The 144179-nt window shown below is 44.4% G+C and overlaps 2 protein-coding genes across 4 annotated transcripts; both read right to left on the bottom strand.

Moving 5' to 3' along the window:
- Positions 1–32918: 32918 nt before the first annotated feature.
- Positions 32919–63342, bottom strand: LOC144164411 (carboxypeptidase inhibitor SmCI-like). 3 transcript variants are annotated; one of them, XM_077694935.1, is made up of 9 exons: positions 63227–63342; positions 60620–60793; positions 57641–57697; positions 56162–56332; positions 46416–46595; positions 43613–43687; positions 36650–36823; positions 35292–35351; positions 32919–33410 (listed from the first exon to the last, which is right to left on the bottom strand). In XM_077694935.1, exons 1-9 carry the CDS (start codon positions 63252–63254, stop codon positions 33208–33210), a joined length of 1122 nt encoding a protein of 373 aa, XP_077551061.1. In that variant the 5' UTR covers positions 63255–63342; the 3' UTR covers positions 32919–33207. The 3 variants fall into 3 exon arrangements, with proteins under 3 accessions (XP_077551061.1, XP_077551062.1, XP_077551063.1); XM_077694936.1 differs by having other exon boundaries at positions 57641–57694; XM_077694937.1 differs by lacking the exon at positions 60620–60793 and having other exon boundaries at positions 63227–63279.
- Positions 63343–68359: 5017 nt separating this feature from the next.
- Positions 68360–125557, bottom strand: LOC144164409 (papilin-like). Its single transcript, XM_077694934.1, has 16 exons — positions 125398–125557; positions 121683–121868; positions 119579–119653; positions 118884–119057; positions 105023–105076; positions 104062–104250; positions 101732–101791; positions 101065–101238; positions 98906–98956; positions 93232–93405; positions 89556–89744; positions 88424–88486; positions 87327–87500; positions 85765–85815; positions 81073–81246; positions 68360–68583 (listed from the first exon to the last, which is right to left on the bottom strand). Exons 1-16 carry the CDS (start codon positions 125438–125440, stop codon positions 68375–68377), a joined length of 2040 nt encoding a protein of 679 aa, XP_077551060.1. The 5' UTR covers positions 125441–125557; the 3' UTR covers positions 68360–68374.
- Positions 125558–144179: the final 18622 nt, after the last annotated feature.

The raw sequence follows: 144179 nt of genomic DNA, 5'->3' as shown, positions 1-144179 counted from the left end.
TGGTTGAAGGTAAGATTTTCACGTTTTTTATTGTACCCAATATTTTGGGATACTTGTGCCCCTTCTAGTGTCAAATAAACTAAGCGTGTTTCCCGCGTCACTGCACGGGCGATTCTCCGCCACTGGAGGTGAGCGAATTGTGCGGGAAAGACGGCGCCATGCCCGGATCGTCATTAGGAAGGCCGAACAGTGTGAAAGCAATGCGTATTTGCGCGTGTCTCGAGCAGAACACTTACTCATTCTCACTAGCGAGCCGAATGAAAACTGTCCGAACTCTGAACTACTGTAAATGTTTTTGTTAGGCTGTGTATGTGGCTTATTGGCAGGCGAAGGTGAAGTTGGCCGGTCAAACTTCGCAGGGCGGCCACTTTTCTTGTTAAGTACTTGTGGTGCCAGGCGTGCCTGTTACGAGGAGGGTGACTGCCGCGTGCCGCCGGCTATTCGCCGCGAGCTCGACATATAGATGGCGACAGCGTCGCGCGGCTAGTGTGGATGCTCCGCTGAGCGGCCCGTAACAATGCACACTGTGGGCGCGCTTCGTGCCTTTTTCTCGCCGTATGTGTGCACGAAAGGTCCAAACAAGAGTGGTATGCTGTAGTTCGGTTCCTCAACGTTCAATGTATAGCATGGAAGCGGCAGTCAGTTTTCATTACTACGCCAAAAAAAGCGACGACACATCGGGAATCTGAGAATGGCCGTAATTGTGACAATGAACTTGTACGCTGTGGCTCGTAGCAAGCTCGATCTTTCCAGACTATGGCTTTGAGCCTTCAATAAAAGCATAAATAGAAACAAATCAGGAAGCCTCGATCTCTGAAATTCAGTTTACAACGGCCATCTCAATCGCTTTCACTGGTAGCATGACGCATTCTTGCATTTGTGGGATGCCCTGAAATGGTAACACTACTTAACTGCCCCAACATTCTTTCTAAGAGCTTACGATATTTCTGGTGTGTTCAAAAGGCAACATAAGGTTACTGAATTTGGATCACAGCAGAGATATAAATGTAACCGCTGTAACGGGTCTTTCAAATGAAATTTTAGCGACTCTGAAGGAAGGTTTGATGAATAACGGTTTCGGATCACTTATTTACGGCTTTCGTCGGAAGTGAACTTGCGAATTGAATTGCCAACGCATGCAGTACAATCAACATCTCATGGTTAGCTAGGTTTTCGCAAAGTGACAAGCAGGTTTACAGTGTGCAAACCAAGCTTCTGGGACCTCACAGTGAGCACAAATTTTCTGTTACGGCTGCTGTGTTGACCATTTGCGTTCCTTTTAAAATCTAACAGGTGCCTGCAACAGCGAAATGTGCGTGCATTCTTGCGTATAAGGTCTCTTACTAACCCTAAAGATGGCAATTAATGAAGTTGCGCTGTTGCAGATGTAGTAAAACATTTCCTTTTTATTTCTCGTGGCGAATCAGCGCAACGGTTTCCCGGTAACTACTTTGTTTTGTAAACTGAATATCGCCTTGTTTCATTTACTTCTTGAGGATTGGTTAAAAATTACATTCTGTGCATTTCGTTTTTTTTTTCGGGAAGGGGGGGGGGGTCCTGCCAACGTTGCAAGAGCAGCGAGAAGGGAACGCATGTAACGCGAAAAGCCAAACTATGGTTATCACTATTACTTACAATCGAAACTACACTAGGCGTCGTGTTCTGTAGCGGTGAAAAAGCAATACTTTAACACGTAGGTATTTTCAAAACTAATAAACCCCTTTTTGTCCGAGATTGTCCACGAATTGTGGCTCGCCTTTTTCAAAATTGTATTGAAAGCAAGCACTATAGGATAAATTTAAAAAAAACAACAGCGAGTCATGGCACAAACCCCTCACACATGTAGGCAATAACGTGCATTGTACTACGCGTTCTTTCCTCTTTTTTTAAACATATGTCCACCTTAAGAGGTTAAGACGCGACCATATAAGGCATTTGGTTATGCTGAGTGAGATTCATTTCTGGGCAAGGTAATTCACGTCGGTATATGAAAATGACATACGGAATGCCACATGACAGACGCAAACTCGCAACTGCTTAATTGTACCGAAAAATCCCCCCTAAATACTCTTCCGCATCCACAGAAACGTATTTTAAATGATACGCAAAATTAGCAACTCAATACAGTTGAATAAATATTTATTCCTCCTCTTTAGTATAACCAGGCACTGTTCAAAAATTGTATTTATTTTAGAAAACGTTCGGGAAGGACGCGATCACACTGGCTCTTGCGGGTGTTAAATACGTGTCCAGTAATGTATGGGCGATAGCGCACGGGTCGTGTGCAGTGTAAATGTCTTTGTTTGTTTCTTCTTAGCGCAATTCTACAAGGGTGTGGAATTTGCACACGTATGCAGAGGTCTTGTCGCTTCTTACCCGTTTCGCGTACTAAACTTTTATCCTTTAAATAATTACCACGCCACCTTCAAAAAGCACCCTTCGACGTTCTCGAAACGGCAGACGACTGCACTCAGCATTAAGAAAAGTGCAATGTGTGGAAGCAATGTTTATAACACGTTTCACACTCAAGCGGTGACCACGGCGAAGATATTTCGTGGAATTAAATCAGCGCATTAACCCGCAAATGCCGCTGATTATTGCGTTTCTAGAGGAAATGCGCAAGCAGAGGTAACTATGTCATTGCTTACTGTCAAACGAGCACACATATTGGTTGTTTTGTCGTGTGCAGCACGCGTGTTGCGCCGCACGCAACGTGAAAAAGCAGACGACGCGAAAGCGCCATCCACACTAAGAGCGGTTCCTCCCGCCGCCGCCAGGGGCCGACTGTGTTCGCGCTCGGGGCGAATAGGGACCGGGCAGCTGGACGGGTGGCGCCACCACTCGGCGCTGCCCTCATCAGTGGAAAGAGCCGGGGCATTGGACTACACAGCCTCCCGTTGTTTTTGTCGTGTTTGCTTCGGTGCTTTAAATGTTTTGCTGGTGTTGTGAGTGTATATGTGCGGTGTAACAAAGGTTCGACAGATACGTTGGGTTGTTAGATACAGTAATTACTACGTAAACTTGTCGGACGCTTCTAAAGTTGGGTATCGGCTGCAATGGCGTGAGCGATTTTTGCAGGGATCTGCGCTTGGCTTCAGCCGTTCTGAGTACGAATAAAACTGCTATTATTAGTATTATTTTCTTCATAAATGCACTAACGGCTACGCAAACTTATTGGATGCTTGTAAGGTTGGGGATGGGCTACCTTGAAACAAGCGCTTTTTGCAGCGCTATGCGCCTGGCTCCGCGCGATCTGAGTAGGAATTAAACTATTAGCAATATTATTATTCATTTCTACCACTTTAATTTATCGTCACTGGTTTCAATAACTACGGTTTCCACGCCAGCCTTAGCGCTGGGATACCTCGATGCGTGTGCTTTAAATAGAAAGTCACATGCATACGGGATGAATTACCGTGTAGCCGTAGAAATATTGCTGTAGTTAACACTTTCTGTAACCGTGAGCTTTGTGCCTTCGGTTTTGGTGAGCGCCACTGAGGCAGCATGGGAACCTGAAAGCCGAAGTGGAAATCCCACATTTGTGGTGGTCATTTTATCAAGAGCAAAAGTTCTTCACCAACTCAACAGCCCAAGCTACAAACCATCCCTCCTCCTCTTCCCGTTTTACCACCTGCGTAGAATAAAGGCTGGCACCAATAGTTAAAAAAGGTGGCAGCATTAACGTCAGCCGGTGTTTTTTAATGCTTAAGTATTATTTAGAGTACCTAAAAAATCGTGTAATGCGTGGGGAAGACAACATATACGCGCGATTAGTTGCCTCAAATATGGGTGCATCAGCCCGAGTCCTCCAGCACAGACACATTTCCGAAACGCTGGACAAAGTTTAGATTTGGAGAGGGGGGCATGGAAGTTCAAAATTAAACAGCGAAATCATGTATCCCTCCGTTTAATGATTATGATGGTTGAACGCAAGGCTTTCTTCCTGCGAAATGGAATGGGAAATGGTCAAAGTCAAAGACGCTGCGATCAAAAAACCAAACTGCGTGCTGGTCAAATTCGACGCTCGACTAGTCAAAGTTTAAATCCAGAAGGCAACCAAAAAAACCCATACGATAGAGCTTTGCGATAAACCCTCACCGTCGTTAGACGAAGGTGTGCATGATTTTTGAAGCGTAGGTGGCAGCTTGTAAACCGACCGCAGCATTCAGTTGTGAAGATGAGTTCAGGTTTCGGGCACCCTCCTGTCTTGCGTCCTTCAGCAACGCAGGAATTGGTTTTTAAAAAACCATTTACCAACTAGCCAGCAACCATTGCAATTCTTGTAAAGCAATGCTTCTCCACGACACGCAATAACGTTCTACTATCAAGCGGTATTTATTCTATGAACGATTCCCGATGACTGTAGTAGGAGCATTTCTGTGAAATTAAACACGTTTCAGCCGTAGGTAATGAAGGTACGGAAGCGTCGTCCATCACAATTTCTGTTTTGAGGTAAATCTTAGAAGACACCCTCCAACTTTGTCTTTCGCTTGTACAGGACGTCGACGCCGTTTCGTCATCAACTGCCCAAGGCCAGCGCCGCAGCATTCCTAGATCGGTTGCACACACCGGCTTTGTGGGAGCATTTAGCCGCAGTATACTCCTCGATGCGCGAAACTGCATGAGGCATCAAAAAATTGCATGAAGCAACGAACTTTCACTTCAAGCTTGGCGCATTGAGCGTCGTCTGCTATTTGTAAATAGAGTATGGGCGTAAATCACACACATGGCATGCCTCGTAAACGTCCCATCCACGTTCAAGATTTACCGATCTCAAAAATGCACGTTGGGCTACGTACGCTTTGCAAGCCGCAGCGAAGAAAAACGACAGAAAGCCATGCACAATTACGCTGCGCTGACCGCCACCGGCATTCCACTGACGAGCGGTTCGCCACGGGCGGCGCTGTTCGCTGAAGCGCTGGTGGTGCCATACAACGGCTGCCCGGTCCCTAATAATTGCTTTCACGGGAAAGGGAGGACGTCGGGGCCCCGTGGGAGCTCTCCGTACGCTAGGGGCGTGTAACTATAACCAGCAAACGCCATTCAAGGGAGCATTCTGTACAGTCGACGGACGACTGCTTATTTTATTGTATTTTTTTTTGAAGGGGGGGGGTGCAGGCGCAGGTGTCACACCGACCGAAATTTGTCCTTAACTTTGGGGGTAAGGGGAGAGAAAGGCCAGTGTTGCCATCGCTGGGCGTCAGACATACGCCAAAAAGCAATGAGAAATCCGCGAGATTTCGCTAGATTCTAAAACATATCCGCTAAATTTCCCGCTTGGGCCTAATTTATTTTAAAAATAGTGCAATTTCGTATGATCAATACCTTTATCATTCTTAAAAATCCCCCAAAACTACGAAAGCTGAAATAACATATAAAAGAGTCTTCCAAGGAGTCTATCTAGAACACTTGCGGCTTTGGTGCTGCGGTGGTCGTCATTTGTCAACCTCATCACAGGTGAGGCTGAACGTTAAAAATGTTCACACTGCATGATTAAAAAAAAAGAACTCACAGGTCAACGAAAAACACATCGAGGTCTTCGTCGCCGCTGTCGTCGTCTGACACCATCTCCACAGGACCGCTGGTACTTGTTGAGGGGCCAGAAAGGTGGCTTGGTTGCACATACGTTGCAGATGTCCCGATTGCACTAACAACGGCCGCGGGAAGTTCGTAATCAAAACAACTTTTCTGGTGTCGCTTCAGCCCCGCTCTTACGACGAGGATGGCGCTTGTTGTTTCAGGCTTCAGCTTGTTCCTAAGCATGCATTTTACTATGTTAAGCTGACTAAACGTCCTCTTTACTTCGGCATTTGAATACGCCAGCACGAGCATCGAAATGGCGAATCCGGCCAGCTCGGTGAACGGGTTTTCGCCGCAGGCGTCCGTATAAGAGTGAACTTCACACCATAACGACTGCGTGGACGACATTTGCTTCCAGTCCAGGAGGGTGATTTCGCTTCACTGGTTTCGAATTTTTTGGATTGTCTCAGGGGGCACTGCCATTGTTTCCAGCAGAGGAATCAATGGCTCCTTCACGACGCACAAAGCGTTTTGGACCGATAAGAGTGATGTTTTCTGGAGAACTGTGATGTTGTCTTGAAGTCGCTCTCTGATTTGATCTACTAGCACGGTAATAAAACTTATGCAGCTTTCTCGCATCACATCATCATCTGCGAGAGAGAACCCGTCCGTCTTCTGAGCAAATTTTACATTGTCAACATATTTCTCAAACAGGTAGCCCAGATATGGGTTGGGGTTTTTATTATTATTATTTTTATTTACAGATACGGCAGGTCAAGAATTTGACTCAAGCAGGAGGGGCTTATACAAAACATACGTACGAATCAAGTACGAAAGGGAACACAAGCAACAAATATATCAGAAACAATTCATGGTACCCTGCATCTTTTACACATGAATAACAAAAGCACACGATAAACATATTAATTTGAAAAAAGATGACGCTGTAACGCTTCTGCAAAATCTTTTGCTTTTAAAACATCAAGAGGTAAAGAATTCCACTCTTCAACGGTCCTGGGGAAAAAACTGTTTTTGAAGGCAACCGTTCGAGCGAAAATAGGTGTTAATACGAATTCATGAGTGCGTCTTGTAGCCCTAGTTACACGTGGTTTAACTCTGCCAGGAAGAGGTATTTTTATTTTGCCTGACAAGCAATCATGGAGAAATATCAGCCGACTTACCCGTCTGCGATCATCTAACGTTTCAATATTATTTTCTTTCATCAGAAGAGATGGTGAGTCATGCCTGCGGTATTTCCCGTAAATAAATCGGACGGCTTTTCTCTGCACCTTCTCTAACTGAGAAATGTCCTTTATGGTAAAGGGACCCCAAACCACTGAAACATATTCTAAATTCGCTCGAACACATGCATTGTACGCCATAAGCTTAGTGTTTGCTGGAGCATCTTTGAGCTTCCGCCTCAGATACCAGAGCTTACGAAGAGACGATATACAGACATCGGATACATGATCGGACCAATTGAGTTTAGAAGATAGGGTAACACCAAGGTACTTATATTTTCGAACTTCTGTGATTACATTGTTTTGAAGAGTATAAGAAAAGTTACTTGGATGCATCTTTCGTGTTACACGCAGCAATACTGTTTTTTCATTGTTGAGCAACATACCCCATCGATCACACCAATCATTAATTGCCAAAAGATTATTTTGTAGTACGTCGTGATCTCCCTTGGACGATATTTCCTTAAAGACTACACAATCGTCATCAAATAATTTGATTGAAACATCACTTACAACTTCTGCTAAATCATTGACATAAATCAAAAACAGGAGGGGGCTTAACACACTACCTTGGGGCACCCCCGAGGATACAGGAAGCATATCAGAGGCACAATTGTTAATTACGACGAACTGTTTCATGTTTTTAAGTATGAATTCACCCAACGAACAACACTAAGAGGTAACCCTAGTTGTTTTAAGTTATACAACAATTTCCCATGAGGTACTTTATCGAAAGCCTTGCATAGGTCCAGAAAGAGCATATCCACCTGCCCTGACCGACCCAGAATTTCGGAAACCTCATGCACTGTTAAAACCAACTGGGTGGTGGTGGACATGCCCCTCCGGAACCCATGCTGGCAATGTGACAACAAATTTCTTTCCAATAAAAACGTTTCTATATAATTCGCGACGACATGCTCTAACATTTTACAGCACGTGCTTGTAATAGAAACTGGTCGGTAGTTGCTGTAATCTAATCTGTCTCCTTTTTTGAATACCGGGACTACCCGTGCCATGCGCCAGTCATCAGGGATATCACCTGTCCGTATTGATAAATTAAACAAATGTGTCAAAAACGCTGCAATTTGTTCCGCATATCGTCGCAAAAAGGCACTTGGAATGGCATCCGGTCCTGTAGACTTTTTTACATCCAGTTTGAGCAACATTTCAACAACTCCCACATAAGTTACCACTGGACCCTCAAATGAGCCAGAGCAGCACTCCGAAAAATGGCACAGATCCCTATTAGAGAAGACCGTATAAAAATACGCATTAAATTGTGTAGCCATTTGTTTCGCGTCAGTGATAATTGTTTCGTCTACCTTTATCTTTCTAATTTCATGTTTAGCCGGACTCAGATACCTCCAAAACTCTTGGGGGTTGGTTTTAATAAAGTATGCTAGTGTGGTATTGAAATACTGGTTTCTAGAGTGCTTGACTTTACTTAGTAAACTATTTTTTAAATCGCCATACTGTGGAGATCCTGTTTTCCTTTTCTTTTGGAGGCGCTTGATTTTACGCCTTAAGTGGATTATTTCTCTGCTAATCCAGGGATTCTGACGATGCTTTTGTCGTGTTTTAGAATCACAAAATTTTCAATACAGAATTCTGCAGAAGCACGAAATTGTCGCCATAACAGTTCAGGGTCATTTTCGGTTTGTTCTAGATGCATGTCTAAATAGTCTATTACAGCAGTGTCGTTTGCCCTGGAAAAATCTTTAATTAGGTCCTGTGTCACAACTTTCGGTTTAAGACTGCTCTTTCTCCAAGAAAAGGAAATTAATTTATTGTCAGATATACCTGAATATACCTGAACAACTCCCCCACTAAACATTTCGTAAACTAGCAACAGGTCTGGGATTGAATTTCCCCGAGTGTTGTCTTTTACAATTTGTTCAAGGTTAAGAGTAAACGTTATGTCCAGTAATGAATCACAAGAACTAGATAAACCGTATTGCTTACGCTCCCAGTCAATAGCAGGTAGGTTAAAATCACCAGTAACTATGCAATTCTTACCCTTTAATTTCATCATTCGGTCATGGAATTTAAACAAAAAAGAATCGTCAGCGTCCGGTGGGTGATAGACTGCGCAGAGAAAAAACGTGTGCCATTGAAATGAAACCTTTGAAACCTTTAAAATTAAACTTTCGTGGCTACCGATTTGATCTTCTGCAGTTACATCAATTCTATTCTTTACAACAATCGCTACTCCGCCCCCTCGAGATCCCCTATCTCGTCGGAATAATTGGTACCCAGGCGGCACGATTTCGTCATCGTTATTTAAACTATGTAGCCGTGTTTCTGTAATTATGGCAAGGTGGGGGTCATATATCAACAAGGTGTTCTCTAACTGTTCTATTTCATTAACAATGCTTCTGGCATTGAAGCTAAGCAGCCGAAGTTCACGGTTCTTTAATCGCTAGCTGTGGAGCGGGGTGCTGGTAGGCTTCGCGAGAAGATAATTTTTTTGCGCCGAGGACGAATTTGTTTCAGGAGTCGACAGCGCTACTTTTTCGCTCATAGAAGTTGCCTTGCGGCTGTTGGTAGCAACATCCCAAACGAAAAGGTGGCCGTCTGTCACGCGTCACCTCGGTAAAAGAATGGAGACCGGGCGCAAAGGCATCAAGTTGAGACGATACTTTAAGGAAGAAGAATGTAAGAGAAATATACAATAGAAGTGCTAGAAATACATTACATGTAAAAAAGGCCCCAAATGGCTTTCAGTTCATGAACTGCAATAGTGTCCTCTCGCTATATCTATTGGTCCCTATAGTTTCCTAAACGCCATTTCCATACCGCACATTGTGTCGTTGCGTTGCACTGGATCGTTGGGGTAGCGGGGTATCCGTTGTCACTGAGATGGCTCCCTGAGCGCAGCGCCGTGAAGCTGGTGACGGGGCCAGTGGGGCGAAGCCACTGGTGCGTGCGTGCCCGTGCAAGCCGGTGCTGAAGCCAGCGGAGCGGAGCCGCCGTTGCCCAGGAGCACCCGCGTCAAATGCTTGAGGAGGCCAACGGGGCAGTGCCGCTGGTGCCTTGCGGGTTCCCAGACCTCGGGTCCCGCCTCCTTCGGTCGCCTGGAACCCCGATCTCCTTGTCCACCCGCTCTTCGTGTTCCTTCTCCTCGTTTTTTCCTCTTTCTCCACCAGCTTCCAGGAATTTCTCGCTTATTATCTCTTCTTCGTCGTCGTCCCCGCCGTCTTCGCAACTTGACTCCTGACATTTGCCCCCGTCTTCAAGAGTTTTTTATGAAAAACTGCTTCCACTTTGACGTCGATGACCCACACTCATATCACAAATCATAGTCAATCACTTTCTCACCGCACAGTTCAGTTCAGTCCTAAGGGCCACAGCTATGACACAAAGGTATAATCACTGAAAAGTTCACGAAAGTGTCACTTTCCGTGTGCGTTAGTGTAAATTCACAAAAACATTTTCTCTCAGGCATTATGCCAGCAATGCCTAACATACAGACTACTGATTGGTTAATCACGGCACTCCACTCATAAAATCTGCTGTAGCATTACATTGTCGTCTATCTAGTGCACTGCTCACTCGCTAATTTAACATATCTTTCTCATTTTGGACATTCAGCAAAATACACTACTGCTTCACTAATCTACCAATTCACAGTATTCTGCTCAGCTAGGGATTCCTTCTATTCTTATATCTTTGGCAAACTCCATCTCTACGATCTAGACCGCCCTGTCTCGAAAAGCCATTGTATTTGCGTCCATAAGCTTGTCCGGCATAATGTCTTTCGACAAGGTACTGTTTTGGGTTGAAACACCCTGTTCCTCGAAACTCTTTCTGTCCTCGCAGTTCTTCAGCCCGTTGACCTGCATCTCCACTTCCCCAGCAAGCTTGGTAACGTCCTTGAGTTGCGCCACGAACTTTGAGCCGACCGTTTGCTGCGCTCTGTACAACCATTACTCGCGATCCCCTTCGTTGTTCTACTTGGTTATAAGATTTTCGTGGTCCACTGCAGGTTTCATCCTTGCTCCGGTATCGATGACCTCCTTGTGCGACTTCATCTTGACAAAAGTTTCTGCCTCGTTGAGAGGGGTTGCCGTATGCCCTGCCGCTCTTACTGTTGTCTGCTCTCCATTCTCGTCGTCTGGTACTTTGGAAATGTCGCCGGCGATCTTCGCAATAAGCTTGTTGACACCAATTTCTCCAAGATGGATCCTTCTTTTGTTGTCGGGTGATTGTCTCGGGTGACCTGTCCAACGCTGGTGCACTTGAATCAGCGAGTTCATGTAGCGATTCCTTTTTCTCAATTGCGGCCATTGCGCGCGCTGTCATAGTCATTACCGGGGTTGAAATGATTGCTTTTGTTGTTTCTTTATCCTTTTTCCGTTCTTCATCTGGGCGTCTTCGTTCTCCATTCATATCCGCTAACTTGCTCGTCCATTTCGTGTCAGGGTCATTCACTTCCCTAATGCCTCTCACGTTACCTAGAATCACGTCAAACGGTGGTTCATCTACACATTTCGCTATTAACTCTCCCGTGTAGTAAGGGGTCGAAATTTGAATGATTGCTTCCGGCCAGCACCTTACCGTTCCATCTACAAGAACCACTTGTGCCTCCTTCCCAGTAAACTCGTTTTCCGTGACAAGGCTCCTCCTCACCAATACCGTGTTCGTTCCGGTGTCCCGGAGAACTGAGATTCGCTCTCCCCGCAGCTCGCCATCTACAACAGGCATTTGCCATCCTTGTGTCGCCCGATCCTCTCCTTCTCTAAGTGTTGTCTCTTTTTCTTTGGTGCTTGTGATTGTCTTTGGCGGGGCTGGGCCGAACTCGTTCGCTTTTATTGCACAAGCTGACGTCTCCTGCTTTTGAAAACGGCATTCTTCTGTTGCATGCCGTCTTCTCTTACACACCTGGCAAGTTGAAGGTGCTTGCCTCGAGTTAGCAACTGTTCGGCAATCAACGGCACGATGCCCTACGCGATCGCAAAGAAAACAACGCGATGGAGCCCTCGGAGCGAACCTTTGTGTCATACTTTCCGGTGATTCTATGCTCGCCGCCATGCCCTCTTCCTTCACTTTGCCCAAGTTCTTAAGCCTCTGGGCTTCGCAGTATTGATCCGCGGCAGTAGTCATCTCCTCAAGGGTCTTTAGGCTGCGCTCCTTCAAAAATACTGCCAACTTGGAATTGCAACACGCAAGAAACTGTTCTGTCACCATTCGCTCACGAAGTTTTTCATACGTCTTTTCTGTGTTGGACATCTCTAACCACCGGTCAAAATAACTCAGGAGACGCGAAGCAAACTGCTTTCCTGTCTCCGCATCCTCTGGCTTTGCGCTGCGAAATTTCTCGCGGAAACCATCGGCTGTCAGTCTAAATCTTTGCAGCAGTGCTGTCTTTACAGTGTCGTAGTCCATAGACTCTGATGCCGGCATTCTTCCGAAGACACTAAGTGCTTCGCCGACCAGACAGAGACTCAATGCTGTCGCCCACTGACTCTTCTCCCAACCTTGCCCTAGTGCTACTCGTTCGAAGCGATGGAGATAAGCATCGAGGTCATCTCTTTTGTCATCGAAAGGAGCCATGAGTTTTCTTGGGCAAATTTCCGGACTCTTGGACATCTGTGGTACTGGAGATACTGGGGATTGTTCACCACTTTGGTTTGATGCACTGGCATTTGCTAAACGTAGCTTTAACTCGACCAACTCTTTCTCTTGGGCTAGCTTTTCTTTTTCTACATCCGCCATGCGCTTCGCTCTCTCTTCCTCTTCTCGATTCGCGTCCCTCACTGCTGCTCTTTCCTCTCGGCGTCTCTGATTTTCCCTCTCGTTAAGGTCCAACATCTCTTCCTTAGTCAACCCCAAGCTACTCGCCAATGTCATTAACTTTTCGAGATCCATCTCTTCCACCGCGGTAAACAGGTGACAATGGGGAAAGGGATCCTGGCAGGCTCGCCAATGTTTTTGTCACGCGTCACCTCGGTAAAAGAATGGAGACCGGGCGCAAAGGCATCAAGTTGAGACGATACTTTAAGGAAGAAGAATGTAAGAGAAATATACAATAGAAGTGCTAGAAATACATTACATGTAAAAAAGGCCCCAAATGGCTTTCAGTTCGTGAACTGCAATAGTGTCCTCTCGCATATCTATTGGTCCCTATAGTTTCCTAAACGCCATTTCCATACCGCACATTGTGTCGTTGCGTTGCACTGGATCGTTGGGGTAGCGGGGTATCCGTTGTCACTGAGATGGCTCCCTGAGCGCAGCGCCGTGAAGCTGGTGACGCGGCCAGTGGGGCGAAGCCACTGGTGCGTGCGTGCCCGTGCAAGCCGGTGCTGAAGCCAGCGGAGCGGAGCCGCCGTTGCCCAGGAGCACCCGCGTCAAATGCTTGAGGAGGCCAACGGGGCAGTGCCGCTGGTGCCTTGCGGGTTCCCAGACCTCGGGTCCCGCCTCCTTCGGTCGCCTGGAACCCCGATCTCCTTGTCCACCCGCTCTTCGTCTTCCTTCTCCTCGTTTTTTCCTCTTTCTCCACCAGCTTCCAGGAATTTCTCGCTTATTATCTCTTCTTCGTCGTCGTCCCCGCCGTCTTCGCAACTTGACTCCTGACACCGTCAATACTGATCTTATCATGGACAAGCATCACCTTACTTCCTGCATCTTTATCACTCTCTGCGCTTGCCATAAGTAGCTTTATTTTACGTAGTGTGTCTTTGCAGTAGTCATTCTGCAAGAAGATTTTCAACCCCTTTGACTTATTAACGTTTTTGAAGAGCTCCTGCTTTTCATTGTAATATTGAAAGTACAAAATTACTGGGCGTTTGGGGGCTTTTCCGATTCTGTGAATCCTAGCGACAAAAGAACACTTGACACCCATTTTTTTTCTCGAAAAGCTTTTTGATAACCTTTTCGCGCAATGCCTCATCCGATTCATTGGGCTCTTCAGGAATGCCAAATACTACAAGGTTAGACCGCCTGCTACGATCCTCTAAATCATTAAGTTTCCTTTGATGCGAGGTCAGTGCCTTGTGCACGTTATTAATGGCTAGATTCAAACCACCTGTGTCTACATCTCGGTTTTGCAGTTCTTCCACTTTTTCTTCTAACTGCCCGAGTCGCGAGCCAAAATTGGCCATAGCTTTTTCGGTGGCCTCGAGGTGATTTTTGATGTCAGCGATATCGGTCTGTATCACTTTTTGGCCGTTCAAGATTTCTTGAAACATTTCCTCTACTGTGGGTCCGGAGTTCGTTTCTATGTCCCCACATACAAGAAGCTGGCATGCACGGAAACAGTCATAAGCAATGCAAAAACATGTCCGTGGGCACGGCAAAACCACAAGAAATCGATTGTCGCTTCTAATTGAATAGGTTTGACCAACCTGCACAAAAAGCAACAGGCGCATGGTGATGAGACCGTGCCCGGCGCTTGCGCCGTGCCCACTGAAGAGGTCCCTCGCCGGTCGCTCCTTTATAGGTGCCGTTGAAGACGTCATGCAGCCATGGATCAGGAGTGGTGTGGTTTCCAGGGTATAGGTCGAGTTGCGTGCTTGTCTTTCGTCTGATGTTGTTAATCCGTAGATCGGCGCGAATGTGCTGGGCGAGCTTGAATCGTTGGCTGTCAGGAGCAAAGCCTGCACAAAAAGCAACAGGCGCATGGTGATGAGACCGTGCCCGGCGCTTGCGCCGTGCCCACTCTGTTCCAGTGGTCCTCAAGTCTGCACGTCAGAACGTCAATCTGCTCTGTCGGAATCACGACTTTTTTAACCAAGCTTGAGAGCAAAGTGAACAGGCGCCCTCCTATTCTCTGAAGTTAAAGAATTTCCCCATTTTTAGAGCACACGGAAATGGTTTCTTGCAGGGCGATTTCGAATCGATGCACTGCGTGAGGTATCCGCCAGAAATCTGCTATGTATGAAAATGGCCCGTCAAAAAAATCCACTAGCCGCTAGACTAATTTTTTCCACGTCATATTAAAATGAATTCCGCCAAATTTAGCGGAAAATCCGCTAAATTGGCATCACTGAGAAGGGCAGTGCGGGTGGTAGAACCTGAAGCTCGCTCCCAGAAGACTACACGCAAGAAAAGGAGGGAAACGAAGCATTTTGAGAAGTTGGTCGCCAGAAAAGTCGCGCACACTTTTGAACAGCAGAGCACTTCGTTTTGACGAACTAGTGAGCGCAGGTGTCTCGGACGGAAGTGCAATTTTTCGTAGCTTTAAATAAACATTCAGACTTTACGGAAAGTTGGACACAAGAGTGACAAGTTCTGTGTCTTTGCGGTGCCGTTTCTTTTTTGTCAGGTCAGATGCCCAATATGCATCTGTATTTGTTGTCGCAGATTTAAAGCGTTTTGCTATCAGTCTATTGCATGTGCTGCTGTGGCTTCCTGGGGAACGTGCCAAGAGGTGCGGCTACGTCAGCGTTGGGGAGGCAGGTGCAAGCAAACAGCGCACCGACGACATGCTGACCTCACTGTTTGAAAATGGCTTAATTTTTTTCCGTTGAGGAGTGTTGTAGTAGATAAAGTTCTTACCAAGATACCTTGTGTTCTCGATGTAGGTGTTTTTTTTATTCAGTGCTTTCATTGTCTTATTAAAGAGTTCGCACGTATATCGTATTTATGTAATTTTTATGAAATAAATTGACTGCGAAGAAAACAAACTTTTCATGTTTCGCCATTCAAAGTTTGAAGCGGAAAAAGACTAGAACTTACGTAATCCTAAACGAAGAATGGAAATGCGGACGGTGGGCTCAATTCGCACGTATATCGTATTTATGTAATTTTTATGAAATAAATTGACTGCGAAGAAAACAAACTTTTCATGTTTCGCCATTCAAAGTTTGAAGCGGAAAAAGACTAGAACTTACGTAATCCTAAACGAAGAATGGAAATGCGGACGGTGGGCTCAATAAGAACTCCAAAATACAGTAATAAATTCCTTGGCAGCGCTTATATCAAGCGCACAAAAACAAAAAAAAAACCTCGAATGTAGGTCAACACTGCTCCCAACTTGTCTCCTGAAAACTCCCAGTGGAGGAAACAATACACTTCCAATGGTACCCATGAAACTCCCATATGCTATTGAAAAAACGGCGGAAATAATGGGAGCATTGCGAAACTCCCATTGGAAGGAGTTTCGAAAACTCCGTATTGGTACTGAGTTATGCCACAAGCCATTTACTCCCATTCCGGCTTATTTGTGTTTTGTGTGTATTTATGCGCTGAGCAGCATGCAAGCTCTCAGTGATATGTTAACACCACGCCAACGGGAACGCGGCATGGCGGCATTTTCTGTCGGCACGCAGTCTCCAAACTCCCCCATATTGCAATCATGAGTGCTACTCGAAATGGTGAGTGTAGTAGAGAAAACATAACCCATACAAAAAGTAATCATCTCCCCCCAAAAATTCAACCGGCGCTTCGAACCAACTCCTAAGAAGAACTGCATTTAACGCTACAGACCACTAGTCCATGCCACATTTATTTCTTTACATCATGAAAATCGTGCAGTTATTACACAGTACAAAAGTTACCAGTTATCCTAGAAGAATAACACCGCAGCAGCTGACAAGGTGCAGATCAAAACATTAGTAAGTAGATATGCGCGTCCAACAGGGGCAGCCACTCTGGTGGGTCCCTTTCCGTCGCATAGATGTTCTGCATCAACGCAGCTTGCTTCCCCCCTCCCCGAAAAAAAAAACAAGAAAAAAACAAGACAGACTTCTTTGAAGGAAGGGGGGGGCAGTCATGAAGCACTTCCACAAGATGTACAACCCCATTAAAAATCAAATGTATCACTGGGCACTCCTGTAGTGTCACGAAAAGGCAAGAACCGCATTGTGTCCACGTCCCTTTTAGCAGTTCGTTAAAAAACACCCCAGAAAAACCCCGCATCCCGGCACAAATAAAGCAAGGATTACTGGTTCCCACATGAAGTAAGCGGCAATTGTCCGCCCAATAGATCGGTGTCCATTTTTCGCGCAGGCATGTTTTCCCTAAAAGTTTTGATCTGGGCAGCTATGAGAAACACGTTTTCGCATCGCCCAAATCTCCACAATTACCTTACAAATCGGTGACTGCGCTGTTTAGGCGGGAAAAACGAGATCGCAAACCTGCGGTTGCGCTGCTGTTCTCTGTGCTAGCGCATCTTGCGCAAAACGTCTTTCCGGTACCTTTGTTTAACAGTTTACAGAAACGTATAAGTTTATTTTTTTGCTTATTGCCTACAATAAATTCACAAAATTGATTCTCCCAATTTTTATTGTTGTTAGATGTTCTGCTGGCTCACCATTTGCACGGGCAAATGCGGCTTACAGCTCCGGCGAAGACAACTTAGCGACGCGTCGTAAGCCAATATACCTATTGCATGCACGCTAGTGTAGAGGTAGAATTACTTCGACATTTTACAAACTAACAAAATAAAACAACATTTTTCCGCATAGAAATCATGTTATTGCTTAGCTTTACCTGAACTAATAAATTGCCACGACCTGCCGGCGGCCGTCCTACTGACTGCCGGAGTGTCGGCGAGCCGCACAGTAGGCAGCCAGGCTAAGCGCACATGAGTAAGCGTCATTCGAAGCCTCATAGAAAATCTTCAAAGAAGATGTGGAGATTAGGACACGACGTTCAAATTGATCTTTTAATACATAAAGTCGCGTAAATGTAGCCAAGGCGGTGGAAACCTGGCCTAGGGATTACAGACAACCATTTTCGCAAGTAATCTCGCCGTGTTTACAGATCATTTCACTGTTCCCTTAACGTTAATCGACTTCCATACACAAGGTGATGTGTATGGCACTATGTAGCACGTGGTCCACATAGGTTTATGATCATCCCTGTTCTTAAGGGTGCATATGCCTACTCTCCGAAAAAAGGAAAATCCGTCCACCACAACATTTCAATGCTTGAAGAATTTGGCGGGTATTCGCCACCATGGGCCGACTCCATGGCCATAACAAATCACAAATACAGTAAAAACTCGTTAATTCAAACTCCAAGGGGACCATCAAATTGTTGGAATTAAGCGTCATTCGAATCAGCGGGCGGGCGCAAAAGTAAATCGACATCGCGCCGCACTGTGCGGGCATAACACAAACAAGAAACCTCTGGACGCGTTTTCGCGTATTAGGCAGCAGTACACGTTTGTTGCTGGAGATTTCATGAATATTGACATTGTTTATTGTCGAAAACACGTTTATTTACACGTCAGGGTCACCGCAACCAAAAAAATTGACCACATCTTTCCGCTGGGGGAAACCATGGGGTGATGCGACGCATCTGGGCGGTGCTTGTTACGGTTGCGCCGACCATCGTGGTAGCAGACCTGTTAGTCTCCAAATCATCGGTGGTCATCGGATGTCATCGGAGCGGCGGCGGTGGAGCAACTGAGCGGAGTGGCGCAGTTATCGCGTTTATACATACCGCGCGTTAACGGTGAGGGGAATGAGAGAGAGTAGCGCATGCGCATTTTTTAACCGAGCGCTAACGCGCGCTGACGCACAGCTGGCATGACGAGGGAGCGAGCGCTAACGCAAGATGGCGCTGCGGTGAGAGCCGCGTTACCGCGCAGCTGGCGTGGCGAGGAGAATGGGGGAGAGGCGTGCGGACTACAGATAGATGGAGGGATAAGGCGAGTCAAAGAGATGCGTCGCATCTAATTAAAAGTAATCGTCCGCTGTGGAAGCGAAAGAAGCTGCTTGCGAAGCGTAGGGCACGCGCTAACCTGTTGTTTTTCTTTTTCGCTGCTACGCATATATAGTAAATGGGGTTTGTTTTGTACTTGCAACACATCGTACATGCAACACTTGTCCGAATTGTTCTGTTAGAAGCGATGGAAATCAGGTGATCATAGTCCGGATTAACGGTTCTGGATACCGACGCATCCTAATTATTGGGAGTTTTCCCCCATTGAAATATACAGCGCTGTGCCCGGACCAGGGCATCAGTTCAAATAACTGTAAGTTCAAGTTAACGGAGTTCGAATTAACGAGCTTTTCTGTATTGCTGTCCGCTAAACCATCGAATGCGTTTTCAAACGTCCCACAGACGGCTTAAAATATACCGCTGCGATACTACAAGTATGTGCAATTGGGTTTTACTAGTAGTAGACAAAATTAAATTGCGAACCTTCGTCTTGGAGCTGCTATAAATATTTCAATAGGCTTTCACCGAGGCGCCGTCCCAGCACTGAAATGGTCAGTGGCTGAGAAATTGAGGTCCGAGAGCAAGACTTTTGTGGAAGGGTGGTATAATTCCACCCTACTTAGGGTAAATATCCCGCCATTATTTAACTTACTCACTTCTTTAAAACTGTTGAACAATCTCCGAAGAACCAAACTCACACTTCCTGGCTTTATCCAATCACTCTGGTGAGACCGATATTGACCATTTACAGCGAGCAGTTAGGCCCGCCCAAGCCAGACAGAAAAGGCCACCTCGCCATTGCGAGCCTTTTCAAGTTTAGATTTCGCAGCAGACTGCCGTTGTCCGCTATAACTTCGTCATTAGAAAAATGGGTGAGCAACGAAGAAAAATCCGTAATTTAATACTGTGGGCACCGTCGGAGCTTGTGTCGGTCGTCGCGAAATAGAACAAAACTTACCCGAAAGCGTTCCAAAGTACAGAAGGATGGGAATTCTCCGGCGCCAACACCAAGCACGATTCAGTAATTCACTTTAAACCGTTCAGGTTCGGTCCATAGGTCCCATGTGTCGCGCTTTTTACGGCAGGTAGGTCAGACGAAGGATGAAAAAGCATACAAAAAGACGTTATCGATTAGAACTGTGGTTCGGAAATATAATCAGTCTACGCCCTGAGGAAGCGTCACGTACCTTGCGGAGGACCCCCTCCAGGAAACCAGTATCTGAAATCTTGAGCGAAACATTTCGCCGCGCATGTCGTCGAAGTAGATTATTCTAACGGTACATCTTTAGCGTAGTCCTAAGCAGAGCCACAACTAATAATTCACAAAATGAAAGTTTGTCACTTCCACTCTCCGTAAATAAATCCTATGTAGGGTTCCAATCGGCGGCTTAAATGGATATCGCATTCAAGCCATTAGGTCACAAATAAGTGAAGCTGGCCGCAGCAAATTTGACAAAAATATTTGCAGGACTGCATTATAGAAATAAAACCTAAGGACCTATCCAAAAATTGTTATGTTTCATATGCTGCCGATCCAATTATGTAATGGAAAGCATAAAAATACAAAATTGCTCCAAACCGTAGCCTTATGTGTTAACATGTTAATTAACATTAACATGTTAACAAAGCTTGATATGCCGGTTTGAGATTTTATAAACGTCACTGTACGCGCTAAAATCATTTTGTGATTTGCGGGCGAGTGCCCCTGACGTTAATAGCCACGCAAATATTTTATTTTTTTGTCTACCGTATGAGCCATGTGGCAGTTTCAACAAGTATTTTTCCATGGCTCCAGATTATCGCATACCGAACCGGCAACAGCTGATAATTCGGACGAAGTGTTCAAGGCAGACCGCGTCAGCTGTAAGTCAGCAGAAACACAAAAAGGTTTTGCATTGCGGGTTTTTCAACCTGCGTCGAAACATGAAGAATTTGCAATGGGATAATAAAGAACTTCAACACCCACGCAGTTTTTTTGCTCTGCAGCCCTTCACATTCATAATATAGTGCCTTCACAGCCAACCATATAACCGTTGGCCGGAAAGGACAGCATAAAATAATTTTTATATGCCTCCTGTGAAAAGGGCAGGTACAAAACACTCGCGGCTACAGACTTTCCTACGTAAATACACTTGGTTCGTTCGTAACATTCCAGGACATCAATCCTTCCAGTTAAAAGGACAGCTTTCAAAACAAGCTTAAAACGTTAAAGGGACCCTGCAACACTCTTTGAGCCGTGCAAGTAAACCTGCACGACGTTTAGATTACACTGCCAAGAATACCTGAGCCAAATATTACACGTGCACGTGAAGCGGTGAGCGCGCAAATCGATGTGAAAGACGCGGAAAAACCAACCGCTATCTCTTGAGTTGTCCTCATTATGCAACCCCTGGCATGGCCTGAGGGATGTCACATAGGCCATGGCTGCCCGATCGGCTGTCACTGGTCACCTTCGCGGCTATATTATCCCATTTCCGTCGTCGTCATCGCTGTGTACGAACCTTTTCTATGCCTGAACCTGTAGGCAAAGTTTTGCCGTTTCTTTTGTGTTTTGAGTGCGCGCGGAGTTTGAGTGATGAGCTCAATACTTCCCTTTCAACGGGACCACTCGACTACAAACGTTTATTGCTTCAAAAACGCCCTACCAGCCCGAGCGCGCCCTTGCGAGCAGGCACTTCTGCCTGCTTTTTTTTGTTGCACCAGACCGCAAATAGGCCCCTCCGCGTTGCGGAGAAAAGGAGACAACTACCCGGCATGTGATATATCGAAGGCCGCCGAAAAGAACGCCGCGAGCCGCCCCCCTCTCCGGGAGAGAGCGCGCAGCTTTCGTCGCGTTGTCCGCGGTCGAGTTGAGAGGGAACGATTATGCGCGATTTCTCATCGCGCGTAGTTTCGTTAATTGTGAACGGATTTTCATAATTCTTGCGGGAGGAGATTTCTGGGACAACAGACTGTATCCCAAAATACATTACTAGTAGTCGATGGCAAGTGTTGCAGGGACCCTTATGCACGCAGAATTGTGCCTTGATGCCCGATGTTACAGCCCTTGCGGTTTGATTGCGTTACTATGAGAGAGTACGTTGGCCAAAAATACTGAAACCATCGTAACGACTTATTTGGAGGCAACGAGTGAACAGGAAACTAGGAAATGAACTCGTATCCAAACATTGCTAAAACAATGTTTATGTGAGATTTTTGGTGAATAAGTAATCTCTGAACGTGGGCACACCGTATGTAGTTGGAGAGAAGCGCTCATTCATAGAAACACTAAAAAAAAATTCCCCCGCATTTCCCCGAGGGGGAGAATGTGAAAGTGCGAATGCACGGTTGTCGGCCCGCTTGCGGCGCTTGCGCTCGGCCCCCGCAGCCCACCGCCTCGCCGCCTTCTCTTCCATCCCTTCCATCGGGTTTGTAGTATCACGTGTACACCACGCAGTTATCAAGCCGCTATAACGCCGCTGAGTCGCCAACGCACGCCGCTGACGACGTAGTTTGAATACGTTAAAGATATAAGGCGCGTTCCTCACACTGATATCAGCGTGGCGTCCGTGGCTTAGTCGGTAGAGCGTCGCGCTGCGGCCGCAAAGTCCTCGGATCGAAACCTGGCGCCGGATGCTGTTTCTTTTTTAAATATAGAGGAGCACTGCGGACGCCGCCGCCACCGCCGCCGCCGCCGGCGGTGGATGGTTTGGGGTCGCTTATAAAGTGCATTCGCACTTAAAAAAGGTCGAATCACGCCAACGAGCAGCTCCGGTGCTCGACGATGCGCATGGTCACCAGCGAAGGCCACTGACTAACGCGTCCAAAAGGCCAGGAATGTCGAATGACGTCACGGGAGCCAACATGGCCGCTCCCACGGTACCGTGCTGTAACCGGTTTATAGCCCACAGTCTTGGGCAGGATCGAAAGGCGGCACAGTAATATGCGGCAATTTCTGATATTTGGAAATGGTTAGGCTCCGAGGTATCAAGTGTAAAATTATCTGAACGGTACACAGGGAACATGTGCACTCCCAAAGACCTAACTAAATTATAAGTAAAAATTGCAAAGTGCACAACTGATCATGTGAATGTTCGCAGATTTCGGTTAGGCTTGCTTAAGTGCTGCTAGCCTAACTTGAGTTCGGTCGTAGGAAGATATTTTTAGAGGGGTGGTTGGCGCGTTCTTGCTAACAGTGATTTCGCAATTCCCGCAAAGCTTCATTCCCACACACAGGTATAAATGAGAACTGAGTGCATCCGCAAAAAATGATTGTTGTGGGCGTTTTCAGTTTATACACCAGTGACAGCATATATCTCGTAAACAAGTGATTTCTTCTTCCTGAAGCTGTTGTTCGGAAACAGCGCTCCTGGCCACGGGGAAACCAAATGCCGGGAGTTCATTTCATTTTAAACTATCGTGTATATAGGAGAAGACATATATTCGCACCTCAACCCCTATGTTCTCGCTAACATTTTTCCCGAATTACTTAGTAAAGGTGATCGTAGAGTTCTTAGGACGTTCATATAAAATGGAAGAGCCTGAATATCCGCCGTGCTGAAACTTCCACCGACGCGGAATACCCAATCGAGCCTGAATCTCCACTGAGACGAAGATCCACCCGGACAGAAGGTTAAACAGTTGCTGAATATCCGCCGAGACGACAGTTCCACCAAGACGGAAGGTCCAAGCGAGCTTGAACGTACAACGAGATGAAAGATCCACCGAGGCAAACATTCACTGCTGGACCTTTCGTCTCGTTAGATATATAGTGTCGTTGGGCCTATAATGCAGAATCCTGGTTTGTGACTCATGCCCCGTTCACCCGCCTACTGCGCATGGCCTCTACCGCGACAGAAAGTAGTGAGTGACGCTGTAAACGGCACAAGAGGTTGCGGCGCTTGAGTTGGCCCGTTACCGGGTTTTTGTAAATATTTCGTATAATTCTGCACATAAGCCGCCCGGTGGGCCACATTCATAGAATTGTAATGTAATGTCGTGATACTGTAATGGTATTGTTTTAAAACAAACGCATGCGCCTGGCCGGCAACGCCAAAGCTGTAGTATTTTGGACGCTTTCCTCGCTCATACACGCGGGACCCCCCCCCCCCCCCCCGTGTTTATGTAGGTGCCCGCTGTCTAGATACACTTCAATAAGTCTGGTCTCCAACCTAGCCTGTCCGCTTTCGGGAAAGCGCCATAGTCTGAATCTTACTGGGGAAGTTAGTGAACTCCGTGAATTAAACTAGAACATGAAAAAGACTGCTCATAAGCACGTTTGTTTGAGCAAGCGCGCCCAGATTTTTTCTAGGCCCCTTGGAAATTCCTATAAAAGCGCTTGCGAGACTCGTCTCAGGCTGCAGTGAAAGAGAAGACCCCACGATGTGTTCAAATAAGCACGACCAAAGCAGCGTGTTCAACTGCAAATCTCGCCAGCGCCGCGGAAACTCAAAAAAACGCGGAAACCCCTAAAGCTTTCATTGAACAAGCCGTGTGGTCGGTGAAAAGAATTAAGAAAGCACAAAACGATGCTGAAACCCTAGGTTGCTTGATAAACTGAGATGAGTGATTCTGCACAGCCCATAGGCTGTGGCACTCCTACGCTGCCTGGATTACATCGTTAGTAGCAACATACGGCCAACGTCGTGTCTCTGGTCCTCATTGCATTTCCGCCAGTCGTAACCAAGAGTGCCCTCCTGGCGCCCTCCAGAGCCGGACGGTCACGTCCTATATCCGGAACCGCAGAAGACAGATGTGTGTTGTGCTCACGATATGGCGTTGTACTTGCTACCGGTCTGGAGACGGGGGCCTCATCTAGTGTCGTTCCCCTCTTGTCACAGTCACGGAAGTTTCTTCCATTGCGCATCGATGACCTCTGCACGAGACCTCCCCAGTGAGATCGACGAAAAGGTGGTCGATTCGAACCAACACTAAGACGTGACAACATTTCGCTGACGCTTTATCCATTCAGATGGTAGAGCCAGGGTAGGTATGCTGATTTATGCGCTGGAGAGGATCACTAGACGTTTAGAGTAAACGTATATCAGCAGGTTCGCTAGGAGTACTGGTTTGAAGGCGGTGTTTGGAGCAGTGCCATTGCAATGAATATCGCTGGTTGCGTTGGTAAGTGTGGTGTTGATATAAACGTCTCTCCGCTGAGATGGTGATTTATACACAGATTTGAATTGCCAGTGCCGCATTGGCAGTCTAGGCATCTCATTAATCAAAGTAAAACGGACTAGTCAGGCCGCAACATCGAGCGAGTCCAGTCGCACACTGCAATGCTGTTCTGCGGCGGAACTGGGAAGGATAATTCAATTTAGCATGAAACTTCAGTGTGTTAGCGCATTAGGTTGCACACACCGTTGTTTTGAGTTGTAAACACAGCTTGTTATCATGAGAGGAAGAAGTAAACGTTTCCCAGGAGTATTTGCCTGGAATTCTTAAGTAGCACGGTGGCGGCACCTAATAGAAATTATGTGAAGAAGACCGGAAAAGACAGACTAGTGGAACTGACAGGCTCCATTCGTGATTACGGTAGAAGGATGGCTGAGCCATGACAGAAAAGTGGAGAAAACTGTGTGTGTGTGAGTTTCATGATGTGGGCTACTCGCACAGTTTCATATCATCGTATGCCCCTCTTCCACAAATTAGCAGGTACCGGACATTTTGATAGGTTGCCCACGTGTACAGACAATTGATAGGGCCTCCACGAAACGTTTATAGGCCTACCCTGTTCCTTACTGTGGCTTTGACTTGGAACCACAGTAATCATCGCGACATGAGGCCTTCAGTACCGGCACGACCTCTGCGGCCGCTTCGAGCAAAGTGCACGTATCGCGCTCGTATATTCTTGGAGACAGGAGAACTGGAAGAGAAGCCGACGAAGAGAGCTGACGAAGAGAACACGACAGCCGTCCCGTCATGTTCGACGTTCTTCACGCTGAAGCAGTGTTGTACACGTTCCTCCAAAATAGGAACGAAAGCTCGTTCCTCGTTCCTTGCCAATTTTGAAACGAGTTCCCGTTACAAGTTCCTTTATTGCGAAAGGAACGCGTTCCAGTTACACTTCGAAAATTGGAACGTGTCGTTACATTAACGATACAATTAGGTTTTTAAATTAAAATATAGTGTCGGATAATCCTGGGTCGAAATTAAGTGAGACATTTAAAACTCAAATCGAACTACGTATATTATAAGAAGATTAACACCACCGGCAGCAGATTATCTGGAGATAAAGTTCATCAAAAGAAACCCTCCTACGCGAATTTTTTCGGGGAGCACCGGACAAACTCCAGACGGCTCGAGGATGTTTCGGTGCAGGATATTTCGGTGCGGAAATTTCGGTGTCCAAATTTCATCGACCAAATTATCAGAGGCTTGCCTGTTTGCGACAGCCATTATATTTTTATTTCCGCTTAACGTGGCTGATGCACAACAATCTGGAACAATGAATTTATTATTTTCGTTGATGCCATGTTCGATCTTTGCCAGGTATTTTTAGAAATTCTACATTTGTATATTTTTGTATAATACCTCTTCCTGGGGACACCTGTTATACAGCCGATTGAATTCTTTAGCACACGTTTTTTTTCATTTATGAGAGGTTGTTAATTTATATTCGCTCTTTTTTAGCTAAGACAATTACCCGTGTTTAGGAAGGTTTACCGCCTCTTTTGTATTTTTTTTAATCATACCCTCAAATTACATAAAATACATGCACATTCTCAATATCCAAAAAGTAACAAACATTAGCTAGCCCATCAGAATGAAGAAAACCTTATGAAGAGTATTACGTAGGCTGGGCTGCTTTGCTAAAATGAATTCGCGAACACTGGTCTAGGATATTGTCGGGGAGGAAAAACGGGCCTTTTGGAAAACAGCCGCAGGTTCTAATGTCGTAAATGCTGATTAAGCGCGTACCGGTTGTGCATACAAAATCCAGCCATTGTGTTCGGGACAACCAACCTTCGTTTAATGTTTACAAGCCTACATTTACCACATTTTAATTCTTTGTTCTAGCGCACCCCCCCCCCCCCCCACCTCCCACCTCCCGCCTGTACGCTCGAATCTCGACCAGATTTCTTTTTCAGCCATATTATTTTCGGTTTCCCTGGAAAATCCTACTGGTGTGGTGGAGTGCACGGTCTCCGAAGCGTCACCGCAGTGATTTTTTTTATTTTTTATTTAGAACATACTGCTAGCCTCTTAGTGGAGGCTTTTGCAGGAATTGGGTGATACATTCAGAACAATTACATAGCACACTTCGCGTTTAAAACAGAGAAAAAGCTTTACATTCACCATGGGCGCACGAAACCTCTATAATGTGACACAAAAAGCCACCCAAAAAGCCGCTAAGAACACAATGGCCACTATCGTTTGCTGGCTACGCCCTTCCGCGCGTCGCGGTCATATCGGCAGTGCCCCCACTCCAGGAATCGCTCTTTCTGCGCCTTCAGTCGCCCCCTTGTGAATTAACTCATCAAGTCGCGCATATCATGGACACACCAGGTATACATCGCTTCCTCCCATTATAAGGAGCAAAAAAAAAAATGAATAGGCTAGTGTGACGAGAGCCGCAACAGTCGCCTTCAAGTTTTCGAAATCCAGTCGACGCAATGGTGAAGCACAAGTGGCACCCCTCTCTCTCTACTTAGGGGGGTGATTGCCTGCGGGGCTCAGCTTTCCCCTCCCCTGAGTAACGCCACCGTAGTGCGATGGTTGGTTTGCTAGTTGTAAGTAGAACTGACACCGAATCCAACGAAGGCGAGATTGATTGAGAGATTAATTAAAACGAAATGCACACGCGCCTAATCGACCTAGTTTTTCTGTTGTTTTTTTGCGGAAGTTTTCCTGGGGGGGGGGGGGGGGGAGGAATAGACTAAAAGCAGCAGCGTCTTGCACCGTTGGGTGAAGTTAAAGAAAAGCGCTTTGGTAAAACTTAAAGTATTAGGGTTGTTCACATGAATGTTAAAATAACAGAAAAATGGTTGAACTGATCCAAAGTAACAACGTTAATTTTTACCATCTGGTACAGAAATTGGGTTTCACTTGGCAATGCTCCGCCAGGGTTTAGCGTTCGTTTCCACGAACGGCGGCGCAAGCACAAATCTCGAACGTAAAATCATATCAAGTCACGAAATTACAATATTAAAGCTAAAATGTTCAAAGAATGCCTGGGACATCCCCTAACTCAAAATGTCTGGCCCAAGACCTCATGCACCAAAATGTTCGTGCACAGAAATGTCCACACCGAAACGTGCTGGACCAAAATGACCCACACCGAAATGTCCGGATCCCGTTTAGCAGTCCGTCCGTTTCGTTGGCTACGTTGTTACCGGGTTGGCCGGGACCAGTCTGCTCCTGAGCGCGCGGAAGGGCGAGTAGGAAGGGTGCGGAGGCACGGACATGGCGAAGGCAGGCCCGCGGAACAAATCCCCCTACCGCGACGAATGCCCGAGTGCCCAGCCGTGTCCCGGTCAACCCAGTAACAACGCATACGACAGAACGGACGGACTGCTGAAATTATCTATTCTTTCCCCGCCAGGGAGCAATTCTATCGGCCAGACGCGCATTCTGGCCTCCCCAGACAAACGATGAAGGGTGAAAAGCATTCTCGCGGCTACGCTATTCACCCGTAGAACGCCGCGCAAGCAACCAGCATGAAAGCAAACACAAGCTGCGGCCTGCTGCGTGGTTATTATTCTGCCTTTGACCTTCGAGGAAGCACGTACGGCTGAAGGGCGGGCGAATTTACCCTCTTATAGGAAGAGAAACGCAGTAGCGCTTTGTGGATTTTTGTACTCGAGCCTTGGCATCAAAAACAGGCAAATCCTAGCGATGTAACGGCAGGAACGCCGTTCCTGCCGTTCCTTCAAAAACGTAACGAGTTACCGTTACATTCCACCGACGCTTAATGGAACGGTGGCGTTCCTCCGTTCCTCCAAAAAGGAACTAGTTCCAGGAACGCCGTTCCTTGTAACGCCGTTCCGTACAACACTGCGCTGAAGTAAGTTCTTCATTCTTCATGTTCGACGTTCTTCACACTGAAGTGTACCAGCTCTTGATCCTACACCATAAATCTTGCGAGGGTCGAATGTAATGTGGGTAGTCCGAAGGATTTATACAGAATCTAGACATGAGCTAAAGCGTTTGGATGTTAGAGTGCGCGGGCCCTGTGCGAGAGGTATGTTGTAAACTCGAACACCAATGCACGTTGGACGGCCCTGTGACTTTAAAAAGTAGGACCACATTTGTAGGCAAAAGATATATCCGCTGGTGCATAAAGATGCTAATATAGCGTTCCGCGAAAATACGGCTAGCGTAGACAAAAGCGCGATAGGCGGCAAGTAGCAGTCTGAGAGATACGTGAAAGCGTGTGGGGGCACCAGCGTGGCTCCTAGAGTCGAACACAGGCGGGGACCCGTCATCAAGAATAGTTGCAATATGGGGCCAGCTGCTCTGCCTTATAGGTCGATCATCAGGGCGTGTTCAGCGCCCACATTTTACTAACTAAAAACGAAGCCTCCGAAGACAGTTGTTATTTGGGGAAGGCATTTGCAGCATCTTTGTCACAAGTGCACGCTCAATCAAGAGTTAGTGGCAACGGAGCTGCAACAGCAGGGCTACTGATAATATAAGCAGGGGAAGTGATAACGCGCCGTAAAAAGTCACCCTTCGGGAAATTGCTGACTGCCCCGGCATTGCATAAAGAGTAAAGCCTTTGGAACCAATTTGAAGTTCGAGGGCTAAGAGAAACAACACTCGGAACCCGCTTTTTCAAGGTTCAGAATACTACTAAGCAGGCAACCATCCAAGCTGTATTATAAGAAGATACATGTGATCTTGCAGTATATGGCCTACTTTGAGTGGATCACCTACGCACGCTATGACAACTGTTACCTCGCTTGTGAGGGGATGAAAGAGTCCGTTGCAATATTACAGATGTTTTTCCACCGTCTGACACAATGCGGTCCTCGTTAATACAAACTATTAGTGTTACTGTAGCCGTTTTGGGGCGTCTTTTGCTGCTAGAAAGTATTTCGACTATCCGACGACCCTCTGTTTTCGGGAAAATATACTGCAAAGGAAGCAGTGAAGCGTTGAGCATTACAGGGGCCACATTCATTATTTTCCAAATTTAAAGGCCCTATTAGTTTCCACATGCCCACCAATGCTTTGGTTATCTTGGAGCCGCTCTATAGGCAATTCCCTTGATTTATCATTGCTGCTATAAATCCTCCCCCAGTGTTCAAGAAAATCCCCACCGCACAATCATGTCTTGCTTAAGAGGCTTTTTGCAGCTTGTATTGTAATTACGCCTCATCCCGTCCCCAAAGCAGAAGAAGCCTTATCTCACCTAAAGAATAAGCTTTAATCTTGAACACCGCTGATGGGTGCAGTTATCTTTGAATAAGTACGTTTAAATTGACGGAGTGCACATTCCAACACCCACAAATCCCGAAACAACACGCAGTCGCTAATTTATATGGTTCCCTCTACGGAGGCTATTTCATGCTTTTAGGCAAAATAATGAGTCCGGATGGCAGACGCCTCAAAATCAATTATCGTGCTGCTAAACACAACTATTACGTTTTCAATTCTTTGTTATTGTCTGAATTGGGATTGACTTTTGTTCGACTGTAGCAACTTGCTGAGAAGGCACAGATTGTGGACCGCTTTGCTGCTATTATACGCACCCTGGTTCTACCCACATCAGATCACACCGTTTTTTTATTTCCTATTCACCACGGCCGCACTTTTCATTACCGCAAAACACTACAAATCCTATCTTTTCGCTGAATATCTGAATATGGCAGGGAGGGCTACCTCCGAATCATCCACAGTGAAAATATTGGGCAGCCCTAAAAGAGCCAATCGATCATGTGTTGGGCCTCCATATCAGTATTCTTTATGGCTCTTCTCCTGTAACATACCTATTACGTAATCCTCATACACAACACCCATGGTGCATAGGCAGGCTGTGTATAATAACTATCTTTCATTTCTTTCATGTTGTATAGTTTTTAACCTATAAAGCATCCAAGATTCACAAGCTTATACGCTCACCGGGGTTTTTGCTTGTTATAACCGGCGGTATTGTAACTTTAAAATCGAATTATCATTAACGCCTGTTTTGATAGTTTACTAATTTGAATAGCGCTAGTACCACCATGATTTCTTCATAATATTGTGCCTGCACACAAACTCTTCATAACCAATAGATCTGAAAGCTATGACAAACTGGAGCCTGGTTGATGTCAAGATTGCTTAGCGTACAGGTCGTCTGGACATCATGACATACATTGGTCAAGTGCATAAAATATACTGAGACGTACGAAAACCCCATTTTTGAGAAAATCAAATCTTGTGTTCTAAGCGGCGCTTTATAGGTACAATATAAGGAGAGAAGAAACACGCGGCAATTATTCTTACCAAGACTTGCTTTGTTACATGTGGCGCCAGACACAACAAAATAAAACAAACAGAATCTGAGTGGGTCCAAAAAAGTACAAAAAAGGCGAAGCTTTTAAGACATCACTAAATATGAAAGAATGTTTTTATTTAAATCTGTGTGTACTGGCGCCAAATTAAAAAAAACAGTGCATAGAAAGGGCTCGGCTGGTTTAACACGGAGCGTCTCGGTGTCACTTCCCGGCCGCCTGAAACTACCGCCGCAATGACTATAACAGCGAACCATATGCATCATAGGACCATCGATGAGCAGTACTTGCCGAAAATGAATTTTCTCTCTCGAAAGGGCCTACGTCTTTACGAACTACTTACCTGAATGGGAACCTGCAGAGTGATACCTATAAATCGTCTGTACTTCTTTGCGAACCGCTTACCTGAATTTGAACCAGCAGAGTGATTCCTGTAAATCGTCTGTCTCTTACATCGGTTCTTTTACCAAAATGTCCATATCCTAAGCATTTCAGTGAACGTAGTTCTCATATTTTCTTCGTGTATTCGCGAGAAAAAAAAATGAAGACCCTTTCGGAGTAAGAAGCAGAAGTAGGATTGAGGGCTTGACTGTTTGCAAACAGCTAAGCATTGTTGCTGGCCATCCTCAAAAGACTAAAAATAGCAGCCAGTTCATACTGTGAAATCTAACCGAGAAGAATCGGCAATTTTGTATTGATGCCTGTCATGTTTGGTACCCGTCTAATCTATTGCAAGTATATGAAAACTCTCGAAACGGCAAATTTACTTCTGGAGTGTGGACAGCGGAACTCGAAGCCTTAAGCAATGACTTTGTAATTGTGCAATATATATTTTGGCGTTTATTATTTGCTACAAAGAAGCGCCCACTGCCTTAATTCACTTACGGGTAGGTTCTGCTCGTGTCTGTAGGATTGAAGAGTTAAAACAAGAACGCTTGGTGCACATTTGCAACAAGTGAAGAGACCTTACCATAGAACTCCTGCGAATAAAAATTGTCTCCTGCTATGAACTCACTACAAAAATGGATTTACAGCAGAGCTGCTTCAGCTTTTACTTCCGCCCTATAGCGGAACCACAAAAAAATACCAAAAAAGACAAAGCGCACGCGACCGTGCTCCTCGTGAGGTGTAACGGGGTGTTTGCCAGGCTTGAGCATGGGGATTCGCCGCAAGAGGAGCTAGAAAAAAAATACGAAAAAAAAAATCGAGCGCTCACGAGCGCGCGATAGGTAGGAGTGGCAGGCGTCGGCCAGCTCAACGTTCGAGAACACTGCGCTCAAAACTCGTGGCGTGGTTTCTCGCGGGCTCTTTTACTCAGCAATTCACTTGTGGTCGCGCGTAATGAAAAGGGGGTCACAAAGGACGAGTTCGTACGATGGACACTGAGTAGGTGAAGGCAGTGGCCGCGCACCCTAGCGCGTGCTGACATGGTCTACTTTGAGAGAGATGTGAAAGCGTGCAACGAAAACGGCCCGAACCTGCCGTACATGGATAACTTTAACCTGCAAATTCGGAAGCCCTTGTTCGGTTCAGCAGGCGGGTCTCTGACAGAGGGAGACAGGCCATGAGCTCTGCTGTTTATCTATCCTGGCACAAGTAGTCCCGATGCTCCACATGTTTTCTGGTCATAACGGTTTTATAGGACTTGTTTTGCCGACGTTTAGCACAAGGCTTTTTAATATATCGCCAGGTACACAACTTCAATTCAAACCAATACGGCCCGCAGAATATTACTTGCTGTCCGTGTCACCCGCTGTGACACGGAAAGTAACACGCCTAGTTTATCCCCGTAATTGTGCTTTGGCAGGCCCAAACGGTTCTTGCCGCCTTTAGGTCATCCCTGGATACTGAAAAAAGGAAAATATAAACCCAGTGACAGTGATCTGCGAAACATATACTAGAAGCCGGGGCGGTTCGCGAATGTTCGGCAAACATTGTTACTTATGAAAAGTTTCGTCAAACCGGCGCTACCAGGTTGGAGATTGCGGGTAACGTGGAAACACAAATGCTACAGCTCAGAAAAGGGAAGAAAACAGCAACAAAAAGTGGTTGGTTGGTAATTTTTCGCTTACGCTACAGGAAATTTTAAGCAGGCAGCGTTGTTTTGTCAAATAAGCAAAATGAGAAGACAATACATGAACCTTTATTGGCCAAATTTATTTTCTTTTATTGTTCGCTGGTATCAACAGTAAATATATTTTCCGAAAGGTAATAGTTCTTCGACTCTGTGGTTATTTTGCTGCAAAATATATTTTGCACTTGTTTAGGCAGGTAAGAAGACTGTATAAATGCTCAATTTGCCCTATTATTAATATGGCTTGCTTTTCGAATTTTACTTCGGCCACGTGCCCTGATAGACCTGGTATAGTAACTTTACTCCATTTAGAACGAATAGTTCTCAGCCAACATGGTTCTTATGCACGAGGAAGTACGTTGGTTTGGGGCTTGCACGTCTTCAAGCACAGCTCTTGAGTCACAAAGTTGTTGCCGTTGCCCTGGCAACCACCGTAGATAAACGATTCGCATGTGCCAGTCGTTGCGTTGTAGTAGTAGCGAGGGAAAAATCCCCTACAAGGTCCGACAACCTTATCCAAAGTGCAGACAGAAGGCGTGGTCGCTGAAAAAAAAAATGTCATTTTGATTTTCAACATTGCTCAGTAGTAGAGAGAAAAACTGAACATACGAAACATGTCTTTACGTGCGCGTCCGTATAACTGTCGCGTCCTGTCCGGGCGTTATCAGCAGTTCCGTATAAGAGCAGGGGATACGCCTGCGGTATTGGTTCGTCTTTGCATAGCCGATACACTCACAGAAAATTTTTTGCCAAGAGAAGACTTGCAGCTTCAAGTGTGCAGGCTTATATATATATCAAAATAAGGGTTGGCAGTCAAGAAAACCTCGAAAAAAAGGGGAGGTTGTGCACCAGACCGGAATTCTGGAGGTCGTGGGTACGGATCCCAACCGGCGGGCATTTTCCCACCACCTTCTTTCTGACTGAAAAAATTCTTCATCTGTTTCTATGACCCACCACAACCTCCCCTTTGCTTTCCGAGGTTTTCTTGACTGCCAACCCTTATTTTTTGTCTTCATTCACCGAGCCCCTCATTTCCCGATGTATATAAACGGCTATTTAACTTTTATGATGGATGTAGTGCAGCAATTGAACAAGTGTTTCTGCTCCCACGGAACACGCAATCGTGTGTTTACTTCCTCCAAGTTCGTTCTTTGTCACAACAGCTGACCCGCAGTGCGCATGCCTAGGCTCCAGCATTAATCGAGACGTCTACGCCTTTAAGGACATTAGCTACAAAGGTAGGGTAAAATATTTATTTTGTAATAATGTCGAACGCTGACAAGTCACTAATAGAAACAAATAGTCACTAAAAAACAAATAGAAATAGTCACTAACAGAAATAGAATAGAATAGTCACTAATAGAAACAAACGTTCAGCGGAGAAGACATACATAAAGATGGCTTGGTGATGGTTGTTACAAAAGTGGCCCATTTGTACTTCAAACCGAACGGACGCCAAGGTAAAACAGGTTTTTATATATCCACTGATATAACATCGTTTCTGTACAGTATTAAAACACTCACGATTACTTATAACAAAGAGACGAAATACTGCACTTGCGATATGTATTTGCAAGCCACTTTTTTATAAAGCTGTAAGGGCGTCATAGTTAGGTCGATCGGGGCTCTTTAAGCTCAGTTATCTACAGCGTTCTTGGATCCGAACATGAAAGTCTAAGGATTCTTATTTGGAGCTTTACTAATATAGCATTGTTTCTACCTTCTTAGGCTGCTTCCTCAATTACCACATGGCTAACAAGAAACACATAAAAAGTAAATAGAGCGGCTCACAGCCAATTAGTGTGTACAAAATACTCAAGCTCATGTAAAATTTGAAGTCATCCGCTTCGAGGCGCCATCGTGTCCTAAAATATAAAAACTGTGAACCATTGTTTCGAAAACCTGAAGGGTTAAGCATAGTTTTTACATATGTTATGGTTTTATTTTTTGTTATTTAAACATTTTTAATAATTTGTTTTGGAAACACGAAATAAACCAATAAATATTTTTTCCCGAAAAGTATTTTGAACCCCATTTTAAACCGTATGCGCTCTCTTGCTTTTGAAGCCAAGCAGTCTTTATGATGAAAGGCCAAGTGAAGCTTGATTCCCGCTATTGCTTGCTTTGAGCTGCTGAGTTCAAGGAAGCGGGTTAGATTCCCGACCGTGGCGGCCGCTGTTCTTGTGGAGGCGAAAAACAAAGGCGTCTGTGTGTTTGCGATTTCGGTGCACGTTAAATACCCCCAGGTGTTCAAAATTAATCAAGAGCCTTCCACTACGGCGCCCCTAATCACTTGCGGAGCGTCGGAGCGTTAACCCCCATTCCCACAATCAATCAATCAATCAATCAATCAATCAATCAATCAATCAATCAATCAATCAATCAATCAATCAATAAATTAATACTGGTTCGTGTGTTACTTACTTTGGATCAAGGGATATCTAACGGCCTCCACATCTTCAAGCGTTTGGACGCGGGTAGTATCTACGAAAAAAGATCACAATTTTGTAATTTACCGTCAGCTTTGTGTTGACATTGCCTTGTCCTCCTGCAGCACAAAACCCGTGAGCAATAGGGAAGTACAGAATGGTTTAGACTTGCTCATGAAACTTCCTCCAGGCGTGCCCAAGTAGAGAACGCTGCACATGTACTATATAACAAAATATTTTCTGTCACTTTGATTTATAAATACAAATTCTGACACTTTCTTGGTGGCGTAGTAGCATAATTTATTATGGTGTGTTCGAAAGTGTTGCATATTCAATATCAATGGGCTTTCTCTGAGTCGCGAAAAAATAAAGTGCAGAGGTGAATTTCTGGTTTTAGGAGAACCGGTTCTGTTATTAGAATGCTACAACGCAGTGTATTTTTTAGAAAAGTTTCGAAGCATCTTTCTAAATTTATAATATAAAACCAGCGTAACAACGTATCTGATCGAACACGTGAACTAATTAATGTATAGTTTTTTCCAACTTGATCAAACTTTCCACATCATTTTTCCGACATTGCGAAGGTCACACACGTGCCAAAACATCTTTGCGCTAGTTAACATTGATTTTATGTTTAGCTATCCACCGCTTGTTAACATCAGTCACCTACACGCGAAATATACCAAAATTTCAAAGCAAACGTTAGTGTTATCTATGTTCCAGTTTTCTGATATTTTAATACCATAAACTTACATTCTTTGACTTTTGTGACAATTCTTTCCCACTAGGTGCCCATACTTTTGTATTACCATTTGACATTAACTGGTATGGCTTACAATGCAATGCGGTGTTATAGGAATCCATGTAATAGGCCCCAACTCGACTTTTTGCACGCTCAAAATTACATTACAGAGCGTCCAACTGTTGATGGTTTAGTGATATAGATATAGGCATATTTTATACGTCAGATATGAAACAGTTTCAACATATCTTTCATGGTATTATGTTGAACCTGCGGCATAGAATGTACATAAAATCTAAAATCAATTCCGGGCATCTTTGTTAAGACGCGCACGTGCGTTTTCAAGAGTGTAGAATGAATGGAGTAATCTTTTTATTAGGCGGCCGTTTTGCCATTTCTCACTGCGTTTTTCAAGACAGGGACCTGTGTTGTTAGTAACGCTGACATTGAAGCGAAGGACGTTACAAGCCATTTATTTTCAAACTGCAGAAGCCAGCGCAACCCTGACCCCTTCAACAGAAAAAATGTATATCTAGCGAAAAACAGCCGTAGCACGTTATTTGAACCTGAATAGCTAACAATACATCAGGACAAACAAACTCCCTACTCACTTTTGCAGGTGTTCTGGCACTCCTCTACTGTGTTGAAGTTGTTGTCGTTGCCACGACATCCACCATAGATAAACTTTTCGCAGCGCTCGTAGGTAGAGTTGTAGTAGAAGCGAGGGAAGTACCCGAAGCAAGGTCCGATCTCCTTCGGAAGGTAACACACCGGATTTTCGCGCACTGCGAGTGAACAATAACAGCGTAAATTCCAGGGCGGAACGCACGCCCAGGCGGCGAAACCTTAACATGAACCAACTATTACGGCACACACACACACACACACACACACACACACACACACACACACACACACACACACACACACACACACACACACACACACACACACACACACACACACACACACACACACACACACACACACACACACACACACACACACACACACACACACACACACACACACACACACACACACACACGCGCGCGCGCACACACGCACGCACACGCACACACAGAAACACACGAACGAACACACGCACGCTGGCACACGTACGCACACACACTACATACACGCTCACATGCACACGCACGCACACACGCACGCACACACACACACACATGCAAGAACACACACACGAACACAGGCACGCTGACACACATACACACACACACGTAAACTTACAAGCACACAGGCACACTTCAAAGTACAACCATAAAGAAAAACTGAAGACTTTGCGCGCCTCATAAAATTTCGAATGAACATGGACGAGACATTCAGCTAGTACGATGCGGAAATCTAGGTATCCTGTCGCAAATATCGCAGCTAAGCCAGTTAGTTATGAGTTATTACAGAATGCTGAAAATAATTCTTCGTGGTGATCTGCAATAGGACGGTACAAATTACCAAAAAATAAACCAAGCGTGCATTCACTAAGAGACAAGTCAAGAGAGTATAAAAACTAGAGTATATGAAAAAAAAACACAGCCTATGCCTACACTACAGTAGCCAAAACAATGCCGTAATAAAATCAGCAGATGGTGTATGGTAAATAAAGCACGTAAGAAAGTGGTGATTCATAGTAAACTTGAAGGGATACATTTACAAAACAAGTAGTTCAAATTGTTAAAATTAGGATAGCACATCATAAAACTCGGTGATTCTGAAATCTGCTAAGTATACGACGCACCGTAAGAAGTACAATTCATGCGCTGATACACTTCGATACCAATCCCGCACACGCCGCCGTAATAATCCTGCCTAAATTATCAAACATACAGGCACCTTAGGCCTAATTAAGGCTAAGTTGTCCAATCTATTAACACAACTGAGGCATTGACTCTAGCAGAGTATCATAGGAAAAATTGAAATAAATAAGGAAGCTTTGCGGAAGTTAGAACAGACTTGCTATTGGTATAAAGAGAAAACATGCCTCCTGATAACAACTGGTTGAGATCATGAAAAAAGTAAATGTAATTTTGAAAACGGCGGGAATGGTATGGCACATTTAGCACCAACAGTTCCAGAACGTGCTGTATTGTTGAAAATGAGTAGCTTGTACGGATGAGTTTGTGCATTGCATAATAACCCCGTAGACAAGCTTCGCAGGCGCATGAAAATAGAACATCCGTAAGACCCGGGGAAAATTCCGTGATTCTGCTGAAGGCTGCAGATGCAGTAGTATTGAAAACAGCGGTGTTATGTGAAAACCTCGGCTTTTTAAAATTGCAAAGCACATGAATGGCTGCTAAGGTTATTCTACTTCAGAAGAAATTGGTCGTAAAATAGTGTGCTATTATCAAACGCTCTACCAATAAACAGAAAATTGCAAGGTGACAAAGTTGATGAAAGATATTTTTTGATGAATGTAGATTCAGCTGCGTTTAGCATAGCGGCTACCACACGCTATGCCAGCCGCGGCGGGCATGCCCGCATTCTTTCCCGGGATGTTCAAAATCCGCATTGGAGTATTAGTTACCGGAACGCACGGACCCCGCGATGTGCACGCGCGCACGCAGGCTACCACACATTCCAACTCACGCGGCTAGCCTCAACTCCCACAAGGCACTACATCCTCGAAGCTATAAACACCACGCTCCCCCCAACCCCTACTCCTCCAACCCCCCTACTAGCTCGCATCTGCGCACACGTTAAAGTTCGCCTTCTCCGTAGACATATATACATCCCCCATAAATTGCAGCTCACCGTCATGCCTGAGCAGCGCACACTCTCGCGAACACCCCCCAACGTCCCGCACCCTCTACACCAACGCCGCTCCGTCCCAAAACCACCAGTGATGGATGGCGGCAACGCCCACCGCGTTGCCGCCATCGGGCATCACTGTCCTCACTCGGGCATCAACCCTGACGACGACGGCAGAGGCGGCGTCATTGCCGCCACGCTTGCCCCACGCTACACCCCCCCCCCCCCCCCCGTCCTCTCTGACTCGCAGACAGCCGTCCGGCTGTTTCTCCGGGGCAACAGTTCTCCACTAGCCCTGAAAATTGTAACCGCCCATCTCCCAATCGAGGTTGTGGACTCCAGCCTACCCGGCGTAGGCGCTATGAGGTGGCGAACGTAGGTGCTCGCGAAATACTGGACAGGGCCAGCGCTTCATCTACGCCTACACGCGTTGCCCCCCCTGCTGGTAGCCTCGCACTGCTCCTGCATTACTGGGAGATCGTACTTCACTATCGCCTCCTCCACCGCCAGTACCCAAGCGCAGCTCACTGCCAGAGTGTCCTCCGGAACCCCGCATTACCCCACCGCACTCAACTCATTCGCACCAACCAACAACTTTTCGGCTCAGGATTTGCAGCAAAATGGTCGCCGGTGGCTGGGACGCGCTACCAGATAACAGGACAGTAGCATGATGTATCGTGCGTTCCCTCATCACGTGATAACTTCTCAGACGCATCAGATATGCGTCGCGACCGAGAGGACTGCAGTTCTGTCTGCGTACAAATTTTGCTTTAGGGAACACTGTAATCGTCAGCGCATTTTTGAAGTCGTATATTTGCAACACTGAGAAAGTTGATGGGGATTCATATGTTTCGGACACTGCTTCAACAAATGTTCGGCAATCTCAAAAGATTTCAAATATATTACTCACGGAGGATTTATGCGACTATTTGTCCTTCGCAATTTATTCATATCGGGAGGACGAGGCGTTTCAAAATAGTATCCCGTTGTATATCTTCTGCGTCAGGTCTGCTGGTAAGACTGACTGAGGTCTTGATGAAGTATGAGCACACGACAGCTTTTCCTCCCATTTAGCCTCAATTGTCCGCAAGGTAGACGTATTTTGAAGTATCGAAACATGTATTTTTTTTACTCTTTATAACGCGTTGTTTAGTGTTATTTTTGAAACTATCAAAAATCAACAGCTCAGTAAACTCCACAAATTATGAATTGTAATATTTTTATAGTGTAGCTACACAGAACAAGCGTCATGCTGAATAAATTGAAATACGAATGGCCATGAAATTGATCAGCACGGTATTTTTAAACAGGCTTTAAATACAGCTGACTAATTTTTTAAAGTTAACTTTTTAACCTAGCAAGTTTTACCCTAGGACATTTTTGTTCGACCAGCAAAGTTTGTGGTTTATAATATTTGCAAAATTATCAATACTGCATTCGAGGGTCGCTATGTGGGCGAACGGCAAAACCGTGGGCTTTGAATTTGCCAATTTCGCTTGCAAATATGCTCTAATTCGATATTCTCTTGCCGTACTAATCAACATATATGCGTCTCTTTTTTCATCGCTCCGCTCTGAAGCTTTCGTCCACTCGTCACCACTCAAACAAGAAATGAAGTATAGACGTGTTCAATTCCTTTGAGGGTTGGGCTTGAAATGCGGGCTGCAAACATGGGCGACGTGAGATTTTTTTGTATTTTCTGTCTTCATATTGCTTTAACGCCTTTTATTCGCAGATATGATGCGACCATCTAATATGAAAATAAACAAAACTGCGCAATTCCACTACGTGGTGATAGATTGGTTCAGAAATAGGTAACATTTTACTGAAGAAGGCTCGCTAAAAGTGCGGTACCACGTTTAGTGGTTTGGAAGGGTTTTTAGCCTATACAGAAATTTCCTTAAAAAAGGCATATTTGTTGGCTTTGTGGCTAAATCGAGAGACAGGCGGCGACACAAGCAAAACAGTCCGAAATTTTTTATTCAAGTAGACCAAACAAAGGTATGCCTTTAATAAATTTTGGTGAGCACCACAGTGCAAAGATAGCTTAGAAGAGCAATGAAGGGAAAATACAAGTTCGTTTAATCTGAAAGGACTGGGATTCAGTATCTCACTCAGCTCCATTAGAGCCATAAAATATGTTTTTAACGAAAAAAAAGCAAAAGAAGTAATTAAAAACTTTCAAATTTTGCGCCAAGGTACGTGTTATGAGCAAGAATTACGTCATACGGGCCAACAATAAAATATAATTTCCAGGGCGTTAACTGCGCGTTAGCATTCACGTGATGCGGTCAAATGGAACTAGAGGCCCCATTACAGACGTCCAGTCATCTGTCGTCGCGATAGGTCAGTTAGGCGGCCGCCAATCGCACTAACACCGCACTAAGGTTCCGTGACGTCATAGAAAAGTTGCGGCAAATTAGCTAGGGGGTCGCGACTGCTTCACACGTTTTCTTTAACATCTCCGTTATTTGTTCCAAAATTGCGATGATATTGGTATCATTGTTATCGGGACTAAGCAGCCTTTCTCATAAACCCAACATGTATTTTGTCTTCACTGCTCCCTTAAGGGCTGCAACATTTCAACCTTTAGGTACCAGTTTGAAGAAGACAGTGCCATCAGGGCTAATAAAGAACGAATATGTTCCTAAGACTGTTTGCTGCCCCTTGATTTAGCCACATTGCCAAACGAAAAGTGTTCCTCTATGAGGTGTTCAACTAGCCAAATATTTTGTTGCAACTATGCCTCGAAAATGTATTTGATAGTGGCAGCATTATTAGGAAACAAAACTGGGGAAATCGGAGACAAACCCCAAAACCAAATGGGATGAATGCTGTATGTCATCTTTAATTACAAAAAGCCGTGGGCGTTTATTACCCACACGTAACAAAAATAAATGCGGTAAAACAATATTTTAAATACAAATTATGAAAATGGCTCGCGCCTTTGGCTACATCGGGGACCGCAACCTAGAGCATAATAAAAAGAGCGCCCAGAATGAAACCGCGGAAAAATTTACCTAAAGCAGGCGTGTCTGCATCCACTTTACCGTAAAAGGACAAAGAGAGGACAGGAACAGCGTGAGATTACGCGGGGAGGTGAAAGTACACGCCCACACAGCGACAACAATACCGGAAAACCATATAATACAGAACAACCAGGACAACATATACCAACCGACAACAACCAACAATACCAACCAACAACATATATAAAACCAGGGCAACCAGGCAACCATATATACGGAACAACCAGAACAACCAAAGGACAACAATACCGCGGGACCAAACATTCGTCTTTTTACATTTCCTGGCAAGCAAACGTGCGGTGAAGGTTTTATAACGCCCAATCGTTTTGCCACACACAGTAGAGAAGGAATGTTGTCTTGTACAGACAGCCGTAGATACTGGAAGAAAGGCATTGATGCATGGAGGTTTTTGGAGAAATTCAAGCAACCATTGTTCTTTTTTTTCGTATTCCAGGATCCGAAAAGAGGGCGTCTGGCCATGTTGTGAGTTTATAACAGTGTTGCGGTCACTCACATAGTCATATGCACTATTTTGGCATTCGGATACAATACGACATCCTTGCTCACAATCAGAGCTGTTTATTAGGTACCTACCGAATTATAACGCTGTCGTAACTGGCGCGTTACACCCCCATGCAAAGATAAATATTCTGTGTTATTGTTCACCGCGAATTGGAGCTCGTACACTTGAAATATTGTTTTTAAAGAAAATAAGTTCGAGAAATAAGAAAATAAAATAAGAGAACAAAGAACCCATATCTGCGGTCAAGTTTACGACGACACCATTTATTGGCAGAGCCTTCTTTGTTATATCTGGGCGAAAGGATCATTGAAACAATAAAGATGACACCACAAAAATGGTTACGGATGCTCAAAGTACGTTTCATAAATGTTACTGTTTCGTTCATAAATCTCTTAAATATTGCATATTTCTGCGATAAAGTAATGTTTGGGTGGTGTGTTTAAGAAAAACAGCTCTTATTTAAATGAATAATTGTTTAGTTTTCTAGAAAGCTTTATTCATTGTGATAAAAAGTTGAACACATCGTACCTTCCCGCCAATATTTCCATGCTAGGTAGAGCTCGGCAACGTAACTAGAACTTGTACAGCTGAAGGTGGGAATGCCTAGGTGGGAATGCCTGGATGCCTATCTGATTAGTTCAAAACGACCGTGTGAATGGACTTCCAATGGGCACATGAATAGGATTGCTACATGAAATCAATTCCCACACTTAGTTTGTTCTTTCTTTTATCAGGCTCACCTTTGGTGGGCTAACCTAATTTCTGTTTCCTAATATTGTCGCTGTGAGACTTTTCTTCTGTAACTATGAATATTTGAACTGCTCCTCAGAATGGTCTCTTTCTCTAATACTGCAAGTACCGTACAAAAATAACTGCTACTACCGCCACCACTACTACTAAAACTGTTGGCAATGCTATCACTAATGCTAAAAGTGCTACATTTACGCCGGCTACTTCGATATAAAAAAATAAACCATCAAAAAGTGTTAGTAAAAACCTTGTACCACGCCAATATTTTGATTCATCCTGGTTTTTTACAAGTAAATTTTTAAAATATTTTGAGAAAATATCTTGATAATATGTTACTTACGACTGACTTTTAATGCAGTATTATTTCATTTCATTACTTATTATGAGGGCTTAGCTGTAGTTTTGAATACTATTTATGTTCAATGTTCTATAATAGCTAAAGCGAAATGAAGTAGACATAACAACGTATTGCTTAACACGAAACATATAAGTCTCCTTTTTACCTTGAAGGGAGGTTTTCTTTGAGGCACGAATGGCGGAGATGATCCTCTCCTTCACGTACAGGCTTTTGGTCTTGTCTGCATGCAAAGAAAAGTGTTGTAATGAATGCTTCCATATTTACGAAACAGAAAATTCATGAAGACCTATATCGTATAGTAGAAACGTGTCTAAAGAGATGTGTCTACCTACTGTTTGTCTACCTGACGTATTAGCGGGAAATCCTTCCACGTAGCTATATAAGTTACAAAACGATAAATTTTATATCGACAAGCCTTATGGGACATTTATCCACACAATGTTTTATACAATATTGGAAGCGGTCTTTTGCGGTTGCTTGTGACAGAGGTTTTGGCAATAGTCATTTGCGAGGAACAACACATGTAAATGAACCATTTAATACAGTAGAGGCTATGGTTACACGAAGCATATAACATATCACGACAATGTTTGCCTATCGCTAGCTCCCTTGTCGAACACAGTCGCTGTAGGGTGGTGAGCTGGTCTAGCGTTCAAACATGTACGAGAACCAGCTATCTTCTACGTCACCATAATAGACTCAAGTTGGGTATGTTGACCCGCCGTGGTGGCTCAGTGGCTAAGGCGTTGCGCTGCTGAGCACAAGGTCGGGGGTTCGATTCCTGGCGCGGCGGCCGCTTTTCTGGTACAGGCGAAAAGTAAAAACGCCCGCGTATACGAGATTTCGGCGCACGTTAAAGATCTCCAGGTGGTCAAAATAAATCCGGAGCCCTCCACTACGGCACGCGTCATCGCCTGCGCTGCGTCGGCGCGTTAAAGCCTACATCAATCACGTTAGGTATGGTAGCAAAAATGATATATGCATGGCTTGTATATAATTATTACACCTAATAATGTATTACGCCTTATAAAATCATCTAAAACACGCAGCTTTTCTGCAAAATAGAACACATATATGTAGATTACTTCAATAGCTTCACGATTTCAGTAATGTCAGTGTTATTTGTTTCAGAATCTAAAAGTATTGTAGGTTTGCAAATGAGTGACCCGTCAAGTGAACGTACAATACGCGTCTCTACGGGTGGAAATACGAACATTCATAACACATTAACCAACCTGGTCGAAAACGCAGCCACGTCATAGATGCGGGCGTATTCGGTCTGCATGCATATATTTTTGGCAATCCATTTGAATTATTAAGCTAACAATCAATTTATTAGGGAGTCCTGTCTTTGATGGAATACTATCTTGTAAGTTAAGCATGCTTGCAATGATAAAAACTATCGCGGTTTCCCGCTTTCTATCGATAAAAAAATATCGATAAACAATATCGGAGTTTCCCGCTTCCGTTCCAATACGGGAAACTTGATCAAAAATAAGCAGGTGCCGTGGGAAACTACCGGGTATATTTGGCGTTAGGCGAGGCAGTGGCTTCATATTGACTTGACATACCTGGCGCACTCACGTGCGGATGATTGCGAGAGAACAGTAATCCTGATCAACTGTGTTGAAGCCAAAGTTCTGACACCCGAGAGCAATCCATTTTCTCAACTGCCCCTCGAGTCTCACATGATACCGACGACGCCCGGGGCTATTAGGAGAACTCAAGGCAATATGTACCATATCGATACAAAGTCACTGTGCCGCCTAATGGCGGAACTATCGAATCGCTGCCCATGGAGCACGCTATTGTGAACCGGGAACTCGTAATGGAACGAGAATGCAAAACAGTTGCATTTTTATGGCCATTGATCCCGGTGTTGTCGTGGCAAATGATTATTATTATTTTCTTGGTGACCAATGCAAAAGTTCTGTAAGAATATAATATAGAAAGGGCGTGAAACAGGCGTACATTTAAAGAAACAGAGACAGCCATCCGCTTTCTCTTTTGTTCCTGTCCGGACTGTTTCGAACACACTTTTGTCTTATATTACAGTCCCATTTGCCACATATATATTTCCGGCATTGGGTCAGTGCTTGTTACCCTAAATTTTAACTAAAAAACGACAATTCAAAAAATATTCAAATTTATTGTACCATGGCTTATAACTGTGTTCATTCCTGTATACTGCTCACCTAAAGAACTGTGTCTATTTTTATTTTTAGTTTAAAATAAAAAAAACTAACCGTAACTACTAAAACTTCTACGACCACTGATTGTTCCTGACCTCCATAAACATAAACGCCTACACAGAAAACGAAAATGTTCGTACTACGCTTTTATTTTACCTCGAAAATGAATTATCGGCATTGTCTAAAAACTGCTTTGGCACCGAGTATTCCTGAGCATCATAAAAGCAACAAGTTCACAGAAAACAAAAATATTTGTATTGCTCATCTTATGACGACGCAATGGGGCAATAGACCATTTATCAATTTTTATAAAGTCTTTGCCAAGGTTTTCAAAAGCGTTCGTATTGATCGGTGACGTCGTTTAGCTTGCATTTTGGCAATGTTCAGAGCTTTCATTACAATGGTGCTGCGTTACAACCGTGTACTAAAGGGACGGTGGGTATGCTCCAAATATTTACCAATTATTCAAAGAAAGTATGTAATTTATAATCGACCGAGTTCTCTTATTAAAAACAACTCGCAGATTCGTTCTCTAGAAGGGATGTGTGCTGCACAGAGACGAAAATTCAATCAATGACGCCTAGAACGTCATTGTTGGATCTTACGGAACGGGCCACATTTAAGCTTTCTAGTTTGCATATTGTGTGTTAGCCATTTGAAATGTATACCGACTGAGACTACCTGTTCACAAAATGGGTGATAAAATGCCCCCGTTAAGATGGTACGTCAAATACCCGCATGGGTGCGGTAACTTACTGAGGCACTTGTTGTTGCAGGCTTCCATTGTAGTGTACCTGTTTTTATTTCCATCACAACCTCCATAGATGAAACTCTCACACACCGAGGTTTTTGCGTTGAATGCCCACATGGGAATGTAAGCGAAGCAGGGCCCACTGTCGGCCTTGGCAAGACAGTGTGCTTCGTAATCTGTGGTGGCTGCGAGCAAGAAAGCAAGATTGAAACATTAGCAAAATAAAAACAAGAGCCCGGTTCTACACGAGCGAGAAATATAAAAAGTGTCATGAAACTGTCAAAATCAAGTTACGTGTTTAATCTTGTTGGCATTTGGCAATTCATCTCTAAATCGTAAGTAGTTACTGTTTCTCGTGCCACTGATTTCGTTACACACAAAGTGCCCAATTCAAGAAGAACTTGAATGAAGTCTAAACGCTATTTGGATGGGAAAATAGATAGTTTTCGGGTACACAATCACGGTGTCTTAGCCCGAATGAAATATCGTTTCAAAGCAAAAAACTTTGATCACACGGACTGTCAAATCTGCGTACCTTCGTTTTCAGTGGTGGAAGCTCTGTGACTGATTGCCATGAGTTGGCTAAGGTCCGGTATTTTCTACTACCGCAAATAAAGCTACGTATTTTCAGTGCGAGCAATGTGGTCTCGCATACCGCAATTGTAGCAGACTAGCGGTTGCCTGCACATGTCCTGCTGAGCGTAATGTGCCGGTGTATTGGGGAAACGTGGATATGTGTGACGGGGGATCGATTGTAGGCAACAGGATAATACCCTAGAAAGACAGCAGTACCGCTAGGGTGGCTGTCGCAGAGAGGGTTGCAGTGGCCAATGTAGTGATGTCATGTTCTCGTCGGAGGTTGACCGCATAAAAGGTCTTGCTGGGCGTACAGGGGGTGGACAGGAGTCACACTTTCCGTAACAATATCATCCGCGCTCTAATTCGCGCCCCGCAGGAAACCTGGTCAACATAAACAAATTTCTGTGTCCATTTGTTTAAAATAGCAAACTATGAAAAAGCGTGTATGCGGAATAGGTGTCGGGGAAAATGAGAATAATGCCGTCGAGGACGATAGTACAATGACAAGCATGCTCTGCATAGGATGACATAAACTCGTAGAAGCGTTTGTTTTTTGCTTGCGAAGAAAGGAAAAAAGGAGGGGTGATAGAAAATGCATATCTTTGTGGAAGGTCGCCGCTAGGGGGCCGCGCGGAACAGTAACACCTCACACTGGCTCCGCTTTTTTTCCGTCCTAGTGACAAATACTTCCGTAACCCGACCTCGTCAACCAAGGAATCACCTTCCCAACGTGACAAGGAACTCGGGGAGACCAGTAACAAGTATCTGGACACCATCAAACCTTGTTACTGGCCGCACAAGGTGGGTTCCACACCGCCGCTTCGCTGAGCCTAAGCGAGGCGGTGCCGATGCCGGCTTCGGCATGCCGGAGCAAGCACGTGCGCCAGCAGCTGCAGCAGGGGACCATGGCGGCGCGGAAGCCACATCGGCAGTGGTGGCCAGCACGCCGGGCGATGCTTCCACGTCGCAGCAAGTCATCGGCGCAGCTCTAAGGCTGGTAACAACGGTCACCGGTGAATCCATCTCACAAGAAGAATATGAAGACAACACGGGCTGGCTCCAATGTTACGGGCGCAAGCATGGCCGCACCTCACCACGTCATCCCATGGATGCATCGGACGCGCCGTCCGCCGATCACAGAAGCGCACACTCCGCTACGCAACCAAGCCACGAGGCAAAGGCACAGCACCAAAATCGCCCCATTCAACGCCCGCGATTCCCACGCCTACCCAAGGACGACATCAAAGTCGTGATTCGGCCGCGGGACGGTCTCAATGTTGCACGCATCAGCGAAGCTACCTTGAGAGACAGCATCCTACGGGCTGCCGGCCTAGAGCAAGAACTGGCCTCAACTGACATTTTCCGAGCGAACCAGACTCAAAACATTGTGATTATCAGCACGGCGCTTCTCGAAAGAGCGGTGAGATACTCTCGCATTGAACAAATCAAGATCGGCGAAAAAACGTACGCTGCCCGAGCCTACGTGACTCCTCCAGAATATTCCGTAAAGGGGGTCATCCACAACATTCCCCCTTACGACTCACCTGAAGACATAGCAAGGAGTGTTGTGTATTCCAGGAACCCCACAGCCCTCCACGCCAGAAGGATGGGACAGACAAACTCGGCCATTATAGCCTTCTCTGGGAGCAAGGTGCCCTACTTCGTATATTACCGCGGAGCGGAGTACCGCTGCTACATACATAAGAAAAAGCATGAGGTGTGCTCTGCCTGCGGTAAGTTGGGGCATCGGAAGGACGTGTGCCCTTGGCCAGAAGACGCATTTTGCAGCGTGTGTGGCGTTGCTAACCCCATGGAAGAAGAGCACGAATGCGTGGTAAAATGCGCCCTGTGCGGAAAGGACCACCCAACCGGAGACAAGCAGTGCAAACAGCGCTATCGCACCCCCTTCGTCCTCAAGCAGCGACAATGGCGCCGCCAACGATCCCGCAGCCAGAAACGAGACTCTTCCAGACGGCGGAGGGACCGTTCGGTTTCATTCCCACGGCTACCTCCGGTGGATTCGTCGTCTCAGAAGTATAACAACGAGAAGTCCAGCAAGCCTCAACGACACTCCCGCTCCAAGTCCAAGAACCGGAACCCTGATTCAGCCGAGGCAGCCCCACTACGGCAGCCCTGCAGCACCGGAACACCAGACTGCACCACGCAGGTGAGCTGGTCAGCAAAGGCCTCCCGAACTGCTAGAGCAGGGGCACAAACACACGGCATCCACATCCGTGCAAAACAAGATAACGAACAGGAAGAGTTGCAGAGCATTAGGGCTATACTGGACCAGGTTCTAGCCGAGAATAGGCACCTCAAAGCCGAGCTCGCGCAGATCAAACGTAGCTGTACCCCGGCAACATCGTCAGCCGGAACACCAGCCTCACACTCTTTTGAGGAAAACCCTCCTCGTAGCAAAAGACGGGCTGAGGAGGCGGCTGATAGCCCATCGCAAGAAAGCCATCAGATGGAACAACTGGAGCAGCGCTTCAAGCAGGGATTTGAGGAGCTTCAATGCGCAGTGAATTCTCTAGCCACTGCATTGGCGAATTTCAGGGAGACTATTGACCTCAAGGTCACCGCTCTCGAATTTAAGGTGGCTCAACTCCCTTCGGCGTGTACATCGTCGCCAACACCACCCCCGCAAGTCGGTCCTATTCGCTCCTCTCTTTTCCCAAGGGGACATGGTGCACCCCCCTACGCCGAAGCCGTACAATTGTCTGCCGTTCAAACAGCCTCTGATCACCATGGCGCAAGAACCAGGCAAACACAATGATAACCACTCTTACTGCACCTGGCAGTGGAACTGTAGAGGATACAGGTCCAAACGAGGGCTCCTACAACAGCATATCAACCACATACGGCAAAACCACCAGAATGCACCAGAGATCATAGCGTTACAGGAGACAGAGGTCCCAGCTAAACTCTCGGGATACACGGGTTACCACTACGTTCCTACAGATGCCGGTGCACCCTCGCCAAGAGGGGTCACTACCCTCGTGCATCGAAATATTCCAGCAAAGCAAATATCGCTTGAATGTCAGGGGCCGGAATATGTTTTTCTTGAAATCCTGCCCGCTACCGCCAAGAAGAAGCAAAAGTTGTACGTCCTCAATGTATACAGCGCCCCAAGACTATACCGCAATGTCGGGTACTTACTCCAGATGGCTCACCAGGTGTCCCACGGTCATTCTTTGGTTATCGTTGGGGATTTTAATGCGCCCCACCCAGCTTGGGGATACCCCCGACCCACAAAAAAGGGTCAGCAGGTATTTGATACCCTGCAACAGCTGAATCTCAGCGTCTTAACGGATCCGGCGCACCCAACCAGACAGGGCAACAGCGTCCAGCGCAATACCACGCCGGATCTGAGTATTGTAAAGAACGTGAACAGCGCACAATGGAGAAACACGCTTATCGACCTAGGCAGCGATCATTATATCGTGGAAACACTCCTCGTAGCCGGGCCGACGAAATCAGTGGGGCGCAAGCACACAGTAATTGACTGGGACCTCTTCCGGAAAATCCGACAAACGCAAGACTGCCCTAATATCGAAGATGTCGAGGAGTGGGTGAAAATAGTACATGAGCACATCGACTTGGCCACTAAAATCGTTCCTGAAGAAGCAAATCTCGAACAAGTAGACTCGCGGCTGGTTCATATGTGGGAGGCGAAGGAAAGCATACAGAAACGCCTTCACAGAAACAGACACAACCGCCCCCTGCGGCGAAGGTTGGCTCGTCTAAACAAGGATATAGAAAAGCATGCCGCCTATTTAAGCAATCAGCACTGGAATGCCGTGTGTGATCTCATGGAGAGACAAATAAGCACACCACGCACGTGGCACACGATCCGAAGCCTGCTAAATCCCGAAGGAAAGCGCATCGTTCAACGCAACAATATGCTAACCTTGCTGCATTCCGAAAAATCTGATTCGCAAACGCTGCTGGAAAAACTACAGCACCTGTACATACCCCAAAGTTCAGAAGAACCGCCACGACCCTACACGGGGGAACCAAACTCAGCGCTGGACAGTCCCATAAGTAGAGCTGAGGTGTATGCGGCCATCACCAAACTAAACACACGATCCGCGCCCGGGCCCGATGGCATCACTAATAAGGTCATCGCAAACCTCGATGACTCATCCATAGCCGCGCTCACCGACTACATGAATAGGGTGTGGGATAGAGGTAAGCTCCCTTCTGTATGGAAACATGCCTTGGTCACCCTCATCCCGAAGACGGGCAAGGAGCTGAAATTGGAAAATCTCAGGCCCATCTCACTAACATCATGCCTTGGTAAGCTACTGGAGCATGTAGTTCTCAGTCGACTGCACCAGCACATGGAAGAACGACAGTTATTTCCTCACACCATGATAGGATTTAGGCCCGGCTTATCTACTCAGGATGTGATGCTGCAGCTGCAACATGAGATAATTGACAACCCTGAAGCATCCCCCCTCGACGCGCGGGTAATCATGGGGTTGGATCTTACAAAGGCTTTTGATTGCGTGAGCCATGCGGCCATACTTAATAATCTCAACAACCTCAACGTTGGTGTCAAGACATATACCTACATTGCGGACTTCCTTTCGCATCGAACCACTCAACTCAACATCCAGGGTCTCAAATCGGACTCCATAAGCCTGGGCAGCAGGGGGACACCACAAGGCTCCGTGCTTTCCCCCTTCCTTTTCAATGTGGCCATGCTTGGGCTGCCTCCTTTGCTCGACCAGATCCCCAACATTCGCCATAGCTTGTACGCCGATGACATTACGGTGTGGACAGTAGGTGGTAGTGATGCGGAGATACAGGAACGCTTGCAAGCAGCCGCTGATGTTGTACATACATACGTACACGATAGAGGTTTGGCCTGTTCCCCAAAGAAATCAGAGATCCTTCTGTACAACCCCACAAGGCCAGGCAGGCGCCCATCATCTGCTCCAGACATTCAAGTATTCCTCCAAGGGAACGTCATCCCCAAAACTGACTGCATTCGCATTCTGGGTCTGCGGATTCACGAGAAAGGCACCAACACAGCAACCATTCAAGCATTGCACAATGCAGCTGCCCAGATTAGCAGATTAATAACAAGGATCGCAAACAAACAGCATGGCCTGAAGGAGCCCAACCTCCTCCGCCTTGTACAGACCTTTATAATCAGTAGAATTACGTACGTCGCCCCATATCTCAAGCTCAGGAAAGCAGAAATAGAAAAAATTAATCGAATTATTCGAAAAGCCACCAAGGCAGCAGTCGGCGTCCCTATCAGCGCCGCCACAGACCGGCTACTAGAGATGGGCATCCATAACACCTTGGACGAGCTCATTGAAGCCCAACGTACGGCCCAATACAATCGTTTAGCAGCTACCACCACCGGAAGAACCATCCTAGAATCCTTGCGCATTCCTTACGCCCATCAACATGGACACAAGACCACCTTACATCGGGAAATCCGGGAGCACATCAGTGTGGCACCGATCCCCCGCAACATGCATCCATCACACCACCAGGAGCGCCGACAAGCAAGGGCCATGGCACTGCACAAGCAGTACCACTCTAACCCAGAGGTCTGCTACGTCGACACGGCAAGCTACCCTGGCCGAAGCGCGGTAACGGCAGTGGTGGTTGACCACCAAGGTAATGCAGTATCCTCGTGCTCAGTCAACACGTCCCGCACAGATACGGGAGAAGAAGTGGCCATCGCCCTCGCCATCACGGGTACACGGGCCAGCGTAATCATATCCGATTCCAAAACCGCCATGCGCAATTACGCAAGAGGGATAGTTTCTACGGAAGCGGCGCATATACTACGGACCCGCTCTGAGAACACATCAAGACAAGTCCGTCTGGTTTGGACACCAGCGCACTCGTCCCTCCCGGGGAACGAGATGGCACACGAGGCAGCCCGAGGATTCTGCAACCAGGCTGACTCCGAGTCCGAAGAGTTGCCGTCTGACACGTGGGGGAGGGATCGGCTCTGGACATATCAGGAAATTACCCAGCACTATAGGCTGAGTCGCCTGAAACTTCCGGCAGCTCACAGATCCCTCACAAGAGGACAATCAGTAGCGTGGCGTAGGCTGCAGACATTCACTTTCCCCCACCCCGCCCTATGCCATCGACAGTACCCAGAAAGGTACCAGGGCACATGCAAATGGTGTGGACTGCCAGCTGCTTCACTGACCCACATGGTTTGGGCCTGCCATCTCAAACCCCAGTCCGCCAACCCCGGATTCCACATCAGTAATTCCGAGCAGTGGGAGGCCGCGCTGCTCAGCTGCATTCCCGAAGTACAAGCTGCGGTCATCCAGCTGGCGGAAGACGCCGCCAGGGTCCATGGGCTCCTGGCCGCCGTCTGACGAAGCGCCCACCCGGAACCTCCCTCTCGGGTGGTTACGCTCAGCAAAGATGACAAATAAAGTTTTATCTCTCTCTCTCTCTCTCTCTTTGTGGAATCACGCTGGTTAAGTAAGGTAAACAATATACTGAACTGTCTTCCGCTAGCCAAACTGTTTCTGACCCGAGGAAAAGACATAACTTGGTATGCATCTTGTCGCAATGATTTACAACCGCTTCTCTTAAAATAGAGTAGTTGAGATCATTTCGGAAAATATTCAGAGCAAAATATTTCTTCTGCGGAATGAGTGTATGGTAGCACTCCCCGCAGTATAACGTAATCATGGCAGCAAAAGTCTTGCACCTTCTCATTGGTTCCTTCCGTTGCCTTCTGCTGCATTTGGGGAGTGACCACACCTTTCCCTGTAGAGTTTACACCAGGAAACCTTTGCTATACATTTAACGTTTCCTGAAGCATGAATCACCCACTTATCAGTCCTAGCGAATCCAAAAAAAGGGTGTCGTACTTTGAGCCTAAACTAAGTGCCGTCTTTTGTAATCTAGCTCTCGCCATGTCAGACAAACGCAAAAGCATCGGATTTCAAGTCCAGGGGACTTCATTCACACTTGAGATGGAGGCGCTGCTTCGCCTCTCTCTTTCATTCCTCCCCGTCTGCTGTGCTGGCGCCTCCCAAAACGCTGAACATAACAAAGAACGCGGAGGAAAATTTGCCATTCACCACAACTGCAGCCGTACCGCTACAAAGAAAAGCTCTATAGCTTATTCAGAAACATCGCAGTCCAAGAAAATCTCATGCGCCTGCAGCTTAGATGGATGTGAAATTTTCCTACTCAGAAACTTACTCCACCCAAAAGATTTCTTCTAAATCTCGTCGGCAACGAATTACATCTGTAAATATCATCAAGCAATGAAGATAAGACCACTGACCTCTTTGCTATACCGATAAGCGGTTAAAAAAATAACCTTGAAAAGAATATTTGGATGAGCCTTGATGAGGTCCAAGGAAACTAGACAAGCTCTGTATTCACCTTGTGATTGTTCGCATATTTTGAAAAAAATCTGCTATGGCGTTCCAGTTCTCAGCTTTGAAGGCCGACCCCGAGAGCGGTAGTGCTACAACTAAAGGTTAAAAATATCGCTAACGCGAGAAGGGATGTTTTATTTGCCATTCAATTGGATACGTCAATCTTTACGTTCTCATTAGAGCCCTCTGACCGAGAGAATATGATGCAGCTCACAATTACTTTACATAGGGATGTCTTAACACTCAATCACAACTCCTGGTCAGAAGAAAATTAAATGTGATGTTTAAGCTCGCTCTTGGAGGTATAACGTTATTTCCTACCCCACAAAAAGCTTTGACAGTAACGGAAGGAAATGACAGATAGTAAGCGTACAAGCCACAACCCGCAATCGCATTTATTCTGTTATACATCATCACTGGGTTTGTTGGTAGTGACAAACTAAGGCACTGGTAGACATGGCGTCCTCTGGTCGCTTTAAAAATCTGTATGTTCCATTTTGAATAACCACCCGCCGTGGCGAAGAGCGATGTCGATATAACCGTCTGGGTGCTCTATCCTCAACTAAATCCCAGCTTTTTAAGGGTTTGGATAACGCACGTTGACGCCTGCTTGTATAGCTTTATGTCGACGGAGTCACAATATGCTTAATCCAAGCAGGTGATCCGACATCTAAGCAAATTGGGCTGGAGTGACCAGTTTTGAGCACAATCAAAGTACGTCTGGCATAAATATCTCATACATTGCATTGGTACAACATCAGGGCTAGTACATACGCTAGAATTGTCGCTAATAATTGGGGACTGTCAACGAAATCATTCCGCGTTAGTTAAACTAGGAATCTCAGCACATTTTTCACTGAAACGACGTGGTCGGTTGTGTCGACGACGCGCTCAAATCTTTTTGCAAGATTTCAATGACCAAGATGTTTTTGAGTTCAAGTATTTACAACAATCACTGTTTTTTAATACAGATGAGACGGTAGTTTAAAAATACGCATAATTTCAAAAACGTTTTTGCTAATATTGACATCTGCATGCGCAAAAAAATTTGCATCCCATTGACTAGAATCTATACACAGCACCTTCAGTATTTTAAACTGCTATCCTAACCCCAATATTTTAGTTTACAAAAAGCGGAACATATCTTACCGGGCATTCCAAGCTTTCCTAGGCTTGCACTTTGTATTAGGAATTGCATATATTTTTTATTCCAGGCACCCTGCGATTCTAAGCACCCTCGTCTACTTTCAGAAAAAAATATTGGGAAACAAGTTTGCATGCGATTCTAAGCACCCCCATTTCTGAGCACCAAATTTCAAAGTAGATTTCTAGATTTCAAATGCGCGGAACTGAGCCCAGTTTAAGGTTGTGGCCAAGACAGCTTTGAAATTTTCAATTATAAATTACTTCAAGCGAACATAAGACGACCGTCTGGATGATAGTGAAAGCGGTGGCCCAAGTGGCACAACGGACGGAAATGGTAGTGAGGGAGACGGAGGATCAGACGCAAGAGGTGGGTTTACTGTCTGTACCTAGTTTTTTTAATGCCTGCTAGATAGCACATTATTCCGTTCGCCGTTTTCTGGAGATAAGGCCGCGAAAACAGTCGCAGGGAGGAGGCGGGGATAACTAAGGTTTTTTGAACATAAGCACGCCCCTTACTTTAGGCATCGAGAGCGTAAAAAAACGTTGTGTCCAAAATATAGTAAAAAAGCTATTTGTTCCAAATTCTAGAGCCGGTTTGAATATGCATTTAAGCTGATGGATACTGACAGGAGATCACTTACGAGCGCAACTGGCTTTGCATTCCTCCTCAGTCTCGAAGTTGTTGCCGTTACCATTGCATCCACCGTAGATGAAAGACTTGCACGTGCCCTCGTCCGCGTCAAAGTAAAAGCGAGGGATGTGGGCCCGGCATGGTCCGGTGAACTTCGGCAGACGGCACCTGAAGCTCGTGTCTAAAACAATTCGTGTAAATCAAAAATTGTGAGCCCACATCAGTTTACATTATAAAACCAGTACCCAACTATCAAGCAGTCGGCGCGCATTTCTTTTATAAAAAGACGTTTTGTTTGCGTCATTTCTTTCCGTAAAGCACAAATTGAAGAAGGACAACATTATTATAAGTTATAGCTTTTCCCTAGATACAACTCTGCTGCTAATTTTAGTGAAGCGGGTGACAAATGCCTCGGAAAATGCGAATATGGAAAGCTAATAGAGTGAAGAAATCGCTATAAAACGCGATATATATATATATATATATATATATATATATATATATATATATATATATATATATATATATATATATATATATATATATATATATATATATATATATATATATATATATATATATATATATATATATAGAGAGAGAGAGAGAGAGAGAGAGAGTGAAAGGAATGCCGGCAGTCTACAACGACAAAGAAGGCATAGGGGAATGGTTAGACTATTTTTTACCGTTAGTGACGTTACATTATTATTTTTTATTAATTACGTGAGAAAGAAAGAAGGCAAAACACGCGCCCAGAGTGGGGTATTAAAACAGTTATTTTCAATCCTCTCGTTGCAAGTTATAGTAAAGTTTACATTTTTTCTCCATATTATTGAATAGGCACTGGAACAAAAATATTTCTGGAGGGTTGCCAAAGCCTAACATATCTTTGGAATATTTCAATTTCGGGTGATAGCAATACCACTGAATCATAGTGTCGCCGACGACGCGCAAATATAGCATGAATTGAAGTTGGCTTTAGTAGTCTTGCTATACTTTTACTTTTAACGGGCTTGTCACCAATTTGCTATAATTCGTGGTGTCCGCATAGTTTTTGACATTTTAATATGTATCACTACATTGAGACAGCTGGAACGCACGTTGCGAGAATCGAATAAACCACCCTCGATATTGCGGTCCTGCTTATTTCTTGATGGGTGGTACTGCAAGATTAAACAAGGGTGCAGCAGCACATATTTTCTTCAATCTTGCATATACTAATGTTCATTTGTAGCAGCAGGACAGAAGTGACATGACCCATGTGGAAGACTGAAGTCGTATCTATATACACGTTGTAATATTCGTCTACGAGACATCGCTCGCAGACAAGCCCCCTGCATGAGGATTTATATAGCCGTAAAAAGCATATTACGTTGCTAGAAAGCAATATACCTAACACACATAAAAACACCTGAATTTCGAAAGCATACAGAATACATTTAGTCATTTTCTGTAAAACGAATATGTTAGATTCCGTAAGATTGCTTACTTGATTGCAGTGCGTTGTAGGTACGGGTGCGACTGATGGCGCTCACTTCCACGTCTTCTGTAAAACATAGTTTTAAGCATTTGCTCAGATCGACTTGTTTTCCTTAACTTTTCCAAACCTTAGATGTTAGATGAGAAACTCTCAATGATTAACTTGATAACTGGGATAATTTGATCTCTTGGAAGTGGCTGACAGACACAAGACTCGTAACCGCGGCGTAGAACCAAGTGTCAGTTGCCGAAAAAAATAGTATACCTCTGCGAACAATGTATCCCAAACTATGCGCATTTCATAGATTAATGTTTTTTTCTGAGCCGCGAAAAGTAATGATATAAAAGAAAATATGAATGTAGAGTTGTCTGAAGTACACACAAAGCAATCCCATCCGTGCAAGCTTCATTTCGTCATGTCATTCGAACTAAAGTTTGGGTTTGGGCTTCATCGCTGTCCTCGTTTAAAGCGCTGTTTCCCAGTTTAAATGTCATTCGAAATTTACCATTTTTTTACAACACCCTTTTGTTCTTTAGATAAGCTGGCTACACTTAATTATAATACCCATGCAACATTTCAATATCAAGTCTCCATCAATAACACTGCAGATTTTAAGAATGAGACTAATTTTTTTCATGTCATAATAAAATAAGGCCCTGTCATTATGTTTTTGCACCAATTTAAAGCGCCAATTTTTAGCGTTCTTTGTTTTGTTCGAGTTTTGGTTTCTCAGTAGTACACAAATTACACTGGGTCAATATTAGTGAATTATTTGCTTCGGCTGTTATTACGATTTAAAACACCTTGGCAAAAATTACCTCAGTGGGAGCATTTGCAAAACTCTGAAAGCGTGTACTCTAGAAGCATTCTTAGCTGCGTTGCCCGAATAAATTACCCTAGACAGCAAGGTACTCGCGGTTGATGTGCGGTAGAGCACCCCCACCTTGAACTAAGTAGTTGTCATGATCTTGTTCAAACGTAACCAAGTTGCAGGAGCGGTGTGGTTCCTCAAAAAACTTGACTTGAAAAATAGGATAAGGACACATTTTAAAGGTGCTGTGTCACCACTATTTTTCCATACTCTTTATTTCCGCTGGAATAACTTGACTTTTTCTGCAGAAATACCATCGGGGTATTCCAAAAGAGCAGTTTTATTTTCTAGTTTAACAATACTTTTCTCATAAGTAGAACTTCGCTGTGGCATGAAGAACTTTGTCTTCGACAACTGAATGCTTTCGGTTTTAGCAGCCACCTGAATAGTCCCTTTTCTGTATGTCACTGTCAAAGTGGTTACAGAAGAGGGGCCTCTGAACTTTTTTCTAATTTTGATTCCATGCTTCCAATACTTTTCTGTCTTACTGGCTATGCATCGAAAAATAAACGTCATTTTTGTTAGGCCTCTCTTTATTGTGGCACCACTTTTCATTTAGACCAGGGTGTTTATTTTACTGCGGTGTATTTTCTCAGAAATACCTTATTATGAGCATAAACCAACTTATTAATATAGCTATCCTTCTGATATGTTTCTTACTTGGTTTTAGTTATTAGAACACTTGTTTTATTGATTCATAATACGCAGTTTCTTTTTACATTATCACGTTGCTATTACTTCCAAATTGGAAAGTTGTTACGTAAATAATATTTTTATTACTTGCACGTACTTCGAAGAACAAGCTGGTTTTTTCATTCGTAATATATTGCCGCCAACGCAAGAAAACTTCGTGAAAGCTCATGTTTGGGCATGAGGATTTTATATAGTACGAAAGCGAGCGAGAATAAAAATAGTACCAATTAAAATAGCCCCACAAAACAAATCACCAAGCACAATAAGCACAAGCTCTTTGTTTCTTTGTTGAATCTGTACTTGGTTGCAAGGAGCCCTGTGGTTAAGCACTTAACAATGACTTCAAAATACAGTGTGTACAAACCGAGAACAACCCTTGGTACTAATAACCATGGAATCGTTTTTCTGATTACTAGACTACCCTTTTTTCTGTGCTTGTTGATCTTCGGCTGGAACCTGTTATGATTCTTCTTCAGCGTAATACAGAATGTTAAAGGTCTGTTTTTTTCCTTGTGCAAATGTAAGTAAAAGTTAAATTTCACTTTATTAGGAGTAACACCGAAAAAATACATTTTACCGAGTTGGCCGCCCAAAATACGTGTATTATATTAGCAGAAACAAAGAAGTTAGAAGCTTTGTGTGACGCTATACCTGAAATAATCTTCAGGGCCTCATAACTTTCCAAGTTTTAAAAGTAAATTTCTCATCACATGTCAGCATCGTGAGACTAAAACAATTCCAATATTTGGGATGACACTCCATATACCCGAACTTTACCCTGCTCGTTTAGATTGTAAGTATATTTCCACAAAAATATTTTGTACGAGTACGGACATCTCAAGTACAGTGTAATCTGAATAATTGAAACTCGTATAAGTGAAACTTTTGGTTGATACAAACACTTTCAAAGTTTCCATTAGGCCATTATCATTTCCTGTGTGTTTTAAAGCCGCCTAATCTAAACTGGTTCATTGCTTAAATTTGGTTAATCTGTGCTTTGTCCTTTCCTTTGGTGGACATTATCTGCTGCATTTGCCGCTTCAATCTTTACATTTGCCTCCTTCTATCACTAACAGTCAGAAATAAAGCCGAATACCTCAAGGCACGTGACAAAGCACAACAGCGAGCACCAAAAAACAACTGTGGATGAACTCGCTGAACTTGTTGGCATCAAAAACATCGTTTTTAACTCTCATGCACAGTCGTCAATGTGTGATTTTTTCTTTCGAAGTGTAAATAGCACTTCACTAGTGTGTGTGAACGTTGTATTGTAAAACATGCGCGAATACTTCATCCCAACACAGTTTGATTTATGGTCCTGGGTCATATTAATGAGAACTCAAAAACTAATTCTCTAATAATTTAAGCAAAATACTCCTTCGAGTTCCAGTTACCCAGTTTGTCTTTTTAAGCGCTTTACTCACTTTTGCACGTGTACTGGCATTGCACACGCGTAGGGAAGTTGTTCGCATTGCCTTGGCAGCCTCCATAAACAAACTCCTCGCATGTCTTGGTGGTTGTGTTGTAGTAGTAACGGGGGAAATACGCAAGACACGGACCCTTGTCCTTGGGCAGCAAGCAGACGGGGTTGATTTCGGCTGTGCGGAGGTGCAGTAAAGTTGCTTTAGAAAGACTCTGCAGGGAGCATATGAAGACCTTTATCAAGAATGTTTGGTCTTTTACTGCAGGACCTGCTTGGAGGAAGTTGCAGTACTTTACTAGAGTATTTTAGAAACGGCCAAAATTATCTTTCAAAATTTGTGAGTTCAATTACAGGTGACTGCTATATTGTCAAAAACTACCATATTCGGGTACTAGCATCATGCATGTGATGCATAGCCTAAAAAACATTTGATATAATTCAAGTATGTGTACCTCTCGTCATATTTCCTACAAGTTTTGTTAAAACATCGTTGGTATTCCTTGTCACAGAAATGAATTGCTAGCAGTTCAGAGGGACTAACCACGGGTGGAAGGAATATATAAAGCGCGATAGAGAGAATCCCAATAAGCGGAGTAACAACAACTGAAAAGCGTAGCAAAAATTTCATTCCAGAAAACAAAAAGATTTCAATCGTAATACTAATGCTTCTATATAAAAATTCATACTTTGTGAATAAATCTGTTATATCGTCGAATGACCGATGATTAATCCCTGCAGATGAAGAAGGGGTTGGAGAAGGGTTGCTTTTTGGACAGTTGGTTGACGTGCATGTTGGGAAATAGCGCGACCACATGGGCAAGATTCGCCGTTGCTTCGAGCTGTGTCGCCGTTGCTTCGAGCTTCGAGCTGGTGGCAGGCTGTTTTTTACCAGCACGGTATGACATTATGCGATGGTGGAATCTGAATATTATTTGCGGCCAACGTGCAGTCCAACAAAATCGTTCTGTATGTGGCAGGTCCGACAAAAGCGCCCACCTCCCCGCGAGGGGAACCCTGTGTAAATGCGACGCATCGGGGGGTTCACTTGGTGTTTCCGTAGGATTGATTCTGAAATCGCGTGAAACGTGTCGGGAACGCGTATGATTATTATGTTTTATGATTAGTATTATGTTTTATTGCCCAATCTTGGTCAATCTCTATAAGTGGTATGCTTGGGGCTTCACTGTCGCAACGACCTTTACTCCATCATTGTTGCTGTAAGTGGGAGCTTCTTTTCTTCTATTGCAAGTGTTAATCATTGCCCCATCATGCGTTGTATCAGTAGCTTCTTGACGTAGTTTGAGTGAGTCAAGGATATAAGGCGCGTTCGTTGCATTTGATTCTGTGTCGGGTTTGTGGCGCAGTGGGAAGAGCACCATGTACCTCGCGTTCTGCCCACAGGGTCGTGGGATCGAAACCGGGCGCCCCCAACTATTACTTTTTTTATATTGTAGGGGGAGGTGCGGACAACGCCTTATGGAGAGACAAGGCGAGTGAATCAGATGCAGTCGCATCTAAAAACTATTAAAGGCATTTTCTTGTAACCTCCCTTCAGAAGTTTATCTGTTGAAAAATGGGAGAACATTTCAGTGGAGATAACAATTAAGTAATTATGACAAGCACATGAAACTAGCCAGTGTATGCTACTGGTGCATGTTGTTTTCTGTAACCATATTCTTATTCAGGCGCCTGTGTGTGGACACCAGGCGGACATTCCAAGTTATTTACAACTATACTGTGAAACAACAAATTATTGCAATAAATATACACAGTGCACTTTTAGAGTTTACGGTTATTCGTAATCCAGCACAAGTTTCCACAAAATGGAGCTGCGTCGAGAGGTGAACACTTATCAGCAGTGGATTCAAAAGAAATTTGAGCAGCTTGCACTAGTGTTACGAGGACGCAGGAGCACCAGAGCTGGCGTGCCCTCTCCCTTCGACGGCTGTTGCATTTCGCATGGCTTTCCAAACATACAACTGAAAGTTCTTTATGACGGGTTGGCTGGGATCGTTTTGTCGCCAGGCTTTCACATCTCTCCAGAAGTGGACTGCGCTAGTACAAGCTAGAACCCACGTTAACAGACTTCGCGAAGTCAGCGTCTGTAGCGGGTACTCGGCCTTTGTGCTGCCCTCTTCATGATCGAACGCAATTAAACTGGCGAGGCGAAGGGAACGCGAGAAATGACGCAACCAATGCCCGTCAGCGCGTTCTTGAAGTTCGATCTGGTCGACGCCGGACGCTACGTACGGGACGCACGCTCTCTTCCACTCGATATCGTTTCTTGATATTTTAACAGTCGAACTTTTTAAGCTTTTAATCCACCATCGAACGTTAGCAGAAAAGAGCACCCGGCGTCGCCAGATCTGCGCATACGCTTGTTCCACGTAAGGAGCTCACAAAAAAAATGCTAAGAAAAAATTTAATATTTTCAAGAATTTCCCAGCTACCTTACTGCCAAATATTGCTTCCACGGCCTATGCATTTTCGGTTGTGAAAACACTTACTTTATTTTCTTCACAATTTCTTCACACCCGAATTAGGAGCCGGAGGTTACGTAAAGAACAATAAGAAGTCGCATATAAAGCTAATTTTTATGTTTACTTACCATCAGCCGTCTGCAGGCGCCTCATCATAGCACTGACTTCTTCACCTCCTAGGAAAAAATGAACGTTGTTGCAACGTGCCAGTTTATTTTCTTGCAGCTGACAAGGAGCGAAAATATTAGTTGTTTTTGTACCTCTATGGCAGTGAAATAACCACCTAAAAGTGTTGGCAAGCAGTTGTAATTTAACGTTTTCTTTTCCGGCATGCTGGTTTTACGGTCCTGTGACATGAATCTATCTCATCAAGTAAATGCAGATAGTGGCAAACCCGCCCTGCCGCATTCGAGCGCAGTAGACGCTACCTGTGTTAATAAATAGTCGGAAAACCATTAATTCAGAGATAATATATTTACTGTGCCAAAAAAATATCCAGAAACAAAACGAGTTATAAAGATTCAATTGAAATTTAAACTCAGTTATTTAAATTTACTTAGAACTCTAATTTTACTCCGGCATGTGAACACATGCTGCCCATTTTCCCTTGTCTTTGTGATGCTCCAAAATGTGATAATAGTGGCTGCTTCAAATTTATGCGGCACAACTGCGCAGTAAAATTGTCGTTTCAGCAGAGTATTTTTGCATTGTTTTTTAAAGTTAGTTTCTAAAAGAGAACCTACAACTTTTGCCTCTGATTGATTGAGTTATTACTAATTGATTGATTGATTTATTAGTTAACTGATTGATTATTTGATTGATTGATTGATTGACTGACTGACTGACTGATTGATTGACTGATTGATTGATTGAATAATTCATTGATTGATTCATTCATTCATCCATTCATTCATTGACTGATTCATTTTTTGATTGATTGATTGATTGACTGATTGACTCATTGATTGATTGATTGATTGATTGATTGATTGATTGATTGATTGATTGATTGATTGATTGATTGATTGATTGATTGATTGATTGATTGATTGATTGATTGATTGATTGATTGATTGATTGATTGATTGATTGAGTGATTGACTGACTGACTGACTGACTGACTGACTGACTGAGTGACAGTGGTGTTGAAGGCACCAGAGGTACACATGGGCAGCATTGTTGAAGCCTCCGGAATAATTTTGAGCACCTCACTCTCTTTTCTTACTTTCAACACCATCAAACAATCGGCCGGCGGAGCCGTTATTCGATCCTGCGTCCTGGGTCTCTGCAGAACTCAGCAGCGATGGGTTCCTTTGTCTCCCCATATATTACATGAGTAGATGCCAATGTACTTAAACAATATGGCAACACGTACTATTTGGTACTGCAGAGCTATCTAAAAATTAGTGACCCGGAAACAAAGATCTCTTGCAGAGATATACCTAGAGGGTAAAGTTTCAAGATAGTGTTCTCCCATAAAAACGCGTTATTGATAATGCACGTCAATTCTAAACTTTTGAAAACTCCGCTGAAAAGTAACTACTTTTTACCACTAAATATATCTTGTCCTGATACAAATGTTGCCTATGGTGCGTGATTTTATTTTTAAAAAATATCCAGCTCTACTTTACGAAATAAAATCGCAGTGTGCCTTGCCGGAATGTAACTTTGCGTGCAATAATGTGGAAAAAAAGGGTGCGATTGGTAATACACGTGCTAACGCTACACCGATTAAAAGCTGTATACGTGTAAAAGTGACCTTGTTTGGGCTACGTTTTTGAAGCAAATGTTCGCGCCCTCTGCCTGAACAAGTTAGGATTCAAAATTTCACGTTTACCTATCTGGTGCTTCATGCTATAAACCATCACAATTTTCGCAGTGTCCCAGCAACAATCAATATATGCAACATATTCTCTAATGCTAAGTTGAAAAAGAACTGTTTTAGCATAAATTTGGGTCTCTTTATAACATTGTAATTTCTTTCACGGAAGCCATACCGAAACCGTGCAATATTTTATCAGTTTTCGAGGGTGGCGTTGGTAAATTGTAGGATTTGCTGCGAACAGCCAGCATGGGTACACAAAAGCAGAGAATGAAAGAAAGATAAGGTGTTGAAAGGGAACATAAAGGCTGCGATGCCCTCATAAATATTGTTAATATAGTAAGCCTTCACAGTGGGCATGACAGCTGCGCCACTATTTTGATATCACTGGGAATGAACACCATCATGATATCACCCAATTAGTATTCCCCAAATTCTAAAACGATAGTAGATGCAGGGCTTCTTATGAAAAACGCCGCCAGCTTTCAGAATTTGGACCAAGTGCTTTGTGCAAAAAGATCACTAAAAGTGGAGTTACGAATGGTCCCCACATGCCAGCGTGCCAAAGTTTGCGCTTTTGTTGAATTTCGTTTTGTTGGGGTTTAGCGGTCAGGTAGACCACGTAGAAGAGTCCAAACAGTGTCTAGGGGAGCAGGTTTAGAAGTGTTCGCGCAAAGTGAAGTAGTTACTGTAAAAAAGAGACTCCGCAAATAATTTTAGGCAAGTTGGAGGCGAGTAGTAGAGATGGCCTATTCCTCCAGCAAATAGAGAACACTTGGACTGCAGGATGGCCTTCTCAGCTGGAAGAACGCCAAGAGATAGGGTGGTTAGGGGGGAATGCAATGACGAACACCCCAGGCCTGATTCAAATAGGCTGGGCAGCGATGCATGGAAGCGAGAAAAAAATACAACAGTCGTAACCCTTTGATGCCCGGACATCCAGAGTAGATAGAGTGGCTGGTTTCTGAAGCAACTGACAAAATTGCGTAGGAGAGGGAGAGTTCGGTAAATTTCGCAAACTACGTGAACTAGCCCATTTCGGAACGTGTGGTAAGGCCAGGGTAGGCATGCACATGAACTTTAATATTATGAAGCTTAATGAAGAAACACTGGAAACAGTACTATTTGCCCATTTGTATATTCAAGCTGATCGCGAGAATGTACAGGGTAGACAGGCTGTTTTCGGAATATGTACAGATTGCTGTGTGCAAAGTTTCCTATGTTCAGAGGCAAACGTACAACTTCAAGTACTGATAGTACCTGTGACAAATGGAAACATTTTGATGTTGAACAATGCTATAAATTTTGCTTTGTATATTCTCATGGAACACCTGAACCATGAAGGTCATGCAGTGGCTTCATGCTTGACAGATTTGCGTTAGCTAGTGCCTCTCTGAACCAGTGGAACCGGGCTCAGATTGTAGATACTTAGGTGGAAAATGTGGTAGCCTAACGCACAGGGCCAAATAAGAGAAGCAAATAAAAAGAGACTTGAAACGAGTTGTGCAAACATGAAAGGCAAATGTCAGCAACAAAGAACTCTGATTAAAAGCCACTTCGAAAGCAGGCAGATTTACGTGCGCCCCCTGGAAGAAACTATCCTTCCATATAAGCAGAAAGCATGAATTGGCTCCTGTAGTTGCACCTGTGGTGTCCCTGTCGTCCCTGTAAAGTGCCCTTGTAGTTGCACCAGTGCTCCTGGTTCAGAGACGTTGGTATGACCCTATTACTATTATTCTATATTTTGATTTGCAGTCAGCAACGCAGCAGAGAGCACTGGTCACTTTGGAACATGAATGGAAAATATTTAAGATTAAAGTGACTTGTTAAGTGGCAGAACGTGACATCCGAAAGCAAAAGGGATTGCTGGAGGGCCTGTCTTTCCTTGGCGCTCTTTCCCTTATTCGTCCTTGCGCCCTAAAAACCCAACCACTATCATCATCATTGTTGCTGGTAGACTGTATAGCAGTTTCGATGTGAGTAGTAACGGCATGGCTATTTTTGGGGATCATGAATGTCGCGATGACATTAATGCGACTGAAATGATAAAAAGGTGTTCGAAGTAACGCAGAAAGTGATATTGTTTTAAATTTTTATGAACACTGAGTATCTGTACCGATCCTTACATATGAAAAAGCCGCGGATGTTTTATCTGACTGAATTCCATAAGAGCATAAGTGGGATTGGCTGGAAACATGGTGACGTAGAAAAAGCATTCCTGCATATTTTACGGTGCGGTTTAGCAAATGACGCAACAAGAGAGAAGCAAAATGCAGATAGGTGACGGAGGAAGACCAGCTTGGAAAGCGAACATCAACGTATAACACACTTTTTTGCTACACGTGGACTCATTGTAGGAATGAAAGTCTAATCCCTTAATTACGATAAACACAGAAAGCAGGCATCACCAAAAAAAGTCGAAAACGCCCACCCTAACTGATTATTGTCGCTAATGCTGCTGTTAACAGCAAAAGTGGCTGGTGTCTTGTAAACGCAAGTCTAAGCTTCATAGAACATAACAAAGCTACCAGATTTATTACCGTTCAGCCTAATCCGTTTTCATCCTATTCAACTGCTCGCGTAATTTGTTGGAGCCTTTGTGTTACTTTTGGACATAAAACACCGCCTCAAACAGGTGCCGCAAGTGCTTTTTGTTATTAACCCACCTTTTTTATTTATTATCGCAAGAATTTGGCAGCCAGGTGTTTTTAACTAAACCAAGAATCGTAGTTCGACTTTGCCCCTTTCCTCAAATGCGCTGATAATTTATTCTTGGTGAATAATGTTGACAAGCATAAACATCGTAACTACATTTATTTTTTTTTTAAGTCTTGCTTTATTGGAATTTATTTCAAGCATCATTTAAACGTGCAGCATCTCTGCTTGGCGCTCGCTGTCCTCCACCCTAGGCTATCCCTTCTCCACATCGTTGCGAACGCATTACAATATTTTGTCCTATGAAATCCTCGAAAAACAACCGCTTTGGAGTTAAAATTGAAGTTCTTCGACCTCGAGCGTACACGAGCACGACGGCGTGACGGGATGCATGAAAGAAGAAATACAAGATCCCCTAGCCATATGATAGAAATCCTCCAAACGGGTAAAACAGATACGCAACAAAAATAGGGAAGGACACCAGGAGGTACGTACAGCGCCGAAAGGAGGTAAAATTGAAGTTTTAGGAAAGTAGGTGGCAGTGAAATGTAGCCGTTACTGATTACAGAAATAAAATGGGCGGACGCTAGTGAAACTGAAAACAAATGGCGAGTGCACTTTCGGGACATGTATAGAAATGATACAACAGAGAGCGGTAAGAGTTTCTCACTTTCAAACAAGAAAATAGCAGTACCATATTCCAGGGTTTATGGAATTTACGCGTTCAGCAAGTTCAGCAAAAAAGTATGACGTCATCTGTCGGACAGATATAGAATACTTGAGTGGCTTGTATGAAAGGCTAACAACAAACGTTTTTACCCTCTGGGCGGAGGCAGGTCGATTCACAGTCCTCCTTGGTGGGATACTTGTTATCGTTGCCATCACATCCGCCGTACGTGAACTGCTTGCAATGGCCCTCGGTAGAGTCGTAGGCCCACAACAGGACATGAGCCCTGCACGGTCCTGTTTCAGCCCTGGCGAGACATTTCCGCTCGTAGTCGGTGGTTGCTACAGAATAGAAAAATGAGAATCTTGAATGGCTTTCGCGTGACCGTTATCTGGCATCCTTAAATCTCTCAGTCGATACTCAAATAGAAATTTGCTCATCGCGCTCAATATCGTATTTATGATGAGCGGTGAGGGGTATATTTTTTAATATATCGATATTGTGTTTCCGCCGGTGGTAGTTTGAATAAATGTTAGTTGTTTCGTATAGCGGAATATTCAATCAGCTGCACAAATTCCGTGTAGGTACAGCCTTGTTCTTCCAAGACAACTTGATTTTGCTGCATATATATACAAAAAACGCGACTGGTTCATTGGGCATGGCGCCATCTGCAAACATGTCTAAGCACATATCTACGAGGTCTATGCATTTCGGGTACAAGACCTAAGATCGGCTGGATAGCTAGGTTGTAAAATTGTGTCGATTCGCGTAGTGCAAGCCAGACCTCTAAAGAAAGTATTAGGCAGTTTGTTTATAGTAATAACTAGCTAAAAGTATTGCTTGATTGGCTGCTACAAATCGAGAAGCGACCTCTGTAAGGACATTTTTACTGAAAGCATCAGCTTTCTGGTGGCTATAGCATCACCTTTAGCATATCTGCAATTTTACGCTGCTTAATGGTGTGATATTGTATATTGCATGACACAAAAAATTAGGAAAAACAAGGTTTCCTCGTTTAGAGATACCGCTCCTTTCTAGCATTCCTCTGAAGATGGTTCAAATCCCTCAGGTGACTTTTTTACTTATTCGTTTGTTTGTCTGGACACGATATTTCTTACGCATTTTATGTCTTTAGGGTGCATTTATGCTTTATTTACTCATTGACCGGTACATTTGTATCCTTTAGGCCAGTTTTATATTTTCTTTTGCACTTTTCAGTCTTCAGTGGTTTGGTCACTCTTCTGTAGGTTTTGCCTACTTTTCCTCAATATTTTTGCGCATTAGTTTGACTGTATCTGCGGATAGTTGTGTTCGAATTTCTTTTAAAGTTGGCTGCTTCTGACGCTCTTAATTGGCTTGCAACTTTCCCGTAGAAAATTAGCAAATGCTAGCTGCAGGTACTTATGTGCATGTTTGTTTTTATTAGGGAGTACTTTGTCCCTTTAGGTTGGTTTTAGCGGTTATAACTGCATTTCGAATGATTTTTATCGGTTATAGTTATGCTGTCAAACGTGGTCCGAACAGGCACGGGACCAAGGGGATACGGCTTGTTTCTAAGCTGTAAGGAAGTTGAAAAAGGTAAACCTATACCCTTTTCCCTCAATAGGGGTTTTATGATGAAACCATACTGGGCCTCGTGCCACCAAATGCCTGCATCGTCTTCTCGAAATATTATATACCCGAAAATGTTGATGTGGGAAGCCGCACATTCCTAGAGACCAAAGCAACCAGCCACGAATATCCATATACGTAGTTTGGTTGGTACAAAAAACGATGTGGTGACAGGGACTCTTTAAGCGACTTAATGTAGTGCACTTCAAGGCATCTTGCCTGCTTTGCGCTGCTCGCGTATAAACCCAATAAGAAATTGCAAGCCATTCTACTGCTCATACTCAAAAGTTTTAAAAACACCATTCATAAGTAACATGTATGAACCATAATTCTGTCCCGTACGATGGCGTGTTAATAAGCAAACAGGCGTGAACTTTTCTTCAGAATACAGCGATTCGAGTAACGAATATCAAATGAAGACATTCATCAGAGTAAAAACGAATATGTTGATAAATTTACCCTTTTTTGGGGTGAAGAACGGTCAAATCGGAATTTGAACACGTGTTACTCGCGATCCGCAATCGCAGATTATTTACTTTTTTTTCTTGGGTATTTCAGGCAGTACTACGTTTAAGGCCATGTGTGTTCATTACTTCCTTAGCGAGTACCTTTATGCCTCAAATGTTTACTTGATCTTACAAACATACGTACACAATTAATAATAAAGCGTCTTCAGAGCCAAGTAAAATTAAAGTGAATAATTGTTTTTAATACCCACACTACACCTCTATTTCACTTCAACCTCCAGTGCTCGGAAATTATAATAAAAAAACACTGATTTGTTTAACAAAATCTTATCTGTATCAATTCATACCTCATTCTTGTGCAAATTTAATTGTAAATTACAGAGGAGAATTCCAGCCCATCACATACCTTCCCACCCCATTCTCGTCTTCCCATGTGATCATGAGAATATGGAACTCGCTGTTGTCACTACATTACCAAAGCATTTTAAATGAAAAATTTATGCTTTGAGAAGAAATGTCCGAAGTGATGTGCTAGGGTTTATTGTAGAACAGCAGAGTACACCAGTACCGCTGCAAAAGATGTAAAATAGAGGAGGAGATGTCGAATGTTTAGCAACAATTAGCTTCTGCTTCTTATGTACCCGGGTAATAGTTTACGAGCTTCGACGCTTACAATTTTGAAAGATTTTTTTAGTTTTTCCTCACACCCGGAAAAAAATACTGCCTTCAACTAATGTCACATTTTGAACTTTTCGGCATAGAACCACAAAATGTACATAATTTCTCCTAATTGAATGCTTATTCGTAGGACTCCGACACCACTTGCATGCATGTTGAATTTTTAAAGCAAGAAATGGCATACGTAGCAATTTCGCATCCCATTACGGTTTTATATTTTCTGATTATTTCTTCCTCCCAATGATGAACAAATACACTAATATAGCAACAAAATCACTGAGCTGCCCCAAATATTTATCCTCGTGAACACGTAAGCCGTGATGCTTTTCAAGTCTTTTTGATTTGTGTTTCCCTCAGTGTATTTGAGAATTTTTTTTTTGCTTTTATGTTGTTTCCTGAGAGCTGAGTATTAGCTCATTTTGGTTTATTTTGTATTTCGAGTAATATAGTTTGTATTCCGGTGTTTTTTCTATTCGAACAGTTTCTTGAAGTTACCTTTATTTAAATGTGTAAAATCGCAAATCCGGCCAGAAAAGAGCTTATAAGAATGGCCAGTTTCTGCAATATCATTAATGGTTCTGCAGTTGCTTTTAGAGTTGGTATATTTTTGTTTTCAGTTTTGGTTGGTTGTATGATACACATATTGGTTTCTTAATCCCCATAATGTTCATTTTTCTTTCCCTGCTAAGTTTTTTTAATTGCGGTACACCGCGTATTGTAATGTAGTTATTATATTGATTCAAGGTGTGTATGTAGGAAAAAAATGTTTGCGCAAATGTAGGGGTTGTACATTTATCCCCTTAAGACAAGTGTTTCTTCGTGTTGCCTCTTCCTTTAGGACGCTTTTTGTTCTTTTTCTCTTCGTTTAGAAGAGAGACATGTAGGACACACTTTGTTTCTATGACTATGTCTTTTGTTGTTGCCTTTTATTTTAATGGCGAAGGCACCTTAGGGCCCCGTTTGTCGGCGTCCCATCAAGTCGTCGTCTTATGTCGTCTTAGTATCATGTAGTCATGGGGCTAAAAGTCATTGACACTCATTTTCTAACGCCTCATGCTGGAACGTAACGCACACTAAAATAACTCAAAGGGACACTCGTGTTTTCTAACGCCTCGAGCTAGAACATCTAATCTCCGTGAGAAAAACGCGTACTAAAAGAACACATCGGGGCACTCGTTTGCCAACGCCTCGCTCTAAAACGCTTCCTGCTTGAAAGACAAGACATACAGCAAAGCTGCACACCCCTACCCCGTAATTGTTTTATCTCCGTTGCAAACAAACGCTAAGGTGCCAGGAATACATGTTTACACTGAAAGCCTCGCCCCTCCCTAGATTTCCCGTTACAATTTTATTTACGTGGGCAAAGGTTCCAAGGGGCCAAGGATAAACATACGCACGACATGATTCACCCCCCCTCCCAATTTTTACGTTAGTGAAGGTGGCGAAGAATGTTTTAGCTGTTCGACCGAACTTCTCTATTTCCACCATGGATCTAACTAATTGTGATACGAGCGGCACTCACGCATTTTTTTGTGTTGAAGTAAAGGCTTTTGCTAGATTCTAGCATTTTCAGAAGCTTTTTTTTAAAATTAGGTTGTGTAGCTCTTTTGGTCGCATGTTATTTCAAGGGTGAAGTACCTCAGGGGCTAGAGATGTCTGCGTGTCTTCTCATCTCATGTGGTCACGCTCCTGTAAGCGTACTTCCTTAGCAAACTTCGGCGTGTGACACCGCCTTCGTTTCCGTCACTCTGTCTGTACTTTAATTGCCTAAATTCGGTTAAACGCAAGAGCTGGCGCCAATGCCTCAGAGACCGCGCGATGAACTCGTCACAAGATACGACTTGGAAGCGCAGGACCCTCGCCAACACTGGCAGCCTGAGGATGAGGAAGAAGAACCGCATAAATTGATTATTCATATTGACTGGGAATAAATACGCGATTGCTTATTGTATATAACAAATGCACATATGTATATAGTTGAAACAAAATCATCCTCTGCCTGTCATTGCCCATTAGCAGCTATTTTCATGCGGAAAACACCGGTGCACAGTCCTTGCTTCGCCCGTCCCCAGGTTTCACGCGAATGCAGATGGCAAGGGTTTTTTTCTGTTCGTGTAGTTGCGAAGATGCATGATATAACAGTTTTAAAATACTATAGTACGTTCACAGCTGCATTGTAATTCCCGTGCTTTTCTTTTTTGATTACGTGCAATTCTTCTTAATTTAGGCAAATATAATAATATAGGTGTTATCACGGCCAATTACGCAAGTTGTGCAAATGGAACACATTACAACGGTTTCTGTTTATCCAAATGTTCTTCCGCGTTATCATCGTTTTGGGGAACTGGGTATGGTGCTCGTAATTGTAGGTGCCCATTTTGTAGGACGACTCGCATCCAAGTGACATTTTTGCTTGACATTTTGCCTATTTATTTGTTGGAACACTTTTTGTTGTCATTGTGTATTTTTACGTCTAAAGTTGTTTTGGGAACTAGCTTTGTTAACCCTACAGTAAAGATTACAGGTTTTAATCCCCGCAACCGTGGAAATGTTGCCCAACCTTGAACTCACATAGTTGGCGTGTTTTCCCGACTTTTATTACCGTTTCTTCGTTATTTACGCTCCTCGTGCAGAATTTAGGGTTCGTTTTATTCTCCTAGAACTGTGTGGTGTTGTTGCTCCCCTAGCAGAATATATATATTGTAACGAAGAGTATGAGCGGACGCCTCAGAGCAAGTAGAACTAACGCAGCGCTATCCGCCGATGCGGGTATGCGGTGCATCAGGTGTAAGAAGACGAAGAAGCAGAAGAACGCTCGGCGCCTGGTCTCGCGGAACCCTGCTCTCGGCTCTTGCGTCTGCACGCCTCGACCGTGAATAAACCCCTCTCTAAGCGACTACCCAGGCGTCGGCTATCTCCTTTACAAGTGGTGGAGGAGCCGGGGTATCGATCCAGTCCTGGAACTCCGGAGCCGCAAACTCCCCGCAGCCATGAACACCGGAGGCAGCCAGAGCGCTGCGCCATCGCCGCCGACTGTGATGTGCTCCGGGGGCGTACGTGAGCGAGATCCACCGGGCTTCAACGGCGCCGATGAAAATGACGCGGAAGATTGGCTGGCATCATTCGAGCGAGTGAGTACGCATAATCAATGGAATGAAGCTACGAAACTAAGCAAAGTGAGCTTCTCCCTGCACGCCGTCGCTGAACTTTGGTACGGGAACAACGCGCATCGCTTCAAGACGTGGGCTGATTTCAAGGCTGATTTTTTGTTTACTTTTGGCCGCCCAGCAGTCCGAAAGCTTCACGCAGAACAGCGCTTGCGCGAACGGGCACAGCGTGCGGGTGAAACTTTCACAAGTTATATTGAAGATGTTGTCGACCTCTGCAAACGGATAAACAGCAATATGACTGAACACGACAAAGTCAAGCACATACTGAAAGGCATTGACGACGACGCTTTTCAGATGTTGCTGGCTAAAAACCCGCAAACGGATAGCGACATCATCAGTAATTGCCTGTCTTACGAGGAGCTGCGCAAAGAGCGGGCACTCACGAGGCGCAAAGTCATGCATGAGCCCTTGGCAAGCCTAGCCACTGATGCCAATGAGAATCCCGCCATGCTCCAGCACATCAAGCAATTGGTGCGAGAAGAGGTCGCTCGCCAGCTGTCCCTGCTGCCGTACACGGAACCGCCGCGCTCCCCACTTGCCGCTACTGTTCGTCACGTCATCCAAGAGCAGGTTGCCGAAGGACTCCCTTGTGTACGCCCGCATCCTCCTGTGGCCGCTCCTTTGACCTACGCCGATAACACCGCTAGACCATTTGCCGACGTCGCTGCGCCCAGGATTTTCCACGACGCCACGCCGACACTATATGCTGAGGTCGCAGCGAGGCCCAGGGTCAGCTTCCCCATGGCCGCCCCTCCCATCACCACTGTGAGGCCATCGCCGCGTTCAGGTTATCAAGCTGGCAATCCCTGGCGCACGGCCGACAACCGTCCCATCTGTTTTTCGTGTTGCGTTCCGGGACACGTGGCCCGGTACTGCCGTCGCAACATGGTACCCCCGCGAGGAATTCCCCCCAAATAGTTACCGTTCGTCGCCGCCTTTCAATGTGCCGCCCACTCGTCCCCTGCTCGAGTCTGACCCGTCTGACCAGCGCGACTTCAACAATCGTCGTTCCATGTCCCCACGGCGACGCTCTCTGTCTCCTATGCGCCGCCGTCCTGCCTCCAGCGACGCGGAAAACTAGATGCCGCAGTTCCGGAGGCAAGAACTGCGTCGTCATCAAACAGCCGAAGACCTAACTTTTCCCCATCTAATGTAATTGATGTCGCCGTCGAAGGTGTCGCTACGGTCGCACTCATCGACACTGGAGCCGCCGTTTCGGTTATAGACGCAAAATTATGCCGCCGTTTAAAAAAGGTGACGACGCCACACTCGGGACTATCATTACGCACCGCTACCGCAGAACACATTTATCCCTTGGGCGCATGCACCGCACGAGTCGTCATTCAGGACATTCTGTACGTCATCGAGTTCATTGTTCTCTCATCGTGCTCACATCAAGTCATCTTGGGTTGGGATTTACTGTCACGGAACAGAGCTGTTATCAATTGCGGCCGCGCTGAAGTTGAATTCTCTCCCTTCCTGGACCTTCCTGCTACCAGTTCCCCTTTTCAAAAACTTGTCGTTGCCGAGGATACCACCATTCCACCATCTGCTGCCGTCCTCGTGAGTTTATCCTGCAGCGCTGTCTCTGAGGGAAACGTTCTCTTTACGCCGTCCTCCCTGTTCGTTTATCGCCGATCTATTTCGTTGCCCTTCGCCATGTTGACTGTTACGGACGGCCGCACCAGAATCGTTGTCGTAATCCCGACTCCTGCTCCCGTTCCCTGCTCCGCGGTGAATGTCTCGGCACCATTGAGCCGACAGGATCTGCCGTCGTCGTAGATGTGTCCGACGATTTGCCGCATGTTGAGATCGACGCGCTCTCTTCTCCATGTCCAACGTCGCCGCCTCCCTCGGAAGTTTTCCGTCATGCTATCGACGCAAATCTCACTCCACAAGAACGAGACCAACTTCTGCAGTTGCTACATCGATTTCAGTCGTCCTTCGATTCTGCAACGACATCACTCGGGCGAACGTCAACTGTAACACACCACATCGACACCGGATCCCACGCACCTGTACGGCAGCGACCCTACCGCGTGTCCACCACTGAACGCCACATTATTGACGATCAGGTAGACGACATGCTGCAGCGTGGTGTTATCCGCCCATCAAACAGTCCATGGGCCTCCCCTGTTGTCCTTGTGAAGAAGAAAGATGGCTCCATCCGCTTTGTGTTGACTACCGACGTCTAAACAAGATTACTAGCAAGGATGTCTACCCTCTGCCACGAATAGATGATGCCCTCGACTGCTTGCAGGGAGCTGAATTTTTCTCCTCCCTCGACTTACGCTCAGGTTATTGGCAAGTCCCCATGGCAGACGCAGATCGACCTAAAACGGCGTTCGTTACTCCCGACGGCTTGTACGAATTTAACGTCATGCCGTTCGGTCTATGTAACGCGCCCGCAACATTCGAAAGAATGATGGACAACATTCTTCGTGGCCTGAAGTGGAAGACTTGTTTGTGCTACCTTGACGACGTCGTGGTATTTTCTCGGGATTTCTCGACGCATCTCGTTCGCCTAGACCAAATACTGACGTGCATGTCGGCAGCAGGACTCCAACTGAATTTAAAAAAATGTCACTTTGGTGCTCGGCAGCTGATGATCCTCGGCCACATCGTTAGCAAGGATGGAATCCTTCTCGATCCAGCTAAGCTCCGTGCGGTGGCGGAATTCCCGAAACCTACCACGCAGAAGGCTCTTCGCAGCTTCCTCGGCCTGTGCTCTTATTTCCGCCGCTTCATACGCAACTTTGCATCCATCAGCGCTCCGCTAACTCAGCTCCTCGGTGGCGACAATGGCCTCTCAGCGTGGTCACAGGCTTGCGACGACGCGTTTGTCACACTACGCCGTCTGTTGACATCTCCGCCCATCTTGAGGCATTTCGACCCCACGGCCCCGACGGAAATCCACACTGACGCCAGCGGCATCGGGTTGGGAGCAGTCCTAGCTCAGAGGAAGCGCGGATTTGATGAATACGTGGTCGCCTACGCCAGTCGCACCCTCACAAAAGCAGAGACAAACTATTCAGTCACTGAGAAAGAATGTCTAGCCATTGTTTGGGCCCTTACGAAGTTCAGACCCTACCTATATGGCCGCCCCTTCGACGTTGTAACCGATCACCACGCGCTTTGCTGGTTGTCCTCGCTAAAAGACCCAGCAGGTCGTCTTGCGCGGTGGGCTCTCCGTCTGCAGGACTACAATATTCGTGTTGTATATCGCTCAGGACGCAAGCACAACGACGCTGATGCCCTTTCGCGTTCTCCTTTGACATCTGATGCTGACAGCGTTTCCAGCGCAAGCTGCTATGTAGCTCCCCTGGACGCTGCCTCCATGCCAACCGAGCAACGCAAAGACCCGTGGATCGCTGCCCTTTACGACCATCTGTCCAGTGCCACCCCAACTGCAGCGTCTCGGGCACTTAGGCGCCAGGCATCTCACTTTGCCATTCATAACAACGTGTTGTATCGACGCAACTATCACTCCGACGGGCGCAAGTGGCTTCTCGTCATCCCCCGCCACTTGCGCTCAGAAATATGTGGTTCCTTTCACAGTGAGCCTCATTGTGCCCACGCCGGTGCCCTGAAGACCTACCGACGTCTTCGGCTCCGATACTACTGGCGGGGCATGTACAGCTTTGTGCACCAGTACGTTCGCTCTTGCACACACTGTCAGCGCCGTAAATCCCCGCCTCAGCGTTCGTCCGGCCCCATGCAACCGTTACCTTGTCCAATGAGACCATTCGACCGCATCGGAATTGATCTGTATGGCCCTCTCCCTTGCACCGCGGCTGGCAACCGCTGGGTCATCGTAGCTGTTGACCATCTTACCCGGTACGCCGAGACTGCTGCGTTACCTGCTGCTACGGCCCGCGACGTTGCGTCCTTCCTTCTTCGCCATTTTATTCTGCGTCATGGAGCGCCCCGCGAACTCCTCAGTGACCGCGGTAAGGTTTTCCTATCGGAAGTCATCGAGGCGCTTTTGACAGCATGCCGTACCGTCCATCGCACCACTACGGCCTACCATCCGCAGTGCAACGGCCTAACCGAGCGCTTCAACCGTACACTGGGCGACATGCTGGCTATGTATGTGGCGTCGGATCACTCTGACTGGGATGTCCTGCTTCCATTCGTCACATACGCTTATAATACCGCCACACAGTCCACAACCGGCTTTTCTCCCTTTTTTCTTTTGTATGGGCGTGAGCCCTCCTGCCCCATCGACACGATTCTTCCATACCACGCCGATGCTTCCGAAACCAGGCCGATTTCTGACGTTGTAAAACATGCCGAAGAGTGCCGTCAGCTAGCGCGATCCTTCACGACCGAAGAACAAGCTCGCCAGAAGACTCGCCATGATGAGTCCACACCTGCCTGCAGCTTTTCGCCCGGCTCTCTCGTCTGGCTGTGGGTCCCGAATAAGTCACCTGGGCTATCTACTAAACTGCTTTCGAGATACCACGGCCCTTACCGCGTTGTTGAACGCACGTCTCCAGTAAATTACGTTGTCGAGCCGGTCACCCCTTCTGCCGACCAGCGCTGTCGCGGCCGTGAGCTCGTTCACATTCAGCGCCTCAAAGCTTACGTCGAACCACTCATCGTATCGTCTCCGTGAGACGCCAGGATGGCTCCTCTTTGACGGGGGGGTGATTGTAACGAAGAGTATGAGCGGACGCCTCAGAGCAAGTAGAACTAACGCAGCGCTATCCGCCGATGCGGGTATGCGGTGCATCAGGTGTAAGAAGACGAAGAAGCAGAAGAACGCTCGGCGCCTGGTCTCGCGGAACCCTGCTCTCGGCTCTTGCGTCTGCACGCCTCGACCGTGAATAAACCCCTCTCTAAGCGACTACCCAGGCGTCGGCTATCTCCTTTACAATATATATATATATATATATATATATATATATATATATATATATATATATATATATATATATATATATATATATATATATATATATATATATATATATATATATATATATGCATGCATGCACCGGCATACTTACACACATACATACATACATACTTACATAATACAGTAAAAGCTCGTTAATTGGAAATCCCATAATTAGAATGCGTCGGTACCCACAACGGTTTAATGGAACTATGATCCCTGGTTTCCATCACAGCTCGCCCAAATCGCCCCAGATTGATTACAACCAGTTGTAAATTCAAACCAAACAAACGTTGCTAGAGATGCAAAACAAGAAACAGAAAAACAACAGCGTCGCGGGTGCGCAACACCGCCGCAACAGCTTATTTCTCTTCTACAGAGGGCGCTGCGCCACCACCGCCAGTACTCGGGCGCATGCCATTATTATTTGCGAAACATTAGTTACCACATCACCGGCCACAAGCGTGTGGAAGTGCCTAATTCCCGATAAAGAGTGCAGAGGAGGCTTCGTTGCGTCCTGTCCGCGCAGTGTGGCACGATTTCCATTCATTCTAGCGCCCGCCCTTTAACACGAACTCCGCTTAATTCAAACAATTTTATGGCCCCCTTCGAGCTCGAATTAGAGAGCTTTTTGTGTATATATGTATATATGTATGTATGTATATATATATATATATATATATATATATATATATATATATATATATATATATATATATATATATATATATAGACTGAAAAGATAAAAACTCACACAGAGCGCGAAAAAAATAAGGTTAGTAGAGACAGAGACAAACGAGAAAGACGTAGAAAATAAAAATAAATTTACTGACGTTTCAGGGAGAGGCCTCCCTTTCTTCAGAGTAAAAAATAAGTTCGTTTCAGAGTTATATATATACAGAAAATGTAGCAAGCGCGAGGGCAAGGTAGGAGGAGGGAGAGTTTGTACAAATGGATCATGGTTGGTGGGTACCAAAAGAATGAAGAGAGAGCGGGAAAATTAATTACAAAAAGGACAATAAGAACACACAGTCAGTCACGCGGTACAAACTTGGAAAAAAAGAGAGATTTTTTCTTCACTTTCTTTCTTTCTTTCCAAATTCTTAATCTGTTTCAATGATCTACCACATCCTCCCCTTTGCTTTCTGAGGTTTTCTCGACTGCCAACCCTTATTTCTATATATATATATATATATATATATATATATATATATATATATATATATATAAGGCGCAATAAAACTTGGAAAATTGTAGAGAACACAACAAGAGAATACTGCGAACAATGTAGAAACCACGATTGTTGCTAGCACCCCTTATATAGGGCTGGGCCACCAGGTGAGAGGAGAGAAGGAGAGAATGATGTAGAATGCAGGAAGCGGATTGGTGCGGGAGCATACAGGGGGAGAAAATGAGGGGGAAAGAGGGTTGTATAGTTTCAGCCGCGAAGCCCGTAAGAGGGCAGTCGGCCTGGGATTATATTCTGGAAAATTCTTAGAGAGCAATGATGAGAGTGTGTTTGTTGCCCCGCCACACGGGTTACGGAAAGATTCTCAGAAACACCGGAAGCACAACAGTCGATGAGAGGAGTCTCTTTTAGAAGCCATCTGCAAGCAACTCGTCAAAATAAAAGGTAGAGAAGGGGGAAAATTACTAGGTCAAGGAAAAAAGAAAAAAAGGAAAAACCACACACAAGCACGCCAAAGAAAAAGCAATAGCCGCACAACTGAAATGGCACGTGTCACCATCAGCAACATTCCAGTACCGGCCTTTTCTTAAACTCGAAAACAAAAAAAAATTTAGAGAGACGTATGGGGCACAAGACAAAGAGGAGCAAGAAGAACAGAGGAAAATAAAAATAAAATTGAATTCCAGAGAAAAGGTCGGCGCGATGTTTCCTGTTTAGTACGCACATTTATCCCTCCAACCTTTTTTCGCGAGCACTTCTACACTGGACGTTTAGAGAAGCGCAAAAATGAAATCAAATGGCAATGGCGCACTTACGGGCACAGCTGGCCATGCATTCGTGAGCGGTGTTGTAGTTGTTCCTGTTACCTCCGCATCCGCCGTACACAAACTGCTTGCAGGTGTTGGTCACCTTGTCGAAGTAATAGCGGGGAAAGTATCCCGCGCACATACCAGGGTCTGGCTTGTCGTTGCAAGCGAAGTTCTCCACCACTGCAGAATTAAAAACGCTTTTACCAAACTTCTGAAACTGAACGGATTTCTTAATTATATTACAAATAGTATGCATCCGGGGTCGTTTTTTGAATGAGTTCCTACTAGACAAAATGTGCACATAAAACATTCACGTACACCAATTTAAAAACAGTGTCTCACTACTCAGTAATCCTCTCAGATTGAACACAGATGATTTACGTTAGGGGGTAACACCTTAATGCACGACTCTAAAAAGGAGATAAGGCCAAAGTATTTTCCAAAAATGAAACTTCAGAAAACGCCAATGGCGTTGAGGAAGCCCTTCTGGTACTTGCGTGTGCGGCTGAACCCTAGCAAGTGGGTTCTGGGGTGCTTTGGGACGCTTTTATATGGAAGCAAACCGAGAAAAGGCTTTTGATAGGTAGAGTAGGATTCGCTCCTTTTCTGCATCTCAAGTGCGTGTAAACAGTTGGCGAGCCTTCTGCACGCCAATTCCTCCTATATCAGCTGTACCTTACACTTGTAACCACTCCAGAAAATCAATATTATCCCGAAGAATTTATTAACCTTTCCAGTCCTATTACACATACTTTACAAAGCGAAAATCGTCTTCTTTACGCTTTTATTGGCAGTAGGGGTGGGTTGTTAGTACAAATTCGACGTGCCTGTTTCTGAAAATTTTAATTTTTGTAATTGTTTTCCTTGGGTTGAAGCATATGTTTATTGGAAACAATATGAGACACCTTGCGGACGTAAAACAATCGGCAATCCTTCTTATTCAGCTTTCTGCACCATACTACTTTAAATTCTCTTAAAATTGGTTAGTTTAAATAAAGAAATTAGTGTGGCAAAATTAATTTGCACCAATGCTGGAGTGATGAATTGCCAAGAGCCACAAACTCTTGACAATTGTCTGTCAAGGCACCGGAGAGACAACTTTGTACAATATTTCCTACCCAGAAATATAATAAAATTAAAGTTTCTAGGCGGTCTCAGGAGGGATCTTATCGTATGATCGACATAAGCACCATAGAATTCTAGAAAATCCCGCGATAATAAAAATTCCTCATTCTCATTTTCCGTGTTTAATCCATAGAAAACTACCTTCGATAGCCTTGGCCGGTTACGACCGATATTTGAATAACATGTTTCAATTTGGATTTCAGATGAAACATAAATTTCTAGAAATACCTATTTAAAATAAAGTAGTAGTCTTAGGGAATATATACAATATATATTTGATGGCCCAATCATTGAGACAGTTTTTTTTATTCGGTGCTTTATATTGTCACTTTTTCTGGTAGCATGTCTTGTGTATTTTACGCGGAACTCAGTAGATTTGGCTGCTCTGCGAAAATGGGAATGCTGCTTCACCTAACTTCAATTTATACCCTCCTCTTCACAAAACACCGTTTGGCTTTTCACACCTGGTAACCAACTAAAACGGTTTTATCGCCATTTCAAGTCATATCTCACCTGATAAGGGGTACTACTACCGTGCAGCGAAACCGAAGGCCACGTGAACTCAAAAAATGCAATGAAGAGGTTTTTGTATGTCGGTATCAAAAATATGTCTAACATTTATGACTCACCCCAAATACTTATGTGAACTTGTTTTGCGATCACTTAAAGCGTTTTCAATTACACCCTTATTACAGGATTGTAAATAGTAAACTTTATTGCCAATCTACTCTGTTGAATGTTCAAAAATATTTTAACAGTCAGACTTTAACACTTATCCCAATATAAACGTGGTTGGAAATCACTTGAGGTCGAATTAGGCATACGGCGCAGGATTGCAAATAATAAAAATCCATTACGAATGGATTCTGTTAACGTACAAACAGTTTGACATTGACCTCAAATACTTGAATAATCTTCCATTTTCGTAACTGCGCAATGCTCTTGAAAAAGAAATGTATTGCAACATTTCAAAATATGCAAAACTATGGTGTTCTACTTGTGTTCTTCCTGCAAAACAGAAATTGAGAAAATAGACCATCAGAGATACGAAAATGGGGACCGTTTGTTTCGTGTTTCGAGAAATAACTACTTTATTCGGTGCACTTTTTTTAGCTTATGTTAGAGGAGTTTTGCTATGATAATATCTTTTGGTTCTGTTGTAACCGCGAAATCGCATTCACTAAGCAATAAATGTTTCATTTTTTTCTAGACATTCTAGTAGTCATTTGGGGACAAGCAACAGTTTTCTTGTCTGGCTTGGTTTGGTGACACTGATATAAAAGAATACCCACTTGTGTACATAAAACCCTCGGCTGCAAATGGCCAAAAATGTGGGCCATAAACTGAAAGAAGCAAAGTAGACATGTAGCCTATCGTCAGGGTGTGTTTCTTGCTCATTACTGGCTTCGTTCCTGGTCCGACATGTGGGATTGTCTTCATGTGCAAAAAATCTTGTGTGCTAGCAAGTGGTTTGAAACTTCCTCCATAAAAACAGCCACACTCCATGGTTTCCAAAAAAAGAAACTTATCCTAAAAGAAACTTAACCTATATCGTACATCTCGTGCGCGAAAACCACTAATTAGCGCAATGACGTTTTTAAGTCACTACTAATTAAAGGAGCCATGAAGACGAAACACAAGTTTGGTTCATTCAAAAGATTGTCTTGTTAGAATACGGTTTACACCGCTTTTAACGTGAACGTCAATCAAATAACCTATATGATCAGACCACTAGCCTAATTCCAGCAACAGAACCGATGATGTCATTTGTGCCAGCTCTGCGATTGGCCTAGGCATTAAAAAGCAAACGAAAATTCCTCAGGAATTTGCCGAACGATCTCTTCGCACTTCAATTTAGTTACGTACTTTTTATAGCAGCAAGAATAGCAGGATAAGCCGTGGAAGTTGGGAAAGTACGCGTAAACATACAGGTGCCGACGCCTACTGCTGTTACTGCCCGAACTATGCTTGTTTCAGCTGCACAGCACTGCAGCTCTTGAAGTTGTCTCAGACGACACTGGCCGATTGGCCTAAGCGACGGTGTCTAACGTGACCATATTTGTCGAGCGAACGCAATGTTTCACGGAACGATTATTTTCTACCTGAACAAAAACAAGCCAGTTCAAATACGGTGAAAAACGAAGCAAAAACAGAAATCGGTCCGCTGCAGTATGGTGTCGCCGTGTATGTTGATTAAAGGTAAACAAAGCTTCCCAGCACACGTTGAAGAATTGTTCTTTTTATGTCATTATAGACGTCATGAAACCGCACGATTTGGCGGAAGAATCACATTTTATCTTGCATGGATTTTTCATCAGTGAATAAAGCATCGTTTGCTTCGGGAGAAGCTTTGGGGGAACTATAAAACTAGAAATTGTTCAAATAAACCAAATCTATTTTCTCTGTATTGTGTTTTAGCTCTAAAAATATTTATCCAAACAGGGGTTGCACAAAGCTGGTTGTAAGCTTGCCTTGGCTAGACATGCGAATAGTTGGGGGGTAATGTTTTTTTATTTTCAGGTGCGCGGTTGAATGTAGCACTGTTACTGTCTCAGCTGCCACATATCGCATATAAAACAGAAGCTATGTTTATTGTTTTAATATTAATTTAGGCAGGAAATGATTGTGTTGAGCTGAACTGTTGTTCGAGGTAAAAAGCATTACTAATTAGGTGATGCGGTGATCTGTGCCAGAACGAAAAGGGTAATGTTTAAACTTCGTAGCATGCGCTCTGTATTACTGTTTTGTGCACAGGGGTCAATATACGGGAAGTGATATCGTTCTGTCGACCGATACCGGTCTTTTGCAATATTGGAATATAGAAATGAATATGTAAAATAATACAATCTGGAAGAACATCAATTAGAAATTAGGGCTGTTACTTTCTCAGCTTCCAAACTCGCATTTAAAATTGGAAATATGTTTTTGCTATAATAATAATTTTTGCAGGAAATGATTGTGTTGAGCTGAAATTCTGCTGAATGCAAAAAGCACTACTAATTAGGTGTTGCGTTCATCTGTGCCCGAAGTAAAATGGTGATATTTAAACTTCGTCGCATGCTCTAGGGATTACGAGTTCGTGCTCAGGTTTCAATGTACGGGCACTGATATTGTTCTGTTGACGGATTCCCGGCTTTTCTAATAATGAATCAGATACTCATAAATTCGTGAAATAATGTATAGCGGTAGAACGTCAACTTGAACAAAAGTTTTCTTGTGTGTTTGCGGGTGCACATCTACCGGTATGCGTACTCGGTGGCGAAGTCGACTGCGCTGCGCTCAGGACAATCATTATAATGACCAATCATTACGCTTCCGCACAAAGAGGAGCTGAGCCAATGGAAAAGAAAGTGCTGAATTTGATTAGCCGCGCTAGAAGGCGCACTTCTATTCGATTTTTAGGATATGCGCTCTGAGATGGACATGCAACACTAAAAAAGGTTTTATAGTATAACACTGCCATCATACTATGGTCAAAGATTTATTTAAGACAATACTGCTGCTTCTTCCAAATATTCACATTACCTATATATATATTTGGAGTTATAAACACGTGAGAATAACGCCACTTACAAGGTGAAGTCGCCAGCTCAGGTTCCGCAATGGCGCTAAAAACAACGTCACCTGCGACAAAATGAAAATCACCGAAATGAGTGACTAAAAAAGGAGTTTCGACTTTTGTTTTATGAGCGTTCAAACACGGTTTTTCCTCACTGGTCTCGCGCACACTACCCGAAAAAAAAAAATCTTGCCCCACCTTAGCACAGACTGCGAAGAATAAAGTGCCTTAGTTTTGTGAGAAATAACGGAGATTCGCTGATTGTGCCTTGTAGATTTCAGGGCAGCCAAACCTTCACTGAAATGTGGGCGCCTGTTTTTATATATAGCATAAAACAAGTGCCGTGCTGACCTCAGATTCTGGGTAACACAGAACGCCATAACGAAAAGAAAGCCTGAAGACAGTGCTTACGCAAGCATCTGATAAATAAACATGCATTGTTCCTCCACAAGTTAATCGATGAAGCCATATCAGGCTATCAGTTATACACAGCAAAACGGCAACGCATGCTGGTTTGGATTCAAGTGAAAATTTCGAGTCATGTTTTAAAAAGCTAATTTGTGAATTTAGCGCCGAAGCAAAGTTCGGCATTGAAATTACATTATGGGAGAATACGGCGCAGAAAAAAAATGCAATCTTTGGTGGTGACCATATGCTGCTATGATGCAAACTATAGTTACCAATTTGAAATTTAAACCCTTCAGACGGAGATAAATAAGGACAACACAAACAATTTCTGGGAAGTAAAATGTGTTAAAATACAAAAAGCTTGTGTTCGGTCAATTGACCTGCCTACATATTAGGTCTCCGAACCCAGTACTCCACGTAGTAAAGTGTCCTTTCTATAAACTTTATTTCAACTTTCCTGGCTCCAAAAGAGAATTAACATTTTACTATTTTGTGGTAGCAGGAAACAACAAAAAATTCCAGAGTTCTAGACTAGCCTCTCTGGCGGGTATTTAGGACGGCCAAAATGTTTTGGAGACTCAACAGCGAACGAAACCGTAAATCAGTGGTCGAAAAGGAATGGCAGATTTATTACTTGCCCCAGCAAAAATTGTTTTAAAATATATAAAAAATTGTTGCCCGCAGAAACAAATATTTTATTTGCGCTACGGTTCTTTAATACACTTCCCCCCTTACCAGTCTATGCCTTTTGCTTCAAGGTAATTGATTAAGATAGTGAGGTTAAGCAGAATATGTTTAGGAATTCGCCAGTGCACACTCATTTCATGTTGTCAGTAGTCTCCACCTTTTTACCAATTCTTCGCTGAATTTATGGTTAGGCATTGCCAATTTCCAAACAAAATTATTGGGGTGGGCCTTAGAAACTGCGTAATATTTCCCTTATAATAAATATATTTACAAGCAATCCCCTTGTCTACACTTTACTACTTGTTTTAGATGTAATTCACGCTAGTGTGCAGTCAATTACGTTTACTTAAAAGATTTTTTTATGATAACCGGAAAATGAGTCTTTAAACGTAAATACATAAAAGCATATGTATCATTACTTTACGTGTTACTGAAATCGAGAATTAAACTTTTGGCCTAAAACAGTCTTTAGATCCCTCACTTGGGCAAGTCTGGTTGCACTCGAGGAAAGTGAAGAAGTTGTTGGCGTTGCCCCCGCATCCTCCGTAGATGAACTTCTCGCACGTCCTGGTAGTGGTGTTGTAGTAGTAGCGGGGCATGTACGCAAGGCAGCGACCAACCACCTTCGGTAGGTAGCACACTGGGCTCAGAGGCACTGCGAGATAATGCATCAAGGGTGACATTTTGGCCGGGTTGCCCTAAATCACGAGGCTTGGGTTATTCAATCAGGGCAGTTGAGCGTCAAAGAAACATAATTACTACATGATGGAGCTGCAAAAGTCATGTGCTCTTGACTGGCCTATCAAATAGTTTAAAAAGCTTTCACCAGCCGAGTTTAGTTTTTTTGTTTCTATCTCGTACGCTGTACTTAGGAGAGCTTCCTCGCGATTAGTCGTAAACATCACGGCTTTTGAGGTATGACCACGAAAGCATATTAGCCAGTAAATATCTAGTATTCTAGGCTTTAACAAAGCCGCGTGCTCTCGCCTGGGTTTTGTTTCGGTATAAAAGGGAAACTTCACTACTTCAAAAATTGAATTTTTTTGCAGCGCCGTTACATCCATGTTTATCGGTATTAACGTTGCAACACCCCATATATGTGTGACGTTATCGTCTGGCTTACCCGCTTGGTCGAGTGTAGATGTAATGTAACTATTTACATGCGCAGATTGCCGCGTTGCCAAGAAAAATGCCACAACAGGGTTGAAGAACAATAGAATAAAACTAAATAAATAACCATTTGCTTTAAAATATGCAAGCACAAACGAACTTTAAGTAATGCGTTTTTACAGCTCCGTGGGCAAGTAATAATTTTTGGCAACAAACTTTGGCCAACAAGCCCAAGTTTTCTGGAGATCTACAATAAATTGGAGGCAGGTAAGCAACTGCCTCGGTATAATAATAAACCAGCAAGTTTTTGATAGTTAACAACTGCTCAGTTTAGTGAAAGGGGGCAAGCATGCGGAATATCGACGAAAACAGCCATCAGCTAACAAAAACCAAATCAGCATTGCGAAGAAGTAATTTTAGGGCGAAAGGCTTGGTTTTATATCCTGGTAGGAAATTGTATATACTCACATCCAGAAGTAGAAACCCTCGATGCCAGGCCAGCTTCCTCGAGCAAGAGCTGGAGAGTACTGTCTGCGCAAAAACACGCAATGGAGATCTTAACTTCCCCCTTTACACTACTCACTTAACGCTACAAGTATATACCAACTAGTTGGCTGCGTGACTGGTTCTTACTGTGGTAGGATGTTTACGTCAATAGCAGCAATACTAGGATGCACAAACCCCACCCCAGGAGTGAAATGTTGTCCTATTCCTTCCGCTAGAGAACACAACTTTATCTGTACGGTCCTTTTTAAGTACATCTTGTACACTTGAGGAAAAATACCCCAAATCCACTGGGATCTATGTTATCCTGATTAAAGCAAATTACCCTGCCTATTTCCGAACGGATGCCTGGTCCTATGTACAACTATCGCAATGCGACCTTTTTGCGTATTGCGACCCATGTGTAACTGTGCATTTATGAAGCAATAAGCGTTGAAATCAATTGACATCGAAAGATTTTCAGCCCAACATCACCAAACCAGTTTATCAATTTTGGGTATAGCTGAGGTGCTTTTAAAACAACACAGCATATTTTGGTGGTGGATATTTTATAAAAAAATTAATCGAAAGGAATGATGATGCTGAAGACATGTATTTCCGTCCGATTTTACCCGGGCCCCCTTTTCGAATCTGATTGCACACTCTAAGCATAAACTCTCTACCCAAATATTTTAAAAACACATTTAGTGTGGCCGAAATTTGAACTTTGGACGGACCTCTGAAGGGAACATAGGAGGTACCGTATTTACACAGTGTTTAGCATTCCAATAAATGGGATGTTATTTGTTGTCTGCAAGAGTGTTTTGTGTTTTTCGTTTTTATTCTGGCTTAACCTTCACACAATACCTATCGTAATGTTTTTGTACCTTGTTGATAACCACGCAACGGTAACACTTTATTGTAAAAACAGTGAAACGATATATTTCCGCATCTAAGGGCCCTTTTTTGTCCAAGTAGTTCGAATTTAATTAAAATAAGAGATAATATCATTGATATAAAGAGTGGCAGCACTTGGCATTTTGAAAATTCTTCCAAACACAGGCAGCCTTTCAATATGAACCATTATATGAAGACCAAGACACTCATTGAAACCTACTTTGCGGGCGGTTGCAGTTCTTCTCACACTCCAGCTTCGTGCGGTACTTGTTGTCAGTTCCATCACATCCCCCGTAAACGAACTGCACGCACTGACCCTGGGTGATGTCGAAAGCCCACATTGGCATATGCGCCCTGCAGGGACCAGTCTCAGGCCTAGCAAGGCACTCACGCTGGTAGTCGTTGGTGGCTGCAAAGGATTCATGATAATGGTTGTTGAAGTCCGAACTTGGAGACATTCTACATGGAAGTTTTCTCAACGTCTGCTTAATAGTAGGGGTGTGCGAATATTCGAAACTTCGAATATTCGATTCGAATTTTTTGGTATTCGATTCGATTCGAACGACACTTTTATTGTTCGAAATATTCGAACCACCCAAAACTAAAAAAAAAAAATTCAGAGCGTGTCTGTATCGGTGTCTATTTACAGTGGACTCTCGATGATACGATTCTGGGGGTGCGAATTTCAGGATGATACGAATTTCCGAAAAGTCCCGGCGAAATTGCATCGTTTGCAATGGGAAAAATTTCGGCTGTTACGAACGGACCTGCGCGGCCCGGCGGAAGATACGAACGAGGCACCCGACTGCCGAACGAGCAAGTGACGGCTCTCGCTCCCCTGTTTGTCACTCTTTCTCCAGAAACGGCCGGGCTCTTGTTTTCTGCTCGCGAAAACGCTCTGCGCACGCCCAACGCGCTGACACCGCCGCGAAACCACCCCCACGCTGCGCGCGGCGCGGCCGGCGACGTCAACATGGCGTTGGCTCCAGCCGCGAAGTGGCGCGGCCACTCGAGTGACCGCTTCTAACCGCTCTTTAAAATGCGGCTCAAGGGAGACACGAAGTTGCTTGTGCTGTAAAGGAGCTGATAATGCATGCGAAAACGGTACTATAAAACATCATCCGCGCCGCTAGTGAAAGCGCCCATAAAATATTTGCCGGGGTGCTAAGCCTAACCATCTCCGGCGGAGCCAAGTCGGCTGTCTCGATCTCATCGCAAGTAGTCAGGCTCGTCCATTCTGCCGCGCGCATCGTGCGTCATTTTCTGACGGAGGTAGGCGCTACCACGGGCGCGAAATCGTCGATGTGGGCGTGAAAATACAGCGTTCGCAGAGCCGAGGCGAGCGAATCGCGTGCAAAAACGCACCATGCAGTTCACGCTTGGCTGTTGCGGCGTGTAGCGAGCTTGGGCACAGCGAGTGAGGAGACGAGCGCGAAGCTTTACGTGCTCCAGAAAGGACTGCTTTGCGACACGGGGGTTAAAAAAAGCAGAAAAAATCACGAATTTATTCACGCGAAAGTAGGACAAGAAATAAACGAAAACTTTTTTCAGCGCTAAATTTTTTGCTCTGTGTTGGCTCATACGAATTTCGCATGATACGAATATTTTTCGCAGTCCTGCGAGATTAGTATCATCAAGATTTTATTGTATCAGCGCGCGGTAATGTGCACGGGCTCGGGCATGCCAGCTACTAGTGTCTCAAGTGAGCGGCTGTTTTCGATATCTGGTAAAGTGGTGTTGAGCAGGAGGTTGTCACTGCTCCCCGAACATGTCGAGCAGTTAACCTTTCTCCATGTTAACATTTAAGTGAGTGCAGACCTTAATCTGTTGAGTGCAATGGTATTGTGTAATTCCTAATTTTACTTTGTGTGATTTGTTGTGCAATAAAGTTGCAGTTTTTGTGTCTCTAGATGGTGAAAACATTAATTTTACAAAAAACAATAAGTATTCGTATTCGAAAAATATTCGATTCGATTCGAACTTTGTTTTCATTATTCGAATTCGCTTCGAAATTAAAAAATTGATATTCGCACACCCCTACTTAATAGTGAAGGTAAATTGAGCAGATGCTCTGTTTCGCTACGTATATCAAATTTCTAAAGTATATGTCTTGATGACCTAGGGTAACAATTCAAGGTAAACATTTTACTATAGCCTATATTGGTTAGTTTTTTACATCTGAGTATCTGGCACTTACTTTTTTTTATTCCACTTTTAGCGAAAATCGAAGCGAAGGTATTTTTTACTCCACTGTTCGTAATACCGCAACTGCAGCCAAACGTCCCCCTGTTCATTAGTGAATACGAAAAACCGTTCTCGCGTGGAAAATGGCTACTAAATTCTTTTCTTGTGGTGACGACTAATGTGGATATATACCATCTATGTGCGAAAAATAGCAATTATTGCACTAGTAAGCCATGCTGGTAACACACAAATCAGAAAGTACTTCTCGCCACCGGTTATTTCGCACAATTGGAACACTCAGTAAAGGTGGACACAGTATGTAACTGACTTTCATTCCGCGGCTGTAAAACAGCTTCCGCCATCAAGTGAATCAACGACGTCACACCGCCAGTCCGTCAGTAGAGCTCCGTGTTTCGTTACCTTACGTTCAAACTACGCAACGTAGGCCAGATTGAAGCATACACTTAATCGCCATCCAGGTGACAAAAAACACAACCACATTCATGTCTGCTATCGCACCGGTTGCGCAATAAACGTGCGAAGCACTGGCTAGGGGAGTCGTCTGGGAATCTGTGGGGCGGAAGTTCAAAAGCTCTTATTGGTCTGGAAGCGAAGTTATATAAAAAAAGCCCCAGACTATCTTCGCGACTTCGACACCGATGTCACGAGTGTTTCGTCCCAAAAAGTGCTATAATAATTTCCACGGAAGAAAAAAATTCTAGTGTGTGGACGTTATTCCGTAAGCCCGGAATAACGTCCTTATTGGATACAGAGCATTCTGTGGCATTCGCGGTGTCATGATGACTAAGGAGCGATTCAAACAGCAAAATGCCCAGAAAGTGAAGGCAAGGCTGGCATGGGCAAGGCAGTCAGCATTGCTCATGCACAATCTAACCAAAGTGTTCACACTGTGCACCATCTCCGTTTTGGCAGGCGGTGCTAGCGCCTCAACGTTTTTTTTTCCGGGAACAAAGCAGCGCTCTAAATGCAGGCATATTTCCTACACGCAAGTATCCGCCAGAAATTTTGACTCGGCATGAGTGCTTTCGCTTTTACAAGTTGGGAGAAGTGTCTCGTATTCTCATTGTTTTTTTCCTGCTCTGATGCTTGCCGTGTTATAACCAGGCCACCACAAAACGGCGCGATGAACCTAGACGCAGTTTAAACCGATGATTTGTCTTGTAATATTATTTTACTACATTTGTCCTGATACACGCTCTTTACCTTGTGCACACACCGACACACTTGTACCAAATGCCGGCGGTTTTTCTTCATGCTTACATTTTCTTCAAACAATAGATAAACACCAAAGAGGCATTACATATCTCGAAATTTCCATCACTCATCATCGGACACGTATTTATGTTTTCTGAGTAATTCGTCCTTTACGACAAATTCACCTTTTACAGTACCTTCTGCAAGTTATGGCAAGTTGCTTCAAATATGCATACAGAGATCAGCCACCTTTCTGTAAAAATACTCGCTACAACATCATCACAAGATGTGCAAGACTTCGCTTCTTGCGGCTTTACTATCTACTACACTGCTCCCCTACAAAGATGTGAGGTGACACTCTGATCTTTGTCTTCTAACGTAAAAATGCAAGCGGCAGGCAGCACAGGCAAACCAATAAAGATTAACGTTTCGTGTGCGAAATATTTACAATTAAACTTATGTCAGTACGTTCCCGCTAAGTGCTTCAGCCTACTTACGTGCACAGCTCGCTTCGCATTCTTCGGGAGTCTTGAAGTTGTTGCGGTTTCCATCGCAACCTCCGTAAATAAACTCCTTGCAGGTTTTGGTCGACTTGTCGAAGTAATAACGAGGCATGTATGCTTCGCACGGTCCAGCTTCTGGCTTCGGGAGGCAGGCGGTGTTCTCGGGTACTGCACATCAAGGCAGCGTCACTTTTACAACGAGAATTTATGGCACACTCCAGATTAAAAATTTGGCGCCGTCATACAAATGCGCAAGTTTATAAATCCAGGTTATTAGACTGTATTTTATTGCGGATATTTCTCTTAGTGCAATATGCTACAACCACAGCGAATACTAAGCCAGGTTTTGTTTCATAACAGCGAAGCCATCCTGCAGAAAAAAATAGCCTGTCCACACGGAACTTTCAAAATTTGCCGCCTTTTACAAATCCTAAAGAATAGGGTCGTTTTGTTTAGATGGACTCATCCCGCAAATCGAATAAGTAAATATTACGGTTTTCACGGGAAAAATGGCGCAGACTGCTCTATGTTTCGAAAACAGAGGTGGCTCAGCCAAACAGAGATTCCTTCACCACTTGTTATAAATCAACGTAGTTTCGGTTGATTCCATTTACGCTGGTTAAATGGGGGGTCGGGGTGAATATCATAAAATGCCCGCAAGAAAACCACTATCTGAAGAACAATATCTCCTGCCATGCACACAGTCGTTGTTCAGAATATTCTTCGCTCCCCATTATTCATTCCAGAGGCATTTTTGTTAAAGCTAATCCTCGACCACAGGTGTGAGTCAGACGCACGAGATGAATGAAAGCTAAGCCCTTTTAGTGCGTGCTCAGTACATTGGCAGTTGTGTTAATTTTTATTATTGGTCCGCTTCGGGAATGCCAAGTGGTTTACGCCACATTTTTTCTTCTAAAATGAGCATGAGACCCAGTCTATTCTACCAAAAAAATTTTGCTCTTGGTGGTTATGAAAGTATGTGTTTGATAATGAATAAAATTAGTGGAGAGTTGAGCATCAAAATAACTTCTGTGTTTTCCGTGCATAAAATTTCTGCCGCGCCGCTCAAGACATCTGACCGTTTTGTGCATTTCCTTGATTATCTAGCCTTTTTTTGTGTGCCTCAGAATATAGAGCAAAACGCAGGATGAAGTCATGAGTTTTGTTCCAAATTGTTTTAAATATGTAGGATTTGTCAGATTGGTTTAACGGGAACGCAGGTTTGTGATAAAATCTGAAGCCACTACAAAGCACGCAATCAGGCCCACAAACCGCCTTCGAGCTAGCAGTGGCAGTGCCCCTTATATTTTATTTGTTTTAAGAATTCTACGTAACCCCGTTATTAAAAACAATTTTTCTTTATGCATATTACAGGAGCTTTTGCAACAGCAACACAAATTTTCAGCTGCTTTATTGAAAAGTGTACATAGTTTGCTAGTTTCGTGATATACAACCCACAGTTGTGCAACCCTCAAAGAAAAATTTTCTGACGCTTACATTTCGAGTTGAATTTCTTGTAGTTCAGGCGTCTTGCAAAAAAAAACGACTATGTTTTTTGAAATTTTCACTAGGCTGCCTTACACAGGTGACCTATCGACATTTTTAGCGAAAAGAAAATAGACTCTGCTATGAAGGATGTGTCCGAAGAACCATAACATTTGACTGCTGGAAACACCCTAAAACCTGCCGAATGAGTACGCGCGGCCTACGAAATTTTAGCTTTCGATTAGCCCTTAAATATTTTACAATTTCTACCTGTTTCAGGAACAAGAAATATTGTTGGGAAGGTATGCTTTTGTAAACCAAGAACTCGCACTGAAAAAAGCTCAAAAAATGGATGTTATTTTCTCAATTCGCCACTGCCTAGTAACCGTGGAGGCATGTGTAAAAATGTCACCGAGGTTATACGATTAAGCATTAGTGTCAAACGTTGTCTTTTCCGCAGGAGCAGCTCACCGCACTTACCCTCACTTCAAAGCAACGGCCAAACTCCTCTGATTCATTGTTTGATTAAACTACGGGTCATCTCTATTAGGGTGACCATATCGTAACGACCGCCACATGATAGCAGATTTGCGCATCACGTGGGCGTATTGCATCGTATACTCCTTGTCTTTCGATCATTTTTTGACGTAGGTGTTTGGTTCTTGTAGGGAGTAGCGAATTCCGAAATTTCCGAACACATTTAAGAGCTGTAAAATACGGTAATTTTTATATGTCGCAACACAGCATTAGTACTTAAGCGGAGCTGGTTAAAACATAAGACAACTGTATTGTATTGTTTTTGCGTTGCAGTCTTTATTGTCGTAGCTGTATTATTATTCCCAAAAGGCCACCTGTGCTCATCATTGCAGTTTTTTTTTCAGGAAACGTTGATGTTTATATGCTAATGCTGTTTGAAAAATTTTCATCCTAAATGTCTCAAGGTAATACCCACACAGTTTGCCTACAGGAAAACAAATTATATTTTTTTCCAGAAAATTACGTTCAAAAACGACCGCGAACATCGACCGTTAGACTAAAGGTCGATTACCCTTATACCTATTGATAGTCATCGCTATGATGCACCGAATACCAACGAATGCCACTACATGTTACATTTTACGCCAGTACAAGTCCACCAAATGCGCTTAGGCTGGGAAATGGAAGGACGCATAATGCGAACAATTTTGATTGCTTAGGCGTCGCATTCGTTGTTGTTCGAGTAAAGATATCTACCCTCAGACGTGTACTTCATTACCACAATTCCTTGACTTACTTTAAATATAAAAAAAACACTACAACATTGCAGAACATTAAGGGCAGTTTTGTGGAATTGCAAAGAAAACATCCGCTTTTTAGAACCAGCTCATCCAACTGTTGTAAAGTGCCGTTTAACTCGGCACAGGGAATACGCTGCAGTGCTGTCTGCCTCCATATAATGGTATCCTATGTGATCAACTGTCACCTTCCCCTGAGCCGCTATTTCAATTACGCCTACAAGCTATGTCCCTGTAGACAAGTGAACCTTTCTCCGGCAAGGCAAAAATTTTACCATGGGCTAGAACCTTCTTCGGCGGCCATACTTCCCCCGGCCTAACCTGTCTACCAATAGGTCGAACACATGCTGTGCATCTGGCAGACACTTTCTCTCGCGAACGCTACTAATAAACACTTACCCACACAAATTTGCTACCTCCCACTGCCCAGGCTGTGGGCCATTTGACAATCAAAACCATTCCCTCTTCGATTGCCCCGAAGAAACTTACAACCCGAGTCCCTCCGCTCACCCCAGCGAGCGATCAGATATTGCGCGAACCGGCGGGGTAAATGCAAGACCCAAACACCTCACGACACCGGGTTCTTCCTACACACCCACCCGGGAAACAACCACGAATAACCGATAATGGCTCTCTCTCATTCCTTCTCTATTACTGAATGTTCAGTGAACTATCCAATTTTGTTTTCCCACTTTTTATAAAAACCGATTTCGCGGCCACAATGTTCACTCTTGTTCACGGCAACCGACGTTTTTTTTAGAATTTTTCCCAACCGTTGTAGACTTCAATGGGGGAAATACCTTTTCCGGGACCCTATTACACCTTCTTTCAAGGGTTGCAAACCTGAAATGTTACTTTAGCGTCTTGAAGGTAACTGTAAGTTTTGGGCATATGTTAACCTGAAAATGTATTTTAATGGCCGCTATTCACCGCATTCACATATGCGCTGAAATTATACGCGTGGGTTAGCTATTACTAAGTTTAAAATGGATTCATAGCCTAGAACATATCAGAAAAGAAATTCGACGGGACACAAAAACGCAGGAGCGTTTAATCGAGTTCATTTCAGAACATCAATTCCGCGCATTTTCCAAACTCTTGGAGAGCTCCTAAATGGAAAAGAATTTCGAGCAACTGCTGTCTGCGCAAAAATCACAATTCCATTCTTGAAAATGTGGACATACAAGTCGCGGCTGACTGTAACGACACACTACTTTTATGAATTCGGCAGCCCCTCCCAAATCCAAATAGATGGTTGAACTAATGAACAACAGGGTTTACATTATCACGACAGCAGTATAGGGTATGAAGACCCAATATAGAGAATGGTTTCCACGACCCTACTTATATCTTAGGCCCTGGGCAAGAACAGCACAAGAGGAGAAAGGGCGCTTCTTTGGGTACCCATGTTAACGTAACAATGGGGAAGAAGAAGAAGAAGAAAGAAAGTTTATTTCATTCTTTGCATACAAGACAATTTTACCATCTGGGCGCTTAGCCAATCTGGATAGTACCCGGGCCCATGCAGTAAAGCCTTCATGAAATTGTACGCGGGTCAAACATTTCAGTGGGAAATCACATTGCACACATCAAGAGAAGACAACACTGTAAAGAAACAGTGTTGGCCACAATGGTGATACATACTTTTAAACATGAAATAACTCTTTTACTACATCTCGCAAAAAATGGCGCTAGTTTTAATATCTAAAGGCAGCAGATTCCAGATTACAGCTCCGGAAAACGCTATACTACGTTTACCATATTTATTGTGAATAATAAGAAGATTGAAATGAAGGATGGTTTGATTGCGTGTTCCTCGATGTGGCCATTGAAAAACAGAATGAGAGAACGGAATATTGTTTTCTAATATATTCTTATCCATACAAGCTAACTTGTGGTCTCTAGCATTTGTAAGGGGCATAATGTTTAAGCTAGAAAAAGGTGGAGCGGCACTGTCGTTTACCCTACTTAACGTTATAATGCGGAGCGCTCTCTTTTGTAACAAGATAACTCGGTTTATGTAGGAGAAGTATGTGACCCCCCATGTCTCAACACAGTAAGTGATATGACAATGAAATATAGAGTGGTATATTATTTTGCGAATGTGTAGTGGAAAGTAACGCTTAACTCTAACCCGAAGGAAACAAGATAGGGTTAACTTGTTACATATGCATGGTATATGCATATGTAGCGTATGCCTTGGCTCAGGCTTGGTTAACCATGCGGTATCTCTAATGCGAGATGAAACTGCGTAGTGCCGACCTTGTCGGCCTAATACTGCACAGCTCCGCAGCGACATCTGGCCTTTGTGTTTCCGTCGATCAGATGGCGCTATGGTGTCCTTCGCCGAATTCGCTACCAACCGTCGTACTGCGCGTTGCTCTTCTCTGTAACATAACCTGGACGCCCTCCCGCGCCAGCCACGCTGAGCGTTTCTTCACCTATATATATTCTTGTTTTGGTATTTAGGGTCATTATAACTCTATATATCCAAATTTCGTCTGAATGTGGTATTACGGCGGAAACTTTCAAGCCATGGAAACTAAAGCCATTATTCTTAAGCTTCCTACGTTTGGTCCTTTTAACACTGGCAATTTCCAGGCAATTTTTATAATAATCACAAGTAAGAAGCAAATATCACTTGTATCTATTTCTACTTGGAAACTCAGTCTTACTCATTCTCCGTCACAATGTGTAAACACTATGCGTACACACAATAAAAACATCACTAAATACGTAGGCATGACCAACACGCTATTAACACTAACTGATTATATCCAGTTCGCACTAATTTTCGCAACCTATATTCTTCGGACAAACTGAGGAATAAAGTAATAGGTCCTACTAAAACTATTGCTTAAGTCATCGTTATTTAACGTCTTGTGAGTTGAACTAAATTTGGGGCTCACCATCGGTCTCGTAGAGGGTTCCTTCAGCAATTGCGGAAATTTCGGAAGGACCTGAAACAAAAAAACGGCTTTTAGTTGACTATTAAAGATACATTTCATGACGTAATGTCACCAGTGGCAACGACTGGCACCGACTGAACCAGAAAAAAGGCAGTTAGGTAGGTCGTAAGGGCCGCCTGTAGAGCACTAATTGACTGCTCCATGCCGCAAAACAAAGTTTAGGGCGGAATGCTACGACAGAATTAGTCTTCACGGAAAACTTTTGAACCCCGTTTATACAGCGGCGCTACGCAATGGTAGCCTTTGGGTAGTAGAGGTTTATATTTTACAGCCTAAAAATTGAGGCAGAAAGGTGAAGCAAAACATTTGTTGGAAGCAGACCAAAGCGTTACCTAAATGATGCAGCAAAGTTCTGCACGAGTCTACTGCAAATATACGATCTTGCTCTGCGAAGTCTTAGTCGAAAGCATGCTGTCTTTTTCGAAAGTCAAGACAGCTAATCGGTAAAAGGATTGTTGCAATGCACATCTCGATGTATGGAGGGACCTCATCATCCTGAACCGTAGTCAAAATGATGCAGGTAATGAATTTCTTCTTACCTCTTGAAAGAGAATAACAGCGGGACCACCACCTAGCACTACAAAAAATGAAACCGCCCCTCTGAAAAAAACTGCATGCATATCCTCACAACACTGATCTAACTCTTTTACGCCCTTCAGTACCTCTCCACAAAAAAAAAACTGATTCCCCTGGCCCCATGCAGTTCCACGTGTAGAGTTGTCAAAAAAACCAAGCTTCCAACCGAAGCAGCTATACGTGCCCTGGAATGTCTTTCATAACGTAAGAATCCAGCAACACCTATTGACCAGGTCTCGGACCACCAAAGGCCGTAAGAGTATTTAGTATTTGGTATGCCCTCACACCTCGTATAGCGGTGGTCCCAACAACCTCACCTGATGCGTACAAAGAATGAAGTTACCAATCAGACGCCTCTAACCGAACGTGTTTCAATGAAGCAAACAGTTGACGAAACTACTCTAGGCGGGAGGTGTGTGTTACTGGATGCATAAACTCCTGAAAATCATTTTTCCTCACACGTCCACATCGAGGATCTACAGCTCCAGTTTGAAACTGCGTCTACATCTTTTCTGCGATAAATTCACCATCCAAGAAATCACAACTCTGATTTTTTACGTTAATAACAAGGCCCTCGGTTTTGAAATTTTGATTCCATATGAAACATAGGAGGGTTATCCTCTATTTTAAGGCTTCGACAGGTCATAGTTGCTCAACTTATTGCCGAGAGTTCAAAAGAAGGTCCCGTTCACTCCGAGTTCACGAAAAGGCACTGGTATCCCCAACCCAAACACAGATAGAAAATATTCTGTGAAATACAAAAGGAAAAGTAAAAGGTAAAGCGTCTCCGGTAACCTAATTTGAATGACATCAGGCACCCATTTTAAAATACGTAAGTTTGGGTATTAGGAATGGATTATGTTTTTCTCGATTTTTTTATTCCAAAAAGTGATCGTTTTATGCCCCCAAAAAATGTGCGATCTGCTTGCCCAATGCCTCACTTGGCGATCTCGGGTGCTGTTTGTCCTTGCGGGCTCCTTCTACAAGCCCCTCATTTCCAAATATGACTATCTCACCTATCACTGCAATCCGGCTTCCTCACTGCCCCTCCCTTGGGGGACAGAGGCACTGCATGTGTACATTTTTAGGTGACTGTTCCACGTTGTTGTGCAGCATCAATACGTTTTCGAAATGTTTATATCTCAAGAATTGTCACCACTTCTGATAGCGTACCTGGTGTTTTCCCATTTACACTTTCTATGCTACGGGTTTGGCGCTGTAGTTTAAACCTTTCAGATAATTTTAGCACCAAAACCTGCTCAGTAGGTTGTCCACGTCAACTTTTGTTGATAATTCCCACCATTTGATTGCCTACTCTTGCGTTCTTTGGTACTCTCTGTACAGTTGTGTTCGACAGCAGCTACTTAGTTTCTTGCGTGCTTTGCTTGACAGAAAATTGACCAGTATCTCAAGCCTATTGCCGGTCTCAGTGATGTCACATCAACGCTAGTAATAGTTAAACCTACCACACAAGCATATGCGTAGTTTCCTTTCAGACTTGAGGTCGCTCGATTATGGCTTACGTTTGCACCTCTGCTGGCACTCCTGCAGTGTCTGGAAGTTGTTGGCATTTCCCTGGCACCCTCCGTAGATGAACTTTTGACAGGACATCAGGGTCGAGTTGAAGTAATAGCGAGGGAAGTACGCAAGGCATGGTCCCGGGTCCGCCCTCAGTTTGCACACTGGGTCCAAACCCGCTGAGTTCAGAAAAGAAAATGTGCGAAAATTTGGAGGAAGGTTTTTCTATTACGTTAAAAAATGACGCAATATGTTTAACACCAGAATAATGCCTTCGAATATATCTTTGAGCGAAATTGTCGTAAAATTTCAATGTAAATTGAATATGCATTAACCTGGACGCAAAATTGGAATACTTTTTAAATCAGGAGCCTCGTTAGAAAGTTAAGATCAACTACGTCTGCAGAAAACACTACAGCACCACAAGGACCCTTCCTCCACTCTTCTCGCAGAACCTTTTGCTTTGGTTTATTACGTAAAACAGCCAAATAACGCAACCTATATTTACCAATAACAAATGCGAATTAGACGTCGTATTGTGGCGAATACCAGAAAATGTACCCAAGAAAACTCCGAAGGCATAGAAGTTTTACCGCATATACGATGAACTAGCAAGTTTTATTCTGCAGCCAAAGACACACTTTTTAGTTTGCTAGGGAGATAGGGCCTCACCAGTGACGCGGGGCACTTCAGTCCACACCGCAGAAATATCGCCACTGGTTTCCAGGCCATCTGCGAAAAAAATGGCATGATGGAGTATTCTACTGCTACTTCAAGAATATATTTTCGGTATTACAAGTTCTGCCAGTGTTACGCATTTCCCTGAAATTTGCAAACCTCCCAGAAAATGTAAACACGTTTTCAAAGTCGAAACGTAAAAAAATGAAATGTGTGATGAGAAAAAGTACTAAACAACAAAAATAAGCAACGTAAAGAAAACAAAGAGGACGAGCGCTCCCGTTTTGAATCCTTCGGCTTCTGTTGTTCAATTTGTTACCCTGCAACAGATGTGGCCCCGTCGAAATTATATTTGTGTACTTGTACAAATAATGTTGGGTCAGGTTTTTGCGCAACACGTTGCATAACACGGCTAAATAGAAATCACAAACCCGCATTCTATTCCTACCTTTTGCCCTGTTCCCTTGTTATGCAAACATCATACAAGCATTGGTAATTCGAAGGTTGTTTTTAACTTGTCGCATATATTTGTTATTTTAACTCCGCATGAATGAAGCAATAGTTTATAATAATCACGATTGCATCGGCCAGGCTTCTAGCTAGCCCGACGCTAGCTAGCCCGAGGTTTTTTACCCTTTTTTTCATTATTTTCCAGCTTCTATCGTTCGCACTCTCTTTCTTTTTTGACCTCTCGCTGGGTATAACTAATTATTTATTTATTTTATATATGCTGTACCGCCACCCTTGTAATAGTGGCTTAGGTAGAAGCTGGAGGAACAGACAAGGTGTTGAAACAATTTACCACAGAAACACACAAAGCCCAGTAGGCTCCAACAAAGCTGGCTACAACGTAACTACAGAAAAAAAAATCGTCGGATACCCTCGTTTCAATGATTACAACGCAGTGTATTATGATCCGCAGGTTGCAAGAAAAACTACGCAAGATTACAGAAATAAAGCATCACAATGCAGACAGGAGTACCCGGCAATTAAGGCTGCGCAATGCGCGCACACACTGCACCAGTCAAATATAACACGTAAGTGCGTTACGCGTAGAAGAACCGCCGGTAATAAGAAGAAATTCGTACCGACAAGACATGGTGTCGAGCAATATTGGGCACAAATAATACCTATATATGAGCTAAGAAACTTACGCGTGTTCGTATGCATCAATTTGTTCAATCATGCATACAAAGAATGCAGCCGCCTGAGAGTTAGTCCCCATTGTGCATAGTGACTGGCCAAAATACTTTTAAAAAGCTTTGAATCCGCAGTTAATCTCCGCAAGTTTGCAAGTGTGGACTGCTCTGGTTGAGCGCTTTGTATGCGAGCACGTTTGTGTGTGTGCGTGCGCGTGCTTGTGTGTGTGGGCGTGTGTGGGTGTGCGTGTGTGTGCGCGCGTGTGCGTGTCGGTGTGCGTTTGCGTGTGCGTTTTTCCGTGTGTGTGCTTGCGTGAAGGCGCTTTTGGCCTACCTTAGTAATATGAATGCCAATGTCTCGTTGCGGTCTGGCATACGTAGGTATTGGTTTCGCGTTCTTCTTGTGTTGTTCAGTGCTGGTAAAGCTCAGCACTCGTATTTTTGTGTGACGTCAGTTCAGTGCTCGTGCAGCTCAGCACTCCTTCTTTGTGTCACTTCTGTTCTCTTTCTTACCCCTCTACAAATTTGTACCTACTGGTCCACTTCTCGTCTGTTTTACAGTACTTCTCGCTCAGAGATAAACGTGCTGCCTACGAAACAACCCGACATCGTTAGTTCTATTCTGTAACTCAACTGGTTGAAATTATGTGTCGCCGAGTACCCAAAACGAAATTCCAGTGAAGATTTCCCGTAATTGTAGCTCCAACCAGGAACGTATACAAGAGAACATTCTTCGAGGAGAGTGGAGCACATTCCGAAATGAGAAGAACTCACTGCTGCCATTTATTCACGTCCCTCCTCTGACTCACGAACACTTTTCTTGCAAGCAGGTTTTCTTTTGTTGCATACCTAACTAGGAGTAAGAGTTTGAAAAATGAAGTTACGTTGTATAAAATTTCGCACCAAATGATTTACTAAAGGGGTAACCCTGCTTCCGCAAAAGGCAAAAAAAGCCGTGAAGGCTGTGCACTTCATAAAATCAATAAATATCTTCCTACAAAAAGAAATATAATAAGAATACCTAATCTGGTTCCCAATTATGTTTCGGATTCAGTTTCGGTTCGGGTTCATAATTAAGTAACCATCACAATAGAATGCTTTATTGTTACCTTTGTTTTTCCGCAAAGTGTAGTTGCCTAGGGCTGTCCTTTTTTCTAAATTTAACGCATCGTCACCAATACTCACGGGCGGTCCTCAGACACTTCAACTCGCACTCCTCCTTGGTTTCATAGTTATTCTTGTTTCCCTGGCAGCCTCCATATATGAACTGCTCGCACTGGCCTGTCTTCACGTCGAACCACCAACGCGGGAAGTAGCCCTTGCAGGGACCAGGGTATTTTTCTGGCTTGCAGTAGGTCTCAAAGTCGGCCGGTGCTGCGTGCATCATTTTGTCACCAAGGAGCGTTTGTCAGCAGTAAATTTCAAAAAATCCTTTTAAAACTTTTCATTGTTGACACTGTGTACAGCTTTTGTCGGACGGCTATGAAGGCTTCAATATTAAATTAAATTGGCATGGGCACTCTTGCCGTCACTCAGGTTAGGGAAAGCCCATAGATAATCAAACATAATGCATGTATGAAAATTTCTCCGACTGTCAGAGACTGATGCCGGTTTCTTTTAGTTCAAGCAGTGCTCAGTAGAGTAACACAGATTTTCATTATTCCTAAATCGCGCCCTATACGTATAAGGAATAGACAGCGATGGATAACACATTGTGTGCACTGCTGAAATAATTAAAACGGAGATAATGGTTGACCTATATTCTCGTTTGTCAACTCCAACATTCAACCTAAATAAGCCGCCAATCCGTGTTGTGAAGGGCAACCACGTCTTCCGGTTAAGTTCAAATGTCAAGTAGACTTTCGGAATGCCGACCACTCTACGGTCGTAGCTGTAATTTTTTTTATGGCGATGACTACAATAGTTAGGCACTTACGCTGGGGTGCATGTAACCTGGCGATATTTTATACCTGCATACATTTCTTCGAGTTACAGCGAAGTGGCTCAAGATATTTTGGTTTGTGTTTAGCAATGTGCTTCACAGGCATTGTACATGTTGCCTCGGTGGTGAAGAACACTCGTCCGAAGATTGTCATCGCTCGCTGTATTTGCAGTTTTCACAGGAGGTTTTGTCCAGGTCGCTTACCTTTTAGCTCAAATCCGACCACCTCTTCTTCGCGGGCCAGGACTGCCTTGGAATCTGTAAATATTTAATTATGACTTTCTCTCATCGACATCAGTACGATTCTTACGTCGCACAATAATAAAATTTACATATACACCGATCTTAACGTTTTGATAAGGGGAACATATATTGTGTGATGAGTGATTTGCAAAAAAACATGTCGCAAATAAATAGATGGCGTTAAGAAAGTGGCGCCCTTATGTTCCTGTTGCACGTGACGGGACGCTGCTGTTCTTGTAGATGGCGAACCGCTCAGGGTGCATGCACTTTATAGCTCTCTCAATTGTGCATTGGTGCGCAACCATGCCCTGATTGCGAGATAAATATATTTTAGCCTATCTTCCCTTTTATCTGCCACGTCAAACACATCTGAAGTTCTTCATAACATTTACACCCTATTTGTCTATAACTAACACAATTTCAGCCCAGCAGGAAACTAAACAACATCTTTTACAACATTTTATGAACAACAAAACTGGCTGCAAAAGTGTGTTCCTTGTAGTTTGGCTAGGGTTTAAGCGTATTATGCATGCTATGCACTCTTAAAAATAGGGCTTGTAGCGTTTTTGGGAGGGTGTAAGTTTACGCAGAGACACTGAAAGTTCCACTCAAAGCTGAAAACCATTTTCCTATCTAAATATGAAGACTGAGAACGCCCGCGTGGCGGGATTTCGGAGCACGTTGAAGAGGCACATTTGGTAAAAGTAATCTTCAGCGTTTTACTACCCAAAACGCCGAAAATTTGGCGTAAAGGCAATGTGACGAACCGTTCAAAAGAACACAGAGCTTTGTGCTAAGGTTTATACCTCGTCTGGATACCCTGGATTTAATAACAACTTCTTTTTGGAAATAAGTATACTTGAAACTTAAACTTGAAACTTCATTAGAACAATCGTCGACATTTTTTGAAAGCTACTTCTGATTGGCTTTTGCTTTTGACACAAATGTTGAGGCAGTCAGAGGGCCTTTGTAGGCCATGTTTCTACATTGCCTGTCAATACCAGACAGTCATCAAAACCGTTCCAGTAGGCAGCAAATAGACCAACGCCTTGATGTTTTCAGGCAAGTCGGATCAGTTTTAGGTAAGACAGGTCAGACGTGTTATAGGCAAAAACTTGGCGAACAAAGTAGATGGAGCTATATTGTAAGGACAATGCCCCTATTATATTTAATTAAGGCTCCTGGTTATTGCTTTGATATTTTGTAGTAAAGAATAAGTAGCGTAGGCTTATGTGTTGCAACACATTTAGCTGGTTACCACAAATGTATTTTGAGGACAAAATTTTATAGAGCTAAACACTTAGATACAACCGAAGAAAGGCAGTGCCTACCGCCAGCGGTAAGGCATCCTATGGTACAATTTTTGAATAGCTGAGAATTCTGATATTCAAAGAGCAAATGACAAGCAAAGTAACTTCTACGGAAACATATTACTTTTGTATGTACGGCCACAGTATGTTTTTCGGAAAAAGACTTAGTTTGAATTCCCTAATTTGGAGCTTCACTTGTGGATATTAGTGATGATCCCCATGTGATACTGGAAACAATGGCATGCAAAATACCTGTGTGATGCAACACCAGCAAGGCTAATTCTATACCAACTCGGCTATACGCCCAGTAGAATAGTTGGTAGTGCAATACACCGCGCTCTAAAGGCTGTGCTCACCAGGCTGGAGTCGGGTGCATCCCGGTGAGCGTGTTTTTTGAATTTTTTAATTTTCAAAAACGGAACGAATTAGACAAAACACGGCAGCATTCCGTTCCTGTTTGCTTTCCTTGGAGTTCTTGTGGCGGCATTGACTTTACAAAAAAAAATATATATATATATATATATATATATATATATATATATATATATATATATATATATATATATATATATATATATATATATATATATATATATATATATATATATAGCGAATCAGAAGAGGAAATGGGGGCTCGTTGCAATAAGACAGAAATAAAAGTTGGCAGTCAAGAAAACGCCGGAAAACCAAGGGAAGGCTGTGACAGGTCATTGAAACAGATAAAGAATTTGGAAAGGCAGAAAAAAAGTGCAGCAAAAATGCCCGCCGGGTGGGATCCGAAGCGACGACCACAGAATACCGGTCTGGTGCGATTACCACTACACAAACGGCGGGACTATTTTCCCCTCCACTTTCTAGGGTATTCAAGTTAAGGTGTTTTTGTTTCCTGCGCTTGGAGGTGGCAGCCAGCGCCGCTCGGACTGCTCGGGGTGAAGGGGACCTCCTTTTTATCCAGGGGCTGTGACTCGAGTGTCTACGACACGTCGAGAGTGGTCGCCTCAAGAGGAGCGTTAGGCGTCGTCCACGCTTGCGGACGCATGTAGGATGTTGTCTAGGTATTTTTGCGAACTCCACCCTCGCAAAAATACGAAGAAAAAATTTCACCTGAGTCCATGAATAAATGGGGTACCACAACACAGCTCGCGCTACAAGCGCCCGTTCGCGAAACCGGTTGTCACGGGATGTGGCAAGTGCTGATGCGTTCAACTTTGTAAAAAATGGTTAATCCTGCTTGCAAACCGATCCGGGCCCGCCAGTCATGCTCCAGGAAGACGATGATAGTGACTACTACATTTGTAGTGAAAAGCGATGGAAGATGTAAATAAGCAGTTTCAAACCTAATGCAATACGTGGTGGGGTGTCCTTCAGTGCTTAAATAGAAAGAAATCTTTCCTCTACGCTATGTTACAAGCCTTGCGCCACTTATCGCAAGCTTATTCATCTTTTTACTCAATACCTATTAGTGCTGTAAGCATATTTTCGTTGTTCCATCAAGCGCATCCCATGTGCATCGGACGCCTGCCTCATATTTAGTTGCCGACCTTTCGTGCAATCCGCACACTTCACTCTGGACTTAACGTTTCACGCCTTTCTTTTTCGTTTCCTGCTCTACTGTTGCCCAAGAGGACAGCAAGATGGTCTACATACATCACTTTTCGAAACTCATTTCTCTCTATCCGACCAATCGCTTGTAACTATAGATGAGAAATGTTATCCAAGATTGCATGGCCGTAATGTGATATAAACCTTACTCTGATTAAGGCGACTCTCTTCTGAGTACATGGGTTAACATCCTTCTTAAAGTTCTTCCCTGGGTTCGACTATTTACTCATACCGATTTTTCGCGTTCTTTTTTAGTGTCCTCTACCTCGCTCCAAACTCGAGATTCTGCAGGCGAAATAAAAAGTCGACATCGAAGCTATTGCTGCGACTGTGTAATGAAACTCCGGCGACAAGACTGCCGCACTGCGTAGGGGTGAGGGTCAACACCTGGATGTGCAGACTTGTTGCATTTCATTATTTTCTTTACAAACGTCATAAAATTGGAGAGTAAAAATACTTCAAAAGTGTCACCCTCAAAAGCTTCTCGGTGTGCGAGCCATTGTCTTCTGACCACAAGAATGGGGGCCCGATCACCGCACGGGCTGCCGTTTTTCTGATGTGAGGGAAGAAAAACTTTCATGTGCGGAGATGTCGACGGACGTAAAAATCCGTAGGTGGTCTAAATTGCTCACCGGCATTCAACATACGGTGCGCCTCATAGCCAGGAGTAGCTTCGGTGAGCCGAACGCGCCAATATAATTTGACATGTGGGTTTCCACGGGCCTATCTCGTGCTTTTAAATTATTCTCGCCGACTTCCCACACGACTAATTTAGGCCCTTTTCTGGTGCCTTCGGCCATCGAATAAGCGAAACACCGAGAGGTAGATGTTACTGTACATATCCCTTCCTTTGGCCAGTCTTGAACATATCGAACGTGTCATCACGGAAAGTGCAGCGATAACCGTGGTACATGGTATAAAAGTCAATTTTTGAGGACGCGCAGAGTGGACTACTTCGCGTTTTCAATCGGATCCAAATAACGATAACAGATATGGCAGAGACAGATTTTAGCGTACGGCAGGCACTTTATGTACGGCAAGCACGTTATGTCCCGGCCTTCAAGGCGGTGCATATTTCGCCTTAGATAAGCACGTGAAACATGCAGAAATGCACGCTGTCCGCGAATTATTCGATTGGCCCAGAGGTTATACTTTGCGACTTTTCCCCTGAATGTCGTTTCATGGATGCTTTGTTTTCGGATATGCTCTTCACTGACCAGTCTTACTCAGTGCTCTGCTGCTACAGCAACTGGTTCCGGGTAGGGGGCGATGCTGCTGTCGAAAAATTAAACAGCCCCTCCTCAAAAGAGTTTCGTATCCTGCTGTACGAGCCCCTCGCCCTACTCTGCCTTCTTCGCCCTGCGTTTGACCCCAGCGAGATTTCTGCTGAAATCTGTAATATCTGTAGTTCCCTTGCTTTCCTTTTCCTTTCCCTCAAACCGCAAACGTTTAATCACACTTCAGATTGGTATCGCTTAATCTGTTATAAGCTTCCACAGCTTTGTTGCCAGAGCCGAGGTGGGGGTCAGGCGTAATGCAGACGTATTGATATACAGTGACGGACACATTCGCAATAACAATATCAAAATTCACCCCAGTGGTCAGAGTAATAATGTGTAACTCAACCTCACCTTTAACAAAGTTTTGAGTAACACTCTCCGGATCTCGAGAGGGGTCTGCTCAGAGATTATCCTAGGTGGCCAAAAAGTCGAATTATTTGGTAGCATTTACCTGGCCGCTCTAGCGTTATTTCTCTCACCTCACAACTGATAAAAAACTACACCTTTAGGATTTAAACACATCGTCTGCCAGTGTACAGAGGGGACTCGACGGTACCCAGGCCTAACTTTATGTATCGTTCAGGGTGATGAATGACTCCAGAGAGATTCCCCAATGATTCCCCAACCTGCCCTAACCCACCAATGTTCTCTTAAAGGGTGCACGGTAGCACACCTTCTGCACCTATATAAGCGGGAGTGCTTCTAGGTTGTATGTTACTCAGATGAAGACTGGTCCCCCTGTCGAAACGTAAGTAAACCACTTTTTGTTGTTTTTAATCGTAAATCAACCCTTTTCTCCGCTATTTCGTCTTGCTCCTCAAGAAATTTCTTATATATATATATATATATATATATATATATATATATATATATATATATATATATATTGTAAGGGAGATAGTCGGCGTTCCGGTAGAAGGCTGGGCTCGTTTATTCACGAACGAGGCGTCGACGCAGACTGGGTGAGCCGAAACGACCAGCTTTACGCGAGACAGACGGTGAACGAGCGCGTCCTCTTCCTCGAGCGGCATCCGGCGCAGCATGTCCACGTAGGGGGATTTGCCCGTTGTGGCTGATGCTCATCACAGTTCTCATGGGCGCAACATGCTTACTACAATACCCCCGGCGGAAAGAGGAGCCATCCTGGCGACCTACGGGGAACACAAGACGAGCGGGTCATAGTATGGCTTCAGCCTCTGGACGTGAACCGTCTCGCGACCACGACGTCGGCGGTCCGAGGTGGACGTTACGGGTTCAACAACATAGTTCACTGGTGACGTTTGTTCCAGTACTCGGTAAGGCCCTTGGTATTGCGAAAGAAATTTCGACGAAAGACCGGGAGTCGGGCACGGTACTGAAAGCATGACCAGTGATCCTTTCGTAAATGTTGGAGCTGTAATGGAGTCATCGTGACGCGCCTTTTGGCGTTGCTGCTCTTCCGATGTAAACCGCCGGGCTAGCTGGCGACATTCCTCGGCGTGTCGAGCGATGTCAGACAGTGGTGCGTACTCGGAGGCGTCAGGTCGGTACGGGAGTACTGTATCTAGCATGCAGGAGGGCTCGCGACCATAGAGTAAAAAGAACGGCGAGAATCCTGTGGTCGCCTGCGTGGCCGTATTATAAGCATACGTCACGAAAGGAAGAACGAGGTCCCAGTTAGAGTGGTCCGAGGAAACGTACATGGCGATCATATCGCCGAGTGTGCGGTTAAACCTTTCGGTCAGGCCATTTGTCTGGGGGTGGTAGGACGTGCTCTTTCGGTGGACCACGTGGCACTCGGCTAAAAGGGCCCCCACGACTCCAGATAGAAAGACGCGGCCTCTGTCGCTCAGTAGTTCGCGAGGAGCACCGTGCCGAAGAACAAAACGGCGTAGAAGGAAAGACGCAACGTCCCGAGCCGAGGCGGCCGGTAGCGCAGCTGTTTCGGCATACCGCGTTAAGTGATCAACGGCGACGATGATCCAGCGGTTACCGGCGGCTGTGCTTGGGAGTGGGCCGTAGAAATCGATGCCTACCCGGTCGAAAGGCCGCGCTGGGCAGGGCAATGGCTGGAGTGGCCCATTGACGTGATGCGGTGGAGACTTGCGACGTTGGCAGTCCGGGCAAGATCTAACAAACTTGGCGACAAAGGTGTACATCCCGCGCCAGTAGTAGCGGAGTCGGAGGCGCTCGTAGGTTTTAAGGATTCCAGCGTGAGCACTTTGCGCATCGGTGTGAAACGTGGTACAAATGTCCTTGCGCAGGTGGCGAGGAATCACGAGTAGCCATTTTCGACCTTCGGGGAAGTAGTTCCGGCGATATAGGAGCTGGTCACGAATAGTGCAGTGGGCAGCTTGACGGCGCAGTGATCGAGGCACAGGAGCTGCCCGTGAGTGCGACAAATATTCGAGGATCGAAGAAACCCAAGGGTCTTTGCGCTGCTCAGCAACCATGTCCGTCATGGCCAGAGAGGTCAGGCTGTGGTCTGCTGCGAACAAGCTATCTATATCCGACGCAAGCGGGGATCGAGAAAGAGCGTCGGCGTCGGTATGCTTCCGTCCAGACCGGTACACAACACGGATATCGTACTGTTGAAGGCGGAGTGCCCAGCGGCCAAGACGGCCGGCGGGATCCTTCAGCGACGATAACCAGCACAGAGCATGGTGGTCCGTTACGACGTCGAAAGGGCGACCGTAGAGGTAAGGACGAAATTTGCTGATTGCCCATACAATAGCCAAACATTCTTTCTCCGTTACGGAGTAGTTGACTTCGGCCTTCGTGAGTGTACGGCTCGCGTAACTCACCACGTATTCGTCAAATTCGTCCTTTCGTTGAGCGAGTACAGCACCTAAGCCAACACCACTGGCATCAGTGTGGATCTCAGTGGGCGCATTCGGGTCAAAGTGCCGCAGTATCGGTGGTGACGTAAGGACCCGACGTAAAGTTAAGAAAGCGCTCTCACACTCGGGGGACCATTCGGAAATGTCTCTACTTCCGCCGAGAAGTTGTGTGAGAGGCGCAGTGATGGAGGCAAAGTTTCGTACAAAGCGGCGGAAGTACGAACAGAGGCCGATGAAGCTTCGCAGGTCCTTCAGCGTTGTTGGCTTCGGAAACTCCGACACAGCACGAAGTTTTCCCGGGTCCGGGAGGACACCGTCTTTCGAGACAACGTGTCCTAAAATGGTGAGTTTTCGAGCAGCGAAGCGGCACTTCTTAAGGTTCAGCTGCAGACCAGCGGAGGCAAGGCATGTTAGCACTTGTTCGAGGCGTGTGAGATGGGTTGCAAAGTCATGCGAAAACACGACAATGTCGTCTAAATAGCAGAGACACGTTTTCCATTTCAAGCCCCGCAGTACGTTGTCCATCATTCGTTCGAATGTGGCCGGCGCATTACATAGGCCGAACGGCATGACGTTGAACTCGTAAAGGCCATCGGGTGTCGTAAAAGCCGTCTTTGAACGATCAGCGTCGGCCATGGGCACTTGCCAGTAGCCGGATTTCAAGTCTAATGACGAGAAAAACTCGGCTCCCTGCAGGCAGTCGAGCGCGTCGTCTATGCGAGGCAGCGGGTAAACGTCCTTGCGCGTGATTTTGTTCAAGCGGCGATAATCCACACAGAAACGAATAGAGCCGTCCTTTTTTTTAACGAGAACCACAGGAGAAGCCCAAGGACTCACGGATGGTCGAATGACGTTGCGTTTCAGCATGTCCGCGACTTGGTCATCAATGACACGCCGTTCGGTGGAGGACACGCGATAGGGTCGCTGTCGCAATGGTGCGTGCGTGCCAGTGTCGATCTCATGACACACAGTCGACGTGCGGCCCAAAGCGGTGTCGTAGCAGTCGAAAGATGAAGTGAAGCGGTGTAGAAGAGTAAGTAGCTCGTCACGTTCGGCCGAAGGAAGGTCGTCGTCAATGGCGCTTCTCAAAAGGGTGTCATCAGGTGGAGAATGAAGACCAAGTGCGGTGATGTCAACGGGCGTCAACTCCTCAAATACACTGACAAGTAGACCGGGATTCACTTCTTCTACAACGCCAAGGCATTCTCCGCGAAAAAGTGTGGTAGGGAACGACGTCGGGTTTGAAATAAGCATTGTGCCGGCACCAGTTGCAATATCAAGAACAGCGAACGGCAGCGACAACCCTTTGCGAGCACAAATCAGACCGGATGGCTCGAAGACGACGGTGGCGTCAGAAATACTGTTGCACGACAACGGCACAAGCGCAGATGAGCCAGGAGGAATGTGCGTGTCGTCATTGACACGCAACTTGGCGGTTGTCTCGTCCTGCGGCTTTTCTACTTCCGGAAACAGCTCAACTTCGGCGCGATCACAGTCAATGATGGCGTGGTGGCGCGACAAAAAGTCCCATCCGAGAATCACGCTGTGAGAGCACGCCGACAAAACGATGAGCTCGACTACATATACAACCCCTTGAATTGTGACCCGAGCAGTGCATGCGGCCAGCGGCTTCAACGGTTGCGCACTAGCGGTTCGGAGAGTAAAACCACCTATAGGTGTCGTCACTTTTCGTAGCATTTGGCAAAGTTTTGCGTCAATAACAGACACCGCAGCTCCAGTGTCAATAAGCGCCAGGGTAGCAACACCATCAACACACACTTCGATTACATTGGACGGCGAACAATGAGGACTTAGGCATTTCGACGTTGACGCAGTTTGTGCCTCCGAAACTGCGGCGTCTAGTTTTCCGGGTCATCGTTGGTAGTACGACGGCGCATCGGAGAGAGTGAGCGGCGTCGTGGGGAAAGCGAACGACGGCTGACGAAGTCGCGGTTATCAGACGGAGCAGTCGAGGGCAGCCGGGTCGGAGCGTGCTCCATGGGCGGTGTTGGCGTATAGGGTAAGGGCCACGATGCGTTGCGCCCACCCGTCATGCCACGACGGCAGTAGCGTGCAACATGTCCAGCAATCCCACACGAATAGCAGATAGGGCGGTTATCCACCGTGCGCCAAGGATTCGCGAATGTAGACACTGGATGCGGGGCGACATGCATGGACCGGACGCGTTGAACCCCGGCAGTGGCATGACTACCAGGGCTTGCAGTAGGCGCAAAGAAGGGTCCCGGCATAGTTCCAGTGTAGGGTTGTGCCACGGTCTCCGCATAGGTGAAAGGCCTATGTGGCACTGGGTCGACGAAGGTCAAAGGGGCTGGCATCGTAGGTTGCGGCGTTATGTCGGCGTATACCACTGGAGCTACTGCGGAATTGGGCAGTCGAGTGCTTGGTAGTGCGTCAGCGACTTGTTGTTGTATAACGCTCCTGATGGTTGGGGCCAAATTCGACTGAGGTGGCTTCGCTACGTCGCTAACGAGAGACAGCTGACGAGCCACCTCTTCGCGAACAAACTGCTGGATTTGGGCGAAGAGAACACCCCTATCCTCAGATGCCACGCTGCAAAGAGAATGGTCCTGTTCCACGGGCTTACGAGTGAGAGCCCGCTCTCTGCGAAGTTCATCGAACTCTTGGCAAGCGTTTATCACTTCAGCAACCGTCCGAGGGTTTTTCGCGAGCAACATCTGGATGGCATCGTCAGCTATGCCTTTAAGAATGTGCTTGATTTTGCCCTCTTCGGTCATAGCGTTGTTTGCCCGCTTACACAAGTCAAGGATGTCCTCGATGTAAGAGGTAAAGGTCTCATTCACGCGCTGAGCGCGTTCGCGCAAACACTGTTCAGCGCGCAGTTTCCGAACAGCGGGGCGCCCGAAGACCTTGGTAAATTCGGTCTTGAAGTCCGACCATGTGCGTAGATCAGCCCCGTGGTTCTTATACCAGGTCTCTGCGACACCGGTGAAGGAGAGACTGACGTTGTTCTGTTTGAGTTTATCGTCCCAATTGTTATGGGTGCTCACTCGTTCGAAGATGGTGAGCCAATCCTCAGCATCCTGGTCATCAGTGCCGTTGAAGAAGGGGGGATCCCGCGAACGGACTGTGCCAGGGCAGATGATAGGTGCCACAGGAGGTGTGGACTCGTGGTGGCCTCCGTGAGACATCCTCGAGGGAAGTGTCCGGTTTCTCAGCTCCAGGATAGATAAATGGGGACCCGAGCAGCACCGCAACCTCCACCAAAAATTGTAAGGGAGATAGTCGGCGTTCCGGTAGAAGGCTGGGCTCGTTTATTCACGAACGAGGCGTCGACGCAGACGGGGTGAGCCGAAACGACCAGCTTTACGCGAGACAGACGGTGAACGAGCGCGTCCTCTTCCTCGAGCGGCATCCGGCGCAGCATGTCCACGTAGGGGGATTTGCCCGTTGTGGCTGATGCTCATCACAGTTCTCATGGGCGCAACATGCTTACTACAATATATATATATTACATATATATATACATATATATTTATATGTATAACGGAATTAAGGCAATCCGAAGGGCCAGTACAATAAGTGGAAAGGAAGAAAAACCGATACGGTTTCAGTTTGAAGAAACAGTTTGAAGCTCTGAGGGGGGAGACTAGTGGAACTCTTTCTCCAAATGGGGGAATCAGTTCCGGTCACCATTATTTAGAAATGCAAAAACGAGGCGAAAAAAAGCAAGCTGGCAGGACAGCGCTGCTCGCACAACAAAATTATTTGGACGAAAGACACGGCTTATATGCAATAATCAGTAACCCAAGTGGGGATAAAGCATAACAAAAAAGAAAACGAAACACACTCGCACGTCTGCGCACCCTTACTCTATTTCCCGACCTGGCTACTCAACGGTGGCATTTAAATAGGAGAATTCTCAGTCGTGCAACCCGACAGGTCGGGAAATAGAAGTCGTCTGCGCACACAACCGACTAATTGCATTTCGGTTCATTTTGCTATGTATATGTATATAATAAGGGTGACATGTAGGAATAGAAGCCGGGCTTTTTGAAAAAAAAAACACATTAGTTATAAGTGCAACGCTCTTCAGTACGTTTCTCGATTTTTTTTAGCGCTGATGAGTAATTTTCAACAATGCCCAACTCGACAAACTTGCGGTACTCGTGAATCGTAGCAGTCTTGTTTAGGCATCTCTGGGTTTTATTTCTGGTACAATTGGTGGCTGTCAATTACTTCTTCCGACAGATGCCTTTAGAGCATAGGATTATAACTGTAGGGTGCTAGCGGCTACGGCTATTTAAAAGACACTCCCAAGTCTCTGCTACTGCCATGTCACTACTGATGAGGGTAGTCCACTTTGAAACTATTGGCAACAGCGCAAGTACAATTTTTACCTTTAGGGAAAACTATTCAGTATAATTTTTCTCTGGCTGAGGTCTGGCCAAGGGTATGCGATACCACATACGTGGTCAGGTGTAATATCTATTGCTTAACCCAGAATTTATGTTTTGCTTGAACTCCAACCCTCTATCACTCTTGGTGTATTGTGTTTGTATTGAGGCTGGCTAGTAACCAAATATTCTGCGGATAAGCGTTGACCTATGCACACGTGCGGGTTCGTGTTATCTGCCTTGATTTCGTTAAACCTGTAACAATTCAGCTGTTTTGTGAAGTCGGTGGGCAACGTTTTGTAAGACTTAGAAGCGGTGCGAGTGACACTTGATACTTCGACGTCATGCAGTACGCTCTTTAAGTAGCTTACAATAATTATGAGCGCGTAAACGCAGATGTGCGGAAGTTCAAAGCGCTGGAGTATTTGTAATTCAAACTCATCTGTCGAAATTGGCGTAGGCGTTCGCCCATAATAGCGGTGGGTGTGTGCTGAGCTATATTTCTACGGATAGGCATGTACGCGGAATCGACTGAATACCCCTCGTTTACTTCGAGGATAAACCTTTTGATGTGAGGGGCAAAGTTGTTCTAATGTTGCCTTCAATAAAGCAGAACCAATCGCAGAATATTCTACACGACCGCCTAACCTGAAACGACGAATTAGGTACTTTAAGATACGATTTGCGTTGGGTATCCACAAGATCACAAAACAGTGACAAGAACAAACATGCACTCGAGTGTGCTTTTCGGTGCCGCCCCGTAAATCAGCCAGTTTTCTGGCAGACAAGGTAGTTCATCTCAACCCGCAGATAAACACTGATCTGTCGCGTAGCATCCTAAACTACCGCATTCGCTAAGAAATGGCGAAGTGCACACGAGAACTCCATACTCAGTATATTCGCGGGTTTCTGTTCTGGACACTCGGTTGTGCCACCAAATCTTTCGGGAGCCACGTATCCGTCGTTATAGCTACGGCTAATCATGGCCGTATATTAACGAATAATTACCCTCCCCCTCTTTATTTGTTGCCAGTACGAACCCTCGCATAGTCAGGCGAAGTGACACAGCAGTACTTAGGCAGGGATGTACTTAAGATGTTTTCTTAGTAATAACAAGTTTTGTGCTAGACAAAAATGTGTTTCCAAAAGTTGCTTTACGGTTGCAAACTAAGGAAGGCGGTGGTAAAAACCAGCATCACGGCTGGCGTTCGCCCCACTATTTTCGGATGCTCTGTTCTTCGATTTACAAACTGCTCTGTTTGTTGTATTTACGCAGGGAGCCCTTATGTTTCATTAGGAATGTAAGTACAGTCGAACCTCGTTATAAAGAAGTAGTATGGGGGCGGTAAGTTAGTTCGTTATATTTGATATTTGTTGTAAAACAAGAGGTCAAAATTGGCTTAGCAAGTTATCAATGTGGCTTGCGCAAAAATCCTACATACTAAAAAGCGTTATTCTAGTCTTGGAGCCCGCTATGAACGAGTTAATTCTTACCAGTCCTCGTGTAGGCTGTCAAACTAAAGGGACGGGGACATGACATGAAATGACACCAAAGTAAAGGTTTTTGAGAAAACAGGCCTGCGTTATTTCGTTGTTTTGATGAAGGATCTCATCTTCGTATAGCAGCGTTTACTGCACTGCAGGATGAAGTTTTCCTTGGTGACAAGGCACAAAGGGCCTTTTCTGCTTCTGTGGTTTCACAAACTGTTTATACATGTCATCTTGTTTTTTTATTTTGCTTTTTATGCTACCTTTCGTATTCTGAGCATCGCGCGAACCAACCATTTCTTCGTTATAGCCGAATCGTGTCGCTGCCGCGGTTTTGATTTCGTTATAAAACAAATGAGTGTCACTGAAATGAAGCGCGATGAACCCAAGTGTGTATTTATTTTGCTATAGAGGATAATTCGCTATATCAGTGCTTGTTATAATGAGGTTTGTAAGCTTGTGTGTATGTATACACCGGTACACACAATTGCTTGCAAGTGATTAGCATCAATGCAGAATAGTACGGGTCCAACAAATTTATGGATTATTTTAAAGCCGTCATGAGAGTTTGTACCAAAGCATTACCTTTTCAAACTTTAAGGCCTGGTTTGTGCAATTTACGTTGGAGTTTGGGAATGGTTAAGAGCAATCGGGTCAGGATTTTGCCAGTAGTGTTAAGGGTTTTCGGGCTTCCTATTAACACAATTCTGCTACGTAATGAGAAGCTGTTATTTTCCCGGAGCTCGCTGTATACTTTTTTTCTTTTCCAGACACTCGGAATCTGTTTATTATTTTCCTAAAGGCTAAAATTCTGAAAAAATTCCGCAATTTTTCTTAATCGATCACATGCCAATTATACTTTTCCAGCCACCTGCGAAGGGACAGGACCTCCATAAAACATTACTCGAATGGCCGCTGAGACATGAATTCTTTCAAGCGCTGCTCACATTTGCACCTCTGCTCGCACTCCTGCACTGTCACGAAGTTGTTCTCGTTTCCCTGGCACCCTCCGTAGATGAACTCCTCGCAGGTCCTCAACGTGGAGTTGTAGTAGTAGCGAGGGAAGTACCCGAGGCATAGTCCTCGGTCCGCCTTCAGCCGGCAGACGGGATCCACACGCGCTGTGTTTAAAAAAAAAAATGTGAAAATGTGGGAATACTTTTTACTCCTCTCCTTGCATATTGGACGCTTTATGTATTTGAAAGCTTTAAAATTTACACAGATGAAAATCTAAGCAGAGAGAAAACCAGCAAGGCATTGTCATCAATTTATCTTGCATTTCGCCAGCACCCCAGCATGCAGTTTTCTACAAAATTCTACCCTTGGATTTGAAGTGGTACTAAAGAAACAGGATAGTTTTTTACTCATTCGACAGCACCCTGAAGCATACGACCTGCCATTTCCATCAGCTCATTTTATTTCCAATGTATGGATGGTCCACGCACAAAAACGAAATCATTTTTTGGACATCGTTTACATAGCCACGTTTATGACATGAAAGGTCCTACTGAGCGTCCTCCCGTAAATTATTTGTGCATGCTGTCAAAAAGATATTCTGAGCTAAGGTGACATATATTCCTGAATTGTCAGTTTATTTTCCGGAAATCAATACACCAGATAGGGGACGTTGACAGGACCTTACCGTTCAATGTAGGTCCCACTTGACGTCTCGGTGCGGCAACTTCGTCGGTTGTTTCGGCGGAGATTTCCGTGGCATCTGGGTAAGAAAACCGCGTGTTGGATTGCAACTGCCTTTAACTAGAAGTACTCCTAAGTCCCCAATGACACCTCTACCTCTTCGGTAATAATTTAAAATACAAGAAACGTGAAAATCAAGCACACAAAACATTTCTGCGGTAATAAGCTGGCAACAATAGCTGTTCTGGTCGCAGGTAAACTTTTTATTTATACACAGCTTTTTGCTCCCCGTGGTATGCAACGCACACAAATAATGTAGAGATACGGAAACACCAGCAGAATTTTTAAGAAAGTGGCAAGAATTGCTAGAATGACTTTTATTCTGAGTGTACACTTGCGCCATTTCAGAGCCACTGCCTTTGAGCCAAATTTAAGCAGTATTTATTCGAATGATCACGAAGTATTACGGCTAGACTCTCCTTAAAGGGACCCTGCAACAGTTACCATCGACTGCTAGGAATGTATTTTGGGGTGAAGTCTATTGTCTCAGCAATCTCCTCCCGCAAGAATTATAAAATTCCGTTCACTATCACCGAAACTACGCGCGATGACAAATCGCGCATAATCGGTCCCCCTCAACTCAACCGCGGACAACGCGACGAAAGTTGCGCGCTCTCTCCCGGAGAGGGGGGCGACTCGCGGCGTTCTCTTCAGCGGCCTTCGATATATCATAGTCCGGGAAGTTTTCTCCTTTTCTCCGCAACGTGGAGGCGCCTATTTCCGGTCTGGTGCCACAAAAAAGCAGGCATGGGTGCCTGCTCGCATGCGCGCGCTCGGGCTGGTAGGGCGTTTTTGAAGCAATAAACGTTTGTAGTCGAGTGGTCCTGTTGAAAGGGAAGTATTGAGCTCATCGCTCAAGCTCCGCGCGCACTCAAAACACAAAAGAAACGGCACAACTGTGCCTACAGGTTCAGGCATAGAAGAGCTTCGTACAGAGCGATGGCGACGGCGGAAATAGAAGAATCTAGCCGCGAAGTTGACCAGTGACAGCCGATCGGGCCGCCATGGCCTATGTGACGTCGCTTAGGCTATGCCAGGGGTGCAGAATCAGGAGAACTGAAGAGAGCGCGGTTCGTTTTTCCACGTCTTTCACAGCGATTTGCGCACTCACCGCTTCACGTGCAGGTGTAATATTTGGCTCAGGTAATCCTGGCAGTGTAATCTAAACGTCGCGCTGGTTCACTTGCACTGCTCAAAGAGTGTTGCAGCGTCCCTTTAAAGAACATCAAAAATGCCGCTGACCTAAAACACAGCAAAATCAAGTATTTTTTTTCATTTTGCTTATATGTAGGCGTTCTGGTGAGTCAATAGTTTTCTGCCGTACTGAATGATAGCGCAGTTTTTTACATTTTATTTTGATTTCAAGTTGTCATGACTCAGAAATATTCTGATATCTCAACAAAACTAAAAAAACAGCACGTCTCACACTAAATTGACTTCCAGTAACCTTCAGCATTAAAATCTAGCAATGAATTTTCAAATTTTGTCCTACGTTTACCAGGTGTTTTTTGGGACGGCGTGGGTTTATCCAGTACCTTTGAAGTTCCATTAACCGGTAGACTGCTCACTTGCCGTGCAAGATTGTAAAACTGCTTCTATTTATTCGCCTGTTCGTAAGGAAGGATTCTTCGAAACACCCACCTTAAAGAACATTTTTGTTTCCTTATGCCCACAAGGTAAACTAACTAGCACGTAGTAATGCAATCACGTTAATCGGCATCTCTAAATGACGTTTTAATACAAAAATCCGAATTTAGTGGCTCAATTGTAGAGATGGGCATTTCGAAGCGGCTAGTGTATTTTTTAATATTTTGGTTTTGAGTGTATTCTTGTGCTGCACAGCATCAATCCAGAGCGAAAGGGTGTCTCCGGGCATCAAGATCCAAGGAAATAACGAACCACGTTTCCCTTTCAATTTTTCGTTGATTGCAATACAGTGACCAATTAGGATATATGATATTTACGAAACAGTTTGTAGGTGCTTGTGATGATGAGGATGATGATCGCGTCGCAATCAATACAACGGCTTTTATCATATCGTTACTCACGCCTCGTCCTCAGACACGTCTGCTCGCATTGCTGCATGGTCTCATAGTTGTTCTTGTTTCCTTGGCATCCGCCATAGACGAACTGCTCGCATTGGCCGGACTGAACGTTGAACCACCAGCGGGGAAAGTAGCCCTTGCAGGGACCGGGGTCTTTCACCGGTCTACAGTAGGTCTCGAAGTCAGCCGCTGTAGTGGTGATAAAGTTGAGTACAAATAAACGCCTTTAGTTACTGATAAAAAATGCTATCATTGTGAAGATTTTATTGCTTGACACACTGTGCAACCTTCTGGATGCTTTACCCTCGGACTGTTCTTGAAATTCCAGGCTTTGGTAGGGTTCTTTTCGATGTCCGATGTTCTGATGTGTGATACATCGATCTCGTACGGCTACCACAGCAAGCGAGGTTATAATATTAGTGAACGTAAACCTGGCTGCCGAATGGTGTACTTTGCAAGTAAAAACGTGAGCGATAAAAACCATTGCTGTGGGTTTAAAAGTTCAACACCGTTGCATCACCACAACTGATAGCGTTGAAGTACAACAATCGCGAGTGGTCGCTAAACTACCCAACTGCAAAAATCACCGCAAAAAACTAGTGCTGTGTCCCTGTCAATAAAGAGTCTTTTTGTGAAAAAGCTAATTATGATGATGATGGCTGCATGTAATGGCGCAAGGCCGACTGGGGCGAAAAGCGCCAAAAGAGCAAAGGGAATGAAGTCCTCCACTGTGATTAGCGGCTTGTTGCTGAGTCTGCTTAAGTTACACGTATGTATTTATGATCTCCGTAAAATGCCTCTTTTAATGTGTTCGCGAGTTCAATCAGGCGAAGAGAGATATCAGTGCAATGAGATGTGGCGTGCACGACTATATATGTCATTGCAATGGTCGTTTTACAGAAGTCATGATATTGTGCCGTGGCGAAAATTGTCTAAAGATCTGAAAAAGGGTGTGTTTAATAGAATAAACCGAGCGCTTGACAAACAAGAGCGCAAGCATGGTTTTTGGTTTGATGAGCAGAATTTTGCCTTTAGTTGTCAAACCCATCCATTGCAAGTAGAAAATAAGACACATGAACAAAGGTAGGGTATACCAAACTACATTACAGGTTGCGAAACGTAAAAATATGTACGATAGCACATAACATACGCCAGCATCTGTTTATATTTCAGTTCAGCTGATTTGGAGATACAGGGCTCTGACTCACGTAGCTCAAACTTATTCAGCGGCGGGGATACAATCTTTTAATATCATAAAACATATACGCTACCACTGCAGAATGCGGCTGTGTTGTTGCAATATCGTATTAGATTATCAGTAATACTACTCATCCGTGCGCGTTCAAAATTATCAAATTCATCCAGGGTGTTCTTGTATTTCGTCCGAAAAAAAAAGATAAAAACGTAGGGAGTAGTTTTCGTTCCCAATTGAGGTCCTAGCTTTCTTTCTTGAGCTCTCAACTTCCCGCTTTCTTTTGTACTGAACTACGAAACCCGTTAAGAAATGCTTGTGCTGTTTACTTGTTTGGGTTTGAACCATTTTATAATTTTGATTGCGCTGTTAGTTGCGCCGTCAGTGCCGATAATCATAAAAAGCACTCCCAGACGTTTTTTTGCTAACACTGTCTTGGCAATTATTTATTCTTAACAACAAACATCCAATAAGTTCAGTTGGAGAACTTCGGCAACACGTGTATATCTTACAAACGATGGAGACATTTATGGCTTTCAAACAAACCGTTTAAAAGCGGAATTTCTCCCAAACATACCCATTTTCTATAACATTATGCTCATTTCTTCAAGTTACTATCTTGGTTGGACCGTTCCATTGCAGAACGACCCGCCAACTCAAATTCCCCTCAAATTCCACACATTGAACAGTAGTATGTGTCATAGGTAAGTAAATAGTGCATCGTTCCCCGATGGCGATGACCTAAATTGCATAAATATCGCGGTTGCCGAAAGCAGTTCTATTGATACTTCGTGATATGCACAGCGGCATAATGTAACACGCTCCTGCTTAGTGTCGATTGCTTCATGTAGACTGCTTTTCCAGTGGTGTTGATTTCGTAAGTGTGCGTGTCCTTATGCTTGGTTTTTGGGATTTTCCCATTGTTTTCTGTAAAATTGGTTTCTATCACTGCTTGACATGAACAAATAAAATTCCCACAGTTCCTGAAGCTTGGGAAACTCCGCAGGCCTCGAGAGTCCATCTCCAATTGCCTTCACACGCCAACCCCCCTTACATCTCACTACAGCTCAAAGCCAAGAAATAAATGTTCAGGCCATCAAACGGGCGCTCTAATGCTTCCGTGTCCGCTACATCTGCACCTTGACCTTGCCTGTTGTGAGAAAATCGCCAGTGGAATTTCTCTATCGTGGTGCTTTCACTAACACTTCACAGGCATGGCATGCAGGCTATCACGCCCTCTTCGGACACCCACCCACTTTGCTCAGAAGCTCTTGCTTATCTGTTGCTTAAGAGCGTGATGAGGAGCTTCCTTGCTCTTATAAAAACTCGTGACCGATACGTCATGTAGTTTGGGCTGGGCGAAACCCACAGCCGACTACAGGGGCTGCATTCTGAAGGGTCATCGTAAACTGTTGTGGCTTTCCGTAATGAGTTAAAAATAATTTATCAACGTTCAAAAAACAAAAAACAGGAAATGATTTCGACAATCATGGCTCGATATGTCCCAAGGTAAATGGCTCCAGCAACAAAATGTTTGCCTCAACGGAGCGTTAAGGGCACAATTACTGTCGTTTTATACTGAGACATTGAAGGGAAAGAGAAATTCCAGTGAGAGACGCAGGTCTCCGTTTTGGTTTCTATTTTCTTCAAGGATGCCGCTTTTAAGAAAAGCGAGGGCGCTATAAAAGGTGCACCTTTGTCCTGCGCCTGTAAACAAGACAAAAGAAATACTTTGGTTGTTTAGGAATTCAGGAATATAAATGTGTCGAGAAGTGCCTAAAATTTGGCATTCGCAAACCGAAATTTTAGCACTCGTAAAGGCTTTCTGTTTGTCTAAAAAAAGTAAAATTTCGAACCAGATGAAAGGAATTCGGTTCGGTGCAAATGCATTATCACCCAGGCCACACACAAACATAAATATTCGTAAGTTCTGACCGCCAGGTGAGACATGATTTTTTTAGAGTATAAAATAAAGTAGAGTTTAACACAGATTAAATAAACAAATTTATTCTCCCAGAGAGATGAAGCATTTTTAAAAAAGTATTACTTTTTGAAAGCATATTCCAATATTTTAGGGGCACTGATCTCTAACATAATGCAATTCGTTTACAAACGTGAGTTCAGTAGAGTTGGAGGTGTTTTGGTATATTTATAGCAAAAACATTAAACGAAGGGGTTGTGCGTAGAAAAGATTACTTTTGATTATTAATACAGCGCCTCCAAATTCGAATACACATAAAGAGTTGGAGAAGAGCAGTTTTCTTTCTGTGACTATTAGTAAACAGGGCGTCGTTTTTACCTAATAGTGTATACGTTTCTGCGGTGTTAACGTTATATGCGATTTTATATTTGATATGTTTGAATCTGAGTTCTTTGGCAATAGCAGTGCGGGATGAACTATTCCTAGCAGTAAAAACAAGTTTCGTCATTTCACGGATACCTCGGGATTGGCTATTCACGCATATCATTGTCATTGTCTTTTTGACCTTCAGCCTTATACTAGTGCATTCACGCTTTAAAACTTACCGAAAGCGGCGCTCAGGAGTGCCAGAAACACAATAGTCTTCATGGCACCTTCTGTGATGCCCGAAAAGACTCGAAGAGCCGGCCGAGTGCTCCAGATTTATACCAGCTAAGGAAGCACAAGGTATTCAGTTTGACCCCCTTCAGACAAGCTGCAGGTCGTGACAGATAACTACCACTTCAAGTTTGGACCTTATCTTGCGCAGATGCGCACGGATGGAAAACCGAAGTTTCGTCAGCTGCTAGTGACAACACCTTGGGAAAGAAATCGCGAGCTTCTCAGCAGTTTTACTAGGCGATTAGTTTTCGCAGTATACGAGCACCGTTCCGTTACGACAATTGTTTCCCACGAGAAAGTCCTATTGTGATAATGTGTTTTTTTATATGCACAAAAGGAAACAAGGAACAAGTGTTGCTAGACAAATAAAACTACGTGATATTTTTTCGGTAATCTTAAAGAGACGGCGTCGAAAATGTTTCTTTCTGGATCGAATAAAACAATGTAAATGCGAATTAACTATTGAGGCTGTAGGAAGGGCTTATCAACGTAGAAAATACGAACACCGTGGTATCGGGAGTCCCCAGACGGATACATTGTGGTGCAATTTGGCTTCTGACATTGCCAGTGGTAAATGTTGGGGCAGGAATGGGTGAATGTTGGTAAGAGTTTTTTCAAACAATCATCGCGCAAGCACACTTAACCGCCAAATAAATACACTTGTGAGCTTCTCCTTATTACGTATTTAGAAACCTTTTATTATGACGCTAAGTAATATTGAAGTGGTGCTCTTTCCAAGCCCCATGGCGGAATTTCTTTCAAACTGATTCCTCTGGAATGTTAGGCATGGTGTACAGGGGGAGTAAGGAGGTTTTACGCGTAAACGAGAAAATTGTTGTCCTGTTGTATAGTCGGTGTCTTTCACATGCGATTACAAGCCGAAATAATTTTAAGCAATTTAGTGTGCAGAGCAGCATTACAAGGTAGGGGAACAATAAAGGTAGAAATTTAAAACCGAGAACAAACATAAAACACTGATGAACCCAAAGAAGAAAGCATTTGAGCACAGCAAGCAAAAAACCCTTCACGTGATGGACGTTTTACCACTACTTTCTTATCGTCTTATTCATTTCCTGTTTTGTTGAGGTGCGTGCGTTCAGAATGGCTGATAACACACAGGGTCAAAGAAAACAACAGAGAGCTTCAGATATAGTTCTGCTTCTGAAGAAAACAATATTACGTTCAGTCTTTGTCAGCAAGACATTTAGTTTCATTGCACACCCAGAAACCGAAACATCGGGACGGTGAAAAGGTTCACATCATTGTTTTGGAACGATGAAGCAAGTCATCGTTCGCTCATTAACCAACATGCTGAAGAATAAATTTGTGTATTTTTTTTCTCTTTCCAATAGACCAAGTCTTGCTTGAATAACTACACTTGGTGTCGCTCTGCGCACATTACAAAGTCCCTTTTCTGTACTAAAAAGACAGAAATAATACTACCGAAATCAGCAGAGGCCTGAAATACTTATCCCTAGTAAACACACCACATTTTGTCTTTAATGCTGAGCGGAAGGACACAGTTTTTGTTACCGGCTGCGCGGCCGCATTTCCGAAAGAGGCGAAAGGCGAAAAAACCGATGTCTTTGAGATTTCCGCGCATGGTAAATATCCCCGGTTGGTCAAAATGAATTCGGAGGCCTCCTGTATGGCGCACCGTGGGCGCACCTCATCGCCTGTGTAGCGTCCGCACAATAAACTTGATAATCGATCAATTACTTTTGTTGTAAAACAAAAGCCAAAAACAATAACATATACGATGTTGTAGTTCAAAAAAGTAATTTCAGCCTCAAAAGCATTTTCAAGTGAGCTCGTATTTGGCCTTCATTGTTGCAAATATACGTACTTAGGCAAAGTTGTGACCCCTGATCCCAAACATGACGATAATTAGAAGGATAACAATGGGGTGGAGTGCATACGGCACGAATTCTCAGATAATGAATGGCAGCCTACCATGGTCCCTGAAGAAGAAAGTGCATGACATCTGCAGCTTACCGGTACACACCTACGGGGCAGAAATTTGGAGGCTCACTACGAGGGTTCAACATAAATTGAGGACAACTCAGGGAGAAATGGATCGAAATTTGATAGGTGTAACATTAGGAGACAAGACGAGAGCGGAGTGGGTGAGGGAACAAACGCGTGTTAAGGACATATTAGTAGAAATTAAGAAGAAGAAATGGACGTGGGCAGGGCCGGTAATGCGAAGGCAAGATAACTGTTAGTCATCAAGGGTAACAGAGTGGATTCCTAGAGAAGGCAAGCGTTGCAGGGGGCGGCAGAAAGTTATACGGGCAGATGAGATCAAGAAGTTTGCGGTGATAAATTGGTCGCAGTTATCACAGGACCGGGGTAATTTCAGATTAATGGGAGAGAGAGGCTTTTGCCCTGCAGTGGGTGTAGATAGGCTGGTGATGTTTCAAGACAGTGTTCTAGTTTGAATGTAAAACGCAGCCAGAAATAAGTAAGTCTATTGGAAATTGAAACTCTGTGTTTCAAGGTTTCACGTTATAACTTATATACGATTGCAACCTTGGTTGGCGTAATAGGTAATAAAAAGCACCATAGTTCTCCAGCCAACAATAAAAAACTCTTTAACTCGAAGCAAGGTTGAAAACAGAACCACCCTTAGGTGAACACAAAATGCAAACCCTTTCCTTAAAAGAAATGTGTTTAAAACACGAAACTTTCTTTAAGGCGAACTCAGTACAAGGGAAAGTTCGAAATCCAAAGTCATCCGATTGCTCCTGAATGGCGCAATGATATAGAATTCGGCTTCATAACACGAGGGACTCAGGTTTGATTCCGACAAGGGGAATCAATTTTTCAGGCCCTTGATGTGCATTTGTGAGAATTCATTGCGTAATTTCTGCTGCGGTGCGATTTTGTCAAACGACAGGGCAAGTGAGCCATGGAAAGCTTTGTTTAATACGTAATAATTATGTCAATAAAGAAAAGCGGTGCTCAAAGTCACGGTATACTTGTCAAATGGCGTCTTAATATGTAGTTCCGGGGGTGAGAGTCATGATTGGTGATTACGTAAATGAGACGTCAATGTGTTCCCACTAGAGACCACATTTTAGGCAAATACATATTCTTTTTCTAGCACTCCTATCCCGCCACTTTGAGACATGAGCACAAATTAGGCGTTAAGAAAGGCTTTATGCAGTTTTTATAGTGCATATAAATGTCCTAGCTATTTGGCGTTTGTGTCTAAATGACTGTAAATACCCATAAGTGTCTTTTTTCAATGCCTATTTTGTATATCGGTGCCTACGCGAACATTATTTAGCCTCAATTTTCGCTTTGGGGTGCTGCTTGAGATCTTTATTCAACTTACCGGGCAGCATTGACTGTTCCAAAACCGAAAAGGCTCAACCTAGTCCTTCTTTTCAACCAACTCGCAGAAAACAACCGCTAGCACCAGCACAATTGGACTCTCAGATATAGTGACAAAAGGCACAATTTGGTGTGAAAAAATCTGGAGGCGGTGTTAGTTCGCTATTGCTTTCACAATTTTCACAGTGATTTCTAGACTGCGTTCCTCGTGCTCTTCAAACAGGTTTATTGAAACATGTGCAGTCGCATATTTGTTTGTAGAACAATAATCAAATCAATCTTTATTTTCAACGCAACGGTTCAGCATCAGATGCCTTTGTTAGTCGGTCACTCCCATATTAAATGGCCGACGGCGAAGCCTGGTTGCACAGCTGCGTTTCTTTCCGCCTTGAAATTGGGACTGCCGATGGGCTCTAAAGCACGCTTTTCCACCAATTCCTTTGGCTGCTATACAAATTTTGGAAAACGCTCTTCAAGTGTGTGAAGGGCGTTTGCAGTGTTGGAAGGTCTTGATTATTCAACTCGCATATCATTCTATATCGGAAAATTGCTTGAGTTGTAACTAACCGCCCTCATGTAAGAGCGTATTAACTACTTTGTGAAGCGTAGTCACTCTTTCGTTTATTTTTTTCTGTCGGTTTCTGTTGCGTCCTAATTAAATTCCGTCGGGCAGAAATCAAATAGCGCTTCTTTTGCCAGGATTCCCTGCTTTCAAGCATTGTTTTTTATGTCTCATTCAATATACGCTGATCTCGAGGAAGCGACAGTGGTAATTGAACATAGATGTGAGCATGCGCTAGCTGAATCGAGCCAATATATCGCGATTAATTTAGCCGTTTCATGGGACAACCAAGCGGCAATGTTCAAATGTAGGCGCCTTTGTGTCAGCATTACTCGCAATAATTTTGGTTTTGGGGACGTACGTACAGGCCTGCACGTCTTCTTTTAAAATAATCTGCATTTATGCGAAAACCTATGGTGCCTATTGTTCCGAAGTTTGGAGCGTAAAACGGTGTTTCGCTTGTCAATTTTAGGCTCCCAAAATGCCCTTTCTTAGTGCCTACAAATCCGGCCTCAAGTTCACCTTACACATCAGAAAGAAAATTCAGAAAACAGCGTTCGTATACGTTCAGAGTGGCAAAAGGTATATGCTTTTCGGGCTTGGAAATTGGTGAGTGTGCATCCTTCTAGACGGAACGACGAGTATCCACCAAACATGGGCACTTCTGCGCAGTTTATCTCTTCCTTTTCGCCTTTGCTAGGCAAGCCAGTGTGCCCGTGCGAAATGGTGCTGGGTCTCGCCACTTCTAGCTTGGCGTACGCTTACCAAGTTGCATAGTCGCAAAACGTGCGCTTTGAGGGGCTTCGCAGTCGAGGACTGTGGCGCTCTGTCAGCCCCTCGTGTTTGCTTTGGGCCGCCTGGAGCAAGGTTTATGAACTTCGGCGGCGATGCCTGCGTCAGGTTCTTGTGTCACGTGAACAATTCGCCCGTACCTCTTCGAGCCCACGTACCTGGGGGCTCCTTTGTTATTTTTCAGGGCACTTACGCTCTGCTTGTTGTAACTATTCCTCGGTTTAACATAAAAGCGCATTATCAATTGCACATATATATAAAAAAAGACATACAGAGTTACCTTAAACATCGGGCAATATCCGCAATCTCTGAATAAAATGTTACGCTGCTGCACTGTGTGTGCGTGCGTCAGCTTGCAATCATTGCTGCCTACTTTATTAAAATGCATTAAAGAAGGCAGGCATGATCGAAAAAAAACACGCTCCTGGATCACTCCCCGTTCCCGCACTAGGCGCACACAAGGAAAGATAGTACGTGGCGACTTTTCCACTCAGTTATGAATTGTGTGGTTGCCGGAGCAGCTTAAGCAAGCAAAGTATACCGCGATGTATGTTAAGGACCTTGTTCTTTATACATTAGCAATTAGGCCGTTCACTACTGCGTTCTATACCCTTTGGTGCCGCTGACGGCAGCCGTAATGATCAGTGATCAATGTTCTTGATTGGAGATGTGACCAGTCCTACGGCTCGGAACGCTGCTCCGAACACGGACTTGTTGCCTATCTGCAGAATGTTAGGTTAATGAACGCATCGTTACACAAAGGCGATTCAGCTGTAAAATTTTGCCAGAGGAAGCCATACGGCTTTCTTATGCAAGAATGTACACAGAGCAAAGTGTATATTGAAAGCCGTTGCAGACGTTTTATATGTGTAGAAGCGTTGTTAAGACGTCTTTGTCTGCACTACCTTCAATGCGATTGCCGCTTTCTCCACTCCTTCTTTGCTTCAATTTAAAGCGCATTAAATTTAGGTGTGATGCGTTGCTCCCAACACCGCATTTTCCTCTTCATAGGGCACGTGTTGCTTTCTTAGAACCACTAGCCTCATGGAGATATTTTACTATCAAATTACCTGAGTTAATGAATTAAAAAAACATTTTTACGCATTTATTGCTTGAGCAACATGGTCGCACTTAAAAAGAACAGCCAAGGGCCTAAGCATGGGATCGAAATGTACCGGCTGGTTGCACACTAATCAACAACTTCTGAATAGATAAAAACCCGGTCAATGTACTTTTGAAATGACGGGAGACAATGTCTTCAAATAATAAATAACCTTTAAAATGGTGTCCCACTGTTCGCCAGTAGAGCTTTCAAACAAGGTAATTCCTATCACGTGACTAGAATGGAAGTCATGGACAACCTCAGCCCTGGTTCCTGATCAATAGAGGCGCAGATTGTATACTCTCGGTGACGTTCTACTTAAAAAAGTTGTCCATTGGTAAGCGTTCACACTGCTAATTGAAAGCAGCCATTACGCGGTTAGTGTAGTTAATTTTCCAAGCCAGGGCCATTTGAAAGCTTCTTCAATGTAGTAAATAATACAGGAAAAAGACGCAATAGAAGGCAGCCCGTCGACCCGAAAAAAAAAGGTTTCATTTACGGTTCGCGTTTCGGTAAATTTACTTGGTTTCTATTCAGTTGTGGTTCGGCGAAATCACCGCTCCAACTGTGTTAGGAACCGGACCGCAAGCTTGAACCGGTTTGCGAACCGGTTTGTGGAGTTTAAGTATTATTGAAGTTCCAAAAAATGTGTTGCCGTTTAAGGGACACCACAAAAAGTAAGCACAATTCAATTGCATCGAAGATACTGCTTCTTCTATATTGAACTATTGCGATTTTATAAAGAACGGTAAGCAATTAGGTCATGTGCTGGTAAGAAACAGACGATGCCGTGAAAATGTTCCAGCTGCTTTCTCGTTCACTTCCAACGTTGGCCTAGGGACAATTTGAAGCCATCACCAAGGGTACCACCGACTGTCCGTGGAAAATAGCTTCTCCGCTTTCGTTTCCTGTGTTCGTGTTGTTGGGATCAAAATCCCGTCTTTAAAACCGCCCACAACGCTGAACGGTAAACACCTTGGGTTAGCTCCCCGGCTTGTCACCCCGTACATTCGGAAGGACATGTGTACACTCAGAGGTGTAATTTTTTCATCAGTTGTAGCATTGAAAAACGTCATATAGCCGCCACCTAAATGCACCTATGAATTGGATTGTTTGCCCGCATATATTAAATTGTTAGTAGTCACGGTAATCCAAGGGGTAACTTAAAATGTTAATAGTGAGCTTCAGTTAACGTCCGGTCACTCATCATTGCTCGAAACATTGAAATAAATTTTGAGAGAGCTCTTACGGATGTTTAAGTAACCATGAATACGTCTCAGCTTCGCCTGAATACCGCGCTTGTTTCGTGTGCCACGTTGCGGATTGTTAAAACAGATTATGCGTTTACAAACTGAAAGGGTAATCACACGGATGAAGCCAGATAGGTAAATATTTTTGGAAGACGCTCCTAATTTCTCGAGACTCTACTACCCCTTCGCAACTAATAGCATTAGTAGCAGACAGCGAAACAGACTAGACCGTCAGGCATATCCCCGAAAAAAAGTAGCTCAACAAAACAGCACGAAAAGCACAAAGTAGGACCCCTAGGCAAATGGGATTGCGCGGGATAGACCTGCCTTAATCCACGTGTCATCAACTTCTTCAGAGTAATTTTAATCCAAGGGAAACCACGCAGCGCGTGCAAGGTCAGGGGATAGGGTTTGTAGAACAAGGAGAAAACGCGTGCCATACGCTAACAGTTTTTGCAAATATATTATTTACCGTTACTTAAATATGTCTTAATTACGCGAAATAAACTGCACTAGCTACACATTCTAAAAAACTGACTATTTTACTACCACCACCACGCCGCTACCTTTGTCGTGATCACACGTTTGGATATGTTAAAGCCTAGGCAAAGGAAAGGACGTCTAGAGCAAAATATTCTTTGCGGGTATTTTGTTAATTCCATGACTGAAGACATCAAAAAACAGCCAAAATTATTCGTGTATGGCCTCATGCCAAACAATGTAAAATCGCGGTGTTGGCCATTTGGTTTTGATTTCCCGTGATAATTAATTTCTACAAAAACGTCCGGCATCCACTAACATGAAAGCCCGCTAGGGTGAAAGCATGCAGTATATATAGTGTTTGTAGTGTTTGTTCACCGTTTTGTTCCCTCGCCGTATTTTGTTTCCTTGTTTCGTTCTCTTGTAGTATTTTATAGTGTTCTGTTCATCACTGTGTGTTATTTCAGTGTTTGTTCCTTCCCTGTAACGACCCTCACAAGAGGTTCAACAGTATTACCAAATAAATAAATAAATAAATAAATAAATAAATAAATAAATAAATAAATAAATAAATAAATAAATAAATAAATAAATAAATAAATAAATAAATATAAGTGTACTCAATATAGTACGCCCCTCTTTTGCCCTGGCGACTGGCATTGATTGAGAACCGGAAAGCCGCCGGCGGGATGAGCAATCCTGTGCTTCCTTAAGCGATGGCACCCTCTCTTGCATCGAACCAATTTTTAAGCAATGTACATGCCCCATCTGCCCGAGTATGGGGTAGTGGCACAGGACAACGGGAGCGCAGAATGCCGGCGCCGCGCCCTGGGGGCTCCGCGTCGGTAATCGATGAGGCCGCGGAACTAGGCGAATCTGCCTTTTCTGCTTCAACCTACCAGCTGACCCGATCCGTCCTAGCGTCGAGGGCCGGTGGATATTCGAGTGTAATGCAAATGGTAACCTGTTTTCGTAGAGCTTCTGCTTCCGCTTTACGATGGCTGAAGCGGATAGGAAGGATCCCGGAGATCTTTAAGTCATGTTGCTTTATTCTGAACCCGTGTTATCCATTATAGTTTTCTTGTAGTGCACGTTACGTTCTAGCGCTAGGCGTTGAAAAACGAGTGTTCCGGTGTTTTATAACCATGACTACAGGAAACGATGACAGGAGACGACGTCAGCCTATACACCTAAGGTGCTTCGCCCCCTGATTTGATTGGCCCGTCTTATGCTCCGAAGGTGCTTCTGTGCTATTAGGAACATTGTGTATTGCTGGCCGGGGAAGCAATTTATGCCTCTTGGGAACCTTAACTTGCGTCGAAATCTCGACACTTAGAAGTTTTTGTTTCTATGTACATCATAAAAATAGCATTTGAATGCGATGTCAAACCGGCATCCTGGTTATTATAGCCAACCGCTGAGGCACCGAGCAGCTCCTGTGAGTCCGACTTGTCAGGTTTGTATGCTTTCCAGTTGTGCGAACCTTTTTAAGCAAATAAGGCAATTCTTCACGGTGGCACATTTCCGGTGTGGGCCTTCGATTTGGCAGTAGAGCACTTTTGGCCCGATAGTTCCTACACAGTCGCGGCGAGGGAAGGGCAAAGCCGATGTTCTGTATCGTATCGCTGCGAGGACACCGACGGTGAGCTGAGCTCAGAGCAAGCTCGACAAATAGGCTCTTCACAGTGCGGGCGCCCTCACATCAGCGCTTTTTCAGAATAAAAGTTTACCCCTTCTCGCTCACATGCACTCCCTCTAATATCACCTGCAGGGTGCAGTGAGTGAGTAATCTTGTTTGCGCAGCCTTTCACTGTGCGCTAGCTACCAGCAGAAGCTTTGCAGCTTTTATGGGCATACCTTTTGTAATTTAACGACGAAGAGAGCGTATGCAGAGCTTTAACTGGGAAAGAATTGAAGCGCAAGAAAAACATGGACAAGCGAGCCGACGCGCTCAAGGCACTCCTTGTGTGTCGCCTTCTGTGCCTTGTGTGTGTCGACTCGCTTGCCACTTTGTTCCTAGTGCTCCAATTCTTTGTCATGTTCCAGCAACGGGCACAAACCAGCACCCTCGTGAACTCTAACTGAGCTGAAGTGGAATGCGCCTCAGAAGTAACGAAGTTGATGGTGCGCGAAGGAGTGAAGGCCCGAGTGGCGGTGACCGCGTATAATTAACAAGGAATGGGCGAACGTTTTTGTCATGAACCGGAAAATGTTATTTCTTTTCTCGCTTCGGTTCCCATTTTGCGTTCAGTGCTTTCTAAGGAGCGGTTCTGTTTGAGCTACGAAAAAGAAACAGCGCCTCGGTTCCACTTTACGTTTATGTTTGGTTCTGGTCGGACATCCTCAGAGAAATAATAAAGATATTATTGAAAGCGCTTTCCCTCGGCACACATGCAGCCTAGGTTCAGTTTGAATTGTGCAGCCACTCTGCGAACTTACTCAAAGATGCACATAAAATGAGTCCTCAGATTTACCCGCGACAGTTGTTCAGTAAACGTAATTGCTCGATGAACATTAAACCTTCCCCTAACACCAGCCGTGAAGCGTTATCACTCATGGTAATGCAGCGCTTGAGATGACCGGGGAAGTCAAACTTGCGACCAACCGCGACAACGGAGACGGACATTCGGCCATCAGAAAAAGTAACGCCATCACGTTTCTCTGTAATGGTACATGGCAGTACACACAATACCGGAGTTTTCGTTCGACAATTCCCCACTCATGATTTCGCAATCATTTCATAATAAAACTGATAAAGAGTCCAAAAGTTCTTTTTCTTCACAAAAAAGGTCCACCAAGTATTCGGCAAACGATTGCAGGGTCCGTTGGCCAAATTATATGCGCGTAACTTGCAAAAAGGGCACCAAAACGATAAGACGCCGTCTTCGCAAATCACCTTCCGGTGTTCGAAATGCCATCAGAGACATTGAGATAACTGTTGTTAAATGTGTGTTATAAAGACTACGCCTAAAGTTCTCTAGGAGGTATGTGAATGGAGATTATTTATGGACCATACATCCGGAAAGGGTGTTGAAGATACAGCAAGTCATAATCACACCAAAATAACATTGCTCCCCTATAAAAACCGCCAAAAATTTATTTGCATAGCAAGGTTCCGACATCTACGCTGAGCATCTAAGGAGAAGTTGAACATGTTGTGCTAGTTGGGTTTGCTTATTTATACAAAACACTGCGCACACGCACGGGCCGTCAAAAAGGAGCGACAACACTTTTCTCGCCTTTTCGGCACATTTTTACGGTACCGTCCGTGTGCGCCGTTTTACGACGCGCAACTTAAACAAAGATGTTGCTTATATGGAAAAACATTTTATTGTGCATTACACACGAAGCATCTCGTTTTTTTACTGTGGCATTGCATAACTACATTTTTAACAATTTAGCCTTGAATAAGTAGTGGCTGATCTCTGCGGTAACGTAGCACTAACCACGCTTGTGGCAGTATACGATAGACATTTGAGAGAGGCCCTATCACCACCCAGTTATCACTCCGATCTGTCCAAAGTGCTTCCAAACGCGGCGCTACAAAAACTGCTGACCTAAACTTGAGCGCAAGTGCCTACCATACATGCACGCTACTACTAGCCACTAACACGCCACCTATAACGCCACCTTGTTATCATTGCAAACTCAGGTGCCAGCAAGCCAGCCGGACGACGTTCTTTCCAACCAAAACACAGCATCCTGCGCCATTTGTGCATTATTCCGAAACGCCGTATACACGCGCTTCCTTTCAGCCCCTTCAGGGCAATCGCAAATGGTCCATGGAATAAGATCCATTCATTCAGTGCTAGAAATACTAGCGCCGAATCTTTGTATCGCGTTTTTTGAATAACCAAGTGATTTCGGGCTTCCTTTTTGAATACATATTCTATAGCTTATGTGCCTATTCCGCAAGCCTATGAAGTATTTCTCGTCATACCATCAGATTACACGTAACACCAGGAACAACACTTCTTGTTGCGGGTATGAAGAAAATTCAAAATGCGAAGACGTACGTACGCTAATATTACAACTCTACCCTAGTGTTACAACAAAAAATGCGTGTCAGTGCAAAAATAAACCACACAGCGTCGGAGCAATTTATTCATTTCATGTCGCGTTTGCCTATTTTGCCACATTCTACTAACTTTTTGCTAAGCTTTACCTGATGCTGGTTGGTTATTTTCTATTGTTTTAGTCTGAAAAGTGCTACTGTAATTTTTTTTATTCGCTACTCCGTCCTGCTGCTGCCTACGTGTGGGATATTTGCCGTTTCTTCTTTATTCTCGTTGTGTTTCGCAACAAGTATCAATGTGTAATGGGCAATTCTGAAAATGCTTGCGGTGGCTGTTCTAATGCACTTCCAGCACAAGGCCGTTCTATGGGATCCTCCGAGTGCATGAAGTTTAATCGTCTTAGTAAATGTTCTGGTAATACTGAAGCGGCGGTTAAGGGGACGGGTGACGCATTTTTTTAAGCTTCGATGTGCGCAGCGTGCTATTCCTCGCCACTGACAAGTGCGGGTGTACCGAAGGAAAGGGCTGATAGTGACTTATGCGAAATGTTGCTCTCTATTAAACAGCAGCTGAATAAGCTCGAAAACTTACCGCAAAAGGTCGATCTCAATAATGGCTGCCAAATAAGACGAAGTCTTCATGACCATGGCAAGACAGGGTGCAGAGATTAAGAACTGCGCAATCGCGTGAATGTTCTTGAGGCTGAAGATCACAAAAGTAAACTGAGAAACTCAAACTAGCTGCTAACGACTTAGAATACAGGAGCAGGCACCAGAGTCTTTTAATTCATGGGATTTTTATACGCAAAATAAGAACTTGCTTGCGAAAGTTAACGATGTCGCCGAATTAGTGAATTTACCGGAACGGGGTCCATCAGATGCGAGTGCAGTGCGCAGGCTTCGTGCGAAGCCTGGTACGAGACCTGGCTTTATGGTTCGCTTCCTGCAACAGTCTGTTACAGATAAGTGGCTCCAAAAGAACAAGGACTTTTAAAAAATTCGACTCTAGTGTGCACATTCTTGAAACTTTAAGTCACGTGAACAGGACCCTATTCGCTGCAGCCAAAATTGGACCGAGAACAATAGCTACAGGTTTGCACGGCACAACAGCGGAACTATCCTTCTGAGGAGAGCTACTGGCGAGAAAGGATTACGCAAACAAGTGTGAGGCAGATTTAACCAAGTTGGCTCCTTGATAAGTTCATGCTCTGAGGATCTGTTTGACGATTGTCTACTGTATAGCTCCCCAAGTGATGTTACTAATCATATATCTGGCACTTACCCTCAATTTTTTGTACTGCAGTTGAATATGCAATCTGTTCATGGAAAGCAAGAGGTTTGAAAGTGTTTTTGAAGGAACATAGTTTTCAGTTTTCCGTGGAAATGTTCACGAAACATGAATTGTGGATGTTCGTGACTTTTTCTTCTTTTGGAAGGATATGTTTCTTTCTTTCTGAGCCAGAACGATAGACGAGGGGGCATTGTGTGTTTATTTGTCACTGAGAAAATGCAAAGTCAGACAGTGGAAGAATTTACGGTACTCACACCTGACCATGAGGTATTGCGTGTGTGTAGGGGAAAACTTATGTTAACCGTTGTCTTCCGCCCCCTGACGGTAAGGTTGAGCTTTTTTTTACTTTGTGGAAAGACTTTTTCAGCCTACAATTGTGTGTGATAGCTCGTTATTTCTTGGCGGTGATATCAATATTGGCATAAATGAGAAGTCGCCGCGAAGTTCTCGATTGTCAATTCTCCTCCTTTTTTATGTTCTTGTTAATGTTGTACAGATACATACTCGCATAACGCAGACTAGCGCAACGATTCTTGACTTATAGCTAAAAGCTAAGCTCATTCCCTGTCTGGTGGTGTTACAATCAGTGTGCTCAGTGACCACTTACCTGTGCTGTTAACGTGCAGTACTAATCATGACTATAAACATGTCAACAAAGAGAAGACATAAAGTGCCGATGTATCGCTTCGTAGACCGATAGCGGGACCCTGCAGCCTTTTTTGTTCTCAAATCTTAGTGAAATAAGTTGAATTCTTTTTTAAGGAATGTGAAAAAGAACTACTATTTTAATATATGTGAATGTGAATTGACTCTAGCCAAGTTTGGCGTCAACAAAATGAACTCTTACGCAGTAAAAAACCCAATAGCCTGGACACCCTAGTGATCGACGGAAAAAGATATTCCGGAAATGCACATGGAGATAGATTTAACAGTTATTTTTTCACGCCCATTGATAGTACCCATGAATCTAGTGCGTTGCAATATTTGAGTGAACCCTTAAGTCACAATACATTTATATCACCCTGTGTGGGGGGAAGTATTGTCAGTATATAAATAGATATAAAAATAGCAACAGTGAGGACGTTATCGACCTGAAGATCAAACCCATTATGTATACATTAGATATGATATGTCCTATCTTAACTAATATTTATAATTTATCGTTGGCTTTTGATGTCTTTCTCAGCGAAAGAAAAAGGCGAAAGTCATGATTCCTCACAAAGGCACGCCTAATTATGTTTTAAATAATTATAGGCAACTGTCTATTCTTCCGCGGTTTTCGAAAGGTCTCGAAAAACAATAATATTCTCATGCCCTTTTTAATTAATTTGATAAATACAATGTGATAACGTCTAAGCAATTCGGTTTCAGGCCTAGAGCCTCCACCGAGTTGGCAATCTTTCTTTAAAATAAATAAGTATCAGTAATACAGAACGCAGAAATATTACGCTAGGAATATTTGTTCATTTCTCGAAAGCTTTGGGCAGGATTAATTATTCCACTCTCCTTCAGCAACTTTGGGTATGTGGTATTAGAAAAAAAGCCCTTGAACTAATTTGAAGCTTTTTAAATACTCGCCTCCAGTATGTCTCTTTTGGCAATCATTGATCAGGTTATTCTTCTATAAAACATGGCGTTCCTCCGGCAAGCAAGCTTGGACCTTTGCTTTTATATATACATATATATATATATATACATATATATATATATATATATATATATATATATATATATATATATATATATACATATATATATATATATATATATATATATATATATATATATATATATATTATATATATATATATATATATATATATATATATATATATATATATACAGAAAGAAATGCCGGCAGTCTACAACGCCAAAGAAGGCATAGGGGAGTGGATGGACTATTTTTTACCGTTAGTGACGTTACATTATTAGTAATTTTTTTTTATTAATTACGTGAGAAAGAAAGAAAGAAAAACACGCGCCCAGAGTGGGGACCGAACCCACGCCTTTCGATTAGATCTCGAATGCCTTACCAATTCGGCTATCTGGGCGACTGTGTTCCGCTTCACTTTCTGGGGTATTTATATTTACTACAGCTGTATCTGACGCTTGAGCGTGGTAGCCAGCGCCACTCAGACTACACGGGGAGAAGTCTGAGTGGCAGTCGGCAGTCTACAACGCCAAAGGAGACATAGGGGTGTTGTTAGGCTCTATTTTTTACTACGGTTAATGAAGTTAAGATTTTTTTTAATATAAGGAAGAAGAAAGAAAGAAAAACACACGCCCAGAGTGGGGACCGAACTCACACCTTTCGATAGGCAAAAATATAGGTCGAGAAAAAATCCGCCGTTTTTCCGGAAGCGGGAGTCGAACCCACATCTCCGCATAACGCGTGCGGTGCGTTAACCAATTACGATACCCTCAGCGGCTCCCCTCTCGACTTTTACCGGGGGGGTTTATATTTACAAGTGCTCTGAGGCCGGTCAACTAGCGCCGCCCTTCGACTACCGCGGGAGACGTAGATTGCCTTTTAAGTGCGAATGCACTTTATAAGCGACCCCAAACCTTCCACCGCCGGCGGCGGCGTCCGCAGTCCTCCTCTCCCTAGCAACGGCGTGGAGCGCAGAGGAGCGTCGGTAGCAACGGCGCGGTGACGTCACTTCACCACGTTTCCGCGCTCGCTCCGCCTCCTCGCCGTGGCTGCGCGGGTGCGCGCCGCTCCCCGCACCGCTCCTCGCGCCGTGACGTCATGGTATGACGTCACAGCGCGCCTCCTCTCCCCAGCAGCTGCCGCGCGCCTTTCTCTCCACCGTGACGTCACACTCTCTCCTCTCCCCCTCGCTCGGCTGCAGCTGCCGTGCGCCGCTGTCCCTCTCCCCTTGCGCTCGCCTCCTCTCTCAGCCACCTGGCTCGGCGCGCTCGGCGCGGCGTACTCCCCTATATATGCAGCGACAAACTGCCAGACCTCCGTTGGTCGGCTCGCGCGCGCTCACGGCGAATGCCAACGGATTTTAACTTTACTCCCCCTCATAGCATCACCCCATGCATTCGCACTTAACCATGTTCACCCTCGGGGAAATGCTTGGGAGTTTTTTTTCTAAGCGGCCGTCGCGTGAGACGTGGTCGGAGGTCGGGGTTAGCAATTGGCATATCCGAACTGCTGGAGCCAGAGTCCTCGTAATGCATGTAGCAGAACAGAAAGATACGGGACGATTGACTCAATAAGGACACATATCAAGGTTGCAGTCGTCATTGCCAGTGCTATTCGGCTGTTTCAGAGATATTTATTAGTGCCGAATGACGTGTATTTGTCATGTTTCTTTTTTTTAATACAGTGCTAAATAGGCGAAAATATAAGTCGAGAAAAAATCCGCCGTTTTTCCGGGAGCGGGAGTCGAACCCAGATCTCCGCATAACGCGTGCGGTGCGTTAACCAATTCCCCTACCCCGCAGCGGCTCCCCTCTCGACTTTTACCGGGGGGGTATATATTTACAAGTGCTCTGAGGCCGGAGATGTTATGCGTAGATGTGGGTTCGACTCCCGCTCCCGGAAAAACGGCGGATTTTTTCTCGACCTATATTTTCGCCTATTTAGCACTGTATTAAAGAAACATGACAAACACACATCATTCGGCACTATTAAATATCTCGGAAACAGCCGAATAGCACTGGCAATGACGACTGCAACATTGATATGTGTCCTTACTGAGTCCCTCGTCCCGCATCTTTCTGTTCTGCTACATGCATAACGAGGACACTGGCTCCAGCAGTTCGGATATGCCAATTGCTAACCCCGACCTCCGACCACGTCTCACGTTGCGGCCGCTGGGAAAAAAGACGTGCTACGTCTCCCGCGGTAGTCGAGGGGCGGCGCTAGTTGACCGGCCTCAGAGCACTTGTAAATATAAACCCCCCTGTAAAAGTCGAGAGGGCAGCCGCTGCGGGGTAGCGTAATTGGTTAACGCACCGCACGTGTTATGCGGAGATGTGGGTTCGACTCCCGCTCGCTGAAAAACGGCGGATTTTTTTCTCGACTTATATTTTCGCCTATTTAGCACTGTATTAAAAAAAACATGACAAACACACGGCATTCGGCACTATTAAATATCTCGGAAACAGCCGAATAGCACTGGCAATGACGACTGCAACCTTGTTATGTGTCCTTACTGAGTCCCTCGTCCCGTATCTTTCTGTTCTGCTTTATATATATATATATATATATATATATATATATATATATAGTTCACATAGATAACGAAGTTCAGCATGTCATTTTTGCTGGTGACACCGGCTTATTTCTTTCGGGTACTTATGCCAACCTTGTAGTACTTACGGGTAATCGTCTGTTGTATAATTAACATGAATAGTCCGTGAAAAATGCCCTGAATATGAACTCCCTGAAACACAAAGCGACACTTTTTATAGCTGTAAACGTAAAGTACAACATCGTTGATCACCTCAGGCTTGGGAATGGTGTAATAAAATAGATAACGTTGTTAAAAGCTTAGGAGTACGGTTCAACAAATTTATTCTCTGGAACAGCCATATTGAGAAATTCTAGAAAACCCTTGCGGGTGTAGTTGGTATTCTCCGCAATGCGCAATGGATGCTGCAAAATAAAACTAAACTTTTGATTTGACATGCAATATATCATTTAGATTTCAACTGCCGTTATTTAGTTCGGGGGACCACAGCCTCCCCAAATATGCACAAATATTTACTACTACAGAAACAGGCCTTACGGGCAACTGCTCGTGTTCCGCCTTTGTCCCCTGCCAGTGCTTTGTTTTTTAACTTACGCGTTATGAAAGTCACTCACATTTACTACTTTCGCCCTAACCAACTATACAAAACTCAAATGTAAAAAAAATGTGACTTTTCTGTCTCAGACCACTAGCTTACAAGAGAACCTAATTTCCCATGACACACGACACCATGAACACTGGCACATAAAACCTGCTCTCACCAATTATGCTCTCCAGACTCTATCATACACCTTGCCTTTAGCGCTAAACAAGTAGGATTTTGACGATTTATTCATACACTCTAAGTCTTAAAGTAGCCTCAGGAATATGATTTTATGTTTTTAGAATACCACATGAACGCCCCGATGTGATGTAATTGGTTTAAGCAAATATTTTATTGCGCTTGCACTTTGTCTTCGTTTTGTTGTGGATTGCTTGGATTTTTGTATTTTTTTTGCCTGCCTTGTCCCTGCTGATTGTGTCTTGGCGGTGGGAGCTCCGTCAAGCCGCAAGTAGAGCGCACTTTTTTCCCGCCTCTACAGCCATAGTACTTGACTGGAATAAAGAACTTCAACTTCAACATCAACTTCCTCTACTTAATGGCTAGGATGCCCTGATCCGGTGACATCATTGAAACGTAAAAAACGAACCGTTAGTTGCAGCATGAAGAATACAGAAGATGAACACGGGTAACACGGATCTCATTGCTGCCAAAGGAAGGCAAACGTGATACATTGCGCTGCCCGTCGTTTATTACTTCACTTGTCTTCGGATAATACAACCGTTCGTACAGGTGCTTTCAACTGCTTTTTCGAGGGAAGATTTAATACCAATTTCTAAGCGGGAACTCATAAAAACAGTGGCAGAGTTCTGTGCTATCTTAAAAACCGAAAATTTGGGCAGAATGTTTTAACTGCGGTATCACTAGCTACTGCGTAATAACCATGGCAGACGGTGTGAGTTTGTGTCGCTTCTTGATATAAATAAGATGGCATGGACACCTTTTAGGCACTGGGAACTGCTTTGGAACGGCCTGGGTATACGCCATCTTGATTACTGGGGGCGGAGTGCTGTTGATGTATACATGACTGTGGCAATACGTGTGTTCATGCGTTTGTGTGTGTGTGTGTGTGTGTGTGTGTGTGTGTGTG

The sequence above is a fragment of the Haemaphysalis longicornis genome, unplaced genomic scaffold, assembly GCF_048455015.1.
Source record: "Haemaphysalis longicornis isolate Haplotype H1 unplaced genomic scaffold, Haemaphysalis longicornis Haplotype H1 scaffold_13, whole genome shotgun sequence".
In the NCBI taxonomy this organism is placed as follows: domain Eukaryota; kingdom Metazoa; phylum Arthropoda; class Arachnida; order Ixodida; family Ixodidae; genus Haemaphysalis; species Haemaphysalis longicornis.
This window is presented reverse-complemented; position numbering and strand designations above follow the sequence as displayed.

What these genes read in the sequence shown, in the direction of transcription:
- LOC144164411 (XM_077694935.1), bottom strand. Translation starts at nt 63,254, where the DNA reads ATGATGAGGCGCCTGCAGACGGCTGATG. An exon ending in CTGCAACAACAAGTGCCTCA is followed by an intron (nt 43,688 to 46,415) that starts GTAAGTTACCGC and finishes CTTTGCATGCAG; the next exon opens with ACAAGACCAAAAGCCTGTAC. An exon ending in AAAGAAAACCTCCCTTCAAG is followed by an intron (nt 36,824 to 43,612) that starts GTAAAAAGGAGA and finishes GTTCACTCGCAG; the next exon opens with TGCGCGAAAATCCGGTGTGT.
- LOC144164409 (XM_077694934.1), bottom strand. Translation starts at nt 125,440, where the DNA reads ATGAAGACTATTGTGTTTCTGGCACTCCTGAGCGCCGCTTTCG. An exon ending in GAAGTGTCTGAGGACCGCCC is followed by an intron (nt 101,792 to 104,061) that starts GTGAGTATTGGT and finishes TTTTTTTCGCAG; the next exon opens with ATGGCCTGGAAACCAGTGGC. An exon ending in GTGCAACCAGACTTGCCCAA is followed by an intron (nt 85,816 to 87,326) that starts GTGAGGGATCTA and finishes ATTTTGTCGCAG; the next exon opens with GTGACGTTGTTTTTAGCGCC.